The 125083-nt window shown below is 35.8% G+C and overlaps 20 protein-coding genes, 1 long non-coding RNA gene, 1 other non-coding gene and 2 pseudogenes across 25 annotated transcripts; 15 read left to right on the top strand and 9 right to left on the bottom strand.

Annotated features, from left to right (window-relative positions):
• Positions 1-8082: 8082 nt before the first annotated feature.
• LOC149386928 (uncharacterized) lies at positions 8083-8907 on the bottom strand. The gene has a single exon (XM_089623862.1). It carries the CDS (start codon positions 8749-8751, stop codon positions 8353-8355), a length of 399 nt encoding a protein of 132 aa, XP_089479988.1. The 5' UTR covers positions 8752-8907; the 3' UTR covers positions 8083-8352.
• A 5393-nt stretch (positions 8908-14300) lies between these two features.
• LOC149386927 (dirigent protein 22 pseudogene) lies at positions 14301-15602 on the bottom strand (annotated as a pseudogene).
• A 7971-nt stretch (positions 15603-23573) lies between these two features.
• On the top strand, positions 23574-24975 carry LOC149386926 (uncharacterized). Its single transcript, XM_089623670.1, has one exon. It carries the CDS (start codon positions 23671-23673, stop codon positions 24679-24681), a length of 1011 nt encoding a protein of 336 aa, XP_089479796.1. The 5' UTR covers positions 23574-23670; the 3' UTR covers positions 24682-24975.
• A 6668-nt stretch (positions 24976-31643) lies between these two features.
• LOC149386925 (uncharacterized) lies at positions 31644-32914 on the top strand. Its single transcript, XM_089623785.1, has one exon. The coding sequence runs from the start codon at positions 31762-31764 to the stop codon at positions 32653-32655; it is 894 nt and encodes a 297-aa protein (XP_089479911.1). The 5' UTR covers positions 31644-31761; the 3' UTR covers positions 32656-32914.
• Positions 32915-40312: 7398 nt separating this feature from the next.
• LOC149386924 (uncharacterized) lies at positions 40313-41648 on the top strand. Its single transcript, XM_089623713.1, has one exon. It carries the CDS (start codon positions 40349-40351, stop codon positions 41228-41230), a length of 882 nt encoding a protein of 293 aa, XP_089479839.1. The 5' UTR covers positions 40313-40348; the 3' UTR covers positions 41231-41648.
• A 3233-nt stretch (positions 41649-44881) lies between these two features.
• Positions 44882-50191, top strand: HUB2 (histone mono-ubiquitination 2). Its single transcript, XM_089624283.1, has 19 exons — positions 44882-45188; positions 45788-45949; positions 46042-46129; positions 46219-46449; positions 46532-46699; positions 46797-46990; positions 47081-47164; positions 47244-47363; positions 47451-47637; positions 47733-47893; positions 47963-48034; positions 48119-48195; positions 48272-48466; positions 48559-48631; positions 48904-48990; positions 49094-49231; positions 49301-49503; positions 49604-49766; positions 49860-50191. Exons 1-19 carry the CDS (start codon positions 45117-45119, stop codon positions 49989-49991), a joined length of 2607 nt encoding a protein of 868 aa, XP_089480409.1. The 5' UTR covers positions 44882-45116; the 3' UTR covers positions 49992-50191.
• A 361-nt stretch (positions 50192-50552) lies between these two features.
• LOC149386922 (6,7-dimethyl-8-ribityllumazine synthase) lies at positions 50553-51925 on the top strand. The gene is made up of 4 exons (XM_089623298.1): positions 50553-50917; positions 51009-51098; positions 51328-51500; positions 51580-51925. Exons 1-4 carry the CDS (start codon positions 50614-50616, stop codon positions 51772-51774), a joined length of 762 nt encoding a protein of 253 aa, XP_089479424.1. The 5' UTR covers positions 50553-50613; the 3' UTR covers positions 51775-51925.
• On the bottom strand, positions 51869-55302 carry LOC149386921 (RNA-binding KH domain-containing protein). Its single transcript, XM_089623299.1, has 9 exons — positions 55243-55302; positions 54893-55160; positions 54192-54299; positions 54026-54104; positions 53864-53946; positions 53518-53595; positions 53374-53427; positions 53133-53267; positions 51869-53028 (listed from the first exon to the last, which is right to left on the bottom strand). Exons 2-9 carry the CDS (start codon positions 55100-55102, stop codon positions 52087-52089), a joined length of 1689 nt encoding a protein of 562 aa, XP_089479425.1. The 5' UTR covers positions 55103-55160; positions 55243-55302; the 3' UTR covers positions 51869-52086.
• Positions 55303-58117: 2815 nt separating this feature from the next.
• Positions 58118-60071, top strand: LOC149386920 (non-specific lipid transfer protein GPI-anchored 6-like). The gene is made up of 3 exons (XM_089623903.1): positions 58118-58537; positions 59450-59554; positions 59640-60071. Exons 1-3 carry the CDS (start codon positions 58198-58200, stop codon positions 59738-59740), a joined length of 546 nt encoding a protein of 181 aa, XP_089480029.1. The 5' UTR covers positions 58118-58197; the 3' UTR covers positions 59741-60071.
• A 1009-nt stretch (positions 60072-61080) lies between these two features.
• Positions 61081-62143, top strand: LOC149386919 (non-specific lipid transfer protein GPI-anchored 14-like). Of its 2 annotated transcripts, none has more exons than XM_089623822.1 (3): positions 61081-61504; positions 61608-61673; positions 61803-62143. In XM_089623822.1, exons 1-3 carry the CDS (start codon positions 61177-61179, stop codon positions 61934-61936), a joined length of 528 nt encoding a protein of 175 aa, XP_089479948.1. In that variant the 5' UTR covers positions 61081-61176; the 3' UTR covers positions 61937-62143. The 2 variants fall into 2 exon arrangements, with proteins under 2 accessions (XP_089479948.1, XP_089479947.1); XM_089623821.1 differs by having other exon boundaries at positions 61084-61504; positions 61608-61682.
• A 1241-nt stretch (positions 62144-63384) lies between these two features.
• LOC149386918 (uncharacterized) lies at positions 63385-64628 on the bottom strand. The gene is made up of 3 exons (XR_016301086.1): positions 64554-64628; positions 64358-64462; positions 63385-63742 (listed from the first exon to the last, which is right to left on the bottom strand). It is a non-coding gene; the product is annotated as an uncharacterized LOC149386918 (long non-coding RNA).
• A 5661-nt stretch (positions 64629-70289) lies between these two features.
• On the top strand, positions 70290-71954 carry LOC149386917 (transmembrane protein, putative (Protein of unknown function, DUF538)). Its single transcript, XM_089621730.1, has 2 exons — positions 70290-70944; positions 71614-71954. The coding sequence occupies exons 1-2, from the start codon at positions 70411-70413 to the stop codon at positions 71656-71658; spliced, it is 579 nt and encodes a 192-aa protein (XP_089477856.1). The 5' UTR covers positions 70290-70410; the 3' UTR covers positions 71659-71954.
• Positions 71955-73136: 1182 nt separating this feature from the next.
• Positions 73137-74235, top strand: LOC149386916 (DUF538 family protein, putative (Protein of unknown function, DUF538)). Its single transcript, XM_089621657.1, has 2 exons — positions 73137-73652; positions 74047-74235. Exon 1 carries the CDS (start codon positions 73175-73177, stop codon positions 73643-73645), a length of 471 nt encoding a protein of 156 aa, XP_089477783.1. The 5' UTR covers positions 73137-73174; the 3' UTR covers positions 73646-73652; positions 74047-74235.
• A 10358-nt stretch (positions 74236-84593) lies between these two features.
• LOC149386915 (Galactose oxidase/kelch repeat superfamily protein) lies at positions 84594-87176 on the bottom strand. The gene is made up of 3 exons (XM_089621564.1): positions 86814-87176; positions 85737-86296; positions 84594-85427 (listed from the first exon to the last, which is right to left on the bottom strand). Exons 1-3 carry the CDS (start codon positions 86865-86867, stop codon positions 84743-84745), a joined length of 1299 nt encoding a protein of 432 aa, XP_089477690.1. The 5' UTR covers positions 86868-87176; the 3' UTR covers positions 84594-84742.
• Positions 87177-90424: 3248 nt separating this feature from the next.
• On the top strand, positions 90425-96209 carry LOC149386913 (serine/threonine-protein phosphatase PP2A-2 catalytic subunit). The gene is made up of 11 exons (XM_089624097.1): positions 90425-90705; positions 93439-93495; positions 93645-93728; positions 93853-93924; positions 94187-94258; positions 94504-94544; positions 94831-94897; positions 95053-95244; positions 95326-95415; positions 95502-95609; positions 95720-96209. Exons 1-11 carry the CDS (start codon positions 90619-90621, stop codon positions 95783-95785), a joined length of 936 nt encoding a protein of 311 aa, XP_089480223.1. The 5' UTR covers positions 90425-90618; the 3' UTR covers positions 95786-96209.
• On the top strand, positions 90712-92823 carry LOC149386914 (pentatricopeptide repeat-containing protein At5g66520-like). 2 transcript variants are annotated; one of them, XM_089624094.1, is made up of 2 exons: positions 91287-91320; positions 91449-92823. In XM_089624094.1, exons 1-2 carry the CDS (start codon positions 91312-91314, stop codon positions 92787-92789), a joined length of 1350 nt encoding a protein of 449 aa, XP_089480220.1. In that variant the 5' UTR covers positions 91287-91311; the 3' UTR covers positions 92790-92823. The 2 variants fall into 2 exon arrangements, with proteins under 2 accessions (XP_089480219.1, XP_089480220.1); XM_089624093.1 differs by having other exon boundaries at positions 90712-92823.
• Positions 96210-96279: 70 nt separating the features above from the next.
• LOC149386912 (Lipase/lipooxygenase, PLAT/LH2 family protein) lies at positions 96280-98098 on the bottom strand. The gene is made up of 3 exons (XM_089624096.1): positions 97899-98098; positions 97245-97598; positions 96280-97140 (listed from the first exon to the last, which is right to left on the bottom strand). Exons 1-3 carry the CDS (start codon positions 98074-98076, stop codon positions 96491-96493), a joined length of 1182 nt encoding a protein of 393 aa, XP_089480222.1. The 5' UTR covers positions 98077-98098; the 3' UTR covers positions 96280-96490.
• An 86-nt stretch (positions 98099-98184) lies between these two features.
• On the top strand, positions 98185-98256 carry TRNAG-UCC (transfer RNA glycine (anticodon UCC)). The gene has a single exon. It is a non-coding gene; the product is annotated as a tRNA-Gly (tRNA).
• A 2912-nt stretch (positions 98257-101168) lies between these two features.
• On the bottom strand, positions 101169-103628 carry LOC149386910 (putative F-box/LRR-repeat protein 23). The gene is made up of 3 exons (XM_089621883.1): positions 103104-103628; positions 102405-103002; positions 101169-101491 (listed from the first exon to the last, which is right to left on the bottom strand). The coding sequence occupies exons 1-2, from the start codon at positions 103397-103399 to the stop codon at positions 102462-102464; spliced, it is 837 nt and encodes a 278-aa protein (XP_089478009.1). The 5' UTR covers positions 103400-103628; the 3' UTR covers positions 101169-101491; positions 102405-102461.
• Positions 103629-104344: 716 nt separating this feature from the next.
• On the bottom strand, positions 104345-106710 carry LOC149386909 (putative polyamine transporter At3g13620 pseudogene; annotated as a pseudogene).
• Positions 106711-108928: 2218 nt separating this feature from the next.
• Positions 108929-111558, top strand: LOC149386908 (putative polyamine transporter At3g13620). Of its 2 annotated transcripts, none has more exons than XM_089624613.1 (3): positions 108929-109126; positions 109332-110296; positions 110979-111558. In XM_089624613.1, the coding sequence occupies exons 2-3, from the start codon at positions 109334-109336 to the stop codon at positions 111435-111437; spliced, it is 1422 nt and encodes a 473-aa protein (XP_089480739.1). In that variant the 5' UTR covers positions 108929-109126; positions 109332-109333; the 3' UTR covers positions 111438-111558. The 2 variants fall into 2 exon arrangements, with proteins under 2 accessions (XP_089480739.1, XP_089480738.1); XM_089624612.1 differs by having other exon boundaries at positions 109318-110296.
• A 2196-nt stretch (positions 111559-113754) lies between these two features.
• On the top strand, positions 113755-115918 carry LOC149386907 (putative polyamine transporter At3g13620). Its single transcript, XM_089624088.1, has 2 exons — positions 113755-115030; positions 115314-115918. The coding sequence occupies exons 1-2, from the start codon at positions 114074-114076 to the stop codon at positions 115764-115766; spliced, it is 1410 nt and encodes a 469-aa protein (XP_089480214.1). The 5' UTR covers positions 113755-114073; the 3' UTR covers positions 115767-115918.
• Positions 115919-117269: 1351 nt separating this feature from the next.
• On the top strand, positions 117270-119230 carry LOC149386906 (putative polyamine transporter At3g13620). The gene is made up of 2 exons (XM_089623593.1): positions 117270-118813; positions 118901-119230. Exons 1-2 carry the CDS (start codon positions 117321-117323, stop codon positions 118923-118925), a joined length of 1518 nt encoding a protein of 505 aa, XP_089479719.1. The 5' UTR covers positions 117270-117320; the 3' UTR covers positions 118926-119230.
• Positions 119231-119400: 170 nt separating this feature from the next.
• Positions 119401-122049, bottom strand: LOC149386905 (uncharacterized). The gene is made up of 9 exons (XM_089623594.1): positions 121800-122049; positions 121406-121518; positions 121264-121322; positions 121096-121147; positions 120624-120872; positions 120415-120513; positions 120115-120165; positions 119918-119996; positions 119401-119831 (listed from the first exon to the last, which is right to left on the bottom strand). Exons 1-9 carry the CDS (start codon positions 121924-121926, stop codon positions 119548-119550), a joined length of 1113 nt encoding a protein of 370 aa, XP_089479720.1. The 5' UTR covers positions 121927-122049; the 3' UTR covers positions 119401-119547.
• Positions 122050-125083: the final 3034 nt, after the last annotated feature.

Raw genomic sequence — 125083 nt, 5'->3', positions numbered from 1 at the left:
TCCTTCCCCACGCCCGTTGCACTCGCAGATGTACACCAGGTTCAGGATGTCCTTCTGGAAGCACGACCCCCCGAACCCGACGCTGGCGTTCAGGGACTTCCCCCCGATCCGCGAGTCGGTCCCCACCGCGTACGCCACCTCCGAGATGTTGGCTCCGGTGGCCTCGCACAGCGCCGACATCGCGTTCACCGACGAGATCCTCTGGGCGAGGAACGCGTTGGCCGCGAGCTTCGACAGCTCCGCCGACCACAGGTTGGTGGTGAGGATGCGATCCTCCGGGACCCACCGGGCGTACACCGCTTTCAGGGCCTGCACCGCCCGGTCCCCCTCGGGGCTCTCCCGCCCGCCGATGAGCACGCGGTCGGGCTTCTGCAGGTCCTCCACCGCGGTCCCCTCGGCCAGGAACTCCGGGTTCGACAGGATCTAGAAGCTGATCCCTTTGCTGTTGTGGGTCTGCAACTCCGGCGGGGTCCTTCTCCGGCGGTTGAGTTGTGCCGTCTCTTCCCTTGGACGTTCGGTTTTTTGCAGTTGGTGTTGGTCTTTTCAGGTGGCGTGGTGGAGCTCGATGTCGTCCCAGCCTCAGGCGACCCTCGGCGCTCCCTCAGACCCGGCCATCCCCGATCTATCACTCCTCACCGACGTGGCTGCTATTCTCCGACGCTCCTCGATGAAGCGCTCCGTCAAAGCCCATCCTCGGTCTTGGCTTCTGTCCTCACAGGGTGTTACCTTTTCAGATCGCCGCCCCTCGTCGATCCCGGTCTTAACATCTTTATCCGGTGAGGTCGAAGAAAGTCTAGATGAGCGCTACTTTTCTCTCGTGTGGCCCGGCCTCGCGTCGTCGACACTGTTTTGGTTGGAGAGTGGTAGTTGTGGCTCGTCGACGTTCGCGACGCGGCCGTGCTCGCTGCAGATCTTGAGTGCGGGTGTTCGCTTTTTTTTAGTTTGTTTCAGTTTTAGTTTTTTAGTTTGTTCTTTTGATGTTGGCATGGACCTATCATTTTCTTGCTTTGCTTTGTTTTGTGTTGGACTCGGATTAGCCGTAGTTCCCTCTCCCGTAGTGGATTTCCTGTTAGGTTTTTATCTATGCAGGTTGAAGAGCCACCTTATTCGTGGTTATCGGACCAAGTTTGGTTGGATTTTTCCATCACCATTCTTTGGGTTTTTTAACGAGCCTCTTGTGTGCTCTATTGGTGTTTGTAATTCTTCCCGTTGTCGGAAGTTAGCACATATCGTACTTTTACCGGAAGTTAGTGTTAGATTCACCTCGACTTAGGTCTTGGTAATCCATGTACTAAGGTGTTATTCTCTTGTATTGATGAGTTTTTTACCCAATTTTAATGGAAATTCCGTACTATTAAAAAAAAAAAAAAAACATAAAATGATTCTTTGAAAACACAAAGGACTAAAAAAAGTCAAAAAGTCAAATGTTCAGTTCAGATGACTGGATACGAAAACAGCTGGAGGTTAAACTGCAACTGCATGACAAATTGAGGAATCACCATTACAAACAAAATAAAATAAAACACTTTTATGATCGTTATGTTTTTTATTTTTATTTTTTATTATTGTTATTACAAGGCAATAACAAATTAACATGGTTTGCATGAGATAGGAATTAACGTGTAAATTACTGCTACACCATGTATTTATATAATAAAGGTGAAACTCAAGATCCATAAATCCTATTTGATGCTAAAATTAAAATATAAATATGGATTTAATTATTAATTAAAACCGGAACATCTAATAATTACTCATCAGTCGTAGCATTTCAATTTCATGCTCGCTTCCATACCATACCCCAATAGTATTACAATTCTACCCTCAATCAAAGTTAGGACCATACACAGATACATATAAACACCCCTCCTCAATATTATTATTATTTCTTACCCTAGTTAATTAATTAGGACATGTCAACACAACAACACTGTTATCTTCAGTTACATCATATCTCTGTGTATCTACTATATATATATATAACTATCTATATATATTGTCTCATTTCACTCCACTATATGCACACACACACACACACACACAAAAAAAAACACTAATGTCTTATCATGATCCACCGTCAGAACAACCAAACTGGTCGCCGGAGAATTGGGCTGTGATGACCGGAGTAATGTTCGTGTGCGGTTTCTTGGGGTACACCATATATGCGGCGGTGATAGCAACCGCGTCGGAGCTTCTCCAGAGGCTGATTGTGATATCGCCGCTGGTTTTGATGGTCGCTGTGCATTGGTTCTCGGCCAGTCACATTCCGACACGTGGCGGAGGCTCGCCGTGGTGGCTCGCTTTTCTGGTCTTGGCGTTGATCATCTTCCTCCTATTTCACCAACCTTCACCGATTATATGTACGCTTCTTAGTGTTGTCTTGTTTAAATGGCTCTAATATTATCATGAATGTTCGTACAGGTTTCTCTTGTGTAGTGTTTCTCTATGAGAATACTCTTCATATATGTAATATATGATATAATTAAGTCTTTGTTGTGTTACGTTTATTTGTCTGTACGAGTAAAGTGAGTACTCTTTCTGCTGAACGTTTTTTTTCACATGTATTTAAAATTCATGTTTAACATAACATATAAATAAATAATATTTTCATTGTATTTTGCAACATTAGTCCGTCAAAAATAATTTTTACATTTTTCATACCTTTCTGTATGAATTTCCGTTTCCCATCAACTTTTCTAATTTTTGGTACCATCAAAACGGCATAAGAAATCAAATTTAAAATCTTGATTTTTAAGTGATGAGGAGACTTGACACGTTTATATTTTCATAAACTTAACTAGAATTTATATATAGCAATTACATATGATTTTGGTGTACTTTGTAAGCTACACTTTAAGTATCCCGATCGTTTGTCATTGTTTTTTTTTTTTTTTTGGATCTTTAGTTTTCTGTCCCTCTCCTTTATGTTATGAGATGTCACCATTTTATTATTATTATTACTATTACTATTATGAAGTTAAATTATTACATGGATAATTTAATTGAAATTATATGCAAGGAGACACACGAAAGAAGGGATATGAAAGAGGGTCACAACTAATGACACATTAACAATGAGGCTCTTTAATTCTTGTAACTAGAATAGAGTGATACTTACTAAAATAACAAATTTGAGGAAAGATATTTATTAATTTTTAAGTACGAGTTTGCATGTGACTGTGAGTAACTAAAATAATGAAACTTTTGTTGTCTTTGCATTTTCAATGGCATATAATGTTTTTTAGGCGATAAATATTAGAAGTCTCTGAATGAGCAGTTGAACCTTGTTAGTTGCAATATAATGACGATCTTTTATGCCGGTATTTACAGTCATATATAATTTATACAACACCTTTAAGTACCCATGAATTTTTGGTGGTTATAATGTTTCACAAAACAACTAGACATTAATAAGAAACTAACGCAGAAGAAAAATGATGACTCATTTGTTTCGATCATGCCTTGTTGAGTTGTTGTTGGTAGAAGCGTAACTAGAATAATTAGAAATTCATTCCCAAAACTTAACGTGAATATATGATAGAAAAAGTGGACGTAGTAGATCAATAAATGACCCATTAATAATTGGACCAATCTGCTCAGCTTAAGCTAAGGCAAGTATAAACAGGAAAATATATGGGGTCCACTATTTTCATTTTTGTATTTGTATAATTTCAGCAAATGTAGCAATAAGATTTGATTTCCTACGGGTAGAAAATACTAAGTAGGTTTTACCCATAAATTATATGTATAAAAAAAATCTTTATATAAATTAAAGCTTTGGTTTAACTGCATGACAAACAAACTAGGAACCACTATATATTAGAGTTTTAAGAGTATTTTGGATATGTTTTAAATTAAGCGCTGTAATTATTTAGCTAATTTTAAATTTGATATTAAGAAACTAATTAATTTTTGCTTATTTTTATAAATTTATCATTTATCAAAATTAACCAAATATTAACGTATAAAAATACTAGGGACAATAATGTAAAATATTATCTTATTATGAGGTCGCGTCATTAAATATGACTAGATTTTAAACATGTTTGAAAATGTTGTTTAGATTATAAATTTAACATTTTAGGTGGCATAGTCCCGGTTAACCAAGGTTAATTATTAATTTATTTATTTCAATCAAAGTCAACTCTAACCAAAACAATTAAAGTTAATAAGGTAAATCTAGGTTAACCCAAATCTATATTTAATTTGAGCCGAGTAAGTCAAACCTCTAGTTAATTGTTATAAGCCCTCAATACAATACATATTAAGTTTATATCATTTTTTTAGGGGCATTGTTTTAGCCTATGTTTCATAACTTTTAGGGAAATAGCCAACGTGCTTAGGTGTCAATAATTAATAGACTAATTTGCCATTTTACTTAATCAAAATGAAATAATGAATATATTTATATTAAATAATAGGAAATAATAATATAAAATAACAGACAATTTCAAAATTGTTATACGTGGTGCGCTAATCTAAAACGGCTCACCAAGATTGGCGTTACTGTTGGGAACCTGTCAACACAGATAATAAACGTAAATTACTGGAAATTATCGCATTCTCCACATTTAAGTAATTTGAATGGAAATAAATGAAAATAACTGTAAATAAATCATCTGTACCTCTACATTTTTCCAAAAACAGACATTCGAAAATCTTCACTGTTAAAAAAAAAATTAACAGTGCGAGTCTGGTCACCTCTAACCAAGCTGGAAATAAATGAAAATAACTGTAAATAAATCATCTGTACCTCTACATTTTTTCAAAAACAGACATTAAAAAATCTTCACTGTTAAAAAAAATTAACAGTGAGAATATCCACCACGCACCCGAAATGTTCTCCGCAACCAACTCCTTGGCCTCCTCCGAAAACCCGCCCCGGCTCATAAAATCTACCACGCACCCGAAATGTTCGACACAAGGTTCGACCCCGTCGAGCCTCATCGACCCGAAGATCTCCCGAGCCTCTTCAACCAAACCTCCGTGCCTGCAGGCCGAGAGACCCCGGCGCTGTTTGGCTGGACCGCCTCCTGTCCAACGTCGGCTCCTCCATGGATGGCCGTCCAACGCCGACGCTTCCCCACCGGCGCGCGCCTCCTCAGGCGCGGTCACGACCAGGCCGCATGCTTCGCCGGCGCGACCAGCAAGCAATCAAACAGCCCCACCCGGTCGGGTGGGTCCTCCCCGACGCCGGGATCGGCCCAGGTGGCGTCGCCCATGGCCGGTGAATCTCCCCCGGTGCCGATCTCGCCTGGCGCAGCCACGCTCGGGTTGGAGAGAGAGAGAGAGAGAGAGAGAGAGAGAGAACGTGGATACGCCCAGATCCGGATTTGTGGAGTGGCTGGAGAGAGAGAGAGAGAGAGAGAGAGAGAGAGAGAGAGAGAGAGAGAGAGAGAGAGAGAGAGAAGAGAGAGAACGTGGATACTAGGTTCAAAAGCAAAATACCTGCCTCCTACGTATTAGGAACTATTAACGCACAAAAAAAATATGCTAATTAAAAAACTGCCTTAATTATTGAGGACAAAAAAGTAAAACATTGTTTGCCACCTATTACGTTTGGCTATTTCCCTAAAAAACTCCAAACATAGGCTAGATCCCAAACCTAATATTTTAGGTGGCCTAGTTGCTTATTAAACTCTTTTTTTAGTTGACACATATGTTGTTATATTAATTAACGATTTAATGTTAGAAAATTATTTAAAGAATCATGAAATATAATTTCGATAGTATTGGGTCTCGTTACAATTATTTCCTGAAAGCGTCACAACTTCTGTTGTAATAAATTATGTGACAACAGTTACGGCCCATTCAATTTTGGGCTTTCTATTCTGAATTGAAATAGGATTATAGTGTAGATTGATGATATAATGGGCTAGTGTCAAAAATTGTTTTGACATAATTTTCTCTATAAATAAGTCACAATCACACTGTCTTTACTGACGCCTTTTGATATATTTATTCGAGTGATTAGCTGAGTTTAGAACGACATGTGTTCAAGCTTTTAATGTGTTTTTTTACCTCTTTTTTGTTGCCTATATTCGGGTGATTGTATTAGAAGAACGAAGTTAGGTTTTTCCATTGAAATTTTCGTAAAACATGTTTAGAAGTCTCGGGAGAGATATTATGTGGGAATCGAGGAGGATCTCGAACTTAAGGGAGCCTTACTTATTGTTAATAAAGATAGACGTAGATTTGGTAGCTAGCGAGATAGTCGTTGAGTGTAAATCATTTTTATACCACGTTATCATAGTGAATTACTTTTTACCGGACAAAAGTCTTCTAGATGTAGACACGATTTGTCGAACCGGATTATCAATTCTGATGTCTATATATTATTTTCGTAATTTATATTTTAGTTTTCTTTGCTCTCTAAATTTTAACTACTGTTGTATAATCTGTTACTATATTTTCTGCAACAGTTCCGAAAATGCTGTAATTTCAGCATAGATAATTTTCGAACTTCAAAGATCTCTCGTACATTATTATCTTTTGCTCCGAATCTCTCATACATTATTCGTTTCAATTTCAAATACAAATAGTATTATTCCAGTTGTCTTTTGCTAATTTGTCTCCTGTACCAAATTCATGCTATTTTGTTGCTGCTACTAAGTAAACTGATATAAAAATGTAATTGTATAAAAAAAACTATTATGGATTCATATACAATATTATTACTGTAACTGTAAACCTTATCACGATTTTAAAAATCATCCTGTCAGTGTAGGACACAATGATACACATGGACTTTTTTTTTCCTTTGCTATCTGACTTTCGTACGGTCATAGTGAGAGACCCACTCACAAATGAATAATGTCAAGAACTCACGTGCATCTGACTCATCTGACACGTGCAATGAACAGAAATTGCCAGTTCCTCCAATATTTATCTAATAACTCCAAAAACGACTTAAAAAAATACTCTTTTTTTATTTTTCTTTTTCTTTTTCCTTTTTTTTTTGGCAAACAGAACTTCATCAATAGAGTGCTTTTAGTCATGTAGCTAACAGGATAAATACACATGTTTGTTAGGTTAAAAACTTAGTTGATTCGATATTAATTTTTTAGTAGGATAATTAAAACACAGAATAAACCTGAAAAATATACTTTAATTAATTAGCTAAATTTAAATTAAAGTTTGGCAGAATAGACAACATTTAGTATATATTATAAACGAGATAAATTTGATAGGATTATCTTCATTAGCGACCAATTAAATTTTTTTTTCTTGAAAACACCAATTAAAGTTTAAAAAAAAAATTATTTAGTATACTTTAATTAATTAGCTCAATGAAATTAAAGTTTGGCAGAATAGACAAACGTTTAGTATATAATTCAAACGAGATAAATTTGGTAATATTATTTTCACTAACAATCAATTAAAGTTATTAAAAAATTTAACTAGAAGAGAGTGTTTATATAACTTCTAATATTTTTGAAAATCCTACAAAAATCAAAGAAAATAATTTCTATATGCAAACATGCTTTTCTAATTAACCGGATAGGTTTTTTTTTTTATTCACTTTGATAAAAATTCAAAAAGCCACATGTTCTCCTAGAGAACCACACTCACAAGGATTTGTCAATTCACTGCATATTTAAAATTCATTTCGCGACAAATAAAAAAGCAATGGAGGCCAGGTGTACGACTACAACATGATTCCCTATCTAATAAAGAGAATAATTATTTAATGTAATGATTCTACATATATTGCATATCCCATTATCTATGTTAATTTATGCAAAGCAAAAGCCAAAAGTGAACTACAAAATTACAAATGGCCTCATCGCAAAAGTAAAAGTTTCCAAACAAGTGGAAACAGATTTGCTATCAACTTTAATATATGTACAAAATCCTTTACAATAAATAAAGTCATCGTCGTTTCAGGAAATTCTGGGAGATTAATCATATTCTAGGATATTCTGTTAAGAAAACCAGGAGAATAATTAATCGCTAGGTTTTTTAATGTTATAAAGGGCTTCTTTATACTATTATGAAATACATTATCGTCATTATTTTTTTTTTCATCAATGACCCCCATCTACATCCCATCAATACGCAAATTAATAAGAAGAGGAAAAAAAAACATGTAATAAGCTCAATGTATTATATTGCTTCTAATTGTCTCAAAGACACTTTGTACATATATGTGACACGATAATAATATTAATAACGCATATCGTCCCAAAACACAAACGTTTAGTCAAACAAAAACCAGAAGAAAAAAAGACAAAAAACGAAGCAAATTAGATAACTAGCAAATGATCTTGGACTCTTAATAAAAGTTTTTTTTTATTTTTTTAAAAGCATTCATGTAGACATATTATTAGCTAAATAGGTCATAATCACCATTTAACTAAGCAATGGAAACCAACGGTCATGGAAAGAGGATTGGTAAGAGATCATGAAGAAGAGAAAGACCAGCAAAATCCCGACCCCCCACGGCGAGCCTCCGGCGCGGTGGAGGGATTCTTTCTCCGGCAAAGGGATGAGGAAAGAGAGGACTCCGTCGGCGGAGAGGCAGTGTAAAACAAGGAGTAGAATCACGGGGACGATCATGAAGAAGAGCTTTAGTTGCGTCATAAAATCTTCAAACGCCGACTCGTAGTTTATGTACCATGAAAATCCCACCATGAAGAACACTATGAGGACGAAGAAGCATAGAGGAAGTGGGATTGACAAGTTGTCCCAATAAGAGTAGTTATTGTAGTTATTATAGTTGTCATCATTGTAGTATGATGATCTAGCCATAATAATATAGTAATTGATTGGTAGGGTTTTGGTTTGATTTTTATATGTATATGATAAGACTATGTATTTGATGAGCTTTAGGGTTTTTTTTTCTTCTAGAATGGAGTTGGGTTTTCTCGGAGAACAAAAAAAGTTAGGGTTGGAATGAGACTATATGAGTGGTTTATATAGGACTTCATGGAGATGGATTGATCATTGTTTGGTATTTGTTAATTTATTATGTAACCACGATTCATGTAAGACGTGTAAAGGGGTCCCATTGACTCTTCAATATGATTGTGAGAAAATCTTGGATGGGAAAGTATATTTGAATAAGGATTGTGAGAAAATCTTGGATGGGAAAGTATATTTGAATAAGGAAGAAGAAAAAAAAATTGATTCTTTAATCTTCTTATGTGGGGTTGATTTTCTTCTCTTTGAAAGAAAGTGGCATTGCTCGAATAGTTGAGAAGTATATGAAATGTAGTGAATCATTCAGCAATAATATAGCATCATTTACCTCAAAATATGAATAAAAATGAAAAGTAGCAAAAGCATGCTTAGGTGTACTTCTTTTTAAAAAATATTCCTTTTATTTTGGACCGTGATAAATGTCCATTTAATATATTTTTTTTTCATCATTCTACTCTCACTTTTTTTTGCTTTACTATTTCACCATTACTTTTTCCCATGTGTAGTGTACATATATGAAACCTTGTCACCTAAGAAAATATCCAGACGAGCAATTTGATAATCTACCCATATTTCTAAAGGAAAATAAAGTAGTTTATTTATATAAATAGCTTTGTTTTGCGTAGTAGAAAACTTGCGTTAGAGATTCCAACTTTTGTGTATTTTGATAATATCTATACGGATATAATTCCCAAGTGACGGTGATGAGAAACCAAAATTTTATTGATGAAGATTCTGTATACAAAACCGTCTGGCCAATCAAGAAACGCCACGTACGACCGACCATGAACATGAAATACCGCAAAAATATGGAGAGAACAAAATATGTACACCTTCGGCGTTTCATTTTTATTATTATTATCAAGAAAGTTGTGCACAAAAAAATGTGGTCCATATTTGTACCTTTTATTCAAACTTTGATGAGTTTGTGCCCACGTATTTTATTAGACCAATAGACAACAGCCTATACATTATACATGCATATTCAATTAGAAGCTTGATTTTTACATCATGTATAATAAAGCGCATAAATTAAGTATGTGTTTCTTATATTCTAAACCTAAACGGCTAAACCTTTTCCTTCTAATCCGAAAGGTGGGTATTTTTTTTGTTAATATTATATAAAATATTTTGCGGATAAATCCATTAATCTTCTGTTGTTTAAGCTTTTTAATTATTATATCTGGAATTTAATTTAAATAAGAAAGTCGAACTATTGTAATTTTATCACATGAAAAGGGCACATAAGGAAAATATATGGATCATTATTGAAGCCCTACGTGGCAAATATCTAATCTTGAGGTCACTTGAAGATTATTATTTATAGTATTCACTCATCACATAATCTAATATTTTCAAAATGTGATGATATCATGGTTGAAAACTTGAAATAAGTAAACTCTAGAGAATCCCAAAAGGTTATACGAATAGTAGGGGTTTTTTTTTTCTTGGGTTAATCGAGTCTATTTCATAAATACTTGTGATTACAATTTTTATCAAAATTGAGTTCTAAAATTTTTGACCGGACAACCTTGAGCCCTTAGGCCTTTGGCCATCTTCAACGATGAGTATTTTGTTGATGAGAAATTGAAATTTGTTTAAAATTTTTTAAAAAATGTTGTACTTTAAATATGCTATTCTTCTAATGTTCCTTTACTTAACTCGCATTTGAAATATTTTTTAGACTTTGCGCAGCATAATTTGTTTGTGCAAACTTTGCCGATTTAATAAAACTAGGTCACACATTTGTTTTTCTTTTTCACAGTTTTGCGCAATTTTTCTCCATTGATATCGCATATTCCTCTCCCTCTCGGTCTCAGAGAATCAGTGCCACGCCTTTCCTCACAATATTTCATTCTCATCGGATTAACCGGTTATCGTGTTAAATGATAACTGGTAAGCCACTATAAAAAATTGCACGGATTAAGTTACTTGAAACGTTGGAATTGCAATATAACCAACGTTTTAAGTAAATTTTAAATGTAGCCATAATTGATTACGTGACTTTATTATTCATTTAGCAAAATACATGATTATCCTTTGTTTAAAAACAGTCGAAAATGCTTACGTAGCCAATGTTTGAGCGCAACAAAATACACGTTATACTAAATTATTTCTTAATATTTTTTCCCTAAATTGTAGTCTAATTGGTTGCTATGAAATGTGGATTTGAGTGCCACCGACTTTCTATTTTAATTCACATGTTTGATGGTTTAATATATAAATCCTCTTGATTAGGGATTAGTTATGATTTTTTATATTGAACGTAGCAAGTACAGTTCAAAAAGACAATTGATTGTTATTTGTTATTTTCATATTTTTAATTTATTGTTTTAGTTATCTGGTTGTTAAGTAATTCAAATTTTTGAACTATTGTTTTACGCGTTTTCTCTCGATGTTGGTTAATTTTGGTTTATTTTGTTCAATATCATGTTAGCGAATGATTAGTTTGGTTTATTTTGTTCATTATCATGTTAGCTTTTAGAAAAATATTGAAACAAATTGTTATCATGATTTATTTTAGTTTATTTTGTTCATTACCATGTCATATTTTCAATTGATTATGATCAATATATTTAACTTTTTTTTTATTATATTTCATAATGACTTTCCTTTTAAAAGTTTTGAATTTTAAATCGCAAGCGTGGACTATGCAATATTTAACTGATTTAGTTGACTTTTAATTATATAATCTTGAAACGTTGTCTAGTGTTTGATTTTTTTTATTTTGCTACATAAGAGTAATACCGACATTTTCTATACGTTTACTTCTATAAATGGTTAGATTACAAGATGAACAAAACGTTGGCTACTTTCTTAAATTTAAATTTGAGATTGGCTACGTAATTAGATTGTATTTTTTTATTTAGAATTGAACGTTCGAATTTTAAATGAAAAAGGTACCCGAGTTTGACCTGTTGTTTTAAATGGTCAACCGTAAAAGAATGGCTTTCGGGTTAATTTGAACGAATTGGCGATTAAAAAAAAAAGGTAAGAATCAATGGTAAAAAAAAATGGCACCTTCATGTGCAAGTAACAAATGAATTATTTTGAAGATGTTGTTTGGAAAAAACTTACGGTTTATTTTGGGAAGGCATATAGTGTTTTAGTCATGATGAGATAGTTTATACTTCATAGCCTTTGTCAATTGGCCGCAATTATGGAAGCGTGATTGTAGCTCAAACTAAATCATGTATGTATACAAAGCAAGGCGGATCAAAGCTAAGAATGGTTAGAGTGTTTTTATATCATTAATGATCACACTTTAACTTCGTGTATAGCATAAAGATAAAATAAAAGATGTAAAAAACTACCTTTTTGACGTGGATATATAATTAAAACTATGACTAACAACCTATAAATTTTGGATTCGGCTCTAGTCAAAAGTTTCAAAATTTTGAAAAATATCAAGATTAAAATACCCTTCAAAATTATTATGTCTAGATGCATAGACTCGTAAATTTTTTCAGTTAATTTGATTTAAAAAAAAATATAGTCTAAGAAATCACATAATGTTTTCCATCTTTAACACGAACGAAATTGATGTGTATTGGATCTTATGTGGCATAGTCTGTTTGGCAAAACAAATCGTAGTAGTGTTTGGTTCTGAGATTCATGAACGAATAAGATCGGATTTGTTTAGAGAATCCGTTTTATTAGATTTCGCGAGAGATTAGGAAGTCAGTCATATAAAATCCACTTAGAGTTTGTTTGAGGGACTTACTTTCTGTTTTGGTAATTCACGCAGTCATAAACTTTGTGTTCGTCTCTTTATCCTGGAGATCACAATTGACAACGAACTAAGAGTAACTTACAGCTTGTATACCGCCATACTAACTGTGAGAGCGTGTTTGCATATTGACGTGCTATCAATCTTCGGGAGAAGATTGGGTGAAAGTGAGATGTAGTCTCAAACTTAAGGGGAGCTTAGGTTGCAAGGAATCCAGAAGCTGTGAAAGACGAAAATGTTTGCGAATGAGAGTTTTGTCAAACTTAATATTATTGTACCTTTGACGATTGTTAGTTAATTGTTTTTCATCCGGCATATCATTCCTTTGAGTAGATGGTTTTTCACCGTACAGAGTTACCAATCTTTTGTCATTTATTGCTTTCGTTTTATATGTTTAATTGGTCACAGAACTTAATAATCATGCTAAAATTAATCAATTCTTCAACAAGTAGTTACAACAATTTAGTTGAACGATCATTCAACATCACGTTAAGTAATTTCAATGCGATATATTGGTCATATTTTCGTAATTGAATCATGACTGTGGCAGTTGGAAATCATAAAATCTTAAAAACCTAAAGAGTTCGTCTAAGTCGGTTTTAACCTATAATTGTTCGTTTACATATATAACACTTCAAAAGAAAATACGTAATGATTACATATTCATATCCAGCCCTAGACTATGTATTAATTTTCTCTCGATTAAATTTTATATATAAATAAAGGATCTCTTATAGGAAAAGAAGTTGGTAAAAAATAGAGACCGCCAACTATTTTCCCCACCACTCTTTGTCTTAACATATCGTGTGAGTGACTTCTTCATGATATCTTTTGAAAAAAAAAAAAGAAGAAAAAACTGCTCAATTTATGAGTCTATAGACTACAGAGTACTCATTTAAAAAAAAAAATACTCTAGGAAGTGGCAAACACAAATATATAGATAAAAAGAGACTTTTTTTCTATTAACCTATTTAAATAAGGCCAGGGTTCTAAATTTTATAACAAAACATTGTCTTCGTAATTTAATATTGAAGTTTAAGATTTTGATTATAGTTTGTGCTCAAATATCTAATGTAATATAATGCGAGGTAATAATGAAAAACAGTATAAAAAAGGCGATAGTTTGTGCTCAAATATCTAATGTAATATAATGCGAGGTAATAATGAAAAACAGTATAAAAAAGGCGACGAGGTAAACTATTTTGCCATATTCTTTTTCTATATTTGCCCAATCACAAAATTTAAATCATAGTAGCTAGTTGAATTATGTATGATATATGAAATCGAATGATGGTTCAACTAACACATTTAACCCAACACACATCAATTGATAATTGGTTTTAATACCCAAAAGATGAAACACCATGATCAATATTCTCTTTTTTTGAACGCTTTACAAAGGACTTACCCCACTCTGAAAGAATCAAATTCAATTTAATTATAACTGTAGCACTGAATTAGTATCTATAAAAAATATCATCTACCAAAACCCACATGTTATAATAAAAGAACAATTACCTTAACTGTGTATAAAATTAATTATCATAGGACTAGTCAGTGTTAGAATTAGAATCCTCAAGTTCCACCTATCTACCTAACAAAAAAAGAAAAAAGAAAAAAAGATATAGCAAAAATTAAATAACACGTATTTAACCATAATTAATGAAAATCGGTATCTCGAATTCTTTCGCGTGCTTTACAAATAAAATGATGTCCATGGAATATAGAGAAAAAAATTCGGGCGTATAAGGTTGATCACCGTGAATACAATTGTCTATGCATTTCGAATTCGTGTACAATTATCTGATCAGTATGCGCTGCAAACTTTTTGGGGGCCTAAAATAATTTTTTTATTATTATTATAATTATTTATAAGCCTATTGAGGATATAGGCTTCAGAATAACTCATGGTGGATGGATAGATTGGAAAAAAAAATACATAGTTATTATTGATTATAAATTAGAATACTAGAGCACACAACAACATAATTATAAAAAACCAAAACCATATTAAACGTTCACAAATCACAATACTAAATATACCGTAATATTGTGATCAGCCATAATGAAGCACGTAGACATTGTACTGGACCACGGCGTCCCCGGTGGCCAAATCAAAGGAGACAGTGGTCGCACGTGCGAACCCACGTGCGAAGCGAAAAAGTCCGGTCCCGGCGATCACGGGCATTTCACGGACCTTATCGAAAACGGGGTTGCGACCCAAAATGGTAATTCCGCTACCGTTGTACTTGCCTTGGACGAAGTGGAAGTTCATGGCCATGATCAGCGCCACTTGGCCACGCGAGGCCGACCCGTACAGTCCCTGGGCCCGCCCCAGAAGCCTCGAATTCGGGTCGGCCCGCTCCGTCAGAGCGTCGTCGATCATCGTCAGGCTCCCGAAAAACGACGTGTCGTTTGTGGGGGACGCGACGATGGTGACGGCGGTGGGGTTCTTGCCGCTGTACTTGTCGTGCCAGAAGAACTTGAAGTGGCTCAGCTTTTGCTTCTTCAAACCCATTTTCATGATCAGCTTTTCCCGTGACTTTGACTTTGTCGTTGATGATGATAGCACTGATGAGACTGAGAGTAGTAGAGCTAGCGAGAGGATTGTTGTGACGGTCAGTTTTTTTGCCATGCTTGATCAGAGACAAAAGGGTTTCTACTTTTTTTTTTTTTTTTGGTCTCAGAGAGTGGTTGGGTTGGGTACAAGGTGTGTGTCTATATATATATATATATATATATATATGCAATATGCTGTGTTTTTTGTATGGATTTAAAAAAAATATATCATGAAGAGATATTTATTTAATTTGTGAAAAAATCTGGACATTTACAAGTATATCTTGATAATTGAGCATTTTGGAACTTGGATTCTAAGATGAAGAAATAAAAATTTAAAGAAAAATGTGACAACAAATTCAAAGTTTCTATTGTGGTTGGAAGTTTGAATTTTTTTTTTAAGGAAAATGGAGAGAGACAAGAGAGGCAAATTGAATTTACATTTTCTAACATTTTTATTTGAGATTTTTTTTCCCCCTTAAAGTCTCTCATCCAAATAATACTAGAAGTTCTCTATTTTTTAATTTGATTTTCAAAGTTAAAAACACAAGAGTTTTGAATTAAAGTGGAATCTTTTTTGGTCTTATAGTGCGTTATAGTGGGGGCGATAATTAGAGAGCGTGCAGTTTATTTTATTATATGAAATGTGAGAAAAGAAGGGTTTTTCGGGATTAAGAAAAAAAATGTTGATGTACTATATACACTAAGAATTCATTTACAAGGGTTTTGGTTGGTGAGAAATTAGACTCTGTACGAATAAAAAATATGTTGACTCCTGACTCTTCCACATGATTCCATTCATTAACATATTTTGTTAAAAAAAAAATTCATAATTAGTGTGTTTATTACTCTATAGTATATCATTGAGAGTTTAGTAAGCTTGGATCCAAAGAAAGACTCGTCACTGACAAAGTTCATTACTGTGTTTGAACTTTGAAGCGTGAAGGGAAAATCTCGAATCACACGTAAACGTGAAATCCAATATATGATATGATATGATTCCATCCACAACCACGAACCACAAGTTTATTCAGGCAATTATCCTTTCCTTGTTCATTTTATAATTATCATTATTATTATTTTTATATGCGTTTTTCTAAATTAATTACCCCTATGTTAGATTATCATATATATATATATATATATATATTTTTTTTTCATCGACTTATTATGTTTAACATAACAGTTTGCTTTGAAATTGAATATTATTATTTTTGTGTCCTCGGGTTTGTTTTTAAAATTCAATGTCGTTTCCTAATCTTTTTGTCGTTTCTCGTTTTATGTCGTTTTCAATATTGTGTCGTTTGTTTTGTCTCTATGGTTGTCGTTTTTCTTCTAGAAATGTATTAAGCTTTGTTTTTAAAATTCACAGTCGTTTCCTAATATTTCTGTCGTTTTCAATTTTATGGTTTTTTTTTTAAATTTTTATTTTTTTTTATTTTTTATGATCATGATTAACATATCAGTTTGCTTTGAAATTGAATATTATTATCTATTTTTTCCGTCCTCGGGTTTGTTTTTAAAATTTATTGTCGTTTCCAAATATTTCTGCCGTTTTCAATTTTATGTCGTTTGTATTGTCACTATTGTTGTCGGTTTTCTTCTATAAATGTTCTAAGCTTTTATTTTTAAAACTCATTGTCGTTTTATCAATATTTCTGTCGTTTTCAATTTTATGTCGTTTACAATTTTTTAATATCAGTTTGCTTTGAAATTGAATATTATTATCTATTTGCTGTGTCCTCAGGTTTGTTTTTAAAATTTGTTGTCGTTTCTTAATAATTATATTGTTTTTAGGTTTTTGTCGTTTGTATTGTGATCTCTAAGGTTGTCGTTTTTCTTCTAGAAATGTTCTTACCTTTTGTTTTGCGAAAATGACAACATATATCCATTTCTTTTATTACACGCCTTGCAATTTGATGCGATGTTTAATGTTTCTTAAACTGAAGGTAATATTTTCTTATACTTTGACTGTGTTGGTATGTCAATACTAGAAAAACAAACGTATCCAAATGAAAAAAAAAAAAAAAAAAAGTTACTTTTGTGTACTCTACTAATCACGATTTTTTTTTTTGTTTTTTTGTTTTTTGCATTAAATTATCATGATTACTATACCAGCTTTCCTTAAAATTGAATATAATACCTATTTATTTAATCCTCAGGTTTGTTTTTACAATTCATTGTCGTTTCTTAATACTGATGTCGTTTGTATTGTGATCTCTTTGGTTGTCGTTTTTCTTGTAGAAATGCTCTGAGCTTTTGTTTTGCGAAAATGATAACTATATCCACTCTGTTTAGTACTTGACTTAGAATTTGAGGCCATAATTAATGTTTCTTAAGCTGAAATGTTATATTTTATTACACTTTGACTAAATTTATTTCTAAGTTGGCACGTCAATAAAAGAAAAACAAACATATCCAAATGAAACAAATGTGACTTTTGTGTACTCTCCTAATAAAAATAAAGAGGAAAAATACTTCAATTCATAGCTATAATAGTTCTTATGATGATCTTTTGGTTGACATTTTTCTAATAACTTACACGTTATAAGGAAATTAAAGAATATTTATAAAATAATTTTTTGGTGCCGAATCGTTCATTTCCGCGACCGGCTTGTTGTGTATGTGAAGTGTGAACATAACTAGACTGTATTGAGTGGTGCTTTAAAGATGCTGATTTGTGATTTTTTTTCTTCTTGGGTTTCTAGAATTGTATTGTGTTTGTGTGTGAACATAACTAAAACTTTATCGGTGAGGTTCATTTTGTATGTGTAAATCTAATGTTTCTTTGGTACGTTCGTAGTCTAACAAGTTAACATTGGAGTTTAACTTTTTCCTAACCTGAATTCTTTTTGGTCTATAGATAAAACTTAGAAGCTATACTTGGCTAGTAAGTGAAAAGTTTTCAGTCCATTTTTCTTCTTCTTCCATTTGAGCTCTATGGTATGTAGCTTGGAGTCAATTCAACCAGAAAAAAATATATATTAAACGTGGGTATTCTTGTAAAAAAATTGTTTTAGGAAATATGAAAAAGAGGGGATTTTTTTTTTTCTTTCTTGTAAATACGTCCTTATGTGCCACTCACGTGACTTTTTCATTAATTATTCAAAAAATTGGCTACATAAGCCACTTAAACTATATGAATTGTAAATTAGCCAACATTTGGTAAATACTTTGTAAATAGTCAACTTGCATATGTGGCAGCCTATTAACTACCTAAAATATATGTTTGACTGTTTTAAATAAGTCTTTTATTAATCTGTTAATAAGTTTATTTGACTATTTACAAGAAATTAACTAAAGGTGGGCTATATCTCAATCCACTATATCCGTGTGGCTATATAGCTTAATAACCCTTAATTATTTAAGGTGAGGTACGAAATGCGCCAAAAAAAAAAAAACAAAGTTTAAGGGTGGTTTTGCTTAAAAAAAAGGTCAAGGACTAATAACGCTGAAATACAAAAGTAATGAACTAAAACTCCAAATTTTTTCTATTATTTTTATTTTTCGTTTCTAAATGAATTCTACGTACGTTAGATATTTTTATCATATATGTATATGTAGATATATATATATATATATATCTACATATACATATATATATATATATATATATATATATATATATATATATATATATTTGCATCAACTTATCTACATACCAGTTTGCTTTGAAATTGAACATTATCATCTAGGTTCTTTATCCTAGGCTTTGTTTTTAAAATTTATTGTCGTTTCTTAATATTCATCTCGTTTTTAGGCTTATGTCGTTTATATCCAAGTGAAAGATCATGGGTATATTATAGGGATGTTTTAGTCATAAAACCTGCTTTTTAAACAATAATAGTATGTTTTGTCAAATCGCTCTATCACCATGGACGAAGTTCACTGGGGCTATAGTCCCCTCTCAACTTTTTTTTTTTTTTTTTTTTTTTTCACTTTTTGACTATTTATTATATAGTTTTATATATTTATTTTATCTTAAAAAATTACAAATCAGTTTTCCTGAACTTTTTTTTACATATTAACCCCTTAGTCTAGATTCTTAGCTTCGTGTCTATCCCCACCATGCTTAAATGCATCCACGGGTAGCATGCTCGTCGAGTCATCAGTATATCTTTACGAGCACGTTACAAAAACATGTTCATCGTACTTGGTTATAATAATTATTATTATTATAAAAAACTTTTTCAATAGGCCGATAACACATATCATACATGAATATTTTCCCTACTAAAACAGTCTTTTTAAATCGATGGGCTGTATAAGCGAGCATGACGTAATGAGCACATATTTTCATTTTTTCTTAATTATTTATTTGCAAAATGTTATTTAAATATAATAACCAAGGAAAAAAAAATGTCGTTTTCGTTACCGTTTCGAGCCTCCTGATTTACGGAAAATCGTCATGCCGATGGAAAACCGAACGAAAAAATGTGGAAAAAGGCAAATGAAATACCGTTTTCGACGAAAAATCGACGTGCCGACGGAAAACTGAACGGAAATAATGTGGCGAAACAAAAGAATATATATATATATATATATATATATATATTTGTAAATATAGTCCAAAATTAAAGCACTTCAAATCATACATATCTAACAATTTCAACTCAAACTCTAACGATCTCATTTCAATTCAATATGTCAACAAAATTCTATTTCAATATATCAATAAATTCCAACAATTTCATATCAACATTTTAATTAATTTCATACAATCACAACTCCAACATTTCTATATCAATATTTCAATTCATTTCACACAAAAACAGAAACTAACTTGAAAAAACAGAAAACACAAAAAAAAATGTTGCCGGAAAAAATGGTGTTTCGCCGGGAAATATGGTGGCTCGCCGGAAGTTTCAGTGGTTCGCCGGAAGTGTTAGAAAAATTTGAAAAAAATATATATCGTAGATCATAACATTTCAAACAACTTTAATGAAGGACATTATATTAAAAAAAATCAATTTGTACACCAAATTGACGTTTTACAGAAACTGGGTTAAAAAAAAAATATGATAGTCCCGATTTTTGTTTTGTTTTTTCTTTTTTGCCGTTTTCTTCGATTCTCTGTAAATTTCGTGGATAATATGACGAGTTTGGTCTTTAAGCACAACGAAAATGATCGATCATTTCATGTCGAAACGACGCGTCGTTTTCGGCAAATTTCGAACGACAAAAAGAGGAAAAACGACATCCATGCTTTCTCCGGCCGTTGGACGTCCGAAAATGGCTTTGCCGGCGAATGTCGGAGAATTTCACGGTCATTTAAAACCATGCTAATAACAAAAGTTGATATACAAAGATCTAATAAGGTGATATAACAATATCCGTACAAAATCGTTCTCAAGTAAATGAAAGTACGTAAAAATGTATGTGTAATAAAATATCATCATTAGCTATCTAATTAATGTTAGGCTCACTTGTCAAGTTCTTATTGTTGGTTTTTCCTATATGTTTATCTTCAAAGGATATTACTTCTAAGAGAGTCAAATGTTCATCCTAAACCTTGTACATGAGCATGAACCACGGAAGTTATGAGACGAAGAGAGAAGAATTTGGAGTGCCAAATTAATCAGAAAACAAGAAATTTCATTGAAAGTTAGGCCACAATTGGACTCAAAATCAGCCTTAATTAATTTTTTGTTTTTAGGGAACCTTAATTAGTTATTACGGCTCTAAAACTAATCCCAAAACTAGGGGCAGTTCAAATTAAAATATAGGGGAAAAACTCATACATCTCTAGATGAAAATTATAATTACTGTCTACATCCGAGGGAAAAAAAATGTCTAAATTGCTTGTACTTGGAGAAGTCATAGCTTCTTGCCCTTTTCAGAAGTGATCATATCATAAAATATAGCTCATATATTCGCTCAATCAATGGGCTATATAAATAAGTCCGTTTCATTTATTGTATTTAATATTTTAGGCATTATATATACACTGATTAAATTAAGTATGATACTATTATATGGTAGCAAATTACGTCATTCATGACTAAATCAATGGACAAATTGTTGTTTTGTAGATAAGTTTTACTTTTCTAACTATTTAAATTTGGTCTAAATTCTTTTATATCAATTTCTTGCAACTCACGAAAAAAATTCCAAATTTTATAAGCCCCTCTTTGAACTAGGGAAAAGCTCACTTGGGGTTGACCGCAGTATGTCAATAGCCATTATTTGATAAGCGCGGACTTATCTAATCACCAAGAATAAAACTTGACATCTTGGGAGAAAATTGCCACATTATAAAAAAATAATATATACCAATTTTTAATGAGAAAGTAAAAACAATCGTCTTATGATCTATCAGCATATTTTAAGCGTATATTTATAATTTTAATTAGTTTGACAAGTATTTTAATTATTTTTGAAATTTTAACTTATACTTAAAAACCAAAAGAAAAACATACAGATAATTTTCTCTTTAGGAAAATTATTTGTGAAGAGGGGCTAGCTTAGAAAGTACTCTTTCTTTTTAGAAGAGATGAGTTAAAGTCGCTAAAATTAAAATATAAGTGCTTGTTTGCTACAAGAAGAGACTTATGATTTTTTATTATTATTAAAGACTTGGATATGATAAGAATTATTTGTAGTGTAATCTAGCATGTAGCCAATTTCAAACATGGTTTTAAAGTTGTAACCAACGTTTGTTAAATTTTGTAATCTAGTCATTTATAAAAATAAACGGTTAGAAAATATCGGAAATGTCATTATGTAACATAAATAAAAAAAACTAACTACCAGCCAACGTTTCAGACAGCCAAAACTTATCGCGTGTAAACAAAAAGTTACTGAAATTAACCCAGGAAAACAACCAGTTACTAATCAACGTTTCAGCCAACCAAAACTTATCGCGTGTAAAATAAACGAAAATTAATTGAAATTAACCCAAGAAAATTTGTCTTGCATTATGGATTACGCATATTTGAATGCCCTTTTCAAATAAACTAATTAAACTATAAAAGTTCGTAGTATGTCCCCATGACGGAGCTGGGTACGATCTTGAATGAAATAAAGGTTCGTAGTATGTCCTTTCTTGATTTTAAGATTGCCTTTATTCCCCGTTCTTGTAATGTTGTTGCCCACAACTTGGCTCGCTTTGCTATTCATGTGAACTCGGATGTGCAATGGTTGGGGATTGTCCCACCGTGTGCCATGCGAGAGGTTTTAAGCGACCAAAGGGTCATGTTGTAACCACGGTTTTCCTCCGCCACCTAAGTAAGGATTTTAATGATATTCCTACCGTGGTACCATCCACGTTTATTAAAAAAAAAAAAACTCGATGTGTATTCTCCTTTTTTAAGGAAAAAATTTACGTGTATTAATTGCATTATTTGACCGATCAAAACATTGGTTACATGTTGATGTTATGTTAGCCGATTTTAATAGAGGATAATCTAATAATTTGCTAAATTAATAATAAAGCAACGTTATCATTCGTAGATAGATTTGAAACTTAGGTGAAACGTTGGCTAGATTGCAATACCAACGTTTTAAATTGCTTATTTCGACTAATTTTTCTTATTTATTTATTTTAATTGAAAAGAATGATATAACAATTATATATGTATGTCAACACAATATAAAACTCATATGTATAATACATATTTAACCTTATCAAACGTACAAATATGAAATTACATAATCATGGAGAACCTTACCTAAAAAATATACGCATCAACTATTTTTTATCTCGTCATTTTTTTATTATCATACGCAAAACCTAAACCAATTAGAATAAATGATGGAAAAAAAAGCCATATATCATCGTATCAAGATGTCTATATCATGTGACGAATTCAGAACTCGAGAATCTTTATTATAAATATATGAAATCTTCATTAAAATGTAACACTTTTCACAGCTAAGAACAATGTGAGTACTTATACCACATAAACTTTACGAGATCAATATGTATAGTATGTTCAAAAGCGTAATTTACATATGTGTAAACTTTGAAGCTCGCTGATCATCTAGTGAATTCAGATTTGTTGCTCAAAGGACAGTATATTCTCTAATTTCCATCTATAATACACATAAAATGAATAGCCAACACGAATTCAAACATGCATGATTGTACGGTCAAAATCCAATTTATTTCAACATACTCGGACTCTACCCTAACCTACTATATTTTTTTTTCTTATATATATATATAAAGATTCCGTACATGTCAATATAACGATTTATCAAATTATTAATCAATAGAAAAATAATTAAAAAAAAAGCTAAACTTATTTGACTTAACAACCTTTCCTCTGTAATCCATGACATAATTAAGAAGCCTCTAGAGACCCTTTCTCCTCAAATTCCTTGTATTTAAACCCTCCTCGTCTCTAATTTCCCTCTCATTTCTTATGCTTAAAAACCCTCCATAGATAACCCTCATCATCTCTATTTAATTACTATATACATATATATACGCACATAATATACTTATATATATATACATGGGAACTCTTGTAGGACATGTGGCCCCGGGAATGATGTTTGCCCTAATAGGGTTATGGCACCTCATAAACCACACCAAGCTCCACAGTCTCAACCCAACCACATACACTTCGCTTCCGTGGTTCCCCGTCTCGAAGCCAATAAGGCATCTCGAGCTTTACCTCATCATGGCCGCCACGTCGGCGTCCATCGCTATGGAGCTCTTCATCGGGCCCCAAAATCACCAACCCCTCGACCCAGACGGCTCAATCCCCTCAAACCATCTCCACAACTTCGAACACTCCTCGATTTCCCTTGCCTTCTTCCTCTATGCCCTCCTCTCCATAGTCATTGACCGAGCGGCTTCCATTAGCAATGAATCCCTAATCATCAACGGCCGAGGGTTCACGCAACTCCTCGGCGCGCTAGCCTTCGCACAACAATTCCTCATCTTCCACCTCCACTCTGCCGATCACGCGGGGCCTGAGGGGCAATACCACTTGCTCCTCCAAGTCATCGTGTTTGTTTCTCTCCTCACAACCCTAATGTGTCTCGGGTTTCCCCAGAGCTTCTTGCTCAGCTTCGTCCGCTCTATCTCCGTGTTCTTTCAGGGTGTTTGGCTCGTTGTGATGGGGTTCGCTCTATGGACGCCGGGCTTGATCGCAAAAGGGTGTTTCATGCACGAAGAGAAAGGTCATAGCGTGGTCCGTTGCTCTGGTGACGAGTCTCTTCATCGAGCAAAGTCTTTGGTGAACCTTCAGTTCAGTTGGTTCTTGTCCGGGATAGCGGTTTTCGGGGTTTTCTTTTATCTTGTTTTGGTTAAGTTTTACGAAAGTGATAGGAACATTGAGTACTTCTCTTTGAGATTGAAGGTGAACGAAGAGGAGGAAGAAGAAAATTCGGGTGATATTATTGATGTTGAGTCCCAAAAGAAAACCAAACCTAGTTGTGGAAGAAATTACGCCAAAATTAGTTTTATGAACGACATGGAAAAATTTGGGATTAATGGGCCTACAGATATGGAACGATAGAAAATTTATAATTAGTTTATGTACAAAATATAAGTATTTAAATCAGCCATGAACTGTACAATATTATAGAGGCTGATTTGATTATATATGTAGCGTGTCTGTGTGTGAATATGTATGTAAACATTCAAGTTCTTTGAGTCATTCAATATCTGATTGTTTGGTTTGCATGTATGTCTTGAAATTTGAGGGCTAGCTTAGTTTTCATTTGTGTGTTTCCAAAATGCCAGCCCACCAATTTGTAAAAAAGCTTCTTATTTGATTTAATGCATGACAATAATAATAATATTAATCATGTGATCAGGAAAATAATTAGCACACCCTGGAAATTCCACGTTTCCCTTGCTTATCCATATTTCCTTTCCAGATTAATTGTATTCAACGATATCCCTAGCTATTTTTATTTTTATGGTTTATTTTTTATAATACAATATCTTTAGCTTGATTGACTAATATTAGTGCACCCTACTTTGTTTGACTCATAAAATAGGGGTTCATTTTGTTTATTTATTTATAAATATCACTGAGCATTTGCAAAATATAAACGCTATATATATATATATATATATATATATTGACCCACACGAATGTTATACACCCGCTCACCCGCATGAAAGACAGAAAAAAATTGATAGGAAAATTTTATATTCTATGTGTAATAGTGAGTCTAATTTATTTCATATGTGTTAAAATTAAAAAATTTAAATATATATATAATTTTATTTAAATACCTTTAGGCAAATACTTTTGAAATAAAATCTTTTGACCTTTCAGTTGTCAACCGCAGTTAACAGCGGTGTTGTGGCCCGCAATTGTCTGCTAATTGTGATCATCACTGCGATCACATATTTTTCATATTTGTGATATTTGGCCTTTAAAAATCGAGTTATATGTACTTTCACAAGTAGAAATGAAATTTTCCTGTTAAAAAAATCAGAAGGTAACGAACGAGAGAGATCAATTTTCGCTTCAGCCTTTTTCATGCGTAGGGACTATGTAGAATAGCCACTAACTATATTAGAGTTTCTCAAAAAAAAAAAAAAAAAAGCTATATTAGATGTTCATAAAAACCGCCGAATCGAATAACCCTAACATCCACCTCTGAAATCCGATGAAATTGGATTGTAATCAGAACCGGCTCAAGAGAAGGGGAAAAAGGGCCCTAAATTTAATTTGGATACTTGACGTATCTTTAATAGCCCAATTGTCTTTATATTGGTTAACATTAGTCTTTTTTTTTTTTTTTTTTCTTCTTTTGAAAATCGTGAACATTAGTCATCATGACTCTTATATACAAAAAATAGTACTCCTTATACTAATATCAACTGTTTAATATTTTAGCCATATACTAATCAAGCGTTGACAATCATACCAATTCAAAGAATTTTGTAACCTTAACAAGTATTTTTTTTTTTATTATAAACAAGTATACAAGTATACAAATATTATGTTTGTTTTACCATTATTTGTCTCAAGATCTATTTCTCTTATTTTACTACATTATCTTATATAAAGTATTTAAACCTCACAAAAAAAATGACTAGAGAGTCCGGAGATAGCAAGAAGTGAAGAGAAGTACAATAAATATGAGTTCAACTTTGAAGGATAAACATCTTGGTTAGATTATTTTTTTTAGTATTTTTTTTAAAAACTATTTAATGCCAATTTATTTCTATTATATATGATATAAAACATGCTTGTGTCATGTCATAATAATAAATATTTAGTATTTAATTTTGAAACTCAGTTTTATATAAAAAAAAAAAATTATACATGTCTAATAAGAAATACCTATGAAGTTCAGGAACGAACAATATAAAAAGAAAAAGAATATATATACATATATATATATATAATTAATTTTGAATATAATGATAAAAGGCCATTTTAATTTATTGCCCAACGCCCCTTAATATCTTGAACCGCCTCTGGTTGTAACCAACCCAAACCACAATTGTTTGGGGTTGATTTGGTTTTTTATAGTCGTGAGATTGAGTTGAACCAAACAATCCGATGGTATTAATCCTTTAATTTTTTAAAATTGTAAATATTTTATATGTACCACTGTTAAAAAAAATATCATTTTTTAATAATATTATTATTAAATAAAAATACTCAATATTATATTTTATTATTTGCGAATGCATGAAGATTTGATAATTAAAAGTATGCATAATTTTTATTTTAATGTAAACTTTCTAAAGATAAGTAAAATTTTGATTTTATTTGATATAACATATTACAGTTACAGCTATTTAGTCAATTTTTAGTAAATAGCCAACTTTTATTACAGTTATAGCTATTTAAAACTATTTACACTAGTATTTTCAATTATTAATTACAAGTAATTACACAAAAATTGACTATTTACCAAATATTTATTAAAAATTTGCTAAATAGTAAATCATACCTGTAAATATGATTATATATCTATTGGACCTTTAATTTAAAGTGATTTTTAGTTCCTTAGCGAATTTTTGTTTTCCAGTTCATTCCAAATCTGTATTTCACTTTCAATTTATGATTAGCATGTATGTTAAGTTCACCACTTCCTTACAGATTTTAATGTTCCAATGTTAAGAATTAACATGAAGCAAGATTTTTGTAGTTTGTGCAGATTAAATTATGCATTGAATAAAAAAACTCCCACAAAAATAAGAAATGGGCTAATTAAATTCCCCCAATTCTGTACGTGCAGGCTTATGGGTGAACCGTAAATGATTTTTATTGATGTAAATTGCCTTCTGGAGAACCACTTATGTCCGTGAGTTGTTGTCGTTCAAGAGTTCATGGTATTATGAGTATTGACCAATTTTATATGCCCATTAGAAAAATAGCAAATTTAAACGTTTGATATTGCTAAATAACAAACGTTTAGTAAATCTTAAATAAATAATAATTTTCATGTATTTACAAACGTAAATCTTAGATAAATAATCGTCTGTAAAATCTTAGATAAATAGTCACCTCCATATATTAGGTCAAGTCATTATTTATAACTATTTACCTAAGATTTACCAACCGTTGCCTATTTAGCAATGTAAAATGTTTAAGTTGTTTATTTTCCTAATTTTCTGATTTTATATCTAGTTGTATTGTAAATTTATTTTCATTTTCTATTTCCACCGCGATTCGAATCCGGATAATATTGGATAAGGGGGTTACTTAATCATCACTAAACTAGCCTATACTTTCACATTTTTGTTATTTTTTTTATTAGGCAATCAATCAGCACTTCTCCAATATATATAAAGCGTTTTAAGCAACCAAGAAATGCGGATATATTTTGAATCCGCAATATGTCAACACATATATTATATTGTGTAGATCAACTTATAGTACTCCAAAGCCACCCATTAATTTGTTATAACCGCAGACATGCATATCTTTTTTTTGGGGACTCATCAAATAATATGTCACATTCCATATTATACTAATTCTTTGACCATACGTTGCTTACTTGATCACGATATATATATACTCTTTTGAAGAGTGATCGATATTTTCAATTTTTTATTTTTTATTTAATTAACATGCACGTTGATATAGTACAATCCACGATCCCTCCTTTCCTCAAGAAGGACAGATGCATGGACGTAATTTAATGTCAGCAGTTAATATATTTCCTTTTTTTGAATGATTATATACACTTAAATAGCCTAGGATGTGCGATTCGCAATTGTTGTTAATCTAGAAAGTAATCTATATATTAAGTTTACCTTTTTTATATCCACAAATTGATGGAAAATTGCAAAGTTTTCAACACTAAGTATACAAGCGCTCTTTGATTGTTTTTATATATTTGTATGATGACTTGTAGTCGATTAAATCAATATTCGAGTTAAGAAAACCATCTTTGAGACATATGGCTATTTGGACTGTATATTACATTTGTAGCTCGACTGATAAATAATTAAGAAAATACCTAAACTTTAGTTAGTTTTATTCACTATAATTGTTAGTTTAATTTACTATGATGGTTAATTAGTTTAATTTACTTAAGATAGTTGTCAACAACAAACACGAAACTCAGAAAAGAAAGTCTGACCGAGACTAATTTTGATGAACTTGGTTAGTTTGAATTACTATAATGATTAATTTAATTTACTCAACAAAGTCGTCAAGGACAAAAGAATTGAATTATATAATTTTAAATGAGTGTAGCTATTGAGCTATTTCAAATAGTTCTTCAATAATCAAACTACAAAGGTGTTTAAATAATGGATGTCATTGACGACGTACATGTTAACTAAATTGATCACAAATAACTTCAACAATAAAATTTAGAAGTTTGTACAATTTATGTGAAAATAGTATATACATGAAAGAGATAAAGAAAAAAAATAATAATTTAACTTCTTTTTTGGTTCTTTTTCGGACAAATTTGAAACAAGCTCTTTGTTTCATTTCCCTTCCTTTTAGGAAAAATTGAAACAAGCTCTAACTTTTTGAAGTAAAATTACTACTTATTAATGAGGGGTACTATTTTTAAATTTTCAAAATTCAAAATAGTAGCAACTGGTCGATGTACATTAATTTGTCGAAATATATGCGACAAATCGTGACTGAAAGTCTTATTTGTTTTAATGTAATTTTTACGAATAGTAAACAGTCAAAAGTTTAATAAATTAATTAAAAGTTTATAATAGGTATTTGTATTGACAATAAGGGTCCATTAAGTATATAACCATATTTACAGTTTCACATTGCTATATAGCACACGTTTCGTAAATCTTAGGTAAATAACTACGTCCATGTATTTACACGCGTAAATTGACCTAAATACTCCACTATTTAATTTAAATGAAATGATAAACTAGGAATGTCACGTCATGTTTGTGGTCATTTACCTAAAATTTATGAAACCTTGGTTATATAGCAATTTCAAACGTTTTTTTTTTTTTTTTTTTGTGTGAAAATAATCCTTCATACTAATATTTCACATTAGCCCCTATCACTGGTGATAACGTAAATGTAAGAGCATCTTCAATGGTTAGCTAATGTCAAATTAGCTTACCATGCCACATAAGTCATACCAAAATACAACTAATTCAAGTTAAATCATCCAGTAAGCTAATTTATCATCTTGCTTAAGTTTATCCCACTTATCAATTTCTATTTTTGTTTATTTTTTTTATTCAATTTTCACATGTTAAAACTATAATTTTTTTTATTAAGTGGGTCCCATGTATTTTGCTTAAGCAAGTAGCTCTATAGAGCTAATTTCTTTAGTCAATCACATAGCCAAATTGCCAAATAATAGTTAAGTAAATAGCTTAACACTTCTCTTAATTGCAAGCAAGTCCTTAAAGTTGTTAAGCTAAACACCATTAAAGATGCTCTAAGGTCTCTTCTCTTCCATTGAATGAAGCATATATTGTATTAGGTAATAACTACCAAATAAAAAGAAGATTCATTGCATTATTCTGTATAATTGTTTTTTGAAGAATCATTATTTTGTCTGCTTAAATACTTCAAAACTGTGTCACGCGTGTATCACGAAACTACATCATATCTATAAAATCTCAAAAATTAATTAGATGCAGTAAATGAGAATTAGATGGTATCTTAGGGATGAGTCTAAATTAAAGTATTAATCTGTGGACTGCATGGATTCACGTATCTTCGATTGCAAGTCTGTAGACATAATTATATAGTAGAATCTCTTGGAAAAGCAAAGAAGAAAGTATGGATCACAATATATATTATATCCTCGCTGGCAGTCAATTTTTTTTTTTTTTTTTTTTAATAATGCTGCCCGTATAATTGACAACTAATATTTTCAGCAGATAAAAATAAAAATAAATTTGACAACTAATATCGATATTCACATGGAGCCGTGTAATAAATATAAATATGTATTTATTACACGGCTCACACACACTCACATTATATTTTATACATATAAAGTAGATAATTGACCTGGACACAAATCAATGTTCAATAAATGAACAGTGATTACTTTTCTAAATATTTTTAAAAAAATTGGACCCTAAACACAAATATTATTCTTTTTTATAATTTTTTTTAATCAAAAGATAAAAATGTTTTCAAAAAACTTTAAATTCTTTTTTTTCAAATCTAAATATTTTTGTCGTGTCCGCACGGGGCATATATATATATATATATATATATATATATATATATATATTTATATCGAGACCCTGCAAGTGCTAGTAGGTTGGCCTCATTTATTGATTGGATACAAAAAAGTGAAATGGTGAAACTCAATATTATATTTATATACACGGCCTGGAAATGGCATTTAGGATTTTTGAACAATTTTATTACATTAATTAAATGTACTCTCATCAGACAATAATTCGGTATTTTTTGTTGGTTCTTGCGTTCTTTTTATTTCTTCAAGTAATCCACTACTGCTTGTTCAACCCCCATTGTTTGTGTATAGTAATGTATCAACAGACAACAGTTTATAAACTGTCATTTGTATCATACAGATATTTCATAGTTCATATATAAATATTTTACTGACACTTTATTAGGTTGACATCATTAAGCTAATTAGGTTAAACTTTTAAGAGTCAAGGATTCCGCATGATCATTTTTTTAAAAGGGTTAACACTCTCAGTCTTTTGTGATACAATACAATAGGAATTAATACCATATTTAAGAAGTCCCCGGATATGCTGTAATTGAATTAATTTGCTTCAACTCAAATGATTATAAGACGATAAAGTGATGTGTAAATATATTCTAATGGGGACAAAAAAAATCCGCCACATTTTAATTGTTCCTTCAATAATACACCAACTTCAGTATTGTCAAACATATTATAATTAATAGGTATATATATATATGGTATATCTATACCAAACCGTGATTACACGGCTGTATCATATATTTGGTTAAAAAAACATTGTATATCATAAGATAAAGAATAAATAAATAAACTAATTGCCTCAAACTCATAGTACCTCTAACTCCAAATATTCTATATAAGGTAGCTCCTTCCTATCCAAATCATGCAAGTAAAACTTCTAGTTCCTTTTTGGCCATTTTTACTCACTATAAAATAATAACACTCTTCTCCCTAAATTATCTCTCTCATTGTAGCACAAAATCATGGGGTCTATGCTAGGGCATGTTTTGCCAGGCATTGGCTTCCTTCTAGTTGGTCTATGGCACCTCTTCAACCACATCAAGCTTCACGTCCTAAACCCGCTCACATACACCGGTCAAGTTTGGTTCCCGGCCCCAAAGATCCGCTACGCCGAGCCCTTACTCATCGCGCTCGGCTCATTTGCCTCCATAACCATCGAGCTCTTCGTGAGCCCTCGCCGACACCAACCCTTGGACGACGACCTAACCATCCCCAACACCCATCTCCACACGTTCGAGCACGCCTCGATCTCCCTAGCCCTACTAGTCTACGGGGCTTTTCTGATAGTGATAGATCGGATCCGACCTAAGTTGCCCCAGGGCTTGACCTACTTCCTGGCCTCGATCGCCCTAGGGCAAGAGCTCCTCCTCTTCCACCTCCACTCCACGGACCACGCGGGCCCCGAGGGCCACTACCACATGTTCCTCCAGCTCGTCGTCCTTGTCTCGCTGGTCACGACTGTCATGGGGATCGGGCTCCCCAACAGCTTCATGGTCAGCTTCGTGAGGTCGCTCAGCATCGTGTTCCAAGGCGTTTGGTACATCGTCATGGGTGTCATGTTGTGGACCCCGGCCTTGTTGCCCAAGGGTTGCTCCTTGAACACTGAGGCCGGGCGCCATGTGGCTCGCTGCTCCACGGACCAGGCGACTCACCGAGCCATGTCTTTGACCAATCTAGAGTTTAGTTGGTTCTTGACCGGGACCGCCATCTTCGGAGTCTACTTCTACTTGCTCTTGGCCACCATCTATGGCCAGAAAGTTGATTACTTTAGTTTGGCGATGAAGAAATTGAGAGGAGAAGAGGAAGCTGAGTCCGACGACACCGAGTCCCATAAGAAACTCTTGTCCAAGGTCTAAAATTATTAATAAGCATTGATTAATTTGGCTTACTATTTAATGTGTATTGTGCTCTTATTTTCGCTTTTGCCTTAGTTCGTTGGTTTCATGGCCAGCAAGAGTTGGCGATTGTGTTTTGCGTTGCATGTGTTCGTTTGAATATTGGCCCCACTTGTGCCTTGTGTTTGGCACCCGAGGCAAAGTGTAATAATAATTGTGTTTATGTAATCCAAATATGATTGAATTCAATAAATATGCCAATTTTAACGTTATGCTGGAATTTTTCATGGTATTGCAAGGTTTTTGTTTTTAATTTTATTATTTATTTATAGCAAGTTTATTATTTAAAGCGATATACACAAGATATTGGATCAATATGTATGACACACGTACACCCTATAAATTATACAAGGAACAACCGTTCTAATTCATAATTTTTGTTACTTCCTTGCTGGTAACTTGATATCCTTTCTTTAATAAATATGGAATCGGATGACTTCTGGAAACAGATTATGAAATGAATGCTTATCATATGGTGATTGTAAGAAATATAATGTTTGTAAGAAAAATGCTTATCATTTTATGATAATATATCGAATTTATCATATTAAAATAAGATGTATTAGTTGTAATAAATTATGCTATACTCTTCTATTCAATCACACAATTATAATATTTGTTTTATAATAATTCATTTTTATTTTTTTTTATATTTTTTTTACGTATCTTCGCCGGACTGAACTAGCTCATCTTAACCAATTGATCTTAACGATTATTTGATTTATAAAATCGAAAAGATGTTTGTGTTGCCCACAAATAATTTCGGCATCGGTGGGCCTGGTCACCATATTCAAGATTTTGAATCATAGATATTTAGACCGAATTTATTTGGTTGCAATTACTATTTATAAAGCCACATAAAGATATATATCTCAACCAGAGGTCTGCAATAATGCATATTTATTTTACTATCTCGTTCTCTCATTTTTCCTTTCTTACTGGAGAGTGGTGCTTTCAACTTTCAATAATTGGAGACCTATTCATTAATGATTTTAAAAAAATATAGAAAAAGATAAAAAAAAAAAAAAAAACAATACAGCGATGCAAATTTGGACCATATGCGTGTCATTGGACAGCAACTTTCTATCCAAAACATTGAAAGACCCGTCGCTTTTTAATTATTGCGAAGGGATCACTTCCGTTCACATGGTTATAATAACGGGAATGATTTTTGGCACAACTCACGAGTAGGAACGATCCACTCAGAAGTTGACACGTGTCCACCAACATTCACGTGTCCATCAACATCCACGTGTCAACTTCTGAGTGGATCGTTCCAACTCGTGAGTTGTGTCAAATAACATTGCTCTTATAATAATCAGGAGCTTAAATATGTGATTCAGATGTAAAGCGTCGCCAATAATGAAATACTAATAATTCACATACAATACTTTTGTTACGATGGATGGATTGTTTTTTCTCATTTGGCAAAATTGATGTTCTCTATGTTGATCACATCAGGATTAATGCGTTTCTGCATAGTTTTTTTTTTTTTTTTTTTTTGTAGTGTCTCTGCTTTTTTGGTCGACCAATGAAGCTTCAATGTTTGAATTAGAAAATCATAGTAAAGGACTCTGAACTGAGTATGTGTCATAAAAAAAATATTTACTATCTTGAGTAGGGTTACACACTTAGAGTTTTCAAGAGAGCAGTCACGCCGAAAATACAATTGTCGTTTGTGTGATGTTACTCTGATTCTTTCCTCATTATCACTGTTTGTGCAATAATCAGAGTTAGGTTTTTGTTTTGTGGTGTTGTAAATCATGTGCAGTTATAAGCAGGGATCAATCACTTGGTGAGTGAGTTGAGTGGAAAGTTAGGATAACTCAAACACATGGGGAGCTTCACAAGGGTAGTCTTGAAGTTTAAAAAATCTAAAAGATGATAATTCAGAGTTGTCTGTCATTGTACCTATTCTACCAATTAGTAAAGTTCTCTTTCCATCGGGATTCGGGAGTATCATCCCTCCATAAATATGCACGATTTGCTGAACTAGGTTACCAATTACTTGTCTCTTGATCTACAGTTTTATTATCGTTTTAATATGGTAAATCATTTAGTATTGCTTAACTTGTCTTAACATCACTCGGAGACATCAAGAAAACAGAGAATACACTTTTTCAAATACATCAAAAATTACTTTGGGGTGTGGATTCTAATTAATTGGCCATGACTGAATTATATATATGTGGATTGAGGTACCAATCAAACATGCATAAACGTAAATTTAAGAAATTGAAGATGAGTGTTGTCTCGCTTGCGATTTATTCCGTCTAGTCTTATCTTGATGATAAGCGAGTGAGTTCTCACAAGTGAAGTATCGTATGAGGGAAGTGAGTTCTATTCTCTAACTCGATTTAAAATATGCGTGCATGCATGACATGGTTCTTAAATTATTCGAAAGTTGTGATCAATCAGCTCTTCTTTTCTTAAAATTTGTGATGTTCGTTTCTATTTCAACATAGGAAAGAGCTTATGGATCAAACTAATAATATTCTACGGAATACTAAAAGTAGTGAAGCATATCGTCAAATTTTGTAATAATCTGTTTGGTGACAAAAAATGCAAAAAGAAAACACGTACGGCTTCACACATTACAATATAATAAATTAATATGACTATGAGCCTGCTTATATATAGAGACAGAGCTACAGTAGGTCGATGGGGGAGCTTAAGCCCCTCTCATTTTTTTTTTTTTACACTTTTGGCCTATTTTTAAAAATATAACATTTTTTTACCCTGAAAATTTACAAATTAACCTTTAATTTTTTTTTTTCATATTAACCTCCTAATGAGTTTCTCTGTCTTAATCCCTGCTTATATCTGTTTTATTTGTGACACGCATTTTATAATGATGAACGACAACCTCTCAGCCACATATACAACCACATATATGAAACTGGTTTGCAATTTGCATTGTTGCATAACTTTAAAATTGTTTTGAACCCAAAATTTATATTGCCTTTTTTTTTTTTACATTATTAGTCCAAAATGATTTGATTTTTTTTAATATTTTCTCCTTGGAAAAAAATCTTACAGCCTTTACCTTTTTTTTTTTTTTTTTTTTTTTTTTTTTTATGTTTATCAAATATGCCCTCCCCTCCCACCCGCAAAATCAACCAAATAAACTTGCTAAAAAACCCAAACTAAAATAAAAATGTTGGAAATTATCTCCGGACGTATGAGTATCGTATATCTCGGTATAATACAAAGATTTGGATGAGATGATAAGCAGGGACGGAGGCATGGAAGGTCCAGCATGAGCTTAAGCCACCCCTCGATTTTTTTAAATTTTTTATTTTACATTTTTTTTTACCCAAATTTGATTTTTTTCTTATATTTTTAACTTAAAAATTTGCAAATTAGCACCTCCTAAAACAATTCACTTTAACCCCCTAAGTTTAGACTCTAGCTTTGCCCCTGATCATGAGACTCCATCACTATGGACCAAGTTGGTCAATATATAATCGCCAATGTTAATCATCTATGGCTTGCTATTCTTTTCCTTTTGCTTTCTTGAGTTTTCTTGTACCTGTTACTTTGTTCCAGGTAACAATAATAATAATAAAAAAAGGAAACTAAGACGAAATTATAAGGAAACTTCTTAATATCATACCAAGTGTGAATCGCATTTTTGGATTAGCATTCAGAACCGTTTGTGGTTCGATATAAGGCCGGACCCTATGACCGCACGTAAGTTAAGTGTAGTGAAGTTCTTCTCTTCTCGTCGTCTTTATCTCATCAATGATTCTGTTTTGTGTTTTTCGCGTTCGTCATGCTTGTCGTTCTCGTCGTGTTCTTCGGATCTTCGTATCTTCGGGTCCTTGAATCTTTGGGTCTTCGAGCTTTCGGATCTTCATGTCCTCGGGTCTTCTCGTTCTTTGTCTTCTTCGGATACTTGAGTCTTCGGATTGTCGAGTCTTTGGGTCTTCGGATCTTAGACTCTTTGGGTTTTCGGATCTTAATTAGACTCTTCGGGTCTTCGAATCTTTGAGCTTTGGGTCTTCTTGTTCTTCATGTTCGTTGCGTTCTTCGTATAGCTCTTGAGCCTTAGCCTCCTCGAGTCTTCAACAATTTGAATCTCTCTCGAGTCGTCTCGTGGACTTAAAAGAACACTTGTCGACGTGATCTCAGGACATAACTCGTGGATTGTCTCGTTGACAATCTCGAGTTGTTTCGCGAATCTTATTTTGGGAGTTTGATTTGAGCACTTCGCTTGTGGGCTTGAGCCTTGTGCATGAGCTTAATGTGTCGTTTTTTGCTCTTGAGGTGTTATTTTAATTTTGTGAAAATAACGGCATAACATCAAGTATTGCCTCGTTGTAGTTTTGCTAAGATAAATAGTGGAAACAAGCTTAGTAAAGTCATTACGCTATTATTATGTATAAGTTTTATGGCTAATAAACTGCCTCGTTATCAATTCTAAGTTGTTTGAATGTACGTGACACAAGAAATTCATCAAAATAGATTAATTAGCGGATGCTAGACGCTATATATAACATATATATCTACATATAACCTGAAGATAAATACGACGAAAAAAAAAACAGTTATAAAGTTACGTAGAAATTATAATAGTGCTGCTCCGAGTTTGTTGTCCCAAGTAAACCAAGCATGTCATAACTCATAAGGCCCGACCTTTGCCTAAGGCCTCGCCTCAATATATTGAGATAAAAAAAGCTTTGTGATAAGGCCCATTATTGAGCTATTTGCCTATTAACAAAACCACTAGACTATATAATGTAGTAAATAATGGACTTTGTATGTTGTAAATAAGCCCGTTTACTTAAGCAAGAAAGCAACTGTTTATAATTCTAAAAGTCAGACGAAATTATGGTTTACACGTCAACAGGTGTTTTTGAAAGAGCAACGAATTTGGGGTATTTCATTCAGGTATTTTATTTTGTTCGGACTAATAATTATTAGGTTGTTAATTATTTAGTATTTTTGTTCTTTTTCTTTTTTCTTCTTGAGTTTTTTAAAAACATAAGACTATGCCTAGTCAAAAATTTATTTCGGATTATGAAAAAAAAGGAGAGAAGATAAATTGGTTAACTCTCAAAAAAGACTTTGATGAATTCTTCATAAAAAAAAAATCAGCAACTATAGGCAAAGAAATTGATGAAAAAGAGCATGAATATGACGATGATGATGACATGGTAGAAATAGAAAGAGGTGCTAACGGTAATATGAACGATGAGCATATTAATACTTATGATTCGGGACGATTGAATACAAATTGTATAAGTTTTTATACATAACTATTTCTTTATTTAGACTTAATTGTTATTTCTCGCTTAAGGCCTCGAATTTTGTTGGGCCGTCATATTCGTAAACGATAAAACTGACAAAACCCTCACTTAATAACAACGTAGTTCTATTTGAATGCTCTCTCTCTTTTTTTTTTCTTTTTTTTTAAAGATATATATTTGAATGCTCTTGCTCTCTATTGTTTTCCCTGTTTTGAAATAGAATAAAGTATTATACGCTGCCAACTATAAGTACTATTTTTTTAGCTCAAGTACATATGCGTTATATATATATATATATATATATATATATATATATATATATATATATATATATCTCTCTCTCTCCAAATATGAGGTCTATGCTAGGTTACATATTTCCGGGGATCAGGTTCTTGATAATAGGGTTATGGGCATGTCTTCAACCACATCAAACTCTATGCTCTTCGTCTACTGGGGATTGGATTCTTGATAATAGGATTATTACATTAATTAAATGTACTAGATCTCATCAAACAAAATTTAGGTTTTTTTTTTTGTTGGTTTTTGCGTTCTTTCTTCCTTCAAGTAATCCGTTACAGTAATGTATCAACAGTTATATAATTGTAAGGGTTAAACTGTCATTTGTATAATACAGATATTTCATATATAAAAAATATTACTGACACTTTATTAGGTTGCCATTCTAATTTATTAGGTTCACCTTTTAAGAGTCAAGGATTCCACATGATCATTTTTTTAAAAAAGGGTTAACACTCTCAGGATCAAGTAAATTACAAGTCTTTTGTGATACAATACAAAAGGAATTAATACCATTTAAGAAGTCCCCGGATATGTTGTAATTGAATTTATAATTTGCTTTAACTCAAATGATTATATAAACAACAAAAAATTGATGTATACATATATTCTGTGGGCTACAAGAAAAATCCGCGCCCTTTTTATTTTTCCTTCAACAACATACACTTATTTTCAGTACTGTCAAACATACTACAAATTAGAGAAAATAACGACATAAATATCTAATATTTTCGAAAACATACACTTAAATATTAATTCTTTTTTTTTTTGCGGCAAAAATACATAATATTAGATTTTAGTTGCACCGTTAAATAAAGTCCGTTAAATTTGACGGAAATTTATGTGACAGCCTCAGATTAAACATGATTTAACATTTTTTTCTTAAAAATAATTAAGCACTAATTATATCATTTTAATAATAAATATTTTAATTATAAAGACTTCTATATTATAAGTTCTTTATGATATAATTTATATTTGTTTCGGTACAATTAAAAATAAATCGAATCAAACACTTTAATTTTTTTTTTCTTTTTTTCCGTAATCGTTGAGGTTCAAAAACGACATTAACAACTTCCATTATGTTATCGTCAATGTTAGTTATCCGTGGTTCGCTTTTCTTTCCCTTTACTTTCTTGAGTACTTTTGTATTTGTTACTTTGTTCCAATAAACAATGATATCTATAAAAAAGAAACTAAGACGAAATTATAAGGAAACTTCCTAATGGTACTGGTTTGTTGTAGTTTTGCTAAGATAAACCGTAGAACAAGCTTAGTAACTTATTACGCTATTACAATATATAAGTTTAGTTGAAAATTAACTGCCTCGTTGTTGATTCCAAATTGTCAATTTATAACAATTGGCTACGTGACACAATATACATTCATCAGAGTACATAATTAATCATTTGGGATTAGCGTATGCTAGGCGCTATATGATACAAGGAAAAATTATACAAAATAATCATTTAAAACTAATCGATCAATAAAGTAGTCAAAATTAAGTTGTCCAATTTTTTTTGACACCAAGATTAAATGTTTTGACAATTATATATTATAAGCAATTTATCACTTTCAAAAATATTAATCTTAAGATAAATTTTGTTTTTGAAACATGATTAATGTCTATTTTGGTTATTCCTCTAATTTTAGACAAATCCTTAACTTTAAATCGACTATTTAGTCAAATCACCCAATAATATATAGCCTGAAGAAAAATGCGACTTATAATAATAATAATAATAATAATAATAGTTATACTCATACAGTTACGTAGAAATTATAACAGTGTTACCCCGAGTTTGTTGTACTAAGTCGGTTTTGCTGAGAAGGATTACAATCAATCTCAAAGTAAACCATAGCATGTCATATTCATAAACGATAAAAATGACAAAACCCTCACTTAATCAGCAACGTAGTTCTATTTGAATGATCTTGCTCTCTATTGTTTTCCTTGTTTCGAAATAGAATAAAGTAATTATACCCTGCCACCTATAAGTACTATATTTTTTTTAGCAAACATGTATGTGTATGTGTATATATATACCTCTCTCTCTCTCTCTCTCTCTCTCTCTCTCTCTCTCTCTCTCTCTCTCTCTCACAATATGGGGTCTATGCTTGGTCACATATTTCCGGGGATCGGGTTTTTGGTAATCGGGTTATGGCATCTCTTCAACCACATCAAGCTGTACGCTCTCCGTCCATCTTCCTATGCCGCGCCGCTTTGGTTCCCATTACCCTCAAAAAAATTTCGATATTCTGAGCCCGTCCTCATCATCACGGGCTCAACGGCCTCCATAGCCATCGAGCTATTCATAAGCCCTCACCGGCACCAACCCCTCGACCACGACCTGACCATTCCATCCAACCACCTCCACACCTTCGAGCACGCCTCGATTTCCCTTGCCCTACTAATCTACGCCTCTTTCCTTGTCATGCTCGACCGAGCTAGCCCTAAAATAACCGTGCCTCGAGGTCTAACGCACCTCTTGGCCTCGATGGCCCTCGCTCAAGAGCTCATTTTGTTTCACCTTCACTCGACTGACCACGCTGGCCCCGAAGGCCAATACCACTTCTTTCTACAACTTCTTATCCTCGTCTCGCTCATCACGACCCTGATGGGAATCGGGTTTCCAAAGAGTTTTGTGGTGAGTTTTGTCCGGTCCTTGAGTATATTTTTTCAAGGGGTTTGGTTTGTTGTCATGGGGTTCATGTTGTGGACCCCGGGGCTCTTGCCTAAAGGTTGTTTCTTGCACAACGAAGATGGTCGAAAAGTTGCAAAGTGTTCGGGAGAAGAGTCGCTTCACCGTGCGAAGTCCCTTATAAACCTAGAATTCAGTTGGTTCTTGACGGGTATCTCTATTTTCGGAGTCCTCTACTACTTGTTCTTGGCAAAAAGTTATGGCATGAAGGCCGAGTATTTTTCGTTGGCGAAGAATGAAGAGAAAGAGGATACCGAGCCCGAAGAGAATAAAAGCATTTCATAGAATGATAATAACGTTATTATTTGGAAAGCAAATAATTTGTCCCAATTTTTTGCCTTACCAAAAACATTGTTCCATATAATTATATTATATGAATAAATAAAATATAAAAAATAACCTCCAAGTGACGTAGTTGTATAAAAATTAAGACACTAAATTGGGACAACGTAACTGAAATATATATTATTTGAATGCAATATGCTATAATAACTTATATAACGTAATAAGATTGATGTTACTTATGCTTTGTACATTGGTTCTTAGCCATCGCTAGCGATAAATCAAGAATTAGTAGTCCCTCTGTTGTGTAATAATAATTACGTACATATGTTTCTAATTTGTACTTGTAATACGCTTGCCTTTTGCTCTATCCATATGTGTATAAATGTTAATCTCAGTTGTTCTTTTTTGCCTGACTAAACGATAACGTTCTCATGCTTATCTCAGTTCTGCGTGCTATAGTGGTGAAATGTAAGTGTGTTCTGATTTCTTCAACTTATATGATAACTTCTTTTTTGTTGTCGTTTTAATTCGTGTCATTTTCAGGAATGTCGTTTTTTTTATATTTGGAAGTGTGTCGTTTTCCAGATGTGCATTCTAGTTTTCAGTTTAAAACTTATTACTGTCTGATATAAATATATGTATTAAAAGAAGATAAAGAGTTCTTTTTATTTGAATTATACACATTTTAGATTTACAAATCTATAAATTGTATTATGCTAATTTTATAGCTCGTAAACAATGTTATTTAAATTTTGTTTTTCTCGTTACATAAATATTTATGTTCAAATTATTAAAGGCAATGTGTGAATAAAAATTAAAAATTGGTACAAGCAAAATGCACCACTACTTGCAATTTGCATATAGCCTAGAAAGGTAATTTGGTTAAATGCAAGATTATAACATAAAAGAGATAAGGACGAGAAAATCGAAACCCTAATCTAACCCTATTTATACACTCGCATTATTCTCTTAGAGACACGCCGCATATTATTATTTTTTCGAAGACACGCCGCAAATTATTTAGATCTTGAATATTGAGTTCATGCCCGCAAAACATTTGATTGAGAACAGTATTTCGCTAAGCATTGAGGAAACCCGAAGAACAGTTCGTTCATTGTGATAAAACGTTACGGTAATTAATCTCTCTGGTTTGTTTATATTTTATTTTTCAATCAACGATTGATAAAGTTTATTAATTTGCCCTGATATCGATATTTATCTTATCAGATTTACTATACAATCATAATCATATGAGTGGTCAAATGGTATTTGCTAATTGCTAATGACATTGATCAAAGTGCTTTTCTATCTTTCGTATTATTTTATGTCAACCTTAATTATCTAATGATCCGTTTTTTTTTTTTAATGTTTACTCCCCTTATAAAAATATTTATTTTTATTGTACACTAGAGATGCTTCATTGTACACTAGACTCTCAATCACCCAAATATAACCATGTATGTCGTTTGAATAAGCTGTGAAAGACCTTACATTGTCTTGCAAGTATTTTATTCATTTTTTAAATTTTAATATTGATTATGATGACTTAACCAAGTAAAATAGATACTTCTTATATTGTCTTGCAAGTATTTTATTCATTATTTTAAATTTTTATATTGATTATGATGACTTAACCACGTGATATATAATATTTCAGCAAAAAAAAAGGTAAAATAGATACTAACGAGATAATCTACCGAAAGGGCATCGTCTATTAGATGTTATGTTGTTCTCATTTCAAATTTATAGATTTAAAAGTTGATTTTTATATTATTACACTAATAATGCACAATTAAAATTTTCTTATTATGTATTATTAATACTGTTATAATTTATTTCAATGTGAAATTTAAATCTTCAAAATCCGTGTCATAGATGTTAATATGTCTAAGAATATTTGTCATGGTATTATATCTCATAGAAATAGGTATTAACTTATTTTCTGAAATAGTTTCTCACCTTCGGTGCATGTGTATTAACTTAGTACTCTGTACTCATCTACCATTTTAATCGAGAGTTTAATTTCCTATCTTCTCTCTCATTCTAGAAGAATTTAAATTTTATGTTTCAGCCAGAGACTTGAGTGAACATTCTAATTTTTAAGGAAAATCCTTCAAACAAGAAATTCGCAGTATAGGGATAAGATCATAAATTTTCTTATGGTAATACACTATTATTATACAATATCCTCGTAGAAAAAGGCATTCGCTGTTTTCTTAAACTAAATTAATTCAAGAGGAAATTGCGGTATAAGTGCCCAAAGTTTTTGGGTTTTACACTTATGTACCCAAACTTTTTTTTTTTCGCGGCATAAGTATCCAATGTCGCTTCTCCGTCACGCTTTTAGTGTTTTTGACGTTAAATGTTGTTTTAGACGTTAAATGTAAACGGCGAACCACGTGTCTTCATCCTACAATGTCTGAGTTAATATATGAGAGTAAATCATAACAAATTGAAAAAATAAAAAAAAATCAGCTCTCTTTGAATGTACCAAAAACGAACTCAGACACAATCAACAAACCATAAAAGCAAAGCAACAACAAATACAGTTTGTATAATTACTCATATATAAACAATAAAAAATAAAATAAAAATATTTTAAAATCTACAAATACAAAAATCATCAACACTTAACAAACACTACACGAACCTCATAAATATATTAAACATATATGCAGAGAGTATAAACAGAGCAGCAAAACCTCAGTTGGAAACCAGCAAGATCTCGGGCTTTTTGGCCTTGCTCGGAGTGTTCACATTGGACGATGAATTCCCCGTCATCGCAGTGGCTGCGACGTTCCTCTCGTCAGCCCTCGTCCGATTGTCCAGCTGGATCAAGCTCCGTGTGGCCAGGATCGCCTGAGGCGCCAGGTCGTGAGAGGCTCTGGCGTAGAGCCGCCGGACAGCGGCGGCGGCTTCGTCCTTCACCTCCGGCGGGCTCAGCGGCGCGAGAAGGCAGTGGCCGAGGATCCTCAGAGCCGGCTGAAGAAACTCCCATGGCAACGGAACCCTCGATCCACTTACAGACCCGCCGTTCTCAATTCTCAGCTCGGCAAGGCCATCGGAAAGATCGTCCTCATCCTCATCATCGTTCTGATCGAGCTCTCTGGCGCAGGGACAGTCGCCACGCCGGCCCAGGATGCGACGGCGCGCGAGAAAGAGAGCTGATTTTTTTTATTTTTCAATTTGTTATAATTTACTCAAATATATTAACTCAGACATTATAGGATGAAAACACGTGGCTCGCCGTTTACATTTAACGTCCAAAACAACATTTAACGTCCAAAACACTAAAAGCGTGACGGAGAAGCGACATTGGATACTTATGCCGCGAAAAAAAAAGTTTGGGTACATAAGTGTAAAAACCCGAAAACTTTGGGCACTTATGCCGCCATTTCCTCTTAATTCAAATATGGACGTCTGTACAAATTTAATACTCATTAGTATTACCAATCAATCGAGATTCATTCCTTCTCTCTTTTTTCTCGAAATTGGGAAGAAGAATTTCAAATTTAATTATATCCAGAAAAGAAGACCAATATACATTTCAATGTTTAAGGAAAAAATATATTCTGTAAGTAAAGAGGAAAATAAATAAATATTTGATTAATTGGTCCAAATTTATGTTTTTTAATTTATTCAGTGAATCGGTGACTCAAATAGCCTCATTCCTAATTAACAAAACAGAAACTATCATCCCAAAATTGAAGAGTACGTTCGATTCTTTGAACGAATATAAATACCCAGAAAGAAAAGCGAAAACTTTCATTCAGAAATTGTTTGTCTCTCTCGCTCGCTGTTTGAGTAACTGAAAAATATAAAAAACTCTCGAAACCATTTCTTGTTCTTCCTTGGAAGTGATTTCGCGTGTGAGAAAAATTCGGAAATGGAGGGTTCTGATAACAACAATCACAAGGAGATATTCTCAGCTGAGAATAACCACGATGAACCAGTTCAGGTATATCTGAAATGGGTCGTTTTTTAGTTCAAAGATTTCAGGGTTTAAGGATTCATACACAATAAAAAAAAATCACCTTTATGTTTACAGTTTGAAAAAGGAATTAGATTTCTGTCTTTCTTAATGATCATAGTGTATATTCTATTGAGCATTTTTTTTTCTTCTCTTGTGTTGCATTTTTAGTCACTGAAGATTTGAAAGACAGTGTGTTGTGAAGACCATTACTAAGAGAAATTAATTTAGAGACATTCTAACAATATTGGGATGGTGTTTGTTGAGAAGCACCAGCTTTTTATTTTTTATTTTTTATTTTTTTAAATTTTCACTTAAGTTTTTAGGGAAAGCGGAGTGATTAGGCTTGTTGGCTCTAGTGTGCTTTATTTTTTTTAGTAAATTTTGAGACTTTTTAAGGTGTGTATGGAATGTCTTCGTGTTACTCTCTGAATGAGTAAGAAAATAAGAACAGATCTTGAACTCGGAATGAAATCACCGATGGCTCTCGAGTCTCTGTTCGTGAGATAATTGTGTGTTTCTTTGATGCATTTTGAACTCAATAAACGGCAAAGGGTTTAATACTTTTTGTTTGTTTTCGATTCTAGGTTGACTCGGCGTTTCTGCAGTACCAGAATCAGAGACTTCTTCAGCAAATAGAGATGCACAAGAAGGAGTTTTTTGATCTCGAAGCAAAGGTCAAAGAGCTAGAAAAAATGCAGGGCTCGTATGACGACATGTTGATCACTGTGAATCAACTTTGGAATCAGGTTCGTCGTCTCTAGACCACTGCTCTGTACTTTCAGTTGACCACAACGAGTTTGTGATTATGACCACCGTGTGTGTGTATATATATTTGTAGCTTGTTGACGATTTAGTCCTTCTTGGAGTAGCTTCTGGGGTAGATCAAGATGCTTTAGAGATTTTGAACACGGAAATCAATGCTCGAGGTATTTAGTTTGATGGATTGCTGTGATATAATCAATCTATGATTTCTCAATGTTGTGTGTTTGATTGTAATGACGTACTTATTGTTCAGGTAAAATCCCAATGTGCCCGCCAGAGGACACGTTTCTCTGCAGACTTTTGCATAAAGATTCTATCGAATCCGAGGGTAATGTGGGAATTATAAAGTACGTTGAAGATGCCCTCGCTTCACGCCATGCCTCGGCTCGAGAATTGATGAAAGCCTTGGAAGATAGTGTCGGGGCTCAAATTTCCAAAACTGATAGCATTGCTCGGACTTTGGCCGGAGATTTATCTTCCGAAGGTCAGAGGGGTCAATTGGTCATATATGTAATTGAATTATTATTATTTTTTTTGGTCGTCTAACATTGTATTTTTTTTTTCAGGTGCCATTGTTGAGTTGTCTAAGATTGATGAGATGATGAGAGAAGAGGCTGACAATTTGCAAGCTGTGATTGATTTTCTTCACACGAAGCACAAGGAATACGCTGATCAGCTTATAGCCTATCTCAGCGCTTATTCGACCGACAAGTCCGAAATCCATCGCGTCGCAGGTTTGTTTGTTAAAAGATAGCTTTGAGAAAATCTTTCAATGAACAATACGATATTATGGCCTAGTGTTTTTACTTTCTTTTTTCCCCCGAAAAAAAGGTGAGCTCGACGATACAATGGCGGAGCTAGAGGAGTGTCGGAGGAAAATATTGAATCTGAAAACTCAGAAAGATATTGCCTCTGGAAGACATTTTCCTTCCATGGGAGCCACAAACGGAAGCTTTTCACCCGAAAAATCCGCAGAGAGGTCGATTAGTTTGCGGGATTTGAAAAACTCCATCGAAGAAACAAAGGTACATAACATCCGTTCCATCTCTCTCAACTGTGCTTTGCTTCGTTCTTAGCTTTCAAATGAGACCGTCTTTTTCCGATCAACATCGCAGATGCTTGCTACGAGCCGTCTTGCTGAGCATAAAGAGGCTCAAGAAGAGAACCAATTGCTGGCCAAACAATTGGAGGATCTTCAGGTTTGTCGGCTTTTCTTTTTTGTGTTAGCAGTCATATTTCATGTTGATAGATATTGATGCGTTCAAATATTCCCTGCAGAAGGAAATAAAGGACGATAAATATGTCCGCTCGTCTAGGGTTTACTCTTCCCTGAATGATCAGCTTCAGCACTGGAACAACGAGAGGGAGAGATACAGAGCGTTGATTGATGCTTTGAAGGTGAAAATTTTCTTTGTCGTTTTAAGTTCCTGTGTTTTGTGTAAGCTTTGTGCTGACAAGCTTTAATTCTTTTTTTTTTCTTCTCAGGCTGAGAGGTCTCTCGTGATCAGAAGAGACAAAGAACTGAAAGCGAAGCTAGAGTCGGTAGATACCGCAAGGAGTGCCATTGAAAACTCCGACTCTAGAATCGAAGAACTTGAACTCCAGCTTCAAAAGTACATTGCTGAAAAGAACGATCTCGAGATCAAATTGGAGGAAGCTACCCAGGATCTGGGTAATAATATATCATATGTATCCTCTAAATTCAGTATCATTGGTAGCTATTATGCATAGTTGTAAAAGTTCCCGTTTTTGTTGTTGCTTGTTTAGGAAGAAAAGATATAAAGGAAGAGTTCCGTGTAATGGCATCGTCGTTGTCCAAGGAAATGGAAATGGTCGATGGTCAGCTGAGCCGATGGAAAGACACAGCTCACGAAACTCATTCCCTGCGTGAGAAAGCCCACTCTTTAAGAACTCTGATAGCCGAAAAGGTTTAGTGTTATTCTTCTGCCTCGGTTTTTCAGCTCCTCGAAGTTTTCTTATTTTTTTTTTCTCGGCAGACAAGCGAACACGAGCGTTTGGTTGAGACCTGTGATGAACAGGACAAGGAAATCAAGGCGCTCAAGTCAAAGGTAAGACCTTGTGTTCTTTCACTTACTAAATCATCTGTCTCTCTCTCTCTCTCAACAAAAACTGAAATGGATTACACGCTGCAGGTTGAGGAGTTGCAGAAGCGGAAGCTTGAAATGCAAGTAATGGCGGACATGTACACACAGAGCAGTAATGACGACAAGTAAGTTGATTTCAAAGAATTGACAATATATAAACATCTGTTTTAGGCCGTTCCATAAGTGTGTTCTGAAATTCAGGACATTGATGGAGGTCCGAGAAGCGGAGCGAAGAGCAAGCCATCAAGCGGATTTACTGCTAAATGCTTTGGCTGAGCACAGCCTCGAGTTGAGAGTTAAAGCAGCCAAAGAAACTGAAGAAGCATGTCAACTCAGGCTTAAAACCGCCAACGCCGAAATAGCCGAGCTTCAAGTTCAGCTCGATGCCTCTGAGAGGTTTGTTCTCTCATCATATATATATACCTCCGATTTCTTTAAAAGAAAGAACTTTATCGACACTTATTTTTTACGGTTTTTTTTTTCGGCAGAGATGTTTTGGAGATGACAGAGGCCATCAAAATGAAGGAGGTGGAATCAGAGGCTTACATCTCTGAAATCGAGGTAATCCATTGGTTTTTAGCTCCCTCGGAGTTATTATTCAGAAATGTGAATATATATGATTCATAAGTCATGAAATTGGATGTTTTCCCAAACGGGTCAAAAATTGGAAACATATGACTCATTTGACCAACCATCCTTAATCACTACTTTCTTAGTTATCAAGGTTGTTTTGGTCAAATGAGTCAATAGTATTTAAAAAATTTACAATTACCGTAAAAGACCCGATTTTATGTTCAGATATGAGTTTAAATTTCTTTTTCGTGATGTGACAGACAATTGGTCAAGCGTACGAAGATATGCAGACGCAGAACCAACATCTCTTGCAGCAAGTGACCGCAAGAGATGATTACCATATCAAGGTGATTTTTTTTTTTTTTTTTTTTTTTTTTTTTTTTTATGTTGGGGTGTCTATTTGCTTTCCCTTTATAATCTTGTTTGTAAATTTTGTTGTTTCAATGGCAGCTTGTTTCGGAAAGTGTGAAGACGAAACAAGCGCAAAACACTTTACGAGCCGAGAAGCAGGCGCTGATGGATCAGCTTCAACACACGAGCTCGTTGCTCGACTCTCTGAGAACGAGAATCGCTCGCGACGAAAAGAAGGTATGTGTGTGTATAATGTTTTACTTGGTCGAAATTTCCCACCAATGTAAATATCTGTTAATAATGCAGATGATGGGTTTCCTCGCTGAAACGAGGAAATCAACGGAAGAGGAGAGACAGCTGGCGATCGGGCTCGAGAACGCAAAGCTGCAATTGGCCGACGCCGAGAAGGAGTTCAGGTGGCTCAAATCCGTGGCCTCTTCTTCCGATAAGGAAGCTGAAGAAATCCATCAGGATATCAACGACGCCAAAATCGAGCTTCACAACGAAAGGTATTTCTAGTATGATGACCTGAAATATTAGTGGGAAAAATATCACAAATAACCTGAACTTTTGACCAAATGACGCATATATTACATATTGATGATGCAGAAGCTCGAGAGAGGCTGTGGAGGAAGAGGTGTCGGAGTCGAGAAAGTCAATGGCGGAGATGAGCTGTCAGACGGGCGAGGCTGCCGCGCAGACACTCCAAGACGAGATCAAGTTCTGCAAATCCGTCTTGCAGTGCCTCGTCTGCCGCGACAGGCCAAAGGAGGTCAGTCACACACACACACATTCATGTATATATGTATATATATATATATATATGTGTGTATATGTATTCATTCATTTAAATTCAAATGGGCAGGTTGTGATTGTGAAGTGCTATCATCTCTTCTGCAATCAATGCATCCAAAAGAACTTGGAGACCCGACATCGCAAATGCCCCGCCTGCGGAACTGCCTTCGGTCAAAACGACATTCGATTCGTCAAGATCTGAACAATTGTTGTCGTTGTTATTGTTGTTGCTTTCGCCGAAAAAGAAACGACGTATATGAGTCTAGGGCTAGGAGATAGAATACAATGAGCTTGTAAAACCACTGCGGGGTTGTATTGCATAATGTGTACAAAAAGAATCAGAATTCCTTCAAATGTAATTTACTTTGGCTTTCCCAATTTTGGAGCCTATCAATCAATAGAAAGAAGAAAAAATTATATTATATTCCTTCGTGTCATGTTGTTCTCGTTCTTTAGAGTTGGCGCTATAGATAAAAACTTTTTCAAGGAAATATTAACAATCAAATGACAAATATGTTACTTCCATAAAACATTGATTCTTTCACCCATTGATCACCAGTTAAATAAATAAAACGCAGAAAGTTACTTCTATGCCTATAATTCAAGCCACGTGTAATAATATAGAAAACATAGTATTGCTCAACAATAAATCTCAATCCTATCCGATACTTGATTGAATATAAATACATATCAGCTTGTGGGTCCCACGTACCCATTCATGTAAAACGACGCCGTTTCAGTTGATCTCATCTCATCATCTTCTCTCTTTTCTCGTCTGTTTGTGACATCTCAGTTCAGTTCACTGCTCTTCTCTCGGAAAAGAAATGCTTCTCTCTCTCGTCCAAACATCTTCTCTCACTCCCATCTACAACCAAAACCCATTTCATCACTCTTCTTCTTCATTGATAGGAGCACCAAAAAGCATATTCCTTGGAAATGCCCTGAAAAGCCTACTCTTTCACAGCCACAGCAACTACAATCTTGGTCGGAGAAAGAAGGCGAGTTTGGCGACCACTCGGGCTTCTCTCATAGACACGCCGGTTCTCTTCTGGGCCGGTCGGATTTGCGTCTTCTATGCCCTCTTGAAGTCCGGTCTCGCCGGATCTCAATCCAACCCAATCTTCTCAGGTCTTTTACTTCTTTCTTTACTATAAAGATCTCAGCTTTACTGTAAAGATTTGGATTTTGTTTGAAAGTTGATTGCTTTTTCTGTGGGCAGATGTGAATAGCGATGAAGGTGATGGTGAAAGTGGTGAAGGTGGTGATATGGGCTTCTCTAAGTGGATGAATAGCATCCAAGGAAAACCAGGTTTGTTCTTTCTTCTTTTCTCATAACATTGGATCAAAATGAGGATGACTAACCCTACTATAAAAAATTAAACACATACACACACACAAGAACCTAGCTTGGGTGCATAAATGTCAATGTCCAATGTAATTATTTGTAGGTGTAAAAATATTTAGAAGTTGGTAGTATAGGATAAGAAAGGAGATATTTCGGCATAAATCGGAAGTAACAAATATGTGTGTGAGATCAGTAAAGGAAGCAGCTGAGAGAAGGAAAATGGTGAGTAAATGGCAACCAACAACAAAAGGAACCCTAAAGAGGAACTACCGAGTCCCGACCAAGTCCGAAGGAAAGAGACTTCTCAAAGCCATCGCGTCTTTGCTCGCTCAAGACGACCACTTCGTCGATGCCACTTCCCACAAGGTAAAGCCGAATCTCCCTCTTTTTGATTTACTGTGGTGTCTTTCTTGCGATTGAAGCTAGGGTTTGTTTTGGTTCATAGGGTTGCCAGATCAGGAGAGAGAGCGCCCACGGAGAGAGCGTGTGTTGCAACAACGTGAGGGCTTTGTTTGACGAGCTTCCGACTCCACACTTGACCATCGAAATCACTCCTTTTCCCGCCGGACCTCTCTCCGACAACGACTACACCAAAGCCGAGAAGCTCGAGCGCGTCCTTAGAACCGGACCAAATGTTTGATTCGTTGATGATCGGAAGTGTTGTTTCTTTTTTATTCTGCATACGCTTTTTGTGAATGTATTGACTGGGCTCACTGATTTTGTACATAATGACATTCACCATCAACAAATCCTTACTTATTCTAGAAAAGTACATGGTTTTGAAAGAAAAAGCTTGCAAATACAACTGAGAATGTACAATCAGAATCACCAGAAGTAATGTTGTCTCTCACTTGTCTTTATGACCCAAAAGAACAAGCCTAATACAACCCAGTCAGAAGCTTGCAAGACCTACAACACCATTTAAGAAACCTATGAATAAGACGGTTTCGTTTCACCTTCTCCGAAGGTGCGGTGGAACGGCCATGGACGAGGTCGGATTGAAGGGATCGTACAATTGCTGCTCACCCGGAATCGAAAGTGGTCTTCCAGAAGGAAACGCGAGATTGTTGTTGTAGTTGGGCCTAGGCGGGCCCGGGAAAACTGGCGCTTGGGAATTCGGGCCGTAGTTTCTCGGGAGACCCGGTCCATCTGGATACGCAGGGAAGCCAGAAGGACCCGGAAGCCCACTCGGGTTTCTCGCCATAGACACGTGGTGTTGGGGTTGACCCATGTTCAGCGGCCTCGGAAACCCATGGCTGAACGACCGAGGCATCATCGCCGGAGGAGATTGAAGCATCGGATTCCCGTGCGCCCTCGGAACCATCTGAGGAGGGACCGGGTTCTGTGGGCGGAGGGATCGGAAAGTGAAATTGCCCGAACTTGGAGGACCTGTTGGCAATTGCGGGGTTTGGAGGGTAAACACTCCAGAGGCAGGAGAGTTTACGATATTCGAGGGCGTTATCATCGGGTTTTGTGGAGGATAAAGCCCGTGGTTCGGGGGACCCGTTCTCTGAGATATGACGGGCGGTCCCGGTTGAGGCCCGCTAAAGCCCGTTGGGTTTCTGGGCGGCCCGACAGAGACGGGGTTCGGTTGTGCCGTGTATGGCTGGGTGTTTGTGGAAACAAGAGACGGGTTTTGGGGATTCGAGTTGAACCCGAATATCGGTGGTGGCGTGTTGGAGGGTTGGGCGGTGAAAGGCGGGATTGGCGGGCCCGATGATAATGCAGTGTTGTTATTGGGAAGGCCCATTGGAAACCAGTGGTTGGGGTATCCAAGTTGTCCTTGTGAAAGACTTTGTGTGGGACCGGGAATCGGGTCGAGAGTTGTGGTTTCCTGGCCCGAGGGAACATGAGTCGAAGTTGACGAGGTTGTGGAACCGCCAGCCAAATTTTCCTGATGAGCAAAGTTCGACCCAGCAATTGTAATTTTTAAAATAAATGTATAAAAATAACGAAAGTGTTTTTGGAGTATATTGTCTTAAGAGTGGAGAAACTCACCGATACTGAAGTGATTAGCAACTCAATGACCGAAATGGCTGCATCGATTTTATCAAATGTTTCGGCCGATATATGTATATGTATTTCTTCGTAAGCTTCGTTGACATCGTTGGACTCGGTCTGTTTGATTTCAATCTGCCATAAACAAAATTAAAGCGTAGATTCTGGGAGGAAAGGCAGATAGGCGATTCAGGGTGGTAAAAAAATGGCATAACTTATTTCAAATTTATTAGAATATTACCTTATTTCCGCTCTCTAATTTTGTCCCAAAAATCTTAATCTTAGCTCCGGTTTCCTGATTTCCATTTTGCAAAGGTGACCTAGAATGTGTCAGTTCACGCAAATCATCATATCATAGCTTTGTCATTTACTCAAGAATCCCTACCTTTTCTAAATGCTTTTGATTATCGCCTCCTGGTCCAAATATAAGCCCAACAAAATTATATCCGGGATATTGTTTCACCTGAAAAAAAAAAAAAAAATTGGTATCATTTTAAGGGCTTTCTCATTCCAACCAAAAATTCCAAGAACCAAATCCATTTTGTTCTACTATCCTACAACCTTTACTTTATTATTTACTCCTTAACTTGGTCAACATTACTCCTTTACCTCTGTTATAACTTCTTACGGTACTACATTACGCTCTCTCTCAGAAACGTTGACAACTCATCAGCAGAAAATCGAAAACAAAATAAATACTTTACTTTCCAAGTCAGCACGCTGATACTTACAGGTATCGAGACTTGGTCCTCTTTCAGCACGGGTTTATAATCCGGCGGGGCCTTATAACTTGGATTTAGTTTTAGTATTTCACCTGAATTTATCGAACAAATAATTACATAAATCATACTGTAGAGTCGTGTGTGAATATATATATATATATAGATATATACCTATGATTTCTCGCTTTTCGAGTGCCAATTGTTCTGCCCTCTGCATCATATGGAGACTATTAATATCGGTTTTTAAAAGCTTGTAAACACGGTAATTAAATCAAAACCCCATAAGATAAAAGATTGCTTAAACCGTAAACCTAACCTCGCTGTCGATTTCGGCTACAGCATAAGATTCGTGACCAGGACTTTGAGAAGCCGATTCGGTGTCTCCAGCGTCCTCAAAATCCGACATTCTCGTTTCGAGTTGTTGCGTAATTTGATCGAGCCGAGTCTGGAAAAATTTTGTGCCATCACAGAGAGGCACTAGTATTATCACTTAGGTGGCACCTGGAATGGGAAGCTTTCTATGTGAAACCATTCACACACAGAATCGGAATATGAAAATTTTTACTCTTTCTATCTTCTACTTTTTTGCTCTAGTGTTGATGAACAAACTCCAAATATTCAATGTTTTCAAACCAATGTCAAAACATTTATTAACAATTGAACAAAATTTCACTCTTTCTTTCTTTATTTGTTTCGTCTTTGTCATTCCTCTTTCCAGGTGACGAACGATGAACACAATCGAAATATTCATTGATGTCAAATATTCATTGATATTCTGTATAATAAACCATGCCTTAATAGCGTAACATACTTTTTAACCGCAGCTATTTATTCTTCAATAGGAGAAAATTCACTTTCTATATTTTTATTAATCTCTCAAGTGTATTTTCTTTTCTCAAGTAGCCATGAACAAAATTGAATTATCCAATGTTACGCCTAAGTAACAAAGCACTTGCGGTTTTAATTTAAATCTCGCGACTGCGATTCGTCAAAGATGTCATAACATTTGGACTTTGGAGGAACGTCAAAAACAAATACCTGATAAGCCAAAGCTCTAGCTTTTCTAACGGCCGGGTCTTGAGTCAAATCGGGGCCCCATTTCGTCTTCCTCGAGCCAGCGTTTGAATAACTGAGACTGGGCTTTTTAGCTCCCCGGAGAAGAGGCACAATTGAACCGCCCAACTTGTTCTTTGGAATCACAAACCCGGCCTTCTTTATCGAAAACACCGGAGTTTTTTGGCCGGACATCTTAGATTCACTTTGACGCTCAATATCTCGGATTTGTTTAGACAGTCTTTGAACAAGCCTGACCCGATAATGACACATTGAAAGTGAACATCAAAAAACTATTTATATATATATATATAGAGAGAGAGAGAGAGAGGTACCAGCGGGAAATGAGAAGCGTAGGTTATTGTTGTTGTCATGGAAGAGCTAAACCTCCATGAGAATGGCCATTTCTCAGAACGTTATAAGAGAATAAAACGGTGCGTTTTGCTCAGCGGATGCTGAGGGAAATGGAGGCGTGTGCAAAGCCCAAATGCAATCTAGCCCAAACAGATTGCAACCCCACATTGTTCAATAAATTTCTAGTATATCGGGTTTTCGAACTTAATTCCTTAGGTATAACCATAATAATAATGCTTAAATGATGACAGAACTAATATTTAAAAAAAAAAAAAAAGAATAGAAAAGTGAAATTTAGAGCAGAAAAATTGGAGTCGTAATAATTTATTTTAAGAGGAGAAAGTAATCTCCATAAAAGAAATCATTTGCAGTAAAAAAAAAAAAAAAATCCATAATATTATTTATAGGTATCGATTGTTTTATTTCTAAGAGAGAAATAATACACTTTAATTTCAACTGTTATTACAGCTGTGAATTTAGATTATGTTTTATATATATATATATATATATATATATATACACACATCATTATTAGGTTTAATACAACATGACATTCATAGCTCCAACAAACATAGCAACAATCTCAAATATTGAAATAAGTGCATATACTTAGGTCACCGTCCACGTGTATGTAACTCACCAAACCATCAACCTAAGTGGGGGTATTTTTTGGGACACTCAAAATCCATACGCAGAAAAGTAAGATTAAAAAAAAAAACCAATATATCCAAAAACAACGTCTTAGGTCCTCAAAAATTATACCTTGGAAAGGAACAGCATATACACAAAAGGTCATTTTGTAGCTTCACTACTATTTCAAATAGAAAAAGATCAATCCCTAGCTTTAACTTTTCATTAGTAGCCACGTTGCCTTATGCAATAATGCAAAGAGGAAAAAAAAAGTGTGGATCGTTTTTAGAGCATTTACTTTATCGATGTTACACCTTTGAGTGGTCCATTATTTTTGCGTACCCTTGTAAACAAGTAATATATTTACGTAGACATGCAAGGTGATGATGTTCACCTCTTTTGGTCAACTTTTTTCAACGCCACAAAATAATGGTTTCAAGACTCAATCTATAACATCATTCCAAATATAGAGATAATGAAACTATATGACAAAAATGGAATGCTAGTCTCTCTCTCTCTTTTTTTTTTTTTTTTTTTTTTTTTTTTTTTTTACATATTGCGAACCAATATATTATCTGTATGAGATATTTAACTCTTTCCAACCGTACTCTATACAAATGACAAATATGTATATGTGCAACTTTCTTAGATGAGCTTATTATTCCCATTGGAGGATGTAGAATTCTCCTATCTACAGAAAATTAGAACAAAGTAACAGCCCGAATCTCCCCCAGAGTACACTATATATATATATATATATATATATATATATATATATATATATATATATATATATATATACATGTCAGGTGCCATGTAGTCAATCACGGGACAGTTTGAAATGGTCACGGATTTATATCACTGGAAAATGTCCAAAGATCATCACGGGTTCAGAATACTAACCACATTTGGAACAAAATACAAATTAAGTAAATACTAATTAAACCTCTATCATCTTTAAATTATATATGTTTTTTAAGTTTAAACAACTTAAACCGTGTACCGACGCAAAATGACAATTCAATTGCAAACTCATTTGTCTATCAAAAGCTAAGACTTATTTAATAAAGCAGAGATGACAAAATAGCTAGCATACCTGTTTATTAAAAGCTAGATGAATTTAGTAATAAAATAACTAATGCAATGCCTTGTGAAAAAGAAAAGCTATCTCATAAACCAGATGTATTTTGGAGTATTCTTCCTGTCTTGGAATAAACTTATTATCAACGCCAAATTTAACCCTACGATGAGATGATTATTTAGATTTCAGTGAACACTTATTTCACATAAGTGAGTTAATTGAAAATACGTTGCATTCCAATTTTAGAAGAGAAGTACTGAAATTTTATATAATTTTCTTTATAATTTGTGTATTTTCTTTAATAAGGATAATCAAATGAATTTTTATTAAGTTAGCCCTTCAAAAAATTTACCAAAGGGAAAGAAGAAAGTATTAGGATCAGCACATTCCAAACTAATTTTTTCATTAAAAACTTTGCATTTGCTTGTGTAATTATTTTTGAGAACCTTTGTAGAATGTATGCCTTATAATCATCTCACTATAGCATTATGCAGGGTACACAAAATCTCTATGGCTGCGAGATGCTTTTTTTTTTTTTTTTTTTTTTTTTTTTATAGCAATATTATATGTGTCTTCTCAAAGTTTCAGGCTACTGCTCAATTAAGACAAATTATCAAGTATTTTCTTTAGTTCTATATTATGTTTTTTTTTTCCTTGCGTGACTTTGATTTGTTTTATGTTTATCACTTAGTAGACTAGCCAGGATGTTAATTGTTTTCTTTTTGAATCATGTTGACGGTGGTCATTACTTGATTTATATACGAATGGATGTATTTTTCCAAATATATATGCATAGAGGACCACATTTTCACAAAAATCAATGCAAATATTACTTTTTTTTTTTCCTTTCCAAATCTAAAAAAAATCTAGACGTATAATTCACACCTAGATTTCCTTTGGTGGGTTTTCCTTCAAGTTCTTCTTTAATGACTACTGACTAGACAAGAGTACATATAGGAAAAATGGAAATTTAATGAGGATATAACATCTTTTGATTCCATGCAATATTAGATGTAATTCAGAAAAAGCAGCCCTAGCAACATAAATGTATCAACCTACCGCAACTAATTTCAAACGTGTACTCATCGTCGCAATTAACACTACACACATAGTGTGATATATACATATACGGCCGAGACATATATACCAATTACTCTAGCAATAGAGATCTATTATTATAAAACTTTTGACAACACAACTCTCTCAACTCAATAAAAAAGAAAAAATGGGGTCATCATCAAAACTTGTCAAAAATATTCACTATGTTGTGTTGTTGGCTTTGGTGGGGTTTGGAAGCACGAGCTTTGATCAAGACAAAACGGAGTGCGCGGACAAGCTCGTGGCTCTGGCGGCGTGTCTGAACTACGTTGGAGGCAAAACGGCGAGTCCGCCGCCGGATTGTTGCGTTGGCCTCACAACGGTGGTCGAGAAAAGCCCTCGCTGCCTTTGCATCCTCATCAAAGATCGCAACGAGCCAAAGCTCGGCGACTTCAAAGTCAACGCCACTCTTGCCCTCAATCTTCCCTCCGTTTGTTCAGTTCCTCTCAACGTAACCACTTGTGTCGGTAAGGTTTTTTTTTAAATTAATTACCTCTTGTGTCTTACGCTAGTCATTAATTGATGTTAATTACTTATTAGGATAGTTCTTCATTGTTATTGAAAATCATCTACTTAATTACTTACGAAATTTCATGTATGCTTGTATATATTAGTATATTGGGTACTTCTAAGGTTTCTTATTGTAAATCATTATCAAATTTTTATTGTGTTTCTAGGGTTTTTATTTTTCTTTGTGCATATAATGTATTCTCTCTCTACACGCCGATTTTTTATATATCCCACGTACGAGGTTTTCTCGGCAATATATTTTATATGCAATGCTTATTAAACGCTTGTAAATATGGGGGAAAGAATAGTGTAAAATATATAGCTCAATATAAATCAATAGAATTCGGCATAAACTTAGTAAATCTGAGTGAATTTATAAAATTTGAAATTAAGTTGAGTATTTTACAATGCTTTCAGGCTCTATTATTCCTTGAGAAACAAGTTCAAATTGAGTGGTCTGTCATGACCATTCACATCTCGACATCTGTAATTATTAAGCTTTTAATTAAGGCGTACGTGTTACGTGGCGAACGTTGGACGTGTAGTTAAAACTTGACACGAAAAAAAAAGAAAAGTCGATCTGCAAATTAAATAATTTAACACAAATGCATTTACGTATTTGGTATTGGTGGGTATAAATATAAAGCAGTTATCATCAATGCTATATCTATATATGTATGACAGTATCTATCACGTACTGCAATTTAATACTCTCTCTCTCTCTCTCTCTCTCTCCCACACACACACACACACACACACACACACACCAATTAGCTTATTATTAGGCACTACTATATATACATGTAAGTAGGTAAATGAGTGAATGGTTAATAGTTATACTTTTGTGTGTACGTGGTTGTAATATACAGATCTTCTTCATTTGGCACCAAACTCCACAGACGCCAAGATATTTTCTGATTTTGAGAAGAACCTTGATCAAAAGAAATCCAACCTTTCTGCTTCTCCTGAGACTGGTACATCTACATGTTATAATAGTATATTAATAATCATAATAATATAGTAACAAAAAGAGTTTTGTTTTGTAATTTTCTTAATTAGGGACTGAGGCCAAAGGCAATGATGGATGGAAGGGAAAGAGATGGCAAGGAATAGAGATAGTCTTAGCCACCGCGCTTTGGCTTTTCACTGCACACATTTGACTGTCTACATAATAATCTGCTTGATGTCGTTTTTTGTTCTCCTTTCTATTTTGTGTTTACTAGCTGTCGTTTAATAGGTTTTACTTTTCTCTCTCTCTCTAAAAAAATCGTCCTTCAGGCATCTCAAGAAAACATCAGCGGAAGAAGAAATCAAGTTTGTGGCCCCACAATCACTGGTGGTGGGACCTACAGTTTTTGGCTTAATTTTGTCACCGGATGACAAATATCATTAGTGTTTCATATTGTCGATGTAATTTTCTTTCTGTGTGAAACTGGTATTGTTTGCTATAATTAGAGTTACCTATATATATTATTAAAATACACTTTCAAATATATGCTAGAGAATATTTCAAGTTTCAACTACTGATCAACCGCGTTATATTTATCCCTTCAAAAAAAAAAAAAAAAAAAAACCACCTTATTAATTGGCTAGTATCTGAACTAAGAGAATAAATTTGAAGTAGTGATACTATTGTGATCATACGATTCATAATAATTATTAAAAATAAAAAACTGAGCAAATACGACAACCATGGTGTCAGTCGACTCGAATTTGTAAGAATGTATTCCAAAAACAGGAAGAACTTGGCCTTTTATATAAATTGAGTCTATATTCATGTACCCATTAAATCTATTTTCAATAAATAAATAAAATCTTGCAAGATATAAGAGATAAGCCCACCGTGAATGTGAAGAGACGTATGAACATCAATCAAATAGTATCTTCACCATTTATGGCTAGACCTGGTTTTGTTTCTTCTCTATGTCGTTTGAGCATTAGAGAGATTGTTTATCGTTAAAATTGATGCATCACCAATCAAAACAATGTTATAATTACTAGATTATTAAACGTGCATCACCAATCATCCAATCCGAACTTCGAGCCGATTGGTTTTTATTGAAGACGACCGGAGAAAAAACGTCGATCGATTGCTCTGATACTACGATAAGATTTGTGTTTAGGAAGAAGATGAGAGAATGAAGATTGAAAGAGAAACAATTTTCTTCCTTAATGATTTTGTCTTAAAGTCCAGAGTTTATACAAAAAACAGTTTTTTTCCTAACTCAAGCTTTGTTTACTTCTAACCCAAGCTAACTAACTTTCCAATTGAATTGTTGGACCGTCGTCTTTCACCCTCGAGATGTCGTTTTTCTGGTAGGAAATTCGACGACATAACACATTTCACTATGTACTAGATCAATAATTAGCCGACTAATTTGTATAATATGATATGTTTTGTCATGTGATATCTTAATTACTAAAATTATAGGCATATATCTCTCTCTTCAACATGTTTCTTAATAAAGAAATAAAACTCACGAGAACACAATATAACAAAAAACTCCGCATATAAATACAACACAAACACACCTACAAGATGTACTCTCTCTCAATCAAAACTCTCTCTCAAAATAAATAAATAAAACTATAATTAATGGCAAAGAAATCAGCTCTACTTGGAAGCATATTATTGTTAGCACTACTAGTAGTGAGAGCGGACAAGATGGACGAAGACCGAGCGGAGTGCGGTGACAAGCTGGTGGGGCTTGCCACGTGTCTCCCGTATGTTGGCGGTGACTCCGATTCTCCGACCCTCGACTGTTGCACCGGCCTCAAGCAAGTGGTCCAGAATAGCGCCAAGTGTCTCTGCGTCCTTCTAAATGACCGAAATGACCCTAACCTCGGCCTCAAGCTCAACTCTACCATTGCCTTCAACCTCCCTACTGCCTGCCACGTCCCCACCAACATCTCTAACTGCGTTCGTAAGTATCTCATTAATTAACATATATATATATATATATAATATAAACACACGGTTTTTAATCTTAAAGTGGACGTAAATGATGCTTTTTTTTTTACGTGCAGATCTTCTTCATTTGGCTCCAAACTCTTCAGAGGCTAAGGTGTTTGAGGGATTTGCCAACGCGACAAGTACGATTGGTATGCATAGATATTTAATAATGATTACTATACAATTAATTAATTTCATGTTGATTATGTACTTATTTGACGTAATATATATGTATGCGTTTGTTATTGAATTGTGTGTTAATTGTGAAGGGAATATTTCAACGAGTGATCATGGAGGTCGTAGTACAAGTTCTGAGGAAAAAAGTGATGGTGGAAGAATGTTGGAGATGGCCTTTGGGACTTTGATAGGCTTTTTGGCTCCGCAACTTGTTCTTTATCTTTGATCTTCTTCTTTTTTATTATTATTCTTTCTCTATGTTTATTATTATTTATTTTTGCTGCTTTAATTTCATGGTTTGACACTTTTATGTACTGATTTCTTATGTTTTGGCATTACTTTTCGAATTTGTTTTTGGTTGTGATAGATAACTACCATGATTTGTTGTGTTTATAGCATTTTGATTCAATATATAACTGATTGATTTTGTTTATGCTTTGGTTTACTATCTCATGCTACTTCCAAAATGTTAATAAAATTCATTTTTAAATTACATATGATGACTATCTAATTACACAAAAAACCATAAAGCCTTTGCATACGATACATAAATTGTTCACGTGCAAATAGAGAATATATGCACAACAAGTGTATGCTGTATGTGTAACCCGTGACTCCAAATCATAAAGTCGATTATTCTTTTCAAAAAAACAAATCATAAAGTCGATCTCCTATTGAATAATAAGACAAGCTTTTAGCATAAAATAATGATTGGTTACTTAAACCAAACGTAGAAAAATAAATTTTTGAATAATACTGAAAATACTATTTGCATATGAGCCGGTAATTAATAAGATATTAATTATAGAATGAAGGAAAAACTTTCAGGAATTAAAGTAAGTCGTCACAACAAGTTACAAATGGCAAATGTAAATTACAACTCCACGAATGGTTGATAGTACTTATCAACGAACTTCTCATTCTTGCTATAGTTGCTATGTACCGATCTCTCTGACCTTTGGCTGGGGTGATTGTCCTCGGGAGTGACTTTCGTGACACATTTGACCTGATCTTCTCTTCGAGAGCTTTTTTTTTTTCTTTCTAATTGTAGTAGACGTTCTTGCATCTTTTTGAACTTGTTTTATGCACAGCAATGTTTCTTGACGAACTTCTGCTTTTATCAAGGGTGTTTCTAATGAACTCGCCATCGTATTTTAACGTTATTCTCTTCGTTGTATGAACTTTCCATAGTTTTCGGTCTAGCGTCAAATTGTTGATGACAATAAATAAGTAGAACCATTGTCTCGACGGAGACTAGTGTATGTCGAACAGGCTCGATTGTTACAAGAAGTAAATAAATTAAGTATAGATTAGGGTACTAAAATTATGTGAAGTCATTTGTCGTGCCTCAATTGTCTAGATGATTTAACGTTGGTCTTGTTCTACTTTTTATATGGGTGGATGAAGTTAGATCGTGGGCTGATCAATTCTCACGTCTACACGATTATGTGACAACCGAGTGGTCTCAATGGGTCTTAAACGGTTACTTGTGATTGCTTGACCATTATAAACATTTGATTTGACTAGCCTTTCAGTAAGCGCTAATTTCTCTGAAACACTTGATATAGTAGATATTAAAAACGTTCAACCATCAATAGAATTTAAGGCTTCTCTTACTCTGAAAAAAAAAAACAACATTGAAACACTTGATATAGTAAATATTAAATAAAAAAAATATTGAAACACTTGATATTATCGAGTAAGTATTAAATAAAACACATCAAATAGCCTCATTATAAGCAGACATCGACCATTATAAAAAATACAAGCAACCTTGTCAAATGATCTTGTATGTTTGAGAACAAAGAAATCAACAATTACCACATTCGAAATAAAATCTACATTTCAATCAAAATCAATATTTTGTCAATTCTATATACACTACAAGAGAAGTTATGAGAGACTAGAAGATTCTGACTCTTAGACCAATTTTTCTCTTCTCTCTTCAAGTACTAAAATTGATCTTCCCCTGACCCCGTTCACATTCTCCTCCCCCGAAATCAGCTTCGCCAAAACTCTAATCGAGGCTAGTCTAAATTTCAAAATAAAAATAAATGTATTAATCACAAGCACACTATAATCACTTTCATAAACAAAAATAAAAATAAAATAATTATAAATAAATAAAAACCTCTTAAGTTTCTTTGCAACAAAAATTACAAAACAGCCCGAAATTCTCTACAAAACAAAATTTTTTATTGATTCAACTTATAAACGATAAAATGAAGAATAATGAAAGTCGAAAACCCATTTCTTCTTTTTCCACGAAATAAAGGCCAAAAAGAAAGCTCCACAAAAAAACTCGATTCAAAGTACACCTTCTTCACTTAAAAAAAAAAAAAACACACACACACACACACACACACCACTTTCACTAGCTTCTTCAACCATTTCTCAGTAAATCAACTCCTACTTTTCAAACTTCATCATAATCAACACAACAATATTCGCATTCACACATCCAGGTCAATCATAATCAACTCCTACTATTTATCTTGCAATTCAGTTTTCCATGTTCTCAATAGCCTATGAACCAAATCAATAACCTAAAACCAACAATCTATCTGAACACTAAACAAGGCCAAGACAAGTCTTTTTCGATGACCAGTGGAAGCAAATCGAATAATAGAGAATTGATTGGTTGAACCTTGTTGCCGAGAAGGAAAGTCGTGCTCTTCTTGAACGGATGGAGATTCATGGCCAGAGCTCCGTCGGCGATCTCGAAGCCGCATATATCGCAGCCTCTCTCTTCCTAAACAAACAAACAAAAAACGCAAACCCTAGCGATTCAAATTCTAAAAACATATCTCATAGAGAAATAGGGAGAAGGAGTAAAAATGTACGGGCGTCTGAGAGGGAGTAAAAATGGCGGAAGCGGAGGTGAAAGGTGGAGCCATGGCCGCCGAAGGAGTTGAAGTTATTAGAGATCAAATATTTTCCATAGGCGTCGTTTATGTCTATTAAACGATAAGTACGACAAGTTGTATTTTCCATATTTGTTTCATTGTATTTTCATTTATTTCTTTTATGTTTCATGGCTATATAAAGCCATTTACTTGTACATTTCTCATAAGTTTTGGAATAAACATTTTCACTCTCAATCATTCAAGATGAGAGTTAGTTTTTCCCCGATTCTCAAATCCAATTTCTATCTATCCTAACCTAGAAATGTAATATGGTATCAGAGCGAATTTCCGCATTAGATTTTCTAGGTTAGAGAAATCCACTTCATCATCCCCGATTTCTCGACGACCGGAATAGATCTCCGACGACAAGCTCGGTGGAATTTCACGAAGGTCGATTTCCTTTTTCCTCCGAATCGTCACATTATTGAGCGCCTCTTCTTCTCGATTTCAAGTTCTTCTCCTCATCGCTTCATCGACGGAAAAGCTTCATCGACGGAGACGCATCGGACATTCGGAGCGATTTTTATCAAGATTCATCACCGGTGATTTCAAGCCGTGTCATTCATCAAGAATTTGCTTCCGGCAAGTCCCGCCGTGTCGACATTCAAGATCTTCCCCGGCGAGTCCCGCCGTGTTAAAGTTTCAAGATCCTTCTCCGGCGAGTCCCGCCGTGTCAAGATTCAAGAGGCTTCTCCGGCGAGTCCCGCCGTGTCAAGGCTTCAAGATATTCTTCTGGCAAGTCATGCCATGATTCCTTTCCGGCCGATCCCGCCGTAGAATTTCTTATCACAATCGACCTCTCCGGTCCGCCCATCACCTCCGTCGACGTACCACGAGGCGAGTTCATAGTTTCCGATCATCGTTTTTGTCGCGGTGGTCGAAATAACTGAAGAAATCTTCCGATCAGCGTTTACGAAGACCGAAGGAAGAAAATGATTTTTCTACAGCTGAGTTTTCATCGAGAGAGAAGAAGCACGCTCAACCTGTCTCGAGTCGCTCCTGGATTTCTCTTTGTCGGTCGATCTCAATCCTCTTCTGGTCCAAGATCGAGTCTCCCTCTCTCTCTCTCTCCACCAAGGCTAAGCAGCTCAGTGAACCTAAATGGAACCAGCGAAGAAAAAAAAACAAGAATCAAGAAACAAAAAGAAGAAAGAAGAAAAAGATGTTGCACAACAAATCCTTCGTGAAGAAGTCCAGAGGTGGCAGGGTCACAAAGGTCGTCAGAGAACACTACCTCAGAGACGACATCCACTGCAGAGCTTCCTTCTGTACGCTATGCTGCGACTCCAAAGATGTTCGCTTCTCGCTCGACCCTTCTCCGTCGCCGATTATTGTTCTCGACACCAATGTCGTTCTCCGCCGCACTAACTCAAGCCTTACGATCACACACACGGCGGTACGAGAAGCAACGAGTTTCGCTCGATGAACGCTCTTGAGATCCTGAGAGAGATGGTCCGAATCCTCCGCTACAACGCGACGGCATTCATGGCGGTCACGGCGCTCCTGATCTGTCCCGTCTCCGCCATGGTACTCTCAAACGTCCTCGTCGATCAATCTCTCGTCCGAAGACTATCGATTCGACTGCCTCTGATTGCGAGATCGATCAGACTTCCTCTAATCCCCTTCGTCAGACAATCCCGCCAGCGAGGTAAAATCTGTCAAGGTCAGCAACGTTTCCCTGGGAGCAAATGAGAGAGACTTACATGAGTTTTTCTCTTCCTCGGGTGATATCGAATATGTTGAAACGATGAGCGATACCGAGCAGTCGCAAGTTGCATATGTTACCTTCAAGGATTCACAAGGAGCCGAGACTGTTGTCCTTCTTTCGGGAGCAACGATTGTAGACATGTCCGTGACAATCACTCTTTCTCCGGATTACGAGTTGCCACCAGAAGCTTTAGTGCCTCCTGTGATGGAAAATAAGGCACGCGAGGGAGACGAATCGGCGCTCCGCAAAGCAGAGGACGTGGTGACAGGCATGCTCGCAAAGGGATTCATATTGGGAAAATACTGTTCTTCTTAGCGCACTCAAGGTGTTCGACAAAATGTCTCAGAGAAATTTTTTTCTCAAAACAAGACCGGTTCTTCACAAAGTCAATTTTTTCTTCATTCATTCGATCGAGGTCTTCTCCGAGTTGTCTTCTTCGATATCCAAGTTCAATCCAAGATGAACTTTCGGGAAAGTTCATCTTGCGGGGGTGAATTAGAGATCAAATATTTTCCATAGGCGTCATTTATGTCTATAAAACGATAAGTACGACAAGTTGTATTTTCCATATTTGTTTCATTGTATTTTCCTTTATTTCTTTTATGTTTCATGGCTATATAAAGCCATTTACTTGTACATTTCTCATAAGTTTTGGAATAAACATTTTCACTCTCAATCATTCAAGATGAGAGTTAGTTTTTCCCCGATTCTCAAATCCAATTTTTATCTATCCTAACCTAGAAATGTAATAGAAGTCGCCTCGTCATAATCCCAGGCCATCTCCGTCGCCGCCTCCACAGCGCATATATATGTCGCCGGAGGCCGCCTGAGCCGACAACAAAAATGAGAGAAAGGAAAATTGAGAAGAAGCGTGAGAGAAAAGAGAAACGAGAGACAAAAAAGAATAAAGAGAGTGCAAACTAGTATTTGCACACTTGACTTGGACTTACTAGTAAGATTGTCCAAATTAATGTTTTAGTGGAAAATGAGAAATGAATTTTCAAATAATAATAGATGTGTCAATTTCTCTATTGTTACAAGGTTCAAAATACCTACGATATATCGTCGATATCAAGGAAAAAATGGGAATTTCGGTATAAAAATTACTATAACAACTTAAATATCATTTTTATTCATCAAATACCGATATTTTTGGAAAATTGACTAAAACAGCCAAAAATAGAAAAATTATTCTTCAAATACCCATTTTTATGGCTCTGTTTTGCCAAAAATTTAAACTTGAGTTCTTTGGCCGACGAAGACTCATTATTGCTTATGAAAATTTATAGAACTACATAGGTTTATGGAGTGATTTCTTTCAATTTTTGTTTCACAATATGAACTCTATTTGTTAGCTAAATAGCATCAAATATGTTTTATTTATTATTTTTATTTTTTGTTTGAATTCCCTTGTTTCAATTAAAATCAAGTGGTTTAAAATTCAAATAAATGTTATATATTCATTCATTAAGTATTTATATATATAGATATGTTATATATATAAATATATTTAAAATATAATTGTTATATGTATCATTAAATGTTGTATACATAATAATTATTTGTTATAGGAGTTTTGTCGATATATCATCTCGGTATTGAAAATGTTATAAGGTATCCGTCGATATATTCGTCGATAGTCGATATATCAGTAAAATCAAAATTTCGGTATCGGTATCGATAATTTAATGCTTAGTTATAACGGTGATATTTTGTTATACTCTTGGCCAAATGTAGTCCAAGTATTATGTAACTAAATGCAACTCTAGTGGAAAATGATAGTTAAACATGCTGATGAAAATGCTATTTCATATTATTGTTTAACCTATATAATAGACGTTTGAAAAAACAAAAAAGAAAAAAAAAAAAAAAAAAAAAAGAAGAAAAAAGAGATAAGACCTTGCGAAACATGTGGATGGAGAAGTCAACAATGTTTATTAAATAATCCCTTAAATAATTGAAACACGATCAAAATCAACCCTATATCATGTGGCTGCTCTCTATTGTCCTTGTTCTAAATTTCAGTATAATACTCCCCCTTTTATTTTATATTTCTAACTTAAAAAAATTAAATTATCTTTGACCAAGAAAAAGAGCTGATCTTATATATATTCTTTCTCTTGACAAGAGAAACATAAAAGTAGAAAGACATTGTTTTTCCTATATCATACAAGACTAATATCTGCCTCGACTCTCATGCTACATAAAATAACACGATTTATATATATGTCATTAAGCTATTAAAAAAATGTTGCACACATGAACTACGTAATGGAGTCGATTAAAATTTAAAAGAATCGAAAATAAATACACATTGGTGCACTCTATAACACATGCATATCATAGTAATATATACATACCAATAAATGCAGTATACCGTTTAGAAAATTATGCATATATAATGAAATACATTAAGCTTCAAATTATTTGTGAATGATATAGCATATTATGTACATCCTACCTTATCTCTACCCTGATCTATTTCATTATTAGTCATCATTTCGAAAAAATAATAACATTGAATACAACGGTCGCATAAAAAAGATAGGACATAGACCATATCACGCCATAATCAATAAATGAACTTTGGCAGTACCATTATCTTTTCACAACCGCACAATCAATGAGATATCCAATTGCACTATTAATATATCATATAATTTTGATCAATGTCAATTCTAAAAAAATTAAAAAATAAAATACAATTTGAAAAATTTATATCTATATTATGTAACTTTATCCGATAGTCTCACTTCTCAAAAATTGAAAATTTAGAGTTATCCGTAAATTATCGACCACCAACATATAAACCTTGTAATACACACTCAAGCGACTAGCTCAACATTACTTTGATTTTGTAATATAGAAAAATTGCTCAATTTCAAGATCAATCAAAGAAAATAAGAGCCATTAGAGCAAAAATGCTTTACTACGGTATAGTTTTTATTTCATTGCGTATTTTTTTCATATAATCTAAATACTCGATTGAAATTTAATGAAAAATTGTCTAGTATTAATACAAATAAAAATCTTAAAACAAGGTCTAGATCTACTTTCTCTAGTCCCTTTATTTTTATCTACAAAAAAAACTTAAAGTTTCTTGGTTCTCAACCACCATCTTCCCTTTAAGGAGTGAGACACCACTCTCCGGTGTCCTCCGACCTAAAAATAGATAAAGGTTTTGGTCATTTTCTCTATATACCATCACTTTTGGAGCATTACACGCCATTCTCGCCGGACTTTGTCTCACCCATCCTAACGATGTCCAGATTTGGTCTCACCTTCGCCGCCTCCAGCTCCGATCCTCTCGACGGTGTCGTTACGGTCATCCTTTCTCTCTGCCTCCCCAGCCCTGTGTCCTATTTCACCGCGACTTCCTCCGTGCGTTAATAGTATTTATTGTTCTTGTGGTGTGTTTTTAGATAATATGTTAGTTTTAGCTTAATTCATCTTTTGCATTTGGATTGTTTAAGCTTTGATACTTTGTCCACTATACTATGAGGGTTTTTCTGTTCCAAAGATGACTTAATCATCTATAGGGTTCTTAGTTCGAGTTTTTTTGTTGGTCTTTTGGCGGTGCAAACAATCGAACGTCTTTTACCACGTTTAGTGGTACTCGAGCACTTTAATTTGAAAGAGTCAATGAATCGCTCGAATTTTAGTGTGGTATATATTTCGATTGTCGAAAATTCCAACTCAACGTATTTTCATCCAGTTCTATAATTGAATCATTATTAACTCGAGGTCTCATTTTATCTTACTAAGAGATGTAACGTGTTCGTACTCTTAGATTTCATACCCATTATGTATTAAAAGCATTTGACAACTTTTATATATAAATTAAAAAAATCTTCAAACAGAACAATAATATTAATAAATAAATAAATAATTTTCAAATCACGACCATTCTTCTTACCTTCCCCCTCCACCACTAAATAAATAAATAAATTCACTATCCAAATATAAATACGAAGAAAACCCAAAAAAAATCGTATAAGAAAAGAATTAAAAAAAAATATATACAAAAAAACCAAAAAGAAACAAACAAACAGAGCCGAAGAAAAAAAAAAGATTGGATCTTTAGTAATGGCTTCAAATCCGATCACTGTCGCAACGACTCTTCTTCTTCTTCTTCTACTACTCATACTTAATCCTCTGATTTCCACGGCGAGTACTTACGACGCCGAATCGCCGTCGGGGTCACCGACGGTGTTCGACATCCTCCCCAAATTCGGGCTTCCGAGCGGACTCTTACCGGACTCAGTCGTCAACTACACCTTCTCCGGAAACGACGGTCAATTCACTGTCGTTTTGAAAGGGCCTTGTTACCTGGAGCTCGAATACTATATGTTCTACGACAATATCATAACGGGCAAGCTTAGCTACGGCTCGATCACGGAGCTGAAAGGGATTCAAGTCCGGAGATTCTTCATTTGGTTCGACGTGGACGAGATCAGAGTCGATTTGCCTCCTTCTGATACCATTTACTTCAAAGTTGGGTTCATTAATAAAAAACTTGACCTTGACCAGTTCAAGATTGTTAGGACTTGCTACTATGGCGCTCAATCTTCTTGTTCTTCTACTCTTCGCTCGTTCATGTTCAACCCCCAAACTCTTCAGGTACTATCCCAATCATTACTTTGTTAACCGAGATATGGTTGATTTTGGTTTAAGGGTTTAATAGACTTTTGGTGGATTGAATTGAGCAGTAATGGAGTGGTTTTTGTGTTGACTTTTTTCTTCATTGTGATTAGTTTTAGAGATTGTTGGTTTGGTTTCCAAGTTATTTTTTTTTTTGTAGATTGAGTAACTGAATGGTGACTCCTATAATGTGGAGACCGTTATGAAAACTGTTTTTCTTCTGAAGTGATTTTCTTGTAGAGTTTTAAGCTTCGATTGATGAACTGATTTTTCAAGACTCAATCTTTGCTTGATATTTGAAGTAGATGTGTATGAAACGAAATATTTAGTGTAATATGTAAATGAACATCTCAACAGATTTTTTTACTTTGCCTTCAACTTCATGTCTAGTAACACTCTTATTCAGAATGGTCAACTTCCCTAAAAGGTTGACATTCTTGTTACAGTGCAAGAACAACTTTTGTTGAGCAGCTATACCATTGATAGATCTTTTTCTTCAATATTTGGTTGGTTTGGGATTATTTGAGGGTTTTTTTTTCTTGCAAATTCATTTCAACTAATGGCACAATAAACTTGTATCAGAAAATTTCACACTATGGTTTCTTTTTCTTCTCTCTAATGTCTTGTGTTGGACCATGTTATTTGCAGCTTCCAAATGCAACCAAAGAGTTAGAGATGTTACTCACTGAGTAGTAATCGACACGAAGTCCATTTTTATCTCAATAAAGCCCTTGTTTGGTATATTTTGCCGAAATGTTCAAAATCGTCCGGGTAAAAGAAAAGAAGAAAAAAAAAGTCAAGAGTCAACATGGTCAATTTAGCAGAACATGTTGGCAAAGCTGTATTTTAGAAGCTGTGTGTTTCTGTGATCTCTGCTTGAAACTCCTTATTGAAAAGTTACATATTCCAAGTGTAAGCTCTTATTTGTTTGGATTCGGTTTCAAACCAGGAATCAATATAAAAACACTAGAAAAGCAATGTGAATATAATGCAGAATCAGAAAAAAAAGCATAAAACGTGTCAAAGGTTAGATAAACCACCACAAATCTATATATTACTGAGTGTCAAGGAGAAAATTACAAGTAAATTACAACCTCATTGTAACACAAGCAACGTGTTAATTGGACAAAAAGTTAATTAAAGCAAGAGCTCAAACTTTGGAAAAACTAAAATTGAAATTAGTACAGATACAAAACGACAAAGCCAGGTGGTTGCTTCTGCTGAGTAAACTAAACCCCACACAATGTGAAAATGAATTTGTGAAATAATTATAAAACAACCAAATGATACAAGTAGATCACGTTTATTTTATTTTATTTCATCGGGTTAGGTTGAGAAAAAATTGGATTTTCCGATGGGGTGGTCCAGCAAGATGTTGTCGTTTTGTAGGGTATTTTAATGCAAACAATGAACCGGTCGGTGTTCTTTTGCTTTCCAAGCCATAACTGCATGAAAAATGGTAAATGAGAGAGTGACTTGGAATCTCAATTTTTATTTTATTTTTCATAATATGAAAACAGTGCAATGCTCAATTATTACATTGTGGATGGGAATATATATATATATATATATATATATATATATATATATATATATATATATATTGTTCCGAAAAATGATTGTCGCACGTCTTTCTTCTCATCTGTCCCAATATTTATTTGAATTTCATGGATAATGTTTTGAAAAATTAATGTGGCTTAACACTATTACGAAATAAAATGTGTGTTTATTTATTCATTTATATTTTATTTTTAACTAAAGCTTATCCTTTACTTCTTTTGGTGAGTTTCTCTCAAGGCAAATAATTATGATTTATGACATTGAGATGTTGTGTAACTGTATTTGTGTGTGTAACTGTATTTGTGTGTGTATCACAAAAATGGTGGATTTTCATGCATACTTTTTTGTTATCAATCGGCCATGTTATATTCTCAAGGTTTGAATGTTGATTTCCTCGTTTTTTTATTTATTTATTTATAAAGACTTCCTCGTTTGATATGACACTGACACTGCTAGTTTCCAATATCTTTTGGTCAATTGCTAATTTGCCATGCAAAAAGTGTGAAATTCTAGTGAATGTTGGGGCAAATTTTGTATAACGAAAAGAATCAAGGACATATATACAATTAAACATAAAAATAGAAAAAAGAATTATGCGTATTATATATAGAGAGACTAGAAAGAAAGAAAGCATCCAAGAAGAGCAACAATGGCGTCTTCGAGTTGGTCAACCACCGGAATCCTGATCCTCACCGCGTTCGCCGTCCTCTCGGATTCCTTCGCCGCCGAATCCGCCGGAGGTCCGATCGTCGATGTTCACGACATTTTGCCGGAGTACGGATTGCCGAAGGGGCTTCTACCGGGAAACGTGAAATCGTACAGCCTCGCCGACGACGGTTCGTTCTCGGTGACTCTCCGATCGGAGTGTTACGTTCACTTCGAGGACCATCTGGTCTACTACGGGACTCACATCGAAGGGAAGCTCGGCCAGGGCAAGGTCTCCGACGCGTCGGGGATTCAGGCGAAGAAGTTCTTCGCGTGGTTGCCGATCACCGGAATCGTGGCTCACGCCAAAGATGGGACGGTGGAGTTTAAGGTCGGATTCTTGAGTGAGACTCTGTCGATCTCTCTGTTCAAGGACATTCCCGATTGCAAATCCAAGCTCACTCAATCCATCTGAATTTCAGGTATAATTCCTTTCCATGTCCTTATTCGATGTTATTGCATGTCGAAATCGCTAATGATAAATACAATTGGTCTGGATTTTGGTTTCCTCTGATTTGGGAGGAAAAATGAAGTTTCTTAGGCTTTGAATTAGACTTTAATTTTGTAAGGTAAAGTTTGACGTAATCTCGGGGGTTTGAGTGAAAAGTGACTTGTTACAAGAGGGGTTTCAAGATAATTTAGTAGATTTTTTGTGGTTCCTTTAAGATGCATTAAGCCAATTTCTAGTAGTGAAAGTAATCTTAGTTTAAGAGGACATATGTTGAGATTTGGTGTGAAGATTTGAACTTGATAAACTTTTGTGGAGGTTTTAAACACAAAGCTTACACTTTGTTTAATTTTGGCTGTGATTTGCAGATGTAATGTGGAGTAAAGTTTAAGTGAAAATAAGGTGGCTTTAGAAGAAGCTTTCTCTTCTTGTTTGGTGTAAGAGTTGATAGTATTATTAGTCTTGTATGAACAGCTATGTGTTGTTGAGACTTTTTATTGTAAAGTAAACTATGTATTACAGTAATCAGTATCAACTGTATATTGAAATTTGAAACATACACGCACACACACAAATCACTAGTTGCGGAGCAATTTAATTAAGCAACCAATTACTTAAATATGCTATCAAAGTGCTGTTAAGGGATACGAATGTGATTTATTGTCAATTTAAATGTCTATTCCAGTAAGTACTCAGTATAAAGCTCACTCAGTTTGATGAAACTGCAAATTGAGCAACACACAAACACCAACTGTACGATTATTACAAATGTAAATCTAAAGCTACGTTTACGATTTATTGTCAATTTCAATTGTCCCTTAAAAGTAATTGCTGACTCTACATTAGAAACCTTCTTTCGCATTTAAAAAAATAATAATAATCTACATAAAACACCAAGTATTACTTTTTACTTCATTGCTTAGATGACCCTATACTATTGTCATTGTTTTTAGCGTTGACTAACAAAGTTTATTAATTTACTCGATTGGGTTAGGTACATTATAAAGATAATAAATGCACAATCAAAGTTGTGGGCACACCCGCTCCGTAGCCACCCTCAAGCTGTTTGTGTGAATAAAAAAAATGATGTTTATTTCAAGAATTTAGTATAGTTACAACTTATAAAACAAACACATAATCGCGCCTTCTAAGCAAAAAAAAAAAAAAAAAAAAAAAATTCATTATTGCCTTGGTAAAAAAATCTGCTCAAGCATGTAACAAAAACTAAACATGCCTAAGCAAAACTCGCGGATCTTAATACCACATTAGTGAAGAACAAAAGTGCAGTTCAAAAAAAAAAAAAAAACACAAAAAAAAAACAACTTCTTGTTTCTATGTCACGAGTCTAGCTACATGAAGGTGGGGTAGCTTCGATCATATCAGTTCTAATAAAATCGTCATTACAGTTCTATCTCCGCCTTTTTTTTTTTTTTTGTTGCATATTCTCAATTGCTTAAGCACATTAGGCCTTCCCGAATATCCTCCAACATTATTTTTCTCGTCGAGAACACAATCGCTTGCACAAAATGCTTGTCTTGATCGAACACTTGATACCATAGCGAGATTGTGCAAACCGTATAATATTTTTACTGCTGCTAGCACACCTGCAAATATTGTTTAAGTAGTATAACTAATCTTATTTTTAAGCCTCATTTAATCGTTCATATGAACATCAATGTTCATAAACACGCACAATGAAGAATAAAATTTTACTTATTTATAAACCTATGACCATATTATTATTTAGCGAAACAATCTGAACTTTGGTTAAAGTTCACTGAGGATAATTTTAACGAGTTAAAAAATCAAACCGTTATTAACTGATTTTGGCCGAATTTTTCATAGGTCTTTAGTTTAGGTACTCTTTACGAATGAATAAATAAAAGTTAACCACTAGCTGTTGCTCTAACTAAACAGTCACTTAAAACTTATAGAATTGTATAACGAAAGTTTATCTAGTCAAATTTGAATGTACAAGTGTAAAACAAATAATTATCCATGTATATAATTCATAAAAGTAGGAAAATAATTCATCTATATTATAAGTAGTCAATACGTATAGCTAAACTGTCAAAGTTTGGATTCCATGTGATCGTAGCGATAAAATCATATCCAATACACGTAAGGCACAACTCATTCCTCTCCCCTATATGATATGATCTTATCCTATATCAATATGTATCGCATCTAACATATTCATCACTAGTATTCATATACTTTCACAATACAATCATTGTTTTTTTAATTCAATAATTGTATTGTCTTGTATAGTAAGAAAATTCTAATATTCTTAATCCCATTAAAGCTCATTATAGTAAGCAAAAGTACAAGGCATCAATGAACTAGAAAATAAAACAAATCTTCGTCAAATTGATCACAAGCCAATAGGTAGTAGATATTGAAAATTGCTTATTTCCCACGCCGTACTCATATGGTTCTATATACCTATAAATACACAGCTTCTCTTGCAACTTACAAACAAACCATCAAGTAGGCAAACAATCAACAATTACTTCACAAGCCTTTGGTACCCTTTTTCCTATTTTTGGATCTACAATTCTCAACCCCCCCAAAAAAAAATTATAAAAAAACCCCTCATATTTACATTCTATATCAAGTAGGCATTCATGGATCAAAACCGAGAAGCTGCCGTGAGCGGTAAGGGCCAGAAGATGAGCGGAAAAGTGAATGGAATTGTCTCCAAAAATGAGTTGGCAACAATAACCAAACGGAAACCCGAGGAAGATATCAACGACCGAGCCGAAGCTTTCATAAATAAATTTCACAAACAGCTACAGCGTGAGAAGATTCGCTCAATCGCTTCCAAGACATGATTTCCCGGGGTGGGGTTTAAATGTAATTAGAAAAATATACGCCTTTTTTTGTTTTTAATTTTGAACAACGTTATTACTTTGTGTTCCATATGATCGCTTTAAATATGAGACGGGATCAGGGGATCCCATTTCACGTGTTCCATATATTGGGCAGCTATAAATTTACCCATGTTGTCTATTTTTATTTCAATTAGTAGGGAAAAAAAGCTAACTTTTGCAAGACGGCACGATAAATTTTGCTAATTTGAGAAAAGTCTGGATTCGGTCAGTATTCTTCTCCGATGATGACCGGTGTGGCTCACTGTTTAGCCAAACACGCCATTGTTTCGCAGAGCAGGCTTCTCAATGCTCATGTACTGAGTTGTAAATAAATAAATAAATAAATAAAGTTTAAAATTTGCTTATTATCTAATTTTATTGTACACTCACTTAAAGACTTCAATATTTACACATACGTCCACACGAAGCTTTTAATTTTGAAAAGATTACACCAAGATTTTCATTTCAAAAACTAAAAAAATGTAGTTTTTAACTAAAAAAAAGTTTAGAACTAAAGATTAAACAGCATTAAATCATAAATATAAACAAAGTACACCTGGCCATTTTAAATTCTATAGCTAATTAGTTTAATTAAAGTTCATTGTGCGGCGAAGAAAATGTATGCATTGTTCTAACTTCTAAAGTGCCATGCAGGGCCGGCCCGATAGTTAAGCGGGCTAAGCAGCCGCTTAAGGCCTCTTAATTTTGTGAGGAAAAATAGGCCCTAATTTTGATGTTATTGAGTGGTAAATGGACCTTGAATTGCTGCTACTCTCCATCACGTAATTTTGCTGTTGTTGATTGCTTTTGCTGTTGGACATTTATACTCAAGTACGGCCCAATGTTGTTGTTATGGGTGTATGTGTTTTTTGGCTGGCTAAATGTTGTAGTTGGCCCATTTGATTATTAAGTGATCATTAACTTAAAATCAAATAAGGTCTACTTTCACTTCCGATTATGTCCACCCACAAAGATTTTTAAATGAATTTGTTCAGCGACTTTTCATTAATTTTTTATAGGATTGCGTCTGAAAAAGAGATAAATTTGTAGGAGTCTTTTCTGATTTTGAAGCTTTGAAAACTAGCTTTTCAGGTACCAACCAGCATGAAGATGATAATGGCCGTTTAAAATAAAAGATGCATTAAGAGAGGTTCAAAAGAGTTAGAGGCTTAACATGTGAGTTAAAATTTGATTTATGGAGTTCTATTTATTATATGCTATTTTTCATAATCAAATATATCATCGTTACTTTTCTTTTGTTAATGAGGTCTCTGATTGGTTTGTATTCATGATAGAATAATGCAGCAAGGAACTGAGTTGAATAATGGTATCGTTTCTTGTTGTTATCGGGAGTTAATAACGCTCGATCATAAGGACTAATGAAGGTAATACAGTGTATCAAGACTGTTTCTTGTTTATTCAAGGGACATGATAGTATTCAGTTATTCTCAACTATGGTTGATAGTATTCAATCATACTAAGAATTGTTATCATAGTATCCATATATTCTTGACTGTCAATACAACTCCCTGTGCACTCAGATTATAATGAGATAGTCAAGTTATATCACTGTTTGTTATCGGGAAAGTATAATGATAGACATGTTGCGGGATTATGACGATCTTCATCTCGATATGGTTCTATAGTTTTTGCAGCAATGCCTAATCGACCTGAAACAACATGATCGATAGGTTTATTCTCTCAACAATGGGACCTCATGAATTCGGGTTGTTTATATAATGATAGACATTGTTTTTGATCTTATGATTACAATGTATATTTTAATTTTTATTAGAAATAATTAATAATATGTCATCGTTTTTTTTTTTCAAAAGTCTAATTTTTGAATTTCGCTTAAGGCCCCATTATATATTGGGCCGGCCCTGGTGCCATGGAGAGATCTGAATCTCCGTACTACATGTATATTGTGAACCCCGACGAAACTGACGCTCCGGCAGATCAGCCGGCGATAATATTAGGCGACGGTTTGGTTGTCACCGAGCGTTTAATTTCGACTCATCTGGTTTTTTATTTATTCGACTTTCATGATAATGCTGATAGGGGATTCGAAGCTGTCAGGCCTGGTTTTAGGTCGATCCAATACACTGTGTATGTTCACTCTGTATTTCCAAATACTCTCCATGTTTAGCGCTCGTTTCTAGGTATCGTACTAGTCTCTTGTTTCTTTATTCCGTAAGTCAGAATGTTTGTTATTTCATGTTTCGCTTTTAATCTTCCCCGTTTCCATGAATCTGATAATTTCTTGCTTTGCTTTTATTCTCCCATGGAAGAAACCTTAACTGTCTGTGCTTAGATGTATGAGATTGCGTGCTTGATTTGGGTTTTGGCCGGCCGGCTTAATAAATAAAGCTTCAACACCTATTCCAAGAGCAACCTAAGCGAGTTTGGTTAAACTTAGTTTTTAGACTATAAAAGATTAATTAATTACTTACGTGACTTTCTCTATTATTTCATACAACATTAAGTATAGCAAGCCCGAGTAATTTTTTTTTTTTTTTTTTAACAATTTTTCTGTCACACATATAGTGTAACATTGAAGCACAAATTAAAAAATATATATATATATATTTAAAATTTAATTATTAAGACTTGCCGTCATTTTATTGGATTGAACATATGCCCTCACACAATTGAAACGACACAGTGCTACCTAAACTACATCCCCGCAGCAGAACTACTTGCATGCCGTTTGACTAGCTAGAAGTATATATTAATATGAAATTAGAAAAATAGTCAACTTAAACGTTTGATATTGCTAAATAGCCAAGGTTTGGTAAATATTAGGTAAATAGTCATAAATGATGACGTGCATGGCTTAATATGGCATTGAATATTTACTTAATATTTACATTTGTAAATATATAAAATTGGCTATTTACCTAATATTTACCAAACATTGGCTATTTAGCAATTGCCAACGTTTAAATTGACTATTTTGCTAAATTGTATTAATATATATGTATATAATATTCAGCAAATAATAAACCATTAACCTGCGTTCGCATTGTAAAATTACAGCACGTTAAAAACCAAACCCACGATCATAAATACTAATCAATTATAGATTCCATGTAATCGTAGCGATAAAAATATATCCAATACACGCAAGGCACAACTCATTCCTCTCCGATATGATATGATCTTATCTAATATCAATATGCATCCGCATCTAAAATATTTATCACTAGTGTATATATACTTTCACATTACAATAACATTTTTTTAATTCAATAATTATGCTTTTAGGGAGCATAAGCATCATTAATATTAGTGTATTGTCTTATATAGTAAGAAAATTATATTATTCGTAGTCCCATTAAAGCTTATTATAGTAAGTAAAAGTACATGGCATCAATGAACTAGCAAATCAAACAAATCTTTGTCAAATTGATCACAAGCCAATAACTAGTAGATATTGTAAATTTGCTTATTCCCCACGCCTTACGCATGGCTCTATATACCTATATATACACGGATTCTCTTGCAACTTACAAACAAACCATCCATCAACAAATTCTTCATAAGCCTTAAACACTCTTTTTCCTATTTTTGGATCTCAATCCCCTCCAAAAAAAATTACATAAAAAAATCCCTCATATTTACATTCTATATCAAGTAGGCATTCATGGATCAAAACCGAGAAGCTTTCATGAGCGGTAAGGGCCAGAAGATGAGCGGCAAAGTGAATGGAATTATTTCCAAAAAAGAGTTGGCAACAATAAGCAAACGAAAACCCGAGGAAGATATCAACGACCGAGCCGAAGCTTTCATAAATAGATTTCACAAACAGCTACAACGTGAAAAAATTCGCTCATCCACGACATAAATTCGCGAGGGGTTCAAGTTTAAATACAAAAGCTATCGTCTTCTCTTTTTTTTTTTTTTTTTTTATTAAATACAGAAATAATCACCTTTTTAAAATTTTGAACAACGTGATTACTTTAAGTGACAAAGTTTTAATTTACCATGTTGTCTATTTCAATTAGTTGAAGGAAAAAAAAAAAAAGACAACTTTTTTTCTTTCTTTCTGTCCATATTGACACTAGAGAAAATTGTTAAATCTCTTCTAGATGCTCTATATGAAATATCAGAATTGTATAAAAGCACTTATTGATAAGCATGAATTATCTTTGCATGTGAGATAGAGTACATGTAATTACTAAATTAAAGAATAATCTTGTCCTTTGAACAAAGTTCAATATGATTGATTCTTAATTGGAGGACAAATTTCCATAAATAAAGTTATGTTTATATATTGTGAATACACGCTTTTGCCCAGTAGTAATGAGGTTGCGATGGAATTGGCTATTATTTTAAATCTAATGGGATGTAAAGAGAAATACAATCTAATACAAAATGCAAAGCTCAAACTTTGCATCCCTCCTCTATTATATATGACCATTATTTAACTGTTCTGGTTGGCCAGAATGCCAGGTCACCGTGAAGATTCCAAGGTCACGAACAAATGCAATTATCCAGTTGAACAAATATTCTCCAATTCATGGGAACAGGGTAGCAAGAAATAACAAGCAACAAACATTCTTTACTTATATGGAGAAAAGAGCACTAATTAAACCAGCAAGAGAATATAAGAGAGAGTCTTGCACTAATTATATGGAGAACAGAACGGAGCCTTCGACTATGTGGTAAAGCACTTGGCAGTACATTTTCCTCATCTGTAGTTTCCGGTAAGCCACCGGAGGCTCGGGAACCGTGGACCACTCGTCGGAGCGAGGATCGTAGAGCTCGAAATTCGAGTGCTTGGAGCACAGCGAGCTCGAGAACACGAGGATTCGGTCGCCGATCATGGCCGTTCGAGGGAAAAGCCTTGCGGTCGATATTGGTGATATGGTGCCGAGATTATCCTTGCAAAACTCAACGTACTTGTCATCTCCATGGAGATTGAGATATGTAGACAGACAGAGAGGAATACGAATCTGCTTCGAATCCTCTCGCTGTGGAACCAACCAAGGCTATGCCCGCACATTTCGGGAAACCCTCACCTAATACTATGATCTCCGACGGATTTGTCGTCGGAGCCTTGGTTTCGTATGGATCGACAATGTAAATGTAATACGGGTAGTCAGATTGTCCCATAGTACTCACGACAACGCATACCTTTTCTTCGCGGCACAACTTTATTCCAGTCTCCATCGCCATTCTCCATTCTTTTACCTACTCGAACTAGCTTCAAAATCAAACCAATAATCCATCAGTTAAGCAATCAAACCATAAACGATGAGCACAGTACTTCATCCAATAAGCCACCAGCAAAAGGCAATTTTACAATGATCAAAGAAGTAACAGATAGATTTTTTGGATTCTATGCCTAAACACACAACAATGAGCAAAGATTACGGAATTTGGCTACGCACAGATTGATTGGGTTCTATACCTAAAACCACAACTATCTTAGCTTCAACCTCTGAAATCTATGAGTCTTAGCTTCAACGTTTCAATTCTCACTCATAATCAACAGCAATTTCAACAAACTCGAGAAAAAAAAAAAACTCAGAAACCCTCTAGATCCATACGCCAAAACATTGACATCCAATTATGATGTGTCATGTATCCAAGTCTGTCGACGTAGTTGAGCACGGTGAGCAATGGTGGAAACTTTCGGACATGATGATCCCAGCCTGATGAACCGAGTGTGCCAAGTTTATCGATACAGTAAGCGTCATATGCTGCACTATACTGGCAATCAAGCGCTGCGAAGTCCTCGAAATTCTCTAAATGGCTCTCATGAAACTCATTCTTTTATGAACATTCATCACTACAATGTGTTGTCTCGAGAACATTTCATCATCGCTTGTCGGGGAAAACAAGCGCATCCTTTCCGTCAAACCGTTTATTTCTTTTAGTTTGGGAATGTCTCCGTCAAATCTACATTAGCCAACAATTCGGAGATAACCCTTTCATGACATTGAGAAAGGCTTTTATCATCCTCTTATACGTGTCAGTCACTCAAGCTACTTCTTTTGCGATAACATGCTGGCTAGATGCGGAGGCACTACTAATGGACTGGAAGAACAACAAAGGGGTCGAGAATAGACCTGTGATTAAGTACACAGTGCCCTCCGCACCTGGTCAGCAGGTTAACGCAAAAGATGTAACTTTGATGACTGACACGTATATGAGGATGATAAAGCTTTGCTCAATGTCCTCTTACATATTCACAGATCCGAGTTCTGCCTTGTGTCTTTCGCGCTGGAAAATTTAGTGGTAGTGGATGAAGATGAAGCTAAAGTTAAGCCGCGGAGTGTTCGATTAAAAGTGAAGACCGATGAAGCTGTAATTGAATACTATAAAAACCTTGAAAGAGTTGTCTCCGAACTGTTGGCAAATGAGGATTTGGAATAGACAATTCTCATACCGAAGGACATGAACGATTTGACGGAAATGATGCGTTTATTTTCTCCGACAAGCGATGATGAAACATTCTTGAGACAACACACTGCAGTTGATAAGTGTTCGTGAAAGAATGGGCTTCATGAACGCCATTCAAGAGAATTGCAATGACTTCACAACACTTAACTGACAGTCAAACAGCTGTACGCGTAGCCTTCTAGTTGTTTGACACGCTTGCTCTTGCATATCTGCATTATTGATAAGATTAATAATTAATGTCTTGATGTATCATAACAGGCAGAGTCTTGTTAATGTGTTGCCTGTGTATATGAGTTTATTTATTTATTACTTAATTTGTTTATTTGGTGAGAATGATGTCTTGATTGGTTTCTATACCTAAAACCACAACTATCTTAGCTTCAACCTCTGAAATCTATGAATCTTAGCTTCAACGTTTCAATTCTCACTCATAATCAACAGCAATTTCAACAAACTCAAAAAAAGAACAGAAAAAAAAAACTCAGAAACCCTATAGTAATCAACTGAAGCTCACCTGCGAATCCGGTCGTCGACCACTTCTCTCCTTCCTCCACGGCTGGTATTTGTTTGAATGAATGAAGATTGACGAAACCCTCACACAGATAGATATTAAGGCCAAAGTTTCCGAATTTGCAATTAACCTCTGGCTTCTTTCTCCTCTCTTAATTTGTACACTTATTCTCCTTTTTTTCATTTATATGTTCCTTTGTGTATTATTATTTTCTCGCGTGGTCCCTCAATTTGAACAAAATTCGTATCTTTAATACTATTTTTACAATTATTATATTTACGGAAGATTTTTTTTACAATTATTATTTTTTGGTCGAATTAATTTATGATTTATGTTTTCGAAACTCAACTGGTATCTTTAATATAATATTTACCATTATTATATTTTCCAAATCGACATTTTTGTTATTTGCTACTAGTTAATTTGTTTAGTATCAATTCAAGTGATTATTTATCCAAATTCCATATTTATATATAAACTATCCATACATATCTTAATCTTGTTTGTATGAGAATAAGATTATTGAAGGGTTATTAAGTTATATAGCCACACGGATATAGTGGATTGAGATATAGCCCACCTTTAGTTAATTTATTGTAAATAGCCAAGTAAACTTATTAACAGATTAATAAAAGACTTATTTAACACAGTCAAACATATATTTTAAGTAGTTAATCGGCTGACACATATGCAAGTTGACTATTTACAAAGTATTTATCAAATGTTGGTTAATTTACAATTCCTATAATTTAGGTGGCTTATGTAGCCAATTTTTTTATTATTGAATGATCTCAAATTGGTGTCAAGGGAAGGGAAAAAGATCGTTTTAAGTGTCATAGATGACAAAAACTCCGATTCAAGTATCAATAGGGTTTTCTCTCTTAGATATTAGTTAGAAAGGAAAGGGCAAAGTGCACGAAGATTCTAAAATTGATGGCTGTCTATTTAGAGACTGATTCTAAAATTGATGACCATCTATTTAGAGACTTATTGCAAATAGAGAGAAGGCAAATAAAGGCAACTCGGTTAGATGGAGTTAACAACACGTACAAAGCATTTTTGTTATTTGCTACTACTTAATTAAAACCTATCTTATTTGTATGAAAACAAGATTATTGAATGATCTCAAATGACCATATATTAATATATATTCACAGAATCGGTGTACATACACGAAAAATAAAAATAAAAAAAGATTTACAACTATCTAGTCTATTTTTCTCTCTCCCTCTCTCTCTCCTCCCATTACAGTAAAATGAGTCTCTCTGTCTAAGCTTGAAGCACTTGGCAGTGCAAGATGTGGCTCTTGAGTCCGTTGCGGCCGGCCAAGCTCGACCACAGATTGGTGACGAGCGTCCTGAAATGGCCTCTGGCGGCCACGTTCTCCCACAGGCCCCGCTCGGGGCCCGACGACACGTCGACCAAGGTCACGCTCATGTTGTTGCGCACGATGCAGAGCTTGCCGTTGAGCGGCACCAGCGCGGCCGCCTCGAGGGCCCGCGAGCTCCCCAGGTGGGCCCCGCTGTCCATGAAGGTGGTCCACGCGTCCGCGGCGCCGTCGTACACCCTGAGCCTGCACCCGTCGCGGCACTCGAGGGCGAAGAGCCGCCCGCCCATGGAGACGCAAGGGTTGCGCCACCCCGCCGCCAGCCCGGGGCTCACCGGGCCCCACTCGTTGGTGCCCGGCGTGTACGCCTCGCTCATGACCTCGCGGTGGGACCCCAGGCCCTTGAGGAACCACGTCCCGTCGTGGACCACCCCGATGAACGGGACCATGGCCGTCCCCATGTCCGAGACGTAGCTCCACCGGTTCCGGTTCGGGTCGTACACCTCCGCCGACCGCAGGGTGCGCTGGATCCCCTCGCACTCCCCGCCCGCCACGTACAGACAGTTGTTGATCACGCACCACCCGAAGAAGTGCCGCTTCCGCAGCATGTCCGGCGCCCGGTGCCACCTGCGTTCCGTTCCGTTCGTATAGCTCAAAACGAATGATTAAAGCGGTCACTGCCGGCCTTGAGTTAAGGCGGGCTAGGCCCAGACTTAGGGCCCCATAAGTGGATGAACCCCAAAAAATTTACACTTTTTGTCTATTTTTAAGAAATTTACATTTTTTATCCTAAAAATTTACACTTGTTCCATTTTTTTAAAAAATTTACATTTTTACCCTGAAAATTTAATCGCCTAGAGCCCCCGGTGAGTTTGGGCCGGCCCTGAAAGCGGTGAAGTGAGAAGCGAAAGAAAGAGAGAGGGAGGGAATGGATACCGGTTGGTGCGGGCGTTGTAGAAGACGACGCGGCGCATGGAGCCGCGCAAGGGGTCTTTGCCGCCGAAGAGGTAGAGGTGGGAGCCGCCGAGGACGGCGGCGCCGAAGCCGAGGGCGTGGGAGTAGTGGTGGGGGACGGGGGGGAGGGGCCACCAGAGGTGGTGGGCGGGGTCGTAGGCGTGCCACGATATGCGGCGGCCGTCTCTGTCCCTCTTCACGACGTACACCCACTCCTCCGCCATCCCGAGGCTCCTGCGCAGCGAGTAGAAGAAGTTGCCTTCCAGCAGGCGCTGCCACCGCTTGCACACCAGCCGCACCCGCCGGTGCTCCCCCCGCGGGACCCGCACCAGGCACGCTATCGCGAGGTCGTCCGGCAGCCCCGGCAGGAGGGGCGCCTGCGCCCGCCTCCCCCGCTCGCCGCCCCTCCCCCTCCCCCTCAGGTGGGCCTCCGGATTGATGTCCGGCTGGATGCACAGCTTCGACCCCGGGACGAACTTTCTCGCCCCCGCCACCGTCTTCAGCCCCGCGTCCACTTTGCAGTAACACGACACCGAATCCACCTGCGAAAAAAAAAAAAAAAAAAAAAAACACTAATTGCGTCAATTCATTTCCTAACATATATCTTGATCGAAGGCTCAAGTTTTTAACATCACAAAGACTGTCTATTTCTACATACAAGGTACACTAATTAAGGCACACTCCAAAAGGCAGTTGATTAAAATTTATTGAGAGAAAATAGCATATAAAATAAAATTAAAAAAAAAAATTTATATCCAAACTTTCATCATAAAATGTTGCAGAATTGAAAACCCAGAGAGTGGAATGAGATCTTCAAAAACTAATGTAACACTACTACTACAAAGTCTTATGTCTTGTACTCAAAATATCAATGTGGGTCACTATGTGATTATACGGAAACAGGATTACCGTAAGGAAAAATGAATGACATTTAAGCAAACAAAAAAATAAAACAAAAATTCTGACTAACCAAAATTCCATCTGGGTATGTAAGCCTGGAATTTCATGAATTCAAAGAGAAGAAAAAAAAAAAGATTGAGAGAGAGGGATTATACTGACCAGTGGAGCTTGAACCCTGAAACCCCTAAGAGACCTTTCACCGCTTTGTTCCATCTCTCATAAATCAAAGGCTCATAGAAATAATTACAAAGCTCAAAAATGAAAGAGCAATCTCAGATCTTTCAGCTTCGAGATCCTCTGAGCCTGAGCCTCTCAAAATGGACAATTTTGAGATAAATTGAGTGTCTTTTTAGCTTGCCCTTTCTGTAATGCCACCGCAACCCAAAAAGAGAACACCTTTCTCGTTTTGGAGTAATAAACAACATTAACAACACTAACCACCACCAAAGCTCAACACACTCTCTCTCTCTCTCTCTCTCTCTCTCTCTCTCTCTCTCTCAAGTGTACAGCTGGACCCATTTGGTTTCACTTCACCAACTTCTTATTTTCTTTTAATTAAATATTTTTCCTTAATGGCCTTTTTAGACTTAAATATAAATTAATATCTATTTAGGATTTATTTTTTGTATACTAGGTTAACCCAAAGAAAATATTATAACACAAAATAATATTGACTTAAAAAGTTTGATTTGTTATTTCCATTTCTTATAAAAATAGCTCAGTAGAAAAAGAAAAAAAAATTAAGTTCCAAGAGTGTTGATTAATGTGTGAATAAGTTATAACACGTTGTTGTGATAATTAGTTTAATCTAGTATTAATCTCACACATATATCAGATATTGAGTTTAAATTTCATAGACCGTAGAAATAGATGTCCATATATAATTTATTTTATATTATATAATTTTGGCCAACAACACTATTTATATTTTATATTGCTAATACATAATGTAATTTTGATCAATATAGTCCTTTTAGAAAAAAAAAAAAAAAAAAAAAAAAAAAAGTCATAACATGCTCTTTGCTTGTAGAGAAATTTATTGCAGAAATTTTGATTAAGATACTATGTCCTCTCGCCATTTATATTTATTGGTCAAAGTTAGGAACCCCAATTTGAAGGCAAGACATAAATGGAGTAGAGGGACAAAGAGTCAATGACACTGAGAAAAACACATTAAAATAAAATAAACTGATAACACTAGGATAAAATATAAAATCTTATTTGTTTTTTAGCCAAGTACAAAACAAAATCTTCTTTTGAACTATCTCAGATCTAATACTTCCCGTTATTTATATCCATCAGATTCATATTCTTTCTTTCCACCATGGATGATGTTATGAACCCACAAGAGTCCACAACCTCTCATACTAATTAAACCTCATTAATTTATGGTCTTTCCCAATGTCTCTTATTTTATTCTTTATTTTGTTAAAAAAAATTATTGATTTGCCTATCGCAGGAAAAGAAAATAGATTTAAAAACTAGATACATTTGTATATTTTATGTAGGCTTTATTATGTGTATTATTGACTACCAAAGTAGAAACCAAAATAAAGATGATATTATCCTAGTATCATTTATGAGTCTCACATGAGTCCTTGCAACAAGTTTTTATTATTATAGTTGGACTCTTGTTCTGATAAGTCTTTATTGAAAATTAAAATGCTAGGGCAAATGAAAATGATGCCTTGTCCAATGTAATCACTCTTTTCCTTTCCCATTTACCTTATATTATTTACAAACAAATATCAAACAATTATAAGAAATCATGACTTATAAGCAAATTCATCTATAAATAAATAACTTTGACCTTGACGTTAATTTATCGGAGGAATTTGTCAGAATTTAAATTTGAGCAGACCGTCTATCGGAATGTTCGGATATAGACGAAACTTTCGTGCTCGAATTAGGATGGATCGAATGATGTTATGATGGGTTGCGGAATTCTTTTACCACAAATTCTTGATAAGCTCTAAAATTAAGAGAATCCTCTCTAAACACACAACACACGCACTTTTTTTTATATATATTTTTTCCTCCTTAAACAAAAGCTTACAAACCTCTATATATAGAGAAGTTACATTTTTCTCTAATGACATCCAAAAAGAAAAAAATTGAACGTACTATAACCACAATTAAATAACCTCCTAATTAAATAACCATAACCAACAATATAATAAAACCCCCAAGTAAATGGAAAATAAATGGGCGGGGAATTACAACTTTCATGTGCGTACAACAACAAAAAAAAAGATCTCAAAAGACAATAAAAAATAACAAAATGCCCAATATATTAATGATGTCAAGACTTTTCTTCTTCACCTAGTGATGTTCTCATCATTCCATCCGGGTTAAAGGATTTGCCATCAAATCAAATTGTTTTTTTAATTATCTCACTTTCTTGGCACATTTGTTGTTGGTCTTCGAAAACCTATTTTGGAGAAAGTGGTAGCAAAGTGATGTCGCGGTGGTTGTGACGGAAAGTGTACTTGTTGGTGAAGCCGTTGTGGGTTATCTTCCGGTCGAATTGTCATGGTTTTCCAAGTAGTAAATGTCCAATCTCCATCAAAACCACGTTGCAAAGAACCTCGTCTTCATACATTCCGATTTTAAACCCCATTTTTACTATAACCCACTTAGGAATCATTCATTTTCATGCAAAATCAAATAAATCTACCAACATTTCATCAATTCCATCAAAAACTTATTACGGTGACTTGCGGTCCACTTTAGTATATTACGGTCAGTTGCGATAGATTGCTAGATTGCGGTAATCTACTGTGGACTAGGGTCATCAAAACAAGGAATCGCGGAGGACCGCAAATCCCCGCAACAGTTCGCAGATCTATTTGACCCACCACAATATAGATGGCCGCAAAGGACCCCAATTACCCGTAGAAATCTTTAAATTTCAAGAAAAATCAAATAAATCTACCAATATTCCATCAATTTAAACAACATTCTATCATCAAATCCATTCAAAGATGAGATGATAGCGTGTGCGGCATGGATTTTTTGATGCGATGGCGTCCGTCGATATGAGAAAATAGTGTCAATTTTGAGAGAGAGAGAAAAGAAGAAGAAAAAAATGAGTGAAATTGAGTGCTAATACTTGAAATTTAAAAATTATGCGTCAAAATCAAAGATAGTTAGATATTCTGCATATATATTAAGGATTTTGGATATACAATAGATATTAACCTAATAACTTGCTCTAATAATCATAATTTTCAAAATTACTCTTTTTTTTTTTCCATTTTCCTTTTTTTTTTGCCCTTTTCCCTTTCGTAATATGAATAAGAATTAGACGCAGGAACGTAGCTCATCCCTTTCGTAATAAGAATAAGTATTAGACGTAGGAACGTAGCTCATTTGATAAGAAATGTCTCATTTCTTGTTCAAGGATGTTACCGCGCCAATGATATATCTCCCATGGTCTTACATATCATTTCAAAATCTCATTTTAAATTCATACTTTTTTTTTTTTTGCTCGGAAAGTCCTCACTTTAAATTCATACGGTAAAATATCACAGACATTACAAAAAAAAAAAAAATAAAGCAGACAAAATAGTCTTTCAAGTAATAATAAAAAAAAGTACACAAAATAGGAATATAAATTTCAATTGTGACGCGCCAATATTAATGCGACCGATCACATCCAAAGAAACATCGACACGTTAGCAAACTCGCAGCTTCCTCACTCATGCGCGTTAAAGAAAACAACAATAATTCAATTTTATTTTATTATTATATATTTGGATTTTCCTTGATGTAAAAAAAAAAAGAAAGAAAAAGAAAACAAAAACATCGATTTCTTCACCACCCATCTCGTTCTCTCAGTTTAGAGAGTTTATTAAACTTTTCCCGAAGGAGAAGAGAAGACGAAGAAGAATTCTAGGGTTTTGAAAAACCAGATCGGAACGATCTTGACCTGTTAAGCGCGCATTTCGAGGGACGAAGAAGAATGGACTTGGTTCCTTCGAACTCCCATGGAAGCCTCGATGAAGAGATCGCCCAGCTCATGCAGTGCAAGCCCTTGTCCGAGCAAGAAGTACTCTCATTTCTCGACTCTTCTCTCCATTTTCGCTTTTCTTTACCTTCTGTGGACCAATTTTAACTTTCCTATTGTCATGGATTTCTTTCATTTTCGGTAATGGAGTTCGATCCTAGGGTTCTCTTTGTGTACCAGGAACGAGTTGATTTGTGATTCGTCGTTTTAGTGGAGTGATCTAGTGTTTCCGTTCCGCGTTCTCTAGATTATTGTTTGCGCCTTTTTTTGTTTGTGACTGCTCTTGTCGAATGACTTGATAAAATTGATTCAGGGTTGTGTTGAAATGATTTATTTTGTAATTGGAACTTGAATAAATGGCGGTCGGTAAATGTTCGTATTGAGTTTTGTACTACATTTCAGATCAGAGCTTGTTTGGAAGATTCGCCAATTCTTTAGTAATCTGGGAACGCTTGGTTTTTGAAGTGGATTGGAAATTGGGTCTCGTAAACCGTTTTGGTTGTTACAGAGAGTTGAGATTAAAGCTCCAGCGCTGATCCATGAAGTCGAGCCGGAGAGCTCTATCCCTGTTGGACCAGTGTCGCACATTGTCCCAGATCAAGCAAGTTCAGTCACATCTCACTGTTTCAGGCACTCTCTTTGACCCGTATGCTGCGGGTAAGATTATTGCTTTTGGCGCAACGTCTGATCTTGATGACGTTTCCTACGCATATCGCCTCTTTTGTTACATGCCTTATCGAACCACCTACATTTGGAACACTATGATTAGAGCTTTTGCTGAACAGAACGAGGCAATAAGAGCCATCTCGCTTTACAAGAACATGCGAAGAAGTGGTGTTTTGCCCAACAACTACACTTTATCTTTCCTGATTAGAGTTTCTACGACGCTTTCCGAGCTCTCACTGGGCTCGACAATCCATGGACAAGCCATCGTCTTGGGATGGGAGTCGTATGACTTTGTACGGAATGGATTAATTCATTTGTACGCTACTTGTTTCTGCATGGACCCAGCTCGTAAGCTGTTTGATACGAGCATGAATCGGGACGTTATAGCATGGACTTCTCTGATTAATGGTTATGCCAAGTCGGGTCAAGCTTTGATGGCACGGGAATTGTTTGAGCAAATGCCGGTGAAGAATGCTATTTCTTGGAGTGCCATGATCAACGGGTATTGCCAGGTTGGTTTGTTTAGCGAGGCTTTAGAGCTTTTCAGCGATATGCAAGCGTCTGGGATGACACCCAATCATGCTGGGATCGTTGGTGCGCTAAATGCTTGTGCTTTTCTCGGCACTTTGGACCAAGGCAGATGGATACATGCATATGTCGGTAGGAAGAGACTGAAGCTCGACAGAGTGTTGGGAACCGCGCTCCTCGACATGTATTCTAAATGTGGTTGCATCAAAGATGCTTGTGCTGTATTTGATGGAATGTCGGAAAGAGATGTCTTTGCTTTCACTTCTTTGATTGTCGGTCTTGCTAATCACGGGCAGAGTGGAAACGCAATTAAGTTGTTTGCGAGAATGCAGAGTGAAGGAGTTCGACCAAATGAAGTGACATTTATAGGAGTCTTGAGTGCTTGCAGTCGGATGGGGTTGGTGGACGAAGGGTTGAGAATCTTTGAAAACATGTCTAGTGTTCATGGGATCGAGCCAAGGATCCAGCACTATGGTTGCATGGTGGATCTCTTGGGTAGAGCTGGAATGGTAGAAGAAGCGAAGAGGGTGGTTAGAGAAATGCCCATGGAACCAGACTCTTATGTATTAGGAGCGTTGCTCAATGCGTGTAGAGTACACGGTGATGTTGAGTTGGGACAAGAAACAGTGGAGCGCTTGGCTGAGAAAGGATTAGATCACAGTGGGGTTCATGTCCTTCTTTCGAACATGTATGCCTCTGCTGACCAATGGGATTATGTGACACAAGTGAGAGGGACAATGGAAGTGAAGGAGGTGGAGAAAGTTCCAGGCTGTAGCTCAATTGAAGTTGGTGGTTCAGTTTGTGAATTTGTAGCCGGAGACAGGTCCCACGTGCTCATGGAGGAGATAGTATTTTCATTGCTTTCTATTGAAAAGCATTTGAAGTCCATATGGTTGGATTATTGTAATAATGAGCATGTTGCCGTGGCTTAGCTGAACTTTATTTTTTTATTTTTTCTGTTTTTATTTATTTTTTATTTTTAATTTAGTTTCTTATATATATATATATATTTTTTTTTTTGAGAGAAAGTTTCTTATATATATTAAAAAGCTAGAATATTGCTTTTCAAGCTGATTTTTGTTGTCCCATTGTCCTGTTTTTACCGCTTTGTGTATTTTGAAGTATTGTGGTAACATTATAGTGGAGTGATTTCTTTACTATTGCATATTGATGGTTGTTTTCGTTAGGGTTCCTAAATGTGTTTAAGTTTAATATTTTAAAAAAACCAACGAACCTTTCCCAGATGGGCTAGCATTGCAGCACTTTTCTGTTACCATTATTATTGTTAATGTGGAGATAATTCTTGTTAACCAGCCAGAAGAATACATTAAGAATGAAATCAAATAAAGCTTGTGACTTGTTTCTTGGAGTGATAATTCTCGGTGTGTAAGAAGTATTTCAGTGATTAGTTTGTCGCATTTAAACTTGTGCGTTGAACTGGTGATGTCAGTATTCATGGTTACTAGATAGTGGACTACATTATTTTATCGTATGGCTTCATTTCTTAGTCGAAGTTTTCTTTGCTTCACTTAAATTACTTGAATGCTTGAATTTTTCGGTAAATCCTCTTACAAATTGTAGGTAAGGGTATTGTGTGGGAAGGCTAAAGAGATCTTGATGGAAGAAAGCAATGTTCAGGTGCCTTGTCTCGCTTAACTTACATATGGGATTCAATTCATCACTACAATTACTAATAATGCTGTGAGCCCGTGCCTTTTAAAAAAAAGTATTACTAACGTTTCTAAACAATTTTTAATGTGCGAAATTATGACATTCCTATTCTACAGCCGGTGAAAAGCCCTGTTACAATATGCGGTGATATTCACGGACAATTCCATGATCTTGCAGAGCTTTTTCGCATTGGTGGGAAGGTATTCATTCTCTTACTCTTAGCGGCATTTTTTTAACTTCATGTTTTTCGAAATACTTACTAACATGAACTAATGCCTAGTATCCTATCTAAAGAAATGACCACCAACTTCTATTCTTTTGTAGTGTCCAGATACAAATTATTTGTTCATGGGTGACTATGTCGACCGTGGCTATTATTCAGTTGAAACCGTAACAGTAAGTACTCTCCAACTCCCATTTTTTATCTACATTTTGATTCAATTCAAGCAGTTGATTGCCATTACATTATGGTACCCTGAAGAATTTGTAGTTTCTCTTTATGTAAGATAACTTAAATAGAATTTTAGGGCACTTGGCTTTGGTTGTCTTCATATTTCAGATCTCTTGTGGTTTTTCAAGCTTTGCTACATAATTGTCCTTGCTTGCTTTAAAGGTTTTCAGTGGATTATTATTCTTAAAGTGTCATTCATTTGTTCAGTTGTTGGTTGCCCTGAAAGTGCGGTACCCTCAACGGATAACTATTCTGAGAGGAAATCACGAGAGTCGCCAGGTAATCTTTATTATCGTAAATGAAAGTCGTTTTGAATTAAATAGTTAGCTCAAGTCTAATTGAATGGGCCCATGATGTAATTATTGTTTAAATCTTCTTCAGACCACCCTTTCCTTTCCCGTTTACTACAAACTAGTGCCTTTTTCACTCTTTACTCATTTATCAAATGGTGTCAAGGCTGTAGACTTTTTCAACTTTATCTGCCAAAACCATTTATTCTTATTATGCCATTTGTTTCCCTGCAGATTACTCAAGTTTATGGCTTTTATGACGAGTGTTTGCGGAAGTGAGTTTCTTATCTTGCTATACAGTCTCTGTTCTGCTAAATTTAGGATGCTTGGTAGCTGGTTTGGTTGATTGAACAAAATTAGGATACCTAGACTTCGGGGTTTTCTTCAGCTGAATGCCCGCATTTGGTTTTCAACTTTCATGAGTTAATTTAAGAATCCAGTCCTATTACAGTGCCTCTTTGATTTTTATCTGAGATGTGCAGCGATTTCTAATTCGACTATTGCTCTTGGTATCATTGTTCATGAACCTGAAAAAGCTAACTCACCCTTTTTGGTGTGCAGGTACGGCAATGCCAGTGTTTGGAAGACCTTTACAGATTTGTTCGACTATTTTCCACTTACAGCCTTGGTAAAGCATAATAGCTGATGCATTTTCACGAAGCAAAGACTATCTGTTTCCCTGCAATGGCTTCCTTAATCGTTGAGCATATAGTTATAACCCCGTAGTGTTCGGTTAGCTTTGCATGTTTATGACATACATAAACTTCTCTTTTTTGTTTGAAGGTCGAATCAGAAATATTTTGTCTTCACGGTGGGCTGTCTCCGTCTATTGAAACACTGGACAACATTCGCAATTTTGACCGAGTTCAAGAAGTTCCTCACGAGGGTCCTATGTGCGACCTGTTGTGGTCTGACCCAGATGACCGATGTGGATGGGGTATCTCACCAAGAGGTGCTGGGTATACTTTCGGTCAGGTACTTTACAAATTCGATGCCCGGTATTTCTGAATTCACACGCTCCCATTCTGACCGACTTTATGAGCTATGTTTTGGCAGGACATATCAGAGCAGTTCAATCACACCAACGGATTGAAGCTTATTGCGCGAGCACACCAGTTGGTTATGGAAGGATATAACTGGGGTCATGTATGTACCTCTTTCTCTAACGCCCTTCAGTTTATAAATCTCCACGCATGAGTACCTAATTTATTTTGTAATGTTTTTTTTGGCAGGAACAAAAAGTGGTTACGATCTTCAGCGCACCGAATTATTGCTACCGCTGTGGAAACATGGCATCCATTCTCGAGGTCGACGATTGCCGAGGCCATACATTCATTCAGGTTTATTAATATCATTATTATTACCTATATTTCGGGATAATTTGAAACAAAGGTTTTTTTTTTTTTTTTCTTTTCTACATCCCACTGATTGTTACCATTTAATGTTTCAGTTCGAGCCAGCTCCGAGAAGAGGAGAACCAGATGTAACTCGAAGAACGCCCGATTACTTCCTATAATGGGATACTAAAATTATTCAGTCTCTGCGATTACAGTTTTTGTGCTGAGATCTCAAAAGGCCATCTTATTCAGCTGCAGACGAGGCTGGTTGGTCAAAGTCAAACAGCAAGCAAGAGGTGAAGAATACTTTCTTTCGACCCGAGACCTGACTCGATATATATAAGTTCTCCGGAAGAGCAGTGATTTTACGGCAGACAATACTTTGCATAAATTAATATCTTGTTACATCAACATTTCCTTAATTTATTCGTGTATTAGATATGGTCATGGTGGTTGGGGTTTGTAGATGGAATGATGAATTTACTTTAAAACTGTTTTTTTTTTCTTCACCCAAGCACTATGAATGAAGTCAGATCTTCTTTTCCTCTGTACCCGGCTGTTTTAGCTTTCATTAATAGTCATCTGTTGAATATTTGAGTTGTTTGTTAGATAGTTGATGTTATTTTTATGCCAAAAACTTATAAAAAGACGATCAAAGTTAATAGGAATTGAGCGTTAACAACGAAGATAAGCGTTTTATGCCCAAATGATATATTATAGGAATTCTCTATTTCTTAATTTTACTGTGTCGTTCAACAGAATGGAGGAACATAACTCGCACATATTTTTAGAGTGATATTTTATACCTCTAAATGATATATGTATATGTATTGGGACGTATATATAACTGTACAAACAGAGTCTATAAGCATATGCTTGTATACTCAATCTTCAAGCCCCTTTGAGACGGGCTTAAATGCTGCCAATACCACCGAGACTTTACACACAAGAAACCCCATCGCACCGAGCACAAGATCTTTCCCCGTGAAATCCCCCGATCCGAAAAACTTGAAAGCGAAGAAAGAAAATCCCAATGCCAATGCGATGGTAGATATCGGGCCCTTAGAGAGACCCGATTCCGTGGCTGGCGACGATAATCCATCGACGGAGCGTTGCAACAAAACAAGGTACAAGAACCCGCCGACCCCACCACCCAAGAAAGCTAAAGCTTCGTGATCTCCAACTGAAACTGACAAAGCCGATGCGCCGATGAGGACCAGAGCTGCGTCGTATAGAAGCAAAGAAAGCTTGAGATTCGCGTATTCCTTCATGCTCTGCTCATTCGATAATAACTCGGGAAGTAGGCTTCGAGCAAGAAAAGAAGAGGGATCGGTGTTCGAAAGCTCCGTGATGAGGCGAGGCCTAAGTTCGAGCATCGAGTAATCATTAGTTCTTCCTTCACCGAGCTCGACATCCTCGGCTTCGAACTCGTATGTGACACCGGTATAGTTGACTTGTTCTTCTTCTTTGGCTGACGATTTACCTCTACACCCGCGAATCACAGTCAATCTCGCTTTACCTAGTCTCCACAGGCCTGGCTTTTTTGGAGAGACAAGGACCAAACGAATATGAGTTAGTAAGGTTGGTTGATTTCACCAGCTCGCTCTAAAGACCCTTTTAATTAAGTGACTAACTAACCTGATTCAAGACCGATCCATAGAGCTTTGAGTCTCCCGAGTTTGGGTCCCTCGAAGGCAAATTCGTCGAGAGAGCCTCTCTGAAAACGGAGCGTTTCGATATCCGAGCTTGCAGGGATTCTCTGCAATATGGAATCTCCGTTTTCATCGATCAAACACACGAGAATTCCAGCGTTCGGGTCACTGAGACCAGAGGCCGAGAGAGAACTAGTAACTAGCTCAAGCTTATACAGTGACTGAGATGCATCGGTACAACACGACGAGATAAGAACTTTCTCTTCTTCCGATTTTCCGGTGCAGGCTCTCAGTTCTTCGGCTTGCAAAAGCCGTGATGGCTTGGCATAATCCTGAAAATCTGTTATAAGAAGAAGCATATTAAGTTCATAGTTTGTAGCAATATTTTCTGATAAAACTCCACAATCATAGATAGCACATAAAAGCCCTCAAATCATAGCAAAAGCATAACACTTTTGATCAGCAAAACAATACACTTGTAATTTAATTTCCCAGGTAGATAATCAGAAAACAGCACTTGAATGGAATTAAAGCACGCTGAAAACGAAAGTAAACCGATTGTATTGCGAAAAACCATTTAGGGTAGTGAAGTGATTGTCTAAAGAGACTCTTGATGGATGTAAAAGAAAAAAGGTAGAACCTTGAAAGTGGGATTGTTTGGAGCGAATTCGAAGAAGAAGCAGAGAACGCCATGTTTGTCTTTGTGGGCGAAACCTTAACCTTGTTGCACTGTTGGGAAATGGAAGTTTTCGATTCTGTTTCTTGGGTTTCAAGACAAGGATCGCAGAGACTGCGTGTCTTAGACGCACCGACTCCATGGCTTCACAACCTTCGTTTTCTTTCCTTCGCACCCAGACAAATACCAATTCGTCGAAGAAGAGTGTTTGATAAACATGAGTAACATTAGACACTTGTCATTCAATTAAGCGTCTGTAGTCCAACGGTTAGGATAATTGCCTTCCAAGCAATAGACCCGGGTTCGACTCCCGGCAGACGCATTTTTCTTTTCGTTTACGAGATTAAATCCTTTTCAGAAGATTAAATCCATTTCAACAGCACTATTTGTGCGTAGTTTTTTTTCCCCCCAATTATATTATTTACCCTATTCTTTTTACCGATGTATGCCAACTTTCTTGCTGCCAATTCAAATGAGAAAAGATTTTCGGCACGATTCACGATCTGAAACGATCCACTCACGGGTTGACACGTGGCACTGAACATCCACGTGTCAATCCGTGAGTGGATCGTTTCAGGATCGTGAATCGTGCCGAATAGCTTTACTCAATTCAAATTGAATTGATTCAAAAGAACCAAGTATTTTTCAAACCTTTTTTTTTTTTTATGTGATTAAATCCTTTTCAAAAGTACGATTTTGTGCCTTTTTTTTTCAATTATATTATTTCCCATATCGTTTTTCCTGATGTTTTCAAACCACCCAATTCAATTTGAATGGATTCAAAAGAACTACAAATAATTAGCTGTTTAGCCATCTAAAACACTAGCAATTTGGTTTTAGCCAACCTTTCGTTAATTTCCCGTAAATAGTCATCTTGCTTACGTGGCAGCTTATTAATTGATTTAGTTTTACCTTTTTGTCCTTGCGCTATTTAAATTAGGCATTATTTTTAAAAAAATTCGAATTTAATATTGAAACCGAATAGGGAAGTTTTCAAATTTGAAATTTGAATTTTGAGCAGATTTTGAAAGATATCAGCCATTAATTGTTATGTATTTGGAAATTTTCAACGTTGACTTTAGGTAATTAGTTTCTATTTTCGTTGGAATTCATTAGGTAATTAATTTCGAATTAATTCTTCATTCATTGATATTATTTTGTCTTCCATATATTCATAATTTCCAGAATTTTCGTGTTCAAAATATTTCCAGAATTTTTCAGTTTATTTACACGAATACACTGTAAATAGGCTTTGTATTTACAGTGAATATACTGTAAATAAGCTTCGTATTTACACGAATATACTGTAAATATGATATCTATTTACACGAACATACTGTAAATAGGCTATCAATTTACACGAACATACTGTATTTAAAAAAAAAAAAACTCAACTCCTCTCTTCACAGGGACACAAAACAGGGAAAATGGCGTCCAGTTCAATCTCGCTCCTCTCGCCGCCGTCACTCCACCTTAGCCTGCGCACCCGGACGACCCAAGACGACCTCAAAAGGCTCGCCGCCGACAAGGCCGTCGAGTACGTCAAGTCTGGCATGATCCTTGGACTCGGAACCGGCTCCACCGCCGCATTCTTCGTCGCCAAGCTCGACGCCCTCCTATCCTCCGGCGAGCTCTCCGACATAATCGTCGTCGCCAAGCAAGCAATAATCGGCCCAGATTGCATAAAAACATTACCACCCAATAGTTCCTATAGATCCAAAACTATATACAAATACCATACCAAGAACATATCAGACGCGTAATACCAAAAAGCAGAGTAATAGATTCAAGCAAGCAATAATCAGCCAACAAGAAAATCTTAAACTTTAAGTTTCGGGTTCGATTAATGAAAAACTCTTATCTTTTAAGGAACCAAACTCTCGGTTCGTTTTCAACACTTCTCAATCAACACTATCAACCTTATCACAGTTTGAACATAACTCCAGAAACCCTAAAAATCGAAAGCCCCTCTCAATCACACTATCAACCTTATCACAGTTTGAACATAGCTCCAGAAACCCTAAAAATCGAAAACACCCATGAGTAATTTCGGATCTAAATCAACAAATTGAAAATGAAAACTCAGGAGCCAGAAAAAAAAAAATCAACAATACCGAACCAGTTCCATACCTCACAACTAGGTTTGAGATCGGAACGGCCCGGGGAAGGAGACGCTGACGCCGCCGGAGCCGGAACCGTCGCGATCGGAGTCTTCTCATCGATCACTTCTTCTTCTTTTTCATAAACAATTAATCTAGGTTTAGGGTTTTCTGAGGAATTATTCTTGTTCTTGCTCCTCTTCTTCTTCGTAGGCTCAGGGATCGGAACCCTAGTCGCCGGGTTCTATTCTGGAAGTCTCCGAGGGATAGGCTTGATCGAGCGGGCTTCTCGGCAGGGATGTTCGCGTTTCGAACGGTCCCAAAAACTCTGGTTTGCCTGGACAATCAGTGCGTGTTGTTTCAAAAAGCTTTCGAATGATCTTAATGACATTAATGGGTATAAGAATATTTTGTATTAAATGTTTGATTTTCAGCATGTTAATGGGCGGGAACGGTTGGGAGGTTATTTTGGTATTTTTATCTATGTAAATAAATTGGGCTGACTATTAACACGAAATTAACTAAATGTTGGCTAAATCCAAAACTGTCTAAATATGGGAGGCTATTTAGCTATATTACCCAAAGAACTAAGTATATTGATTTTTGTTTATCTAAGATCTATAATTAGGATGAAATCAATTGCTATAGTTAAGAATTACTACATAAACACACCATAAAGAATCACGAGGTGACAATTGTTATAATTAAGTACTAAATAAACGCATCATAAAGAATCACAAGACTAGCAACAATGAAGGAAAATTAAAGTCTATGGCAAATCCTTTTTGAATCATTCTTGACAGAAGCCGCAATCGCGAAAGAATTGGAGGCGTGATATGAACTCGTCAGAAAGAATTTCTCAGAGTTAAATTTGAACGAACCGTCTATCGAAATGTTTGGATATAAATAAAGTTTTCGTGCTCTAAACTTTTGAATTGTGATAGATCGAATGATATCACGATGAGTTGCAGAATCTCCACTGATGAATCGGACAAACGTCATAAAAATTTGAAGCATTTATGCACAAAGTCTTATGTTCTAAAACTAAGAGAATCCTCTCTTAACACATACACGCATCCTTTCAAATTTGCCCATATATTTAAGGTTATGAACTTTAGAGAAGAAATCATTCTTAAAAAAAAGAAAATCACATATTAAATATATTTCAATTCAATCGTCATAATAGCAATTGAATGGAATAAAAAACCATAATAACAAATAAACACTCACAAAATAAAACACCCCCAAGTAAATGGAAAATGATGGTGGAATTCTACGTACAATAAAGAAAAAAGAAAAAAAACAACCCAAAAACACAGCAAGAAAAAATAAATAAATTACAAGAATAACCAAAATCACAGTTTATTGGTTGAGATGTAGGGCAGGCGGGTCATTCTCGAATCACACTACTCAGGATCTGCACGACTAATCACAGTCCACAAAAGATCATCGTCGTACCTGGAGTGTTAATCATAAATCATAATCATAATCCTCAGGGGCGGAACCAGGAATTGAAATCGAGGGTGGCCAAAGATAAATAAAATACATAAAATATCTAAATTAAATTCATAACAAAAATTAAAATATTTCAAAATGTATCCGTCATTTAAATCAAAATATAAATCGACTTCATTTCATATAAAACTTATAATATAGATCTTTAAATCTCTTAAATTATCCCTAAATTCTAAATAAATCGGTAAACAAATTCTTCCACACAAGTCAAAATAATCAAAAGAAAGAAAATGTTTAGATGAATTAAATTATGTTCGAAACACATCCCTATATGCAACACATTATACCATAGATCCATATATAATATATAATCAGCTTAATAATATCATTTAATGAACCAAAAAAAACTATAGGAACATAAGCAATTCTAAACCCCACACACACATTTGGAAAAAACTAAAAATTTAGGGAAATAATTAGACATGTAAAAAAAAAAAAAATTGTTGAACGAAAAATATAATAAAGCAAAAAAGAAAGAACAAGAAAGAAAGAAAGAAAAAAAAAGGACCCGCAACTTGCTGATCAATTAAGTAGAAACATGTCAAAAAAATATCTACGAGTGTCGAGCCATCTGAACATAAAACTTATATTATAAAATTGTTTTTCATATTAATTATGAGAACGTTTCATTTATTATGAAAATAACTCATTATCTTTTAGTTTTATCATGAAGTTATAAATTAATATTACTAGACTTATTAAATAATTATTTTACTATTTTATTTAAATTTTTATAGTAATTTATAGTCTAGGAAAAATTATTTTAAAATAAAAAAATGAGATAGCTATACAGTTTTATAAAAACAAATGCGATAGTTATGAAATTAAATAAAAGTATAGTTATTTATAACATTACCATCTGCAAGAGAGGTATTAATGGAATATTTTCCAAAAGTTGGGGGTGGCCCGTGGACTAGGTCCGCAGCTGATAATACTCATAATCATCCTCATCAAAGTGGTCCTCCTCGGAATCAAAATCATCATCACTATCATGGGCATCATCAGAGTAAGTGAATTGAAGCAACTTATTAACCTTTTTAGCACACCTTTCCCAAACAGGTCCTTTGAGAACGAGGTTAGCAGAGTAGCGAAGCTCGAGCGAGTCGAGGCTGGGACAGCTTTCGAGGATCGCTTCCAAGCCCTCGATGTTCATCGTGTGCCTGATCATCGCGAGGCTTCGCAGCCCCGGAATGTATTTTCCGATAGCGATAGCGGATTCGTTGGGCTCGTTTATTCCGGGATAGCGTTTCCCAAAACCACCTGCCATGGATTCCCAGCTGAGCGATTTCAAGCGAGGACAGTGAAGCCCAATGGCTTCGAAAATCTCCGGTGGATAATACCAGCGTCCGAGCACAAGCTCCTCTAGCAATGGAAGCTTCGCAAAGGCTTCAATTAGTGCTTCGTCAGATATTCCATGGCACCGCCGGAGAGTAACGCGTTTGATCCCACTCGATCTGTTTTTTGTTCAATTTTGAAACTCTAATTTATTATACCAATCGCAATTCATCAATCATCAACATATCAACTACTTGCGGAACTGAAATGAAATGAATACCTGTCGGTGATGTACTTGAGAAGGCCGTCGTGTCCGAAGCACCGTAGGTCGATCTCGGCGACTTGGCCGGAGCTCCGATCGACGGCGCGGCGGAACATCTGCTCCAAGGCGAGGCCGCGAGTTTTGCGTATTTTGATTTTGGTATAGACCGTTGGATTCTTGGAAGCCTTGAGCCACGACTTGCAGACGAACTGAGCGCTCCCCAGTGTCTCCACCACCGTCAGCCGGCAGAATATCGCCGCCGTCAATTCCTCCGGAAGATCCGCCCACTTCCGCTGCTCATCTTCGCTCGCCATTTACGATCAGATCTCTTTTCCTTCGGGGCTCTGATAATTTGAGGAATACGAAAATCACATATTAAGAGAGGTTTATTAAGTGCAATGTGTGTTTCTTCGTAGTTTCCCAATTCTCTTTTGAGGAATACAAAAATCATAAAATGTGTTTCTTTATGCTTTTCCCAATTCTCAGACACATGTTGGTAGGCAGAGAATACTAAATCCAACAGTTTATAATAAAATATGACAAATGCGCATGCAATTATTAAACGCGCTATTCTTGCGGTTAATTAGAAAGAAAAAAAAAAAGTCACACATGCAATTTCCACAACTTTCTTATTGGCACGACATTCTTCCTTCATCAATAATCAATAATGGCCCAATTTGGCATAGCAAAATAAATATATTATAATAAAAAGATTAAAATAGACATGTTCTTAATAATTAAATAATAATTATTAATACTTATTTATATACATATATATGAATAATATTTTGTACAAGGATATTACAGTAATTTATATACCAAACTTAAAAGCACTTTTTCTAAAAGCTAAGAATCTTAACTTTTCTATCTCATGTACAAAATCTAAAATCGCTTTTGAAGTTTTTGGTAAAAACAGTTTTGCCAAACACCAAATAAGCAGTTTAGTTTTTTCTAAAAGCAAAAACATGACTTTTTAATCTGAACCAAATGCGGCCAATATCTAAAAAAGAAAATAATTAGTAATGATCAGTACCCCAACATGAATAATCAAATCAAGAATCATGAAACTAACAACAATGTATACATAATCAAAATGTTGGCAAATAACAAATAATATTATTAAATAAAAGCTGAAATGAAGATAATATCAATAACAATGCATATGTAACTTTACAAGTTTACATTACACGTACGATATCTGTACGTAAATGCAATAATATATATCGTACTAACAAAAGAGTGATATTTCCACAACATTCTTATTCTTCATCGAAGACGTTGGCGTTGAAAGTCAACCACTTCTTTGACCTGAAAAGCCTCATCAAGAAGTACCACCCTATGGCGCCCAAAGTCATCGCACCACTCACCAAGAACACAATCCTGGTCGCGATCACCATTACGAACACCAAAAACCCACACGGAATCAGACACATGATCACCAAACCCACCGTTCCCAGCGGGACCCGGAAGGGCCTGGTCAACGCCGGCATTTTCCTCCGGAGCCACACGAACGAGGCGAACTCGAGGATCATACCAAGGCTGTAGAGAAAATTCGCCGCCGAGATTATGACCGTGAAGTCAACGTAAGAGAAGGCGAGAACAACGGCGACGGAGACGGAGATTCCGACGAGAGGCGTGTCGAAGAGCTTTGACCGGAGACCGAAGATCTTGGGAAGGACTCCGATCTCGGCCATGCCGAGGATCTGATAGGCGGCGCTGCTGAGCTGGGCCTCGAAGAGCCCGACGGCAGAGAGGACCGCCCCGACCTCGATCCAGACTCTGAGCCAGTCTCCGGCGATGACCTGGGCCGCCTCGGCGTGGAAGCCCGTGTCCCATCGGGCCTGGTCAACGTTGACCGAGCCCAGGACGGCGAAGAGCGGGAGGAGATAGGAGAGGCAGGTGAGGACGACGGAGATGAGGAGCGCCAGAGGGAACGTCCGGCGAGGGTTGTCGACTTCTCCGGCGAGAGTCGAGACGTTGTCCCAAAAGTTGAGGTTCCAGAAGAGGGTGTTGAAGTAGAGGTTCCGATCAGTCTTCTTGGTCCCATCTTGGCCGAGGCTGAGCCACCGCCGGGGCTTCATCTTCGGGACGGCTATGAGGCTCATCACGATGAATGGGGAGAGAGAGACCACGGCTAGGACCACCGCCACGTAGCCCACAACAGCTACTCCGGTGTAGTTGACGAAAGCCAGGACAACAATCATCACCAGAATCGCCACGTAATGAGGCCACCCCGATTCCAGAGCCGGAAATACTTGTGTCGTATATCAGGGACGGAGTCAGAAATATAAATTACAACTATAGGCTTCGCTGCGTTAAAATTCTAGTCTAATTATCTATTTCCGGTTCAAGGAAGGAGATAAAGATAGGAGTATTTATGACATATGTTAGGACTCTTAAATTGAAAGTGAATGGAAACTAACAAGAACTTATAAAGGTCATGAGTATACTCCTCTCATTACCAATTGTTTTTTAAATGAAAACTCATGATACTTTCACATGATATCAGAGCCCATTAAGCCCAAACGGGTATCCGATCCAATCGTTGGAATTCGGCCCAAAATGAGCGAACGCAAATAGTCGTCATCTTGAGGGAGCGTATTAGGAATGTCACATTGAAAATGAATGACAACTAACAAGAGCTTATAAAGATCATGAATTACTGCTCTCATTACCAATTGATTTTGAGATGGAAACAAGGATACTTTCGCATCATAGAATTTAGTTGAACTTTGGAAACACGCTAATATTTGCCAAAATATTAACTTCGGGGACTCTATATGCAAGACTAATTTCAATTTTCATTGATTAAACTCTTAATTTGTCTCCATAGATCTTTTAATTTCCATATATTTTTCTTACTATATATACTAAACAAGACTCTCATTTGATTTAATGGTAATTAACGATGCACTTATATGAGATTTTTAATAAGCAAATAGAACATGCATGTTTCAATATGAACTACAGAAATTTAGTTTATGTAAGTTAATCATCATAATTGTATGGTCAATTCCTTCTTTTGTTTGTATGGAAAATAAAAGAATGAACCTATTCCGTAACAATATAAATATATAAAAACTATTAGCCCCCCTAAAGAAAATCTTCTGGCTTACTTTGACTTCGTGCAGCGAGAGATATATAAACATTAATTTTATGCAAATCCTAAACCCTAAGCTAGGTGATAATAATTACGTACCCTCTGCAAGTAATCAACGCACATGACTGGGAAGGCCGCGATGTTGATGACGACGCTGAGGAACTTCCAAGTGCCCATCAGCGAGCCCCAGAACGGTCCGAAAGCTCTCTCAGCCCAAATCACGAAACCTCCGTTTCCGGGGAAAGCCGTGCTCAGCTCCGCCGTCACCAGCGCCTCCGGGATGCTCCATATGAACGGAAACACCGTAAATCCGATCAGCGCCAGCAAAGGACCCGCCGCCTTCACCGCCGGCTCTTCTCCGTACGGACCTCCGGCGACCTCGAAGTAGATGAGGAAGATCAGCGGGATCAGAGTCAGCTTCTTCGACCTCGCCGGAGTCGTCGCCGCGTCGGAGCTGATCGGCAATACTGGTGGTCGTGCTTGTTGATCAACTACAGCTTCTTTGTTATCATTCTTTGCTTCCATCGAAACCTAGCTATTAGATCACCAGGAATCGCAGTTGAGCTTTTCTGTTTTTGTTTTTTTTGGGAAAATTCACATCTCTCTTACGAATCGGATATTTTGTGAAGTGAGGTGAAAATAAGTTATGCTACGTTCTCCGACTCTGCACATACATATATACGGGACTGCATATATATAATACATAACGAACAATCCTAGTTGTGTTTGAAATCATGTGGGGGTATTATTCATAATTACTATATATATTTATATACACAAGTAACATAATTTATTTCGAATCTCTTATTATATGGCCATATTAGTTTTAAATTTTTTTTCTTTTCTAAAAATATTAAAATAAAGCGATAAATAATTAGGATAATCCAATTACCAATATCAACTCATTACATGTTTTTATAAATTAAATAAATATCTATTATTTCTTTTTAGTGAATCTAAATATATATATGATAAAAAAAAATACTAATTTTAATAAATGTAATATCAATACAATAGTCGATGAGACTCATTTTTGACACTATATTTAATTTCAAAAAATATTTTTTAAAGTTTGTGTCTAATTAATAAATGGACTTTTAACTCCAAAAGCCATATGGATTACAATCACACTCTTTGTAAGTCTAAAAAAGTTTCTGTTGCAATTTCTTCTTATATGGAAGGTTTTATGGGTTTTACGTAACCGCCTTGTTCTTATAAGAGCATGTTTTTTAGGGCTCGATGTAACAAGCTATTATCATAATTTAAGTGCTTTAGTTTCACGCGTGACCGTGTTAGATTATTGACTTTTTTTTTATCCTCTTTCTTTTCACTAATATAACTTGTAAAAAGTTGAGTGGTTTTTAAACTACGGTCATTTTTTTTCATGGAATCGCGCGCCATATCATATATTATATAAGAGGATTAAATTTGGGTGTCTCACTTAGGATTTTTTAACCCTGTAAAATAAGAATATGTAGACTGACATTTGGAATTCGGTAAAAATATTTGATAGAAGTTGAGCAAAAATCATATTTGTCAAGTATTTCAAAGTTTAGTAGTGCAAAGAAAAAAGAACACAATTATAATTTTCCACAACCAATAGTAATACATTTTTAGAACATAAAGGCTGTTTGGTATTTGAGAAAACTTTTAGTATAGTCGATATTCTTAGATTGAGCATAAGAAATCAATATTTGAGAAAACTACACCAAATAAAATTAACCTTTTAGAAGAGTTGCTGTAAGAGCTCGGCCACTTGCAAGACACCAAATAAAATTAACCTTTTAGAAGAGTTGCTGTAAGAGCTCATGCCCAACTTAAGCTAGCTTTAAAAAATAAAATAAAAATAAGAATGCAAACATATATTTACAGTTTAACTTAGCTCGGTCGAGTCGTCCTGTAAAAGAGATTAAACTTGAGGAATATGAGCTCACACTCTAGTAGGAAAATCTTAATCCTCGGGGGAACTTGGCACGTCTCAGGTCCAATCTAAGCCTAATATATATTTTTTTTAAAATTGTATCTTTATTGATTGATTGATTTATTGTTTTGGATGTATTGACTTTTATGAGGTAATACGAGTAATTGGTACACAAGTAATTAATATTGCTAACATTTTAAAATCGTTGTTTTTTTTTTATAAGAATGATGATAACACATATATATGTTAAAGACTGCATTTGTTGACATAATTTGATAAAATACATGTCATCAAACTCAAGATTTGATAAAAAAAAATACATGTCATCAAATCCATAATTTATTGACATGTAAATAAAAGAGAAATGAAAAAAAAAAATTCACAAAGAGCCCTACTTTTGTAGTTTAGGTTATTTGAATTTGGTAATTGATATTTTTAGAAAAGCTTAGAAATAAGTATATTTAGAATGAGGTGGAAAATTTAAAGAGTCCAAAACCTATTAGTGTCGACTATCTGAAATTTCCGTAGTTAATATATATGGGCTTGTCTCTTTTGGTTTTTGTTTGCTTAATGTGAAAACGGCCTTGCGGTATTATGATTCCAATTGCAATATTTTATCTCCCACCGACCCACAAAAAGGAAAAGAAAAATAAGAGAAAATAGTTGTTGCATTTAAAAATAATATAAAATAGGATAACAAAGCCATATGGTGAAAAATAAATAACATTGAATTTGTCGCGATCACGGATCTGACGCTATACTTTTGCGTTGTTATATATATGCTTAACATGTGCGTTGTATTCTATTCAAAAATTTGAAATCAAATCATATCATATCCTCTAAATAAATTATTAAAGAAAAAAGAGAAAGGCAATGGCAGTGAGGCAGTCACATTCAAAAGTCAAAACATAGCAACCATGTTCTTCCTTTAAAATATCTCCCTTTCATTCCATTCCATTACAGAATCTCTGGCTAGCCTTCTTCTTCTTCGTCACTACTACCATAATCGCCTATTATCAGGTTCTATGAATATAGATTTTCTTTTATTTAATACCAAAATTAGCCTTCACCTTGACTACTGCGATTCGATTCATTTAATTATGATTTTTCACTACTTATCTCGTTGCCATAAATAGAAACGAAATAGAATCTCATATCACTATTAATAGAATCTCACAATATTATTGTTTTCTGTGTGTGTGTTGTTTTAGTGATCTGTAAACAGAGATGGAAATACAACCAAAGAACAGCGAGAAGAAGAAGGTGCCGACAAATCCAGAGCTTCCGATCACAAGTCAACCGACGAAGAAGAGCCCGAAGAAGCTGACTCTGCTCCCACTGATCTTCCTGATCTACTTCGAGGTCGCCGGCGGACCCTACGGCGAAGAACCCGCCGTGAAAGCCGCCGGACCACTGCTGGCCCTGCTGGGGTTCCTGATATTCCCGTTCATATGGAGCGTCCCGGAGGCGCTGATCACGGCGGAGCTTTCGACGGCGTTCCCGGGGAACGGCGGGTTCGTGATATGGGCCGAGAAAGCGTTCGGGCCCTTCTGGGGCTCGCTGATGGGGACCTGGAAGTTCCTCTCCGGCGTGATCAACATCGCTGCTTTTCCGGTGATGTGCGTCGACTATCTCGAGAAGATCGTCCCGGCTCTCTCCTCGGGTTGGCCGCGATACGTCTCCATCGTGGCCTCGACTCTGGTCCTCTCGTTCGTCAACTACACCGGCTTGGCCATCGTGGGCTACGCCGCCGTGGCTCTGGGCCTCGTCTCGCTGTCCCCGTTCGTGCTCCTCTCGGCCTTGGCCGTCCCGAAGATCGAGCCGAGGAGGTGGGTCAGCATGGGACAGCCCGGGGCGAAGAGGGACTGGAATCTCTACTTCAACACGCTGTTTTGGAACTTGAATTTCTGGGACAACGTGTCCACGGTGGCCGGAGAAGTGGAGGACCCGCAGCGGAACTTCCCGAGGGGTTTGTTTTGGGCGGTGGTGTTCACTTGCGTCGCGTATTTGGTGCCGTTGTTTGCGGTGACGGGGGCGGTGGCGGTGGACCAGGACCGGTGGGAGACCGGGTTCCACGCCGAGGCCGCCGAGATGGTGGCCGGAAAGTGGCTCAAGATTTGGATGGAGGTCGGGGCGGTTATGTCTGCAATCGGGCTCTTCGAGGCCCAGCTCAGTAGCAGCGCTTACCAGGTATCTGACTGGCTTTCAAGTGTTGATCCATTTTCGAGCATTAAAATCCAGTAGTCTTTAAACATTAATAAAAAAAAATGTATTTTTAGTTGTATAGTCATTTGACTTATAGCGTTTTGTATAATAGTCAATATTTTATAAATTTTCTGTAAATAACCACGTCAACTTATTTACGGGACTCAAAAAGATAAAAAAACAACAAAAAATGGTATGAAATAGCCAATTTAAACTATGACTTTTGCAAAATAACCATAGTTTCATTAGGTATAACAAAATAGTCAATTGAAAGTAATACGACTTTTAATCCTGCCTCGATTAATTTTAATCCAGCCTTCATAAAGCTTACATTCTATCTTTATAGTTCGTGGGATTAAATTTAATCCAACCTAGATTAATTTTACTTTGGCTAGTTTGCTTATAGTTGACAAACTATGACTATTTTGCAAAAGCTTAAGTTCTATTTGGCTATATAGCCGTTTGACCCAAAAAACAAAACCCAAAATAGGCGATAATATTTTTGGATATTTTTGTCTTTTTGAGTGTCGTAAATAAGTTGAGGTGGTTATTTACAAAATATTGGCTATTTAGCAATTCTTATACTTTCGGCTGACTTATTTGGCTAATTTTTGCCCTTTAAGTATTTTAATGATTTCGGTTATTGGATTTGATTGCATGTGTTTAGTTGTCGGGGATGGCGTCTTGCGCGATGCTGCCGGAGGTGTTTGGAAAGAGGTCGAGTTGGTTTGGGACTCCGGTGGTGGGGATCTTGGTATCCGCCGGGGTGGCCCTCGCGGTTTCTTACATGGAATTCACGGTCATAATATCGTCGGCCAATTTCCTGTACAGCCTCGGAATGCTTCTCGAGTTTGCCTCCTTTGTGTGGCTGCGGAGGAAGATGCCGAGCTTGAAGAGGCCGTACCGGGTCCCGCTCGGCATATGGGGAGTGGCCGCCATGTGTCTCGTCCCGTCGGCGTTTCTGGTCTTGATTATGGTCATCGCCACCAAGACCGTCTTTTTGGTCAGCGGAATCATGACAGCCGCCGGGATCGGGTGGTTCTTCCTCATCGGGCTTTGTAGGACTAAAAAGTGGCTCAAATTTAGTGATACTTCTCATTTTGATGAGCACCACACTCTACAGTGATATTCAATTGATCATTGATTGATGTACACATTTTGTTAACACATAAAAATCTGTTTGTGTATGTTTTTTTTTTCTCAAGGCAAGCAAAGCAAAAATATGAATCTAAATCTTGTTTCATATTTTCATTTTTCATCGAGTTTCTTTTTTTCCCCCTCTATTTCGTTACGAAGAATTCAAATTGTTTTTGTAAGTTTGTGAATTAAATATAATGATATGAGGTGCTGTCACCCCGGAGGGACAATGAGACGTCTTTGCTGTATTTATTATTGGGTTTCAACGCTAGCTGATTTTGTAGCATGAATACAAAAACTTTGACGTAACAATGTATTGATTTTATATCGTTTTCTTTTGCTTTTTTGTTTTTACTTGATTTATTAATTTACAAGTTGTAGCCTTTTACCAAAATTTACAGCTTGGATTTCGTGGGAGTTTGGGTTCGCTCAATTATATGATTCCCTTTTTTCTTCGTCTTTCTTCTAAGTTCTAACAGAAAATTATACTCTAAAATTACAAGCAGGCACCCAAAGTAAACAGTTGTCCTGTCATTGATTATCATAAATTAATAACGCAATACATTATTGGTGACTGGAATGGTGAGTGAGTGCAAATCCATGGAATATATATAGAATTCCTTGCGTGTATCACAATCGTCATATTTAATTTTAGTCGCGAATCCCAATTTGTCATCTTTGAATATTGATAGAAATAGAGATAAGAGAGAAATCACTACGCTTCTTACTATTCTCGTAGTGTCTATTATTGTTAATGACAGTTGTAAGATCAATGTTTAATAATACATATGATTAGTGTTGATATTGTTTTCTATCGCTGCTGCTTACGTGGACGACAGGTCAGCAAGTCAGTCTCAGAGTCAACACAAGGAGATATAATTAGTTAGTTATTTAGTATTGGAATCTTGTAAGCCTGTTTTATAAAAGCGTTTTGGGATTGAGGTAGGAGTAACTAACGATATTGATTGTGTTAGGACTCTAGAGAAGAAATTGATTTGGGAAACAATTCTGAGAGTAGGGTTGGGATAAACACGAGTGTTCTTGAGAGGAAATCGATTGAATCATCTGATCGATCGATTTGAGAGAAACCAGAACTTGTGTATCGGTTTGCTCTACTGTGAATTGTCGTTGTAAACACCGTTGATTAGTGAAGAAGCTGGACGTAGGCAATTTTGCCGAATCAGGGTAAAAATCCTCGAGTGTTTTGTGTTTGTTTGTTCGCGATCCAATCTGTGATTGTCGAATCTTGTTTTTCTGTGTGGTTGAATTATCGTTCAAAGAAGAAAAACGTTCACAATTCGATTTAGAATCGGACCCTAAATATGCATGAGAGACTAGAGGGTAGATGGTCGTCGGTTTTGATCTTCTCTTCACCATTGAAAAAATTGTTTTTCAATCTCCATCACCTAAAAGACACAAACAAAAGTAATTTCCCTTGATGTCTGCTCTTAAGCTCAACCTGTTTGCTTAAATAAATTCTTTGCGAATGTCGGTCTTTTCTTGTTGAAGTCGGAGATTGATGGAAGAAATCTCTTATTTGTTTGCATGAGTGTGCGTATGTGTGTTTATAGTGCATTTGTCAATTTTTACATCAATTTTCATAATTTTCTTTTTCTTGGTGATGTGTCGGTCTGACCTTGTGAGGCCAATTAATTTATTTTGGATTAAACGAAATACCCACTAATAATTATAATATCTTAAAATTTATCAAAACTTAGCTATTTAGCAAATTTTTAAATTTTGGTAACTTAGTTACTAGAGGTTTAGGTGGTGAGATCTGACCTTAACAATTCGGCCCAACTAACTCCATGGATTTGCGGAATCTCCGTAATGAGAACTGCATGTGAGAACAATTTTTGGCGATTAGAAAAATGATATCAGAGAATTATTTATGGAAAATTAAAGATTAACAATGTTTTCGAGCGTTCTTGAGAATGGTTATCTGAAAAAATAATCCGTCATAAGCATAAATAAATCTGACCAATTTCGTCGCATATAAAGCAATGTTAAAAGACAGCGATGACTCAAATCTTTTTTATTTTCGGGGCGGGTGGGGCGTTACTTTTGTAGGGATATCGCTATCATAATTCATAACAAAAAACGTCAAAATTTTAAAGATAAATTTGTCAGGCTGTCGAGCCATATATGAATGAGAATCACAATGTAGCAAAATAATACAAAAAAAACAAGTTGGCGATGTCTATTTCATCACCTAAAGAACGTAGGTGCCAATAAATGGTCAAATTAATTAATCTCATCTAGCTTGCTGGTAAACATCACCCCCAAAAAATCTTCTAAACAGACATGTCATGTGTTAAAGAAAGCTATACATTTTAGAATTAGTATCAAATTAACAACTGAAAAAGAAACATTCTTTGTTTAGTATCTAATCACACACAATTATACATTTTAAGAGACATGACCTAGTACTAGGAGTCACCGACACACAACACAACACAACACATCTATCTCCAACTTCACAAGAAAATATGAAAAACGAGTGACATAAAAAAGCACCTACTCTCACCTCACTTATTATTGGACTAGATATACATATACATATAATTCATTGTGTTGCTCTTGCTTGTCCCTACTCTCACACACTCAAACAGATTAATATCCAAAATGGGATCTTCAAACGAGCAGCAATGTGAGCCACTCATTCACCCCCAAAACCAAACCACCACCGCAGAAGAAGAAGATGATTCCGGCAACAAGCTGTCTCTCATCCCACTGGTGTTCCTCATCTACTTCGAAGTCTCCGGCGGTCCCTTCGGAGAGGAAACCGCGGTGGGAGCGGCGGGCCCGCTCTTGGCCATCCTGGGCTACATAATATTCCCGTTCATATGGAGCGTCCCGGAGGCCCTGATCACGGCGGAGCTGGCCACGGCGTTCCCCGGAAACGGCGGCTTCGTGGTGTGGGCCCACCGCGCCTTCGGCCCCTTCTGGGGCTCCACGATGGGCACGTGGAAGTTTTTATCCGGCGCGGTCAACCTCGCCTCCTACCCCGTCCTCTGCGCCGACTATCTCCAGACCCTCGTCCCGGCCTTGGCGTCGGGGTGGGCCCGCTACGCGGCCATCCTGGCGGCCTCGGCGGCGCTGTGCGTGCTCAACTACTCGGGGCTGTCCATCGTGGGCCACGCCGCGGTGGCTCTGGGCGTGCTGTCGTACTTGCCGTTCGTGGTGATGGCGGTTCTGGCGGCCCCGAAGGTCGAGCCGGCGCGGTGGCTGGCCGGAGGAGGAGAGGGAGGGACGGACTGGACGTTGTTTCTGAACGCGCTGTTCTGGAGCTTGAACTGCTGGGACACCGCCAGCACGCTGGCCGGGGAGGTTAGGAATCCGCAGAGGACGTATCCGAAGGCGCTGATGTCGGCGGTGGTGCTGACGTGTGTGGGGTATTTGGTGCCGCTGCTGGCGGCGCTGGGGGCGGTGCCGTTCCGGCGGGAGGAGTGGCGGGACGGGTACTTGGCGGCGGCGGCGGGGGAGATCGGAGGGAACTGGCTCGAGCTCTGGGTCGGGGCTAGCGCCGCCATGGCTGTCGTCGGAATGTTCCAGGCCCAGCTCACCAGCACCGCCTACCAGGTCTCTGCTTCTTAGCTAGAATTATCAGTTGAATTAAGTTTAAACCCCCCACACAAATAATCTCGATTTTTCTTTGTTTAATTTGAATAGAAAGAAAAATTGGAAGAACTTTTGGTTATGTTATTTTCATGATTGATTTGAACTCAAAACATTTACTAAGATAACCATATATAAAGTTAAATTTTGCAATAGAAAAACTTTATTGACAATTAATTGTATTATTTCACTGATTAATTTTATAAATATAAACAAAAAAAATCAATTTTTGAGTTTTGTTTACCAGGTGCTGGGAATGGCTGAGCTGGGAATTCTGCCAAAGGCGTTCGCGCGGCGGTCGAGGAGGTTCGGGACGCCGTGGGTGGGGATACTGGTGTCGGCGCTGGTGCCGATTCCGGTGGCGCTGATGGGCTTCGGCGACATCATATCGTCGGCGAACTTCGTGTACAGCATGGGCATGGTGTTGGAGCTCGCTTCCTTCGTACGGCTCCGGTGGAAGATGGCGGGAATGAAGAGGCCGTTTAGGGTTCCGTTGGGGACGGCGGGGGTGGTGGCCGTGTGTCTTCCTCCGGCGGTGTTTCTGGCGTACGTCATGGCGGTGGTCACCGGAAAAGTGGTCGTGATCGGCGCGTCGCTGACGGCGTTCGCGGTGGCGTGGTACTTCTTTATGAATCTGTGCAGATCTAAAATGTGGTTTCACTTTAACTCTTACCAACAACAAGTCCATTTCGATCATTAATTTCTCTGCAACAAATTAATGTGATAATGATTATTTATCAATTATCATTTATGAATAGAATAGAGACAACACACCGTTGGGTCCCTAAAAACCGACACATCTTAGTTTTCGTTGATTCAGTTTTCAGTTGAATTACTTGTCGTTTTATGTTAGTATTTGTGTCGTTCGTTCCAAGTTGGTGTAGTGTCGTTCGAGAACACATAAGAAGCTGAGAGTCTTCTTTGTGACGGTAATAGTTTGATTTTATATAGACATGACTAAGAAATGTTGAGGTGTGGAATTTATATCGACATAAATGTTGAGGTCTAAATCAAGAGAGGTTATAAACACTATTATTTTATTTGAGGTCATAGTGAAAATTGCAGCGACAAAGTAGATGTAATTTTCGTTTCGTATTGAGGTTGAGTCGTTATAAATTTGTGTGTTTTATTTTTTGTATTTATTATTCGTTTTTTAGTTAGGTCAGACTTAGGGCTAAACAAGAGGTTCTACCAGAAAAAAATTCATCAATACAGAACATTTTTACGGATGAAAAACTTGATGATTGATATTTGTATCGATCAAGGATAATATATTGACAATTACCATTTGGTTTACTGTTTACCATTGGTATCAGATGGTGGTCCATCATGCAAATCACCGATTTATTTACAAAGAATCACTCCATTCAACAGTTTGATTCTTAGTTATGCTTCATACTAATGCATTTGAGGGGATAATAGAATATATATATATATATATATATATATATATATATATATATATATATATATTGTAAAATAAGTATTCTAGTCTTAGTCTTTTATTTTATTTGTGTCTTGATTATTCTTTTGTATTCTCTCCGTCCCAAATCCCTCTCGCAGATTTAATACTGAAGGATCTAGGAATAACACTAATTCCTTTCTAGTCTGAACTTTGAACTTTTATACATATATTGTAGGTTTTCTTCTCAGCATTATATTCATTGTACGATGATTAATTTGTAAAAAGTATCTAAAGCCAATAATTATATACATAATGTATTAATGTTGCTCGATTTAATTATTGTTGAATCGAACATATCAAGTTCAACATGTTCATAATCTGTCACAATCAATTTGTAGTAAAAAAAAACTTACATTAAAAAAAAAAAAAATCAAGGAATGCACACGCAATTCTTTCCCTTGAAATTTCCCGGAAGTCAACTGTTTAGTACGCTCCCAGCGAAAAAAGAAAAACTGTTTAGTACGTACAATCAAAAGTGATGAATCATTATGGCGCTTCAACTAAATTACAAATTTTCAAACTATACCACATGTTTAGTAGCTTAGTGATATGGTACGTAAAAACCGACAAAATAGCCTCTCCAAGAAGCAACTTCCTAGAAAAGAAGCCATATGCATATGTTTCGTCCAATGAAAGCAATGAATTACTATGCCAAAACTAGTAAATTAGCTTATTTATCACAGTACAACTTGTAAGCCAGTATATAAATAGCTAGCCATATGATCCTATATTATTAGCCAAGAATCTTGAAAACTCCAATACATATTATTATTAAATCTAGTTTCAACTATGCAAGAACCTTTTTTCCCTCCAAAAACCTCCCAACAAGAAAATGATAGACGAGAATTAGAGCAATTATCAGAAGAAGAGCATTACAAAGGCACTAATGATGATGACAATAGTAAGAGAAAAAGCAAAAAAGTGAGGAACAACAACAACAGGGTTCCTTTGGTCCCCTTGATCTTCCTCATATACTTCCACGTGTCCGGCGGGCCCTACGGGCAAGAACCGGCGGTGGGGGCCGCGGGCCCGTTCATGGCCATCCTCGGCTTCGCGGCCTTCCCCGTCCTCTGGAGCTTCCCGGAGGCCCTCGTCACCGCCGAGCTCTCGGCGGCCTTCCCTTCCAACGGCGGCTTCGTGGTGTGGGCCCACGCCGCCTTCGGGCCCTTCTGGGCCTACCTGATGGGCTACTGGAAGCTGCTCGGCGGCCTCATCAACTTGGCCTCCTTCTCGGGCCTCTGCATCGGCTACCTCGAGGCCGTGGGCCCCACAAGCCTCGCCTCCTCGAGCCTGGCCCGCTTCTCCGTCGTCTTCTTCTCCACCGTATTTCTCTCGGCCGTCAACTACTCCGGCCTCCACGTGGTCGCCTACGCCGCGATCCCTCTCGGGGCTCTCTCCCTCGTCCCGTTTCTCGCCATGTCCGTGGTCGCGATCCCGAAGATCGATCCGAGCAAGTGGATGATGATCATCCGCGGCGGTACCGGTGGAGTGGGACGGAACAAAGAGTGGAAGAGATTCTTCAACACCTTGTTTTGGAGCCTGAACAGCTTCGACGGCGTGAGCACTCTGGCCGGGGAGATCGAGCCGCCGGTGCACCGAACCCTGACGAAAGCCCTAGCCTCGTCGCTAGGGTTCACCTCTTTAGCTTACTTGTTACCCCTCTTGGCCTCGATCGGGTCGATCTCGCTGGACCTCGACGACTGGGTCGACGGGTACTACCTCGACGTGGCGGAGGAGATAGCCGGGTCGTGGCTCAAGCACTGGGTCAGGCTCGGGTCGGTCCTCTCGGGGTGCGGGCTCTACCAAGCCCAGCTCGGGAGCTGCTCGTATCAGCTCCAAGGGATGGCCGAGCTGGGGTTGGTCCCGCGAGTGTTCGGGTGCCGGTGCAAGTGGTTCGACACGCCGTGGGTCGGGATCGTGGCCTCGACCCTCGTGGCTCTCACCATCTCGGCTCTGAGGGTCGAGGACACGAGGACCGCCGCGAACTTTTTGTATGGTATGGGAATGCTTGTGGAGCTCGGGGCATTCGTGTGGCTTAGGGTTAAGCTTCCCGAGGCCGAGAGGCCGTTTAAGGTTCCCGTGGACGATGTTCGGAAGCTGATAGCTATGTGTTCGGTTCCGGGGGTTTTCGTGTTGGGCGTGATGTGCGTGGCCGGCGGTGGGGTTTGTGTGCTCGCCGCCGTGCTCACTTTGATCGGCGTCGCTGGTTACTATATGATGATGGTCATGAAGGCTAACATGTGGCTTGACTTCAACAAGATTGTGGACCAACATCCAACAAGGTACGTTCGTTGTGTTGCATTTGTGGTCTGATTATTATGTACTAACTTTTTTCTTTCTTCTTCTTCTTCTTTTTCTTTCCTATGCAGTTACCATGGAAAAATTGTGGAGTAATCAAGGCGATTCTTGTGTGTCTGATTGTCTTGGATGAGTTATGATGTTGATGCCAATTCAGCCAGAGATGAGTAAAATATGTGTGTGTTGTACTATAGCGGGGCTTATTCTCAGCCTAAACTAACGCCACGATGAGAAATAATAATAAAAAAAAATGATGAGAAAGCGTAATTCAATACAGTCAGTGTTGTGTTTTTTGTGATAAACACTGTGTTACACTCATGTGAGGTCTCAGATTGTATTGATGACAATGTCAAGTGCAGATTGATTTTGATAATAATTTCAAGCGTGGTTTCTTCTACTAATATATATATGTCTGTGAAAACAGAGAAAAGCCGACAACGTTTCCATAGAGCCTTGTAATATTATACAATTATTGAAATTTGCTCAACTCTGAAACGCCAACAAAAGCAAAAAAAAAAATTCCTGTACTCTGAAAAAACAAATGAAATCCCACCCACCCCTCAAACAAATATTAAGAAACTCAAAAACTTTTTCTTTCCTGTACGATGATGAATAAATCTGAACCAATCTTCCCAGAGAAAAAGAATGGCAAAAAGAATTGGGAACAAAAATAGCAAGTAGCAATGAAAAACTAATAATGATAAAAAAGAATATATGTTCATATAAATTTGGTGTTGTTAAAGAGGGCATTAGTTCCCGGAAGTTGGAGATAACGGTTAGACGGGAATGGTTGTTGTTGAACGTTTTGTGGCATCAAATAAGCTGTTTGTTGTTGTTGTTGTTGCAAAATCGGAACATTATGTGGCATCAAATAAGCTCTTTGTTGTTGTTGTTCTAAAACCGGAACATTATATGGCATCGAATAAGCTTGCTGTGGTTGCTGTACCGTAGCCATCAACGGCGGAGCCGCCACACAATATGGCGGCTGAGGCATCAAAGCTCCTGCGTCCGATGCCATTTTTTTTCCAATATAAATAAATAATACACAATAGTTACTTATTTATTATGGTCAATTGTTGAGCACATACCTTGGTGCTTTAGAAACTGAGACGGATGAGGGGTCGGAAATTGGCGCAGAAATGGTGACGGGAGAGGCGTAATGACCTCCTGCAATATGATTAAGAGTAACGAGATGATAATTTTTTATTTTTTATACCACACCAAACACTTTGTTATAATATGTTTCGGAACACTTTCGAGAAAATATAATCTACAGAGGTCTTACGTGAGAAGGTGGATGGAGATAAATAACCTGTCCGGGTTCTGCGACCATAACCTGTATCAATGCATCTGACAGTAATTAGTCACACTAGGCAATTAATTAAAAAGAGTTTTTTTTTTTTTTTTTTCAATAATTATCTTCCCATCTTGATTATCCCACTTCCGAGTGAGTAGAAACTGAAGATCTTAGTTGTTAGTGGTGATTTATAAGCTCTCGATGCAAATGTGGCTACGAACAAACACAAGAATAACGATGGAAATAAAATTAAAGATTTCCTTGCAAAGAGAGTGTTTTCCAGCTTACAGATTGAGAAGCCGGATGAACAAATCCCAGTCCCGCTGGAGCACCATAGTGAGTGGCAACACTAAGTGGTTGTGCTCTGCTTCCCAAATGTCCGACAATCTACACCCACATCACAATATGCACGGCAAAGAGTTATAATGGTTGTAGTACCGAAAAATCCCCTAGACAAGAAGACTAGGTATCAACAAGGCAGGGAAACTAGGACTCACCGGCTGTGGAAAGTAAGTCACAGGCCTCACATTCCCGGTGGGTAAATTTCCGTAAGGGAGAACCTTCACTGGCAAATGTGAATGAGACCCGAAAGGGCTTAACCCACCAGCTTCGGGCTGAGCGTGTAACCTTGGAGTGTTGTTTGGTACGTAATGAACGAGGGAATTTAGTGTCACCGCGGGATTTGGCGGAACGGGCTTCCTCACAGATGGACGGAATAGTTTTGCGCCTGGATTGAGCTTAGACTCCTATTAGACACAAGAGCCAAAAACTATTATCAGCTAGATTAAGATAATGTACGCAAAAAAAAAAATCACATTTTTAGCACATCGAGTGGGGAGAAACTCCGATATTGAAAAAACCATGGTATTTTCAAGTCAACCAAAGCTATTCCTATTACTATTTTCCACACAATAACAATGTGTTTATAACACATTAAAAATTGCTAAGTAGACTGTAAACAATGCATACCTCGTGTTTAGCATTTTTGGGCACACAGCCATTCCCGTTCTGCAACGAATTCCTGGTAGAGTGTACATAATCACATATCAATATCCATATGTAATCAATATGTAAAATAAATAAATATAAAAATCAAGAAAGTGTTCCAAACTTCGATCTTGGCCGAGAGAGACATACCTTGAAATTGGATGGTCAACGCTCGATAGGGCTTCCCTGCCAGACAGAAGTTGAGCTGCCTGAATTTCATAATTACAAACACTGATTTGAGCCATAGAAAGATAAAAGTGACTAGTACTAAACGCAGATTCAAATTCCAAACCTTTAGGGAAACTTTGGCAAGATCACCGGAACTTATTACAAGCCTGCCTCCCGAGGTAACATTCCTTTTTGAATCCCCCTTTTTTATCATCCTTGCATTTTCCAAAACAATGCCTAAAACAATACAGAACAACATTATTATTTTTTTCTTGTACAAGTATGTACTCAAGGAAAAGCATTACGCCAACACATACATACAGACTAGGATGCTAGCTAACAACGAGCAAATTTCACCGTTAATTATACGAACAAATTCAAACCTAGATCAGAGTGAGTGACATCATTCTGATCCAACCGACACGGAAACAAACCACGGTAATCGAATTACGAATTTAATAAAGAAGTTGATCAAGAAGCCGACTCAATTAACATAAGCAAAATTTAGATTTTCGTACCGAAACCAGTGTCGAAAGAGACAGTGGCGAGGATTCCAGAGGCTACAGAACCGTCTGGGAAATGAGCATCGACTTCGCTACCGATCAACGCTTCGTTCGTTGGACCTCTGTTCAATAAACTTCCCATCTCTCACTGCACAACTTGGAGCTTCTGATTCGTTTTCTCTCTCTAGATTCCGCTGTTTCTGAAGTGGGGGTTTTTTTTTTCCTTGGATCGGAGAATATAAGACTAATAAATTAAAAACTCGAAATCTTTGGTTTCCTCCTTATATACGTGGTTTTTCAGGGTTAGAAATAGGAACATATTTTGATGCGAATACGAGGATACATACGGAAACTACATAAATACCCTTCATAAATTATATATTCCACCCTTAAATTCTCTCTTAAATTTATAAAAAAAAAAAGAGCAAGAATAATATGGGTTTCTACAATTTTGAAACCAAAAAATAAGATTCACACTTTTAGTTTAGTAGATTTTGATAGAAATGAGTTGTTTCTCTCAAAAAGTTAGCATAAAATAGAAAAGTTTAGTATAGTAAAAAAAAAAAAATCAATATTCCTTTTCTTTTTTATACGCATAGTTATTTACCTTATACACTGCAAATTATTGGAGATTATAATTGGTAATTTTTTCCACCGCCGAGGTTAAAGGACAATGGTAAGTCTTGGATTTGACTGGTCTATTAAAATAAAAAAAAATAAAAAATAAAAAATCTTCTTCTTGGGTTGACTTGTAATTGGGCAAGTGTGAAAGTATTGGTCAGTCATAGACTAAAAGTATAACATTTTGAACTGCAAAGTCGTCGCCGCTATACTATGGCGACTTTAACAACCGTTTCCCATAATTTTGAAAATTGCATTTTCATCCTTTCATGTTAGACCTCATTTCATTTTTTTATCCTTCCGTTAAATTTTCCGTAAAAAAAATGTAAAATGATCGTGTGCATGTGACGTGATGGCTAAAATAGAGAAAATTATAATAATACCCTCTCTTATACAGCCTATTTCTAAAAATAATGGCCATACATCTCTGACGTGAACTTTGTCGTTGCAGTTCCAGCATAAGAACACGTTGTCCAATTCGCAGTAGATCGTGGCTTGTGTTTCGCAGAGCTCACATATCTTATCCTTCAAATTTTTTTTTCTTGTGTTGATTTTGCAGAGAGGGAGAAGATTCGAGCGACTATCTGTGATTTTCTTACCAATGCAAATCATATAAGCGCTCTCAATTTTGTCAAACATACTTGAGTTGTTAAAATTCATAAAATGGAAGCGAAGTACACACCAAGAATGTTTGGTATATACTCAATCAGGTTGTTCTATCACCCCTGGACCCTCCACCATCTTGAACAAAAAATAAGTAACTAGAGGACACTAGAGAAAAGTTTTACCAAAAAAAAAAAAAAGAGAACACTAGAGAAGCAACAATTGGGACTTGTGATGAGAGAGCCAAAAGAGTCGTGCTTTGTTTGATAATGGAACGAAGTAAACTGTTAAAGGAGAGGGAGAGAGATTTATAAATTTAATTTTTTTTTAATCATTATTTTTACTTCATTTTTTTTCTTTTATTAATTATGTTTTTGTTTATTTTTAATTTTATAGTAAGATTACAATTTATTCTCATTTTAAAGTCACATGACTCATTTAGCAACTTTTTGATGGAAAATTTGACACAAAGAGCAAAATTGAATTGAAGGGAAAAAAACAATTTTCAGAATTTCAGGGGATGATTGTTTAAGTCACCATAATTTAAGAGGCAAAAATGTCATTAATCCAAATATCTGTAGTCATATACGTTCGTATTTATTTTGGTTTTTGTGTTCAATTACTTTTTAAGTTATTTCATTAAGGATTAAAATCTTGCGCGAGATGGGGTATCTCGCGTTTTGAATGATCGCGAGAGAGAAATGAAAATAAGTGCGAGATAATCTCAAAATTAAAAGTGCGGTACAGCGCGAGATGCGAGATTTCAATCCTTGTTTCATTATCCAGCTTCACCTCATTATTAGATCATAAGGCGTTAAATTGTCATAATGTAATAAAAATAAAATGAAGGTATTTAAAATTTAATACTTATATATTTATATATTCACGTCTTATTTACTTATATATCTTTTGTATATTATATTCACTAGCATATTCTATAATTTGACTTCTCATTTTATATTTACTACTATGGTATATATTTGGAACATATTTTTTTTCTATATATTTGTTTTGGTTTTTATTTAAAAAGACATGGATAATTAATTACAATGTTTATTTTTTTGTGTGTAATTTCTTACATAAAGGACGTAAAAGTTTTTTTTTTATCTTTTCTACAAATAGTACGCTAAATGCTTCCGTCGTGTTATACTTAGAAAAGGAATCTAAATATTAGAATGACATTAATTTATATTCTTTTTTTCTTGAATGACTTTTAAAAAAAATGACATTAAATTAATTGGTTAGTAAATGTGAAGAGGTAATGATTTATTTTTCTAAAAATATATAAAAACCAGGTACATGTGTCTCAAAAGGAACGGTGAAGCAAAATTTCTAATGGCCCAACCTTGAGGCCCGGCCAACATAGAATCACATCATTACACTCTCTCTCTCTCTCTCTCTCTCTCTCTCTCTCTCTCTCTCTTCTCAGTTGAAAAACTTTCCTAATTCCTTTATTTGATATTTAGTTGGGAAAATATCAAGAGCATCTCTCGTGTTTAATCGAAATGCGAGATTTTTCTTCTCTATTTCTAGAAATATCTGACATATCCTTTCAGTTTAATATAAATGACATATACTTCCCTTAAAAATGTTATATTACTAATATCACCCTTTTCGTTTATTTTTTACAAAAATAAATAATTTGAACTCCCAAAAATACCCTTCATAGAATAAATATTTATTTACTATTTTATTAAAAAAAAATCAAAATCTCTCTTTATAAAAAAAATCCATAACTTTTTATAAAGAAATTTTTAAATTTAATTTTTTTGTATATAGAATAGAAAATAAAAAATTATTTCATTAAGGGTATTTTGGGGAGTTCAAATTATTTTTTAGTAAAAAATAAATGAAAAATTGTGATATTTGTAATATAACATTTTTTTAGGAAATGTATACAGTGACGGAGCCAGTATAGGCCCAGGGGGGGCTTAACTCAAATTTTTTTTTATTGCATTTTTTGCCCATTTTTTAAAAAAATTACTTGAAAATTTATACTTTTGGCCCAATTTTTATAAAATTTTTACAATCAAGCCCCCCCTGAAACTTTTTTTTCAAATTAGCCCCCCCTGGTG

Source organism: Urtica dioica, chromosome 8, assembly GCF_054948205.1.
Source record: "Urtica dioica subsp. dioica isolate 48M chromosome 8, U.dioica_male_clone48M_v1_H2, whole genome shotgun sequence".
Taxonomy (NCBI): domain Eukaryota; kingdom Viridiplantae; phylum Streptophyta; class Magnoliopsida; order Rosales; family Urticaceae; genus Urtica; species Urtica dioica.
Note: the sequence above shows the minus strand (reverse complement) of the source record. Positions and strands in the feature narration are given on the sequence as shown.

What these genes read in the sequence shown, in the direction of transcription:
- LOC149386926 (XM_089623670.1), top strand. Translation starts at nt 23,671, where the DNA reads ATGGGAACTCTTGTAGGACATGTGGCCCCGGGAATGATGTTTGCCCTA.
- LOC149386908 (XM_089624613.1), top strand. Translation starts at nt 109,334, where the DNA reads ATGGAAATACAACCAAAGAACAGCGAGAAGAAGAAGGTGCCGACAAAT. An exon ending in TCAGTAGCAGCGCTTACCAG is followed by an intron (nt 110,297 to 110,978) that starts GTATCTGACTGG and finishes GCATGTGTTTAG; the next exon opens with TTGTCGGGGATGGCGTCTTG.
- LOC149386928 (XM_089623862.1), bottom strand. Translation starts at nt 8,751, where the DNA reads ATGGCTAGATCATCATACTACAATGATGACAACTATAATAACTACAAT.
- LOC149386912 (XM_089624096.1), bottom strand. Translation starts at nt 98,076, where the DNA reads ATGGAGTCGGTGCGTCTAAGACACGCAGTCTCTGCGATCCTTGTCTTG. An exon ending in CAAACAATCCCACTTTCAAG is followed by an intron (nt 97,599 to 97,898) that starts GTTCTACCTTTT and finishes TTCTTATAACAG; the next exon opens with ATTTTCAGGATTATGCCAAG. An exon ending in ATGGATCGGTCTTGAATCAG is followed by an intron (nt 97,141 to 97,244) that starts GTTAGTTAGTCA and finishes CAAAAAAGCCAG; the next exon opens with GCCTGTGGAGACTAGGTAAA.
- LOC149386924 (XM_089623713.1), top strand. Translation starts at nt 40,349, where the DNA reads ATGGGGTCTATGCTTGGTCACATATTTCCGGGGATCGGGTTTTTGGTA.
- LOC149386914 (XM_089624093.1), top strand. Translation starts at nt 91,203, where the DNA reads ATGAAGTCGAGCCGGAGAGCTCTATCCCTGTTGGACCAGTGTCGCACA.
- LOC149386925 (XM_089623785.1), top strand. Translation starts at nt 31,762, where the DNA reads ATGGGGTCTATGCTAGGGCATGTTTTGCCAGGCATTGGCTTCCTTCTA.
- LOC149386905 (XM_089623594.1), bottom strand. Translation starts at nt 121,926, where the DNA reads ATGGGAAGTTTATTGAACAGAGGTCCAACGAACGAAGCGTTGATCGGT. An exon ending in TTGCCAAAGTTTCCCTAAAG is followed by an intron (nt 121,323 to 121,405) that starts GTTTGGAATTTG and finishes TATGAAATTCAG; the next exon opens with GCAGCTCAACTTCTGTCTGG. An exon ending in ATCTCCATCCACCTTCTCAC is followed by an intron (nt 119,997 to 120,114) that starts GTAAGACCTCTG and finishes ATCATATTGCAG; the next exon opens with GAGGTCATTACGCCTCTCCC.
- HUB2 (XM_089624283.1), top strand. Translation starts at nt 45,117, where the DNA reads ATGGAGGGTTCTGATAACAACAATCACAAGGAGATATTCTCAGCTGAG. An exon ending in CGAAATCCATCGCGTCGCAG is followed by an intron (nt 46,700 to 46,796) that starts GTTTGTTTGTTA and finishes CCCGAAAAAAAG; the next exon opens with GTGAGCTCGACGATACAATG. An exon ending in ATCGAGCTTCACAACGAAAG is followed by an intron (nt 49,504 to 49,603) that starts GTATTTCTAGTA and finishes TTGATGATGCAG; the next exon opens with AAGCTCGAGAGAGGCTGTGG.
- LOC149386919 (XM_089623821.1), top strand. Translation starts at nt 61,177, where the DNA reads ATGGCAAAGAAATCAGCTCTACTTGGAAGCATATTATTGTTAGCACTA. An exon ending in CAACATCTCTAACTGCGTTC is followed by an intron (nt 61,505 to 61,607) that starts GTAAGTATCTCA and finishes TTTTACGTGCAG; the next exon opens with ATCTTCTTCATTTGGCTCCA. An exon ending in CAACGCGACAAGTACGATTG is followed by an intron (nt 61,683 to 61,802) that starts GTATGCATAGAT and finishes TTAATTGTGAAG; the next exon opens with GGAATATTTCAACGAGTGAT.
- LOC149386917 (XM_089621730.1), top strand. Translation starts at nt 70,411, where the DNA reads ATGGCTTCAAATCCGATCACTGTCGCAACGACTCTTCTTCTTCTTCTT. An exon ending in TCAACCCCCAAACTCTTCAG is followed by an intron (nt 70,945 to 71,613) that starts GTACTATCCCAA and finishes TGTTATTTGCAG; the next exon opens with CTTCCAAATGCAACCAAAGA.
- LOC149386916 (XM_089621657.1), top strand. Translation starts at nt 73,175, where the DNA reads ATGGCGTCTTCGAGTTGGTCAACCACCGGAATCCTGATCCTCACCGCG.
- LOC149386907 (XM_089624088.1), top strand. Translation starts at nt 114,074, where the DNA reads ATGGGATCTTCAAACGAGCAGCAATGTGAGCCACTCATTCACCCCCAA. An exon ending in TCACCAGCACCGCCTACCAG is followed by an intron (nt 115,031 to 115,313) that starts GTCTCTGCTTCT and finishes TTTGTTTACCAG; the next exon opens with GTGCTGGGAATGGCTGAGCT.
- LOC149386910 (XM_089621883.1), bottom strand. Translation starts at nt 103,399, where the DNA reads ATGGCGAGCGAAGATGAGCAGCGGAAGTGGGCGGATCTTCCGGAGGAA. An exon ending in CTCAAGTACATCACCGACAG is followed by an intron (nt 103,003 to 103,103) that starts GTATTCATTTCA and finishes AACAAAAAACAG; the next exon opens with ATCGAGTGGGATCAAACGCG.
- LOC149386920 (XM_089623903.1), top strand. Translation starts at nt 58,198, where the DNA reads ATGGGGTCATCATCAAAACTTGTCAAAAATATTCACTATGTTGTGTTG. An exon ending in CAACGTAACCACTTGTGTCG is followed by an intron (nt 58,538 to 59,449) that starts GTAAGGTTTTTT and finishes TGTAATATACAG; the next exon opens with ATCTTCTTCATTTGGCACCA. An exon ending in TTCTGCTTCTCCTGAGACTG is followed by an intron (nt 59,555 to 59,639) that starts GTACATCTACAT and finishes TTTCTTAATTAG; the next exon opens with GGACTGAGGCCAAAGGCAAT.
- LOC149386913 (XM_089624097.1), top strand. Translation starts at nt 90,619, where the DNA reads ATGGACTTGGTTCCTTCGAACTCCCATGGAAGCCTCGATGAAGAGATC. An exon ending in TTTTTCGCATTGGTGGGAAG is followed by an intron (nt 93,729 to 93,852) that starts GTATTCATTCTC and finishes ATTCTTTTGTAG; the next exon opens with TGTCCAGATACAAATTATTT. An exon ending in GAGGCCATACATTCATTCAG is followed by an intron (nt 95,610 to 95,719) that starts GTTTATTAATAT and finishes TTAATGTTTCAG; the next exon opens with TTCGAGCCAGCTCCGAGAAG.
- LOC149386915 (XM_089621564.1), bottom strand. Translation starts at nt 86,867, where the DNA reads ATGGAACAAAGCGGTGAAAGGTCTCTTAGGGGTTTCAGGGTTCAAGCT. An exon ending in TCAGGGTTCAAGCTCCACTG is followed by an intron (nt 86,297 to 86,813) that starts GTCAGTATAATC and finishes TTTTTTTCGCAG; the next exon opens with GTGGATTCGGTGTCGTGTTA. An exon ending in TACAACGCCCGCACCAACCG is followed by an intron (nt 85,428 to 85,736) that starts GTATCCATTCCC and finishes AACGGAACGCAG; the next exon opens with GTGGCACCGGGCGCCGGACA.
- LOC149386922 (XM_089623298.1), top strand. Translation starts at nt 50,614, where the DNA reads ATGCTTCTCTCTCTCGTCCAAACATCTTCTCTCACTCCCATCTACAAC. An exon ending in ATCCAACCCAATCTTCTCAG is followed by an intron (nt 50,918 to 51,008) that starts GTCTTTTACTTC and finishes TTCTGTGGGCAG; the next exon opens with ATGTGAATAGCGATGAAGGT. An exon ending in TCGATGCCACTTCCCACAAG is followed by an intron (nt 51,501 to 51,579) that starts GTAAAGCCGAAT and finishes TTTGGTTCATAG; the next exon opens with GGTTGCCAGATCAGGAGAGA.
- LOC149386921 (XM_089623299.1), bottom strand. Translation starts at nt 55,102, where the DNA reads ATGTCCGGCCAAAAAACTCCGGTGTTTTCGATAAAGAAGGCCGGGTTT. An exon ending in CTGGTCACGAATCTTATGCT is followed by an intron (nt 54,105 to 54,191) that starts GTAGCCGAAATC and finishes CGTGTTTACAAG; the next exon opens with CTTTTAAAAACCGATATTAA. An exon ending in ATCAAAAGCATTTAGAAAAG is followed by an intron (nt 53,428 to 53,517) that starts GTAGGGATTCTT and finishes AATGGAAATCAG; the next exon opens with GAAACCGGAGCTAAGATTAA.
- LOC149386906 (XM_089623593.1), top strand. Translation starts at nt 117,321, where the DNA reads ATGCAAGAACCTTTTTTCCCTCCAAAAACCTCCCAACAAGAAAATGAT. An exon ending in GTGGACCAACATCCAACAAG is followed by an intron (nt 118,814 to 118,900) that starts GTACGTTCGTTG and finishes TTTCCTATGCAG; the next exon opens with TTACCATGGAAAAATTGTGG.